Source organism: Aquarana catesbeiana, linkage group LG03, assembly GCF_042186555.1.
Source record: "Aquarana catesbeiana isolate 2022-GZ linkage group LG03, ASM4218655v1, whole genome shotgun sequence".
Classification (NCBI taxonomy): Eukaryota; Metazoa; Chordata; class Amphibia; order Anura; family Ranidae; genus Aquarana; species Aquarana catesbeiana.
Window position 1 is genome coordinate 237123486 of NC_133326.1, and position 144179 is coordinate 237267664.

The 144179-nt window shown below is 42.7% G+C and overlaps 1 protein-coding gene across 2 annotated transcripts; it reads left to right on the forward strand.

Annotated features, from left to right (window-relative positions):
• Positions 1-24272: 24272 nt before the first annotated feature.
• On the forward strand, positions 24273-106936 carry SAMTOR (S-adenosylmethionine sensor upstream of mTORC1). Of its 2 annotated transcripts, XM_073619885.1 has the most exons (6): positions 24273-24550; positions 46730-46873; positions 90665-90806; positions 93842-93994; positions 97935-98046; positions 105440-106936. In XM_073619885.1, the coding sequence occupies exons 1-6, from the start codon at positions 24313-24315 to the stop codon at positions 106064-106066; spliced, it is 1416 nt and encodes a 471-aa protein (XP_073475986.1). In that variant the 5' UTR covers positions 24273-24312; the 3' UTR covers positions 106067-106936. The 2 variants fall into 2 exon arrangements, with proteins under 2 accessions (XP_073475986.1, XP_073475987.1); XM_073619886.1 differs by lacking the exon at positions 46730-46873 and having other exon boundaries at positions 24282-24550.
• The last annotated feature ends 37243 nt before the right edge of the window (positions 106937-144179 follow it).

The following is a 144179-nucleotide window of genomic DNA, read 5'->3' on the forward strand; positions in this document are numbered from 1 at the left end:
AGTAAGCAAAAGAGTGGCTATGTTCCTACATACAGTGGAACCATGGAGAACGAATGTAACCACCTCAGGAAATTGGAGCACAGCATCAAATAAAAAGAAATTTGGAGGAGGCTGGGGACAATAGAAGGTACTTTTGAGTTAAGAATACATACTTCTATAGAATTTCCTTTTTTAAAGCAGCATTTAGTGTCACTTTAAAGGCAAAATCCATCCACATTTTCTACTTCAGTTACAAATTGAGTCTGGTTGACTTATACACTGTATTTTATGTTTTCCAAGGATTTCTTCTGTGAATTATGCCTCTACAACAAAGCTCCCAGCTCTGATACTAACCCCCCCCAACCTCCACCTGAAAATTAAATCTCTCTTCTCCAGCAACATAGCCCATAGTGTAAGATAACTCCAACAGGGAAGATAAATCATAGATTATTATTGATGTCCAAGGGTTCACTGCAACATGAAAAAACAACTTCCAACGTAGATATGTATTGGAGAATGCAGGTTCTCATATATGCGTTTTGTACACTGTTGTGTTCAATTAACAGTTCCCTATGGAAACTTATTTTATTCTGCTCTTCTGTGATGAAAAATGAGTAAATCCAACAGAGATGATCGAAAATGTGCATTGTGGGGTAAGGAGATTGACGTAAGAGAGGAGGGTTGATGGGAAAGATCAGAACGGAAGTATTGTTATGGGCTTGTCAAACCTTAAAAATTTTTTAGAGTAGATGACCTAGATCCAATAAGTAGCCACAGAAATTAAATCACTTGTAAATGTACAAGCAGATGTATGGACCCCGGAATCTGTTTAGATCTTACCATCAAAGCTCATGAGAGATAGAAAAATGTATTCAACCTTCCACCATCTACCCAAAACTAAAAATGTTAGAAAGAATGTGAGAAGCATACCAGGAGGTCCTTGTTCAGGACAGGTGATCCAGCCCCAAACTGGCTTCTCCCTCTGGTGTGGACATAATGAAGTTGGTGGAGTATGCCCAGGGAGCGGTGAAATCTTTCAGAAGGTTTGTGCCCAAAATTGTATTGACCTTTTAAATCCCACTGGAATCTGGTGTGTGGTATTCTTTTATAATAATTGCAGTAAATTCAAAACTCAAACCAATCTGTATTACTGCCGTGGTTTACTAATACACAGAAGGGTTCTGTTTTGTTTTTTTTTAAATGCAAATGCAATAAATGTAACCTTTCCAACAGCTTTCAACTTTGTCTTTCTTTGTATGGAACCACCCAGCCTAAGGCCTCTTTCACACGAGGGATCCGTATGTCCGTTTTCCATCCTTCCTTTTTCGGATGAAAAACGGACATACATGTATCCCTATGGAGCGTCGGATGTCAGTGGTGACATGTCCGCTGACATCCGACCCACTCCGATCCGAAAAGTGTAAACGGAGGAAAACCCTACTTTTCCATCCGTTTTCGGATCGGATCGGGTGACGACGGACGCTACGGTCCGTCATCACCCGATCCCCCATAGGGGAGAGCGGCGCTCTGACAGGTCCGTCGCTGCAAAGTGTGCAGCGATGGACCTGTCATCTTCCTGCTCAGCGGGGATCGGCGGAGCGATCCCCGCTGAGCAAGCGGGTGTTCACGGGGCGGATCATCACTGATCCGCCCCGTGTGAAAGAGCCCTAAAGGAGCTAAGCCATATTTCATGTATTGTCTATTCAGAAGCAGCTGCATATGATCTGCTTGAAAACTGTTTTTGTAGCAACTAATTGGATTTCATAGTGTAGTCCAATAAAAGATTGATTCGTGATTTGCTGCTATGGGTTATTACAGTAAGCTTTATACCTCACTTAACATTTTTTTGACACTTTTAGCAAAGAATCAACCTACTGAATCTTGTCATTTTGTAGTTTAACTTATTTATATGTCATATTTTATTATCCTGTTTACATTTTATCTTTGTATATATTGCACTTGTTCAGAATCTTTTCAGTTTGTATCCTTACCTAGAGTATCCACTTGAAGACCGCAATACATACTTTACATCAGTACTTCAAGTGGTTATACTGGGATGATGTCTGCAGCTACAGGCATCATCCCGGTACTGTTTTTTCCAAGAGACGATCAGCATTTTTGTAAAAGCCATCCAAGTGTCTAATTAGGTGCTGGATTGCTTTTATAGGCAGCCCCTCCCACCGGTGACTCCTCGTCCCACCAGAGAACCCAGAACTGAAGCTGGCAGTTCCACCAGCTTACCATAGAGCTTTTCATGCGCCAGAAGGTCCCCAATCAGCTCTATGGAAAACCAGAAGTGACCTGTACTTTGTCAATTCCGGTTTCCCTGGAAGAAAAACAGCGACAGTTTGAAAAATTGAAAGCATCTGATCACACCGATCGTGGGGTGATCAGATGCTTTTAAGGGCAGAAGAGAGATCTGGGGTCTAATAGACCCCAGATCTCTCCAGAAAGATTACATGTCAATAAATATTGGAGCTAGTTTATACTTGCTTCAGAGGCATCAGACAGGCTTTGTTAAAGCTCTCCGAACTAAACCTCCTGTCACTAAATAAAATGGTTAGCTTACAGTCCTGTTCAAACCTTACTTTTGCTTTGCTTTGCTTCAAAAATTATACCCCATATCGCTTTAGTGGGGCTTCAAAGCATCTTCAAAGCCTCCATAGAGCTCTATGGCATAGCTTGCTTGAAGCACCTGCAGCTTTTGAGAGGCTTTAATTCAGCTTTAACTTCCCTTCGTTTTGGAGAAATAGCAGGCATGAGATATCGACACACACACACAGGGCATCTGCCAAGCTTCAAAAAAACATCACAGAAGCATCACTAAAGCTTTACCAAAGCATCACCAAATCTTCATCGAAGCACCACTGAAGCATTACAAACATATCATAAAAGCATGTTGAAGCGGTAGGCTCTTTAATGTGTGTTGAAGCCGAAGCAAGTGTAAATGAGCCCTTATGCCGCGTACACACGAGCGGACTTTACGGCATACTTGGTTCGGCGAACCCGAGTCCGTCGGACAATTCGATCGTGTATGGGCTCCAGCGGACTTTTTTCCCCCAAAAGTTCAACGGACCTAGAAATTAAACATGTTTAAAATCTTTTCGACTGACTCGAGTCCGGTCAAAAAGTCAGCTCGTCTGTATGCTAGTCCGATGGACAAAAACCGACGCTAGGGCAGCTATTGGCTACTGGCTATGAACTTCCTTACTTTAGTCTGGTCGTACGTCATAATGTACGAATCCGTCGGACTTTGGTTGACTGTGTGTCTGCAAGTCCGTTCATTCGGAATGTCCGTCGTAAAAAGTCCGTCGAAAAGTCCGTCGAAAAGTCCGCCGAACCAAGTATGCCATAAAGTCCGGTCGTGTGTACGCGGCATTAGGGCTCGTTTACACTTGCTTCAAAACATTTCTTCGGACACGCTTTGTTAAAGCTCTCTGAATGCCAGTCAAAGCCCCTGTCACTATATAAAATGGTTAGCTTACAGTCCTGTTTACACCTTGCTTTTGCTTGGTGCTTCGATGAGGCTTCGATGAGCCTTTGTTGGGGCTTCAGTGAGGCTTCATGGGGCTTTGATGAGACTTCAGTGAGGCTTCATGGGGCTTCGATGAGGCTTCAGTGAGGCTTCACGGGGCTTTGATGGGTTTTCAGTGGGGCTTCAAGCGAGCTTTGCCATAGACTTCTATGGAGGCTTTGAAGATGCTTTGAATCACTACTAAAGTGACATGGGGTATAATTTTTGAAGCAAAGCAAAAGCAAGGTGTAAGCAGAACTGTAAGCTAAACATTTTATTTAGTGACAGGGGCTCTGACTAGCATTTGGAGAGCTTTAACAAAGCCTGTCCGAAGCCTTGTTTTGAAGCAAGTGTAAACTAGTGGTTAATGTGTGTTGAAGTCGAAGCAAGTGTTAAGCCTTGTACACACGATCGGATTTTCAGCAGGGAATTGTGTAATGACAGACTGCTTGCCTAAAATCCAACTGTTAGTACGCTTCTTCAGACCATTGTTGTCCAACTTTCCGCCAACAAATGTTGGATGACAGGCTAGTAAATTTTTGGCGGACAACGGTCTGTTGTCAGATTTTCGTATTGTGTGTACACAAGTCCGTCACACAAAAGTCCAAAGTACAAACACGCATGCTTGGAATCAATGCTCACCAAACACGACATTAGCAGAAGGTGCCCAAATGGTGGCGCTCAAGAGCTGAAATTCCACATAGTACGTCACTATGTTAGTGTTTGTTGCCTGACAATTGTGTACCGTTTGTATGCAAGACAACTTCCTGGCACACGTCCTTCGGACAAAAGTCTGATGCTCTGTTGGCCAACAATCTGATTGTGTGTACGAGGCTTAAGGGCTAGTTTACACTTGCTTCAAAACATGGCTTCGGACACACTTTGTTAAAGCTCTCTGGATGCTAGTTAAAGCTCCTGTCACTAAATAAAATGGTTTGCCTACAGTCCTTCTTTTGCTTTGTGCTTCTATGAGGCTTCGGTGGGGCTTCGATGAAGCTTTGGTGGAGCTTCGATGAGGTTTCGGTGGGGCTTTGTAAAGGCTTCTGTAGGGCTTCAAGCGAGCTTTGCCATAGACTTCTATGGAGGCCTAAACAGCAAAAGCAGGCGTGACAGGGGCTTTGACTAGTGTTCATAGAGCTTTAACAAAGCCTGTCCAAAGCCATGTTTTGAAGCAAGTGTAAACTAGCCTTTAATGTGTGTTGAAGCCGAAGCAAGTGTAGATGAGCCCTTACTGTCACAAGGGTTGTTTACATCCTGGGGACATTTCTGTCCTTGGTCATCTCTATGGTAACCCAGAGGAACCTGCTTCAGTCCCAGGCTCCCTGGTGGGACAGGAGAGCCCAGAATAGTGGCTAAAGGCAGTGGGAGGGGGAGACCCCCTCCTACCACGTGTATAAGCAGTGACTATTTAGCCGCTAGAATTGCTTTTACATGAAAGAACATTACCGGCTGAAAAAAAAAAAAAGATACCGGGATGATGGCTGTAGCTGCAGGCATCATCCAGATATCACCACTCATATGACGTTCTAAAGGCGGAAAGTGGTTAAATACACTAAACAAATTGAAGCCAAACTTCAGCCAATACTTTATAAGCAGGTGGCTTATAAATGAATAAATAAAAGCTGATCATTGTAAACACTCTTGTCAGTGGTAAATGGTTTGTCACAACCCTCTAACTGCTACATCTACAGGATAGCTTGTTCTGTTGAAAAACAGACTTAATGGCAGGATCACCAAGTGAAAAAAAGGAAATAAAGCCTATATAAAAAAAAAAAAAAAAGAAAAAACTAAAGCCATCACAAGAATTGGTAAACTGAAATAACCTCTACCTCATCAGAAGATTGTGGTGTAGGGTGGGAATCAGAGGACACAGGATTTCAATTAAGGCCCCTTTCACACATTTTGACGCCATTTCTTTGACCCCATTTTGACGCGACTTAAAGCAATACCTATATAATGTTGAGGTCTAGGGACCTCAAGACTCCTCAAAGTTGGACCAAAGTAGTGCAGGGACTACTTTGAAGTCACTGCGACTTGAAGTCACACAGATATGAATAGTACTCATTGAAAATCATGGAGCGTGACTTGTCATGCGACTTTGCAGTCCCAAGTCGCAGGACAAGTCGCACAAGTGTGAAAGGGGCCCAAAGCTCCATCCAGCAGCACAAAAGTTTCAAATAAACCTCTATCCAGCAGCAAAAAGGACACATTGCATTGATTCTCTTTATATGTTGACTAAACTTGGGCTTTAACACCTTCCCGCGTGGCCTATAGCAGAATGATGGCCGGGTGGTGGCTTTGCCATCCTGACTATGACATTTTCTGCATTGTGACGCTCATGCATGCCCCGCGGTGATCAGTGGTGAGCTGTGAGCGGCTTTCCAGTTACAGGGGACATTTACACTGATAATTAGGGCACTGATCATCAGTGCAGCATATCAGTGTCTATCAGTGCAACATATCAGTGGCGCCTCATTATTGCCCAACAGAGCAGTCTTATTAGTGCCCATCAGTGCAGCCACTTCAGTGCCCATCAATGCAGCCTATCAGTTCCTATCAGTGCAGCCTCATCATTGCAGCCTCATCATTGCCCATCAGTGCAGCCTCATCATTGCCCATCAGTGCAGCCTATCAGTGCCACCTCAGCAGTGCCCATCAATGCAGCCTCATCAGTGCAGCCTCATCATTGCCCATCAGTGCAGCCTCATCAGTGCCCATCAATGCACCCTCATCAGTGCCCATCAATGCAGCCTCATCATTGCTCATCAGTGCAGCATCATCAGTGCCCATCAGTGCAGCATCATCAGTGCCCATCAGTGCAGCCTCATCAGTGCCTATCAATGCAGCCTCATCATTGCTCATCAGTGCAGCATCATCAGTGCCCATCAGTGCAGCCTCATCAGTGCCCATCAATGCAGCCTCATCAGTGCAGCCTCATCATTGCCCATCAGTACAACCTCATCAGTGCCCATCAATGCAACCTCATCAGTGCAGCCTCATCATTGCCCATCAGTGCCCATCAGCGCAGCCTATCGGTGCCCATCAGTGCAGCCTATCAGTGCCGCCTCATCAGTGCCCATCAATGCAGCCTCATCAGTGCAGCCTCATCATTGCCCATCAATGCAGCCTCATCAATGCCCATCAATGCAGCCTCAGCAATGCTCATCAATGCAGCCTCATCAGTGCAGCCTCATCATTGCCCATCAGTGCAGCCTATCAGTTCCGCCTCATCAGTGCCCATCAATGCAGCCTCATCAGTGCCCATCAATGCAGCCTCATCAGTGCAGCCTCATCATTGCCCCTTCAATGCAGCCTCATCATTGCTCATCAGTGCAGCCTCATCAATGCCCATCAATGCAGCCTCATCAGTGCCCATCAAAGCAGCCTCATCAGTGCAGCCTCATCATTGCCCATCAGTGCAGCCTCATCAGTGTCCATCAGCGCAGCCTATCAGTGCCCATCAGTGCAGCCTATCAGTGCCGCCTCATCAGTGCCCATCAATGCAGCCTCATCAGTGCCCATCAATGCAGCCTCATTAGTGCAGCCTCATCATTGCCCATCAGTGCAGCCTCATCAGTGCCCATCAGCGCAGCCTATCAGTGCCCATCAGTGCAGCCTATCAGTGCCACCTCATCAGTACCCATCAATGCAGCCTCATCAGTGCCCATCAATGCAGCCTCATCAGTGCAGCCTCATCATTGCCCATCAATGCAGCCTCATCATTGCTCATCAGTGCAGCATCATCAGTGCCCATCAATGCAGCCTCATCAGTGCCCATCAATGCAGCCTCATCAGTGCAGCCTCATCATTGCCCATCAGTACAACCTCATCAGTGCCCATCAATGCAGCCTCATCATTGCCCATCAGTACAACCTCATCAGTGCCCATCAATGCAGCCTCATCAGTGCAGCCTCAGTGCAGCCTCATCAGTGCCTATCAATGCAGCCTCATCAGTGCCCATCAATGCAGCCTCATCAGTGCCCATCAATGCAGCCTCATCAGTGCCCATCAGTGCAGCCTATCAGTGCCGCCTCATCAGTGCCCATCAATGCAGCCTCATCAGTGCCCATCAATGCAGCCTCATTAGTGCAGCCTCATCATTGCCCATCAGTGCAGCCTCATCAGTGCCCATCAGCGCAGCCTATCAGTGCCCATCAGTGCAGCCTATCAGTGCCACCTCATCAGTACCCATCAATGCAGCCTCATCAGTGCCCATCAATGCAGCCTCATCAGTGCAGCCTCATCATTGCCCATCAATGCAGCCTCATCATTGCTCATCAGTGCAGCATCATCAGTGCCCATCAATGCAGCCTCATCAGTGCCCATCAATGCAGCCTCATCAGTGCAGCCTCATCATTGCCCATCAGTACAACCTCATCAGTGCCCATCAATGCAGCCTCATCATTGCCCATCAGTACAACCTCATCAGTGCCCATCAATTCAGCCTCATCAGTGCAGCCTCATCAGTGCCTATCAATGCAGCCTCATCAGTGCCCATCAATGCAGCCTCATCAGTGCCCATCAGTGCAGCCTCTTCAGTGCCCATCAGTGCAGGCTATCAGTGCCGCCTCATCAGTGCCCATCAATGCAGCCTCATCAGTGCAGCCTCATCAGTGCCCATCAGTGCAGCCTCATCAGTGCCCATCAGCGCAGCCTATCAGTGCCCATCAGTGCCCATCAATGCAGCCTCATCAGTGCCCATTAATGCAGCCTCATCAGTGCAGCCTCATCATTGCCCATCAATGCAGCCTCATCATTGCTCATCAGTGCAGCATCATCAGTGCCCATCAGTGCAGCCTCATCAGTGCCCATCAACGCAGCCTTATCAGTGCCCATCAATGCAGCCTCATCAGTGCAGCCTCATCATTGCCCATCAGTACAACCTCATCAGTGCCCATCAATGCAGCCTCATCAGTGCAGCCTCATCATTGCCCATCAGTACAACCTCATCAGTGCCCATCAATGCAGCCTCATCAGTGCAGCCTCATCATTGCCCATCAGTACAACCTCATCAGTGCCCATCAATGCAGCCTCATCAGTGCAGCCTCAGTGCAGCCTCATCAGTGCCTATCAATGCAGCCTCATCAGTGCCCATCAATGCAGCCTCATCAGTGCCCATCAGTGCAGCCTCTTCAGTGCCCATCAGTGCAGCCTATCAGTGCCGCCTCATCAGTGCCCATCAATGCAGCCTCATCAGTGCCCATCAATGCAGCCTCATCATTGCAGCCTCATCATTGCCCATCAGTGCAGCCTCATCAGTGCCCATCAGCGCAGCCTATCAGTGCCCATCAATGCAGCCTCATCAGTGCCAATCAATGCAGCCTCATCAGTGCAGCCTCATCATTGCCCATCAATGCAGCCTCATCAGCACACATCAATGAAGAAGAGAAAATTGGCCTGGACAGAAAGGGGGTGAAAGTGCCGGTATTGAAGTTTTTAATAGGGGTGCATGTGTTGATTTTTTGTTAAAGGTGGGCTATGCCTTTAAGCTTTTAGCTGTGGTTCTATCTGAAGAAGGATGCCAGTGTTCTGACTGCAGATATATTTTTTATTATTTGTATTTATTTGTAGCAATGCAATAAAAGGTTTGGAGAATAGTCTTTGCTGCCTCTCTGTGTATTTCTTCCTGGCTAACACATGACATCACTTGTTTTGCTTTCTGTCACTATTCAATGCAAATACTGAACTATTTGCCCAGTAAAGCTCTGACAAACAACCCCCTCCCCAGCTCATGTTTGCACTGAGCCACAGAAGACTGCAGCATTATATACAGCCTGGAAAACACACTCCAAGATGCTGCATCCACGTGACCTGAGCAGTGCACCAGCCAATGATCTCATCCATACAGATGAGGCACAGCACGTAGAAGGCAGGCCTGCCTAGTAACAGAAACAAAGAAGGCATGTGTGCTCTACAAGGGGGCGTGCTCTTTACTTCTCATTGGACGTTTTATCTTCCCTTCCTTAACACCGCCCACCCAAAGAGGTCACTATCCCAGCTAACCGTCATTGTGTTGTAGAAGACAGACAAGGATGCTGGCAAGGCTGGAATGGTTCATTGGAAAAGCAAGGCTGTGAGAGGAACTTGTTGTGTCCTCTTCTATTGGTGGAGGAAGGATGAGAGAAGGCATCCCCAGCATCCCTTCATATGTGCCTCTTCCTTGTCCTCCCTCCCTTCCAGCCTCAGCATAAGCTTTGCTGTGCTCTCTGGTCAGGAGGGACTGAAATACGATTTTACATGTAGGAATAGGCTTGGGAAGGAAGAGGTTAAAGAAATAAAAATTAACTTCAGTATGACTTTATTTTCAGTAAACACCAGGCACTGTATTCCATTGCTGGTTCTATTTTATAAAACATACCCTTTTTACTATTATAAGCAGGGACTCTAGAGAATAAAATGGTGGATGGTGTTTATTTAATTTTTTTTTTTTTTTGCACTATATTTGCGCATTGGTTTTTCAAATGCAATTTAAAAAAAACACACACAATTTAACCAATTCCTATTCTGGTACTCCTCTCCTACATTTAAAAAGTTTTTTTTTCCTTTTTTGCTATTTTTTTTTGCCTTTTTTTTTTTTAATAGAGACTCTAGGGAATAAAATAGCGATTGTTGCAACTTTTTACGTCACACGGTATTTGCGCAGGAATTTTTCAAACGCATTTTTTTTGGGGGGGGGGGGACACTGTTTTATTGAATAAAAAAAAAAAAATAAAAAAATAAAAACAGTCAAGTTAGCCCAATTTTTTTGTATAATGTGAAAAATGTCACGCCGAGTAAATAGATACCTAGCATGTCACGCTTTAAAATTGCGCACAGTCCTGGAATGGCGCCAAACTTTGGTACTTAAAAATCTAAAAATGTTATAAGTAAAACAGACCCAGGCAGTAAAAAGATAAACATAAAAAGTGTAGGCGCTAGAAACTCAAAAGGAATTATATTAAAATGAGTGACATATCAAAACCAAGTACGGTGTGTGTATATGTATTAATATCCCATGTGATTGAATGTGATATAGAAACCCGATAGTATCTCTATAATATGTAAAAGTGTGAACCAATGTACACAAAACTTCTGCAAAATTAGTGTAAATTACGAATAATACACTCTATGTAATATATAGCATTAAAGTATCAAAGCATGTGAAAGGTGATACAAAATAAATCATAACAATCCAAAAAAAAGTTCAAAATAGAATTAGCCCCACAAGGAGCAAACACATTAAAGTCCACCAATAATATAAAGGAAGTGAAGAAGCCACCACCCAGGGTCTTAGGGGGCTTACCAGAAGTAAATGACCCGGGACGACTTATGTCGGCCAAGTCGCAATAGGCTCTGAGACCAGCGGGTCACACAAGTGTAGTACTTTAAATGCCCAAATTGGATTGAGGTTGGAGTAAAAGGTGTGTGAAGAAGCTGTGTGAAAACAACCAGAATCCCCGGAAAAGTCACTGATGTTTAGGTACTTAGAAATCTCCATAGGCGACGATTTAACATTTTTTACAGGTTACCTGTTTACAGTTACAGAGAAGGTCTTGGGAATTGTTGCTCTTGCTTTAACGCACGCGGCGATACCTCACATGTGATTTGAACGCCATTTACATATGTGGGCGGGACTTACGTATGCGTTCACTTCTGTGTGTGAGACCCCAGATCTCTCCTCCAGGCTGGAAAGACCAAAAAAAAAGAAAGATCTCTCTTTTTCCAGCCGAGTTCTCGGCTTTGCTTACTCTCGCCGGCCGGACGTAACATCGCACCCGGGCCTCCGAAGATCATAGAGATGACTGGGGACCATCTGGTCACTGGAAATCTCTATGATCAATGTCCAGCAGCGGCGGATTCCTTCGGTTCGCCGATCGTACAGGCGAGGTGGGAGAAGCAAAGGAGGGCAGCGGGGGGGGTGTCCCTTCCCGCCGCCTGTAAGAACGATCAAGGGGCTCAATTGCCGCTACGATTGTTCTTACAGTGCAGGGAATCGTCTGCTGTAAAAGATGATATCTGAATGATGCCTGTAGATGCAGGCATCATTCAGAGACCCCCACTGATATTCAAAGACATCATATGACATCCTTGGGCTGGAAGTGGTTAATCAGTTTTAATGCACAAAAACATAATATAATACGCAATTGTTTGGTAAAATATAAAAGAAGATGTTACACCGAGTAAATAGATACCTAACATGCATATGCCGGTGGAATGGCGCCAAACTACAGTACCTAAAAATCTCCATAGGCTACGCTTTAAAAGCCTTTACAGGTTAGCAGTTTAGAGTTACAGAGGAGTAGCACTAGAATTATTGCTCTCACTTTACCCTTTGCAGCAATACCTCACATGTATGGTGCAAACACTGTTAAGATATGCATGCGTGACCTACGTATGTGTTTGCCTTTGTGCACGCACACAAGGGGGACAGTGGGTGCTTCAAATTCTTTTTTATTTTTTACACTGTTTCTTACATTTTTTTTTATTGCTTTTATTGCTGCCACAAAGAATGTAAACACCCCTTGTGACAGCAATAGGCAGTGGCAGGTATTCTTTATGGAGAGATCTGGGGCCCCTTACAAGCATCTGATTAAAGCGGAGTTCCGCCTAAAAAAAAAAATAAAAGTCAGCAGCTACAAATACTGCAGCTGCTGACTTTTAAAATAAGGACACTTACACTGTAAGGACACTGTATTAGACAGGTATCTGCCCCCCCCCCCCCCCCCCCCCCCGAAAGGTGCCAAATGTGACACCAGAGGGAGGAGGAAACCAGACAGTCGAACTTTAATCTTTGGGTGGAACGCCGCTTTGAACCAAGATCTGTGTGTTTAGATGCTTTAGCTATTTAAAAATGGCGCTGTTCACATCCAGGAAACCGGAAGTGATGAAAATGCTTGTTGCTTCTGGTTTCCTATACCATAGAGATCATCCGGGACCTTCTGGTCCTCAACAATCTCTATGGTAAGCCTATGATCCCAGGTTCCCCAGTTGGACAGGAGAGCCCGGGAAGGCAGCAGAAGGTGGCGGGGTGGACACCCCCTCCCGCTGCCTGTAAAAGCAATTCAGCGGCTAATTAGTGTCTTGAAAAATGAATTATGGCTGTTTGAGGTGGTACCACATCCCTTCTGATAACATGTAAAAAATAAATAAAAACATTGGACTTTACTGGTACCCAAAAGGAACGACTAGATGGACATATAAAATTTCAAATGTTATTACAAAACATTAAAATATAAATAAGATAACAATCTCAAAATTCATGTGCATTGGTCCTATTGCACACACGTTTTGAGATTGTTATTTTACTTATATTTTAATGTTTTGTAATAAAATTAGAAATTTTATATGTCCATCTAGTCTTTCCTTTTGGGTATCAGTAAATTCCAATTTTTTGTTCATTTTTTACTTTTATTGCTGTCACAAAGAATGTAAACACCCCTTGTGACAGCAATAGGCAGTGGCAGGTACTCTTTATGGAGCGATCTGGGATCCTTACGGATCAACAAAGATCGGTGATGTGTTCAGATGCTTTGCCTATTTAAAAATGGTGCCCTTTACATCCAGGAATCCGGAAGTGACGAAAATGCTTGTTGCTTCCAGTTTCCTATACCAGAGAACATCTGGGACCTTCTGGTCCTCAACAATCTCTATGGTAAGCCTGCAATCCCAGATTCCCCAGTGGGACGGGAGAGCCCGGGGAGGCAGCAGAAGGTGGCGGGGGGATGGACACCCCCTTCCGCCGCCTGTAAAAGAGATTCAGTGGCTAATTAGCCGCTAGGACCGCTTTTACAAAAAATGAGAATCAGCAGCTGATAACAAAGATACTCGGATGATGCCTGTAGCTGCAGGCATCATCCCAGTATATTCACTGTAGTTCAAGGACAAACATGGACGTCCTTGGGCACTAAGTGGTTAACATAAAAAGATTTTATACTTACCTGCTTTGTGCAGGTCCCTGTTCCTTCAAATGCCTCTTAGTGGGTTGATAAAAAAATGGGAAATTGTAACAAATCCTTTCCTGATGCCAATACATGGCAGCATACATATGATATAGCTTCACCCTCATATCCACCCACAGGACCTGTTTAGCTCTATAAAAATCTGACAGAGTTACCTCCCCCATTCTCTGTATAAAGCACAAAGATCAGAGGGAGGGTTTGTATGCTGCCATGTATTGGCATCAGGAAAGGAAAATTACAGTAAGTATTTGATACAGTTTTCCATTTTCCTGACACCAAACATGGCAGCATACATATGATACATAATGAGCTTTTGAGAGGGAGGATTTAATGCTACAAACTTAGTCTTTATTTGACTATAGACATAAATGGTCTGGATGGTTTTCCTCCCAAACTCTACTGTAGTAAGAGCTGCTGGATCCACCCTGTAGTGTTTTAAAAACTTATGATGTGATGACCAGCTAGCCTCTTTGCAGACTGTCTCCAGAGACAATCCTGCCTGTGCCGCCCAAGAAGACGACATCGCCCTGGTTGAGTGAGCTCTAACCACCTATGGAGGATCCTTCCCAGCCGCTCTATATGCCCGGTGAATATTTTTTGCTATCCAGGCCGAGATGGTTCTGACTGAGGCCTCTTTCCCTTTAAATTTTCATGATGAAAAAGTCTGTCAGAACGTCTGAATGTAGAAGTAGCCTGGAAATAGGCTTTGAGGACTTTTGGAATGTCCAGCTCGTGAAGATCAGCATCTGATTCCGCTGGGAAGGCTGGAAGCACCCATTCACTGGAGAGATGAAATATTGATGCCAGTCTCAGATTTACCAAAACCACACAATATGAGGTCAAACCTTAAGAGCCTCGATTTGTATGCAATCAGGCAGGCCCGTGCACTACATGGTCCTGGCAAATCCAAAGAAAATCAAACAAAAGCTGCACAGTGTATATGGGGTCTTTAGAGACATGAGAGCGAGAAAAAAAAAGTTTTATAGAAATTGACAGACCTGGAAAGAGTTCCATAGGAGAGAAGACATCATGCAGCCCCAGCTGCTGGATCCGGACTCCAAAGCAGGCATGCCACAAGAGGATTGTCGTCTCTGATTAGAAAACACCTTGAGCCCAAAAGACCACCAGAAGGGGTTCCCCACCTTGTTGGTGCATTTAGCAGCCTAAGATGTGGGACTGCGTACTGGGAGAGGCTGGACCCAGACGGATTCCGACATAGTCGGCAGGTAAGAGCTTTATCCTGAGTGTAACGGTCTGTAGGTGTTGATCTTTTGAGGACAAAAATGAGAATGGGGCAGGTAGCTCTCAGTCAGACTTTTATAGAGCTAAACAGGTGGTTCTGTGGGTGGATATAGAGGTGGAGCTATATCATATGTATGCTGCCATGTTTGGCGTCAGGAAAAAAAAACGATTCCTCCATGCACACAAATGAGGAACCTTACCAGCAAAGAGATTGCATTTTTACAGTCACACCCATCATTGTCAGATTGCACTGATCATTGGCTGCAGCCTCTGATCGATGGAAAATTTTCTAAAGTTCCTTTTCACAGAAATCAGTTAAACAGCCAACTTTTGTTGAGCATGGGAAGACACATGCTGATCGAAACTCAGTGCATACTGGATGGGAAAGCAAGAAATAATGTAAATATTACAGCCCTTTCTTACCCCTAGACTTAGGGCCGTTTCAGGTGTATCTGTGGTTTTTGTGCAGTTAACCTGCAGTTTCCCATAGACTTTCTATTAGATGGCGTGTTTTTGGTGAATTTTCTGAAAGCGCACTGGAGATGTAGCATTCAGGACTTTTGGTGTACTTTCAGAAAATGCACCAAAAACACGCAATCTAATAGAAGGTCTATGAGAAACTGCTCGTTACCTGCACAAAAACACTGGCACGCTGCGCTGTGGTCAACCCATGAATACACTGAGCTGTGGTCAAACCACTAATACACTGCGCTGTGGTAAAACCACGAATACACTGCACTGTGGTCAAACCATGAATACACTGCGCTGTGGTCAAACCACGAATACACTGCGCTGTGGTCAAACCATGAATACACTGCGCTGTGGTAAAACCACAAATACACTGAGCTGTGGTCAAACCATGAATACGCTGCGCTGTGATCAAACCACGAATACGCTGCGCTGTGATCAAACCACGAATACACTGCGCTGTGGTCAAACCACGAATACACTGCGCTGTGGTCAAACCACGAATACACTGCGCTGTGGTCAAAACACAAATACACTGCACTGTGGTTGTTCTGTCTCTGGGACAGCTAGCTAAACCTTCTTATACCAATAACTGTAGATACCATATTTCTTTGATCTCAGTTTTATTAGAACAAGCCAGGTGAAACTACAAATAACAGAAATAGACTTCAATAAGTACAATATCACATACAATACAGCATACATTGTATAAACAACGATATACAGTACAAGATGAGATACAAACTTACTTTTTAAGTTCTCTAATGAGTGAAGGCGATAGATTGAGAAAGACATGTCTTACTTCCTGCAATGTGTTGAAAAGAATGGTGGATGGTTCACTTCCTGTTAAGATTCTACCCAGAATTCCCTGCTTGCTGACAACTTCCTTAATTACACATACATTAAAACAAAAAAACAGAACTGCAGCAATACCAAAAAGGAACGCTAGATGGAGCCTGTACACCACATATTATTGTCTTAAGTAAATGACACATTTTGCATGTAAATTTAACAACACAGGTACAAATAAGGTACAAATAATCAGCAAGACATCTGGTGGACAGAACAAAGGTCAAACCTTGAATGCACTGCACTGTTGTCAAACCACAAATACACTGCGCTGTGGTCAAACCACAAATACAATGCACTGTGGTCAAACCACGAATACACTGCACTGTGGTCAAACCACGAATACACTGTGCTGTGGTCAAACCACAAATACACTGCACCGTGGTCAAACCACGAATACACTGTGCTGTGGTCAAACCACGAATACACTGCACTGTGGTCAAACCACGAATACACTGTGCTGTGGTCAAACCACAAATACACTGCACCGTGGTCAAACCATGAATACAGTACACTGCGCTGTGGTCAAACCACGAATATACTGCGCTGTGGTCAAACCACGAATATACTGCGCTGTGGTCAAACCACGAATACACTGCGCTGTGGTCAAACCACGAATACACTGCGTTGTGGTCAAACTGCAGCAGTGTGCAAAGGCTCTTAACAAGCATTTAACTCTTGCAGTGCGGGGGGGGGGCCTAACTGCAAAGACATAGTGTATATGTCTAGTCCTAGAGTTTGGCTTTAGGTTGCAAAATTCTATAATGAAGAGAAGAAGCCAGAGGGCCCATGTGACTCGTAAAACACAAATTTGACACACCTGTTTTAGATGGCGGTTTTATGCGTGTGTTTCCAGCACTGGGCTCAGGCGAGAGATAAAATGGCCCCACAGCCTTGACAGGGAGAAAACAAGCAAATAAAAGGAACCCAAGTAATCTCTCTGTAGACATCTGACTATGGGTCCTCACTTACCAGTAAGTCAATGGCAGAAGTTACATGACCCAGTTCTAGGAAGGCAGATACATGGAGGATCACAGGGGATTCCCCCTTACTTATGCAATAAAAGACACCAGGGACATGCCTTTAGACATGTATACTGACTTACATCAGCCATAATATGTTCAAATAAGAAACTCTCTGTACTGTAGATGTGTAAAGCAGTAATAAACCCAAAACAGAAAATATATTATATTGCAGCTTACCAATCATTAGATGTGGTGGCTGCATTCGTTTTCTTTTCTTTGGCTTTTCCCATCTGTTTTTCACCTTGTGATCTTGTCAGTAACACACCTCCTGTATTAATGAGAAATTAGCATAGGAAGGACAGCAGACAGCAGCATTGTCAGTCTGGGGAGGGGGGTGGTAGTGGTAAATGTATTAGCAGATTTAGATACACTAAGGGTCATTTCACACGGGCGGTCCGCCCGTTGGACTCCGCTTTGCTCAGCGGGGGGATCGCTCCATTGATCCCCATTGAGCAGGCGGATGATAGGTCTGTCTCCGCACACTGTGCAGAGACGGACCTATCAGAGCCCCGCTGTCCTCTATGGGTCTGCCAGTAGGATGGAAAATAGGGTCACCATCAGTCTGCATTTCATGGACAGGATCGGATCGCATAATGGCAGATGTCATCGGAGTATCTGGAGGGTCCAATGAGGCCCACCTAAAAATCTGATCTGATCGGAAAGCCCATGTAAAGGGCCCTAACAAATTCAACCCAAACTACAGCTCACACGTTATAATCAGTTACAGCAAACAGTTTTTTTTTTCCTTTTGGAATAAAGGTTTGTCGTGAACAAATAAAAGCTGATCATATTAAACACCCCAGCCACTGTTAAGTGGTTTGCCTCATCCATGTAAACCGATACATTCTGCTGGAGAGTTTAACTTTCAACTCATCTAGACACAGTTATCACCTATTGTATCACTTGCCTCTGACTCCTAGATTGTAAACTCCTAAGAGCAGGGACGTCCTAACCCATTTGTATTGTATCGTATAGGTAGTAACTGCACTGTCTTCATTATTATTATAAAGTGCTGTGCAAACTGTTGGCTCTATATAAACTTTGTATAACTGATATTAATAAATAAAGGCTGCATTCACACTTGACTTATGCATCTTTTTACTGCCTTTTTTAAAAATATTATTATGGGTGTCCTAGGTTTGAGCTTTTTTTTTTTTAATTCATTTTAGTCAATAGAAAGCTGGTGACTAAGAAAGAAAATTCACTATACACGTGTTCTCATGCGTTTTTCAGGATATCCTTTTAAGTCTTCAGTCTGCATACACACCAAAAAGTCTAGGTTCACATCTATGTGATTGTGGTTGATGCGGTTTTCAGGCGTGTTTTGCGTTTTTAAACTCGCATTTTTGCATGCAGTTTTTATGCATTTTGTTTTTTTTTTTACTCTCTTTAAACACACTGTATATGACTGATTGCTAAAGTTCCCCTCTGACAGCTGAATGTAAAAAAAAGGAACTGCCGGCACAAAAAAATCAGGGAAAAAACAGTATGGGCCCCTTTAATCCATACTAGACTCATATCAACCCGCATGCACTCACATGCAACCCGGCAGGTTAGGAAAGGGAGGGGACAAGCAACCCTTCCCCTCTCTCAGGCCATATGCCATCAACATGGGGGGGGGGTCAAGGGCCTCTTTCCCACAACCCTGGGTGGTGGTTGTGGGGGTCTGCGAGCAGGGGGCTTATCGGAATCTGGAAGCCCCCAGATCCCACCTCCCCCTCATGTGAATGAGTATGGGTTACATTGTACCGCCAATTCATGCAAAAATGCGGCCACTTGGCGCAAAGGCCCACCCGCCGAGAGGCTGCATGCAAATATGCCAATGGGTTAAAGTAGAACTTTGAGGACAACTTGTAACTGTCTCTGGCGTCTAAAACAAAATCCCAGAATGTACTCCCGTATAAATGACTGTACGTCTGACTGGAACAAAAAGGGTCAACTCCAACACTGTCTGCAGGTACGTTATTCTTCCCCACAAAATGCCAAATCATCTGGCTCTGAACTTAGGATTCGCCAAGCAGGGATGAAGGTTGGCTGTAGACTCTCCCTTCCGGAGACTAGCTGGATGTTGCACCTGGCTGCTTTTTTCCTATAGGCATTGGGGGGGGGGGGATAAATTGAGGTTACCCTCTCAGTACCCTGTATGTCCTGCAGTACACACAGTGACTTCTACACAGACCTCCTGCTGGACAGGTCCCCATGGCTCCCAGGGTGGCTCAGCTGAAGGGTATGAGGATTCCTCCCTGCCTTCTCTCTCTCCTGGCACACTTCCTCTCTGGTACCTTCCTGCCTCAAGGGGGTCCCCTCCAGGCCTGTGGATCCTAGACTCTCCACATGGCCAGTCTCCACAATACTTATGGGCTATCTCTCCACCTTCTGGACTGTCCTCCCCAGGAATTGGTAGAGATCCCATTAATATTCAGGCCTTGTTCTCTGTAAGTTCTGGAACCTTCAGGAATATTCCAGAAGCCAAGGGGAGGCGACAGAGACTCAGCCCTCAGATCCTGCCAGAGACCATAAACAGCCCAATTAACCCTGGCTACACTGGCTACCACTGGCTAGCCTGGCCCCACTGGCAACCTACACTATGTACACAGGGGGTGCTACACAGGGAAACACAACTCTAGTTCTTGTATGCAAAGGTGACTCCATAGGATGCTGTCAGAGAAAGAAGCCACATTGAAACAGGAAACCTGGGGCAGCAGTCATGGCACCAGCATATACTGGAACACAGGCAAGGATTAAGGGCTGATTCACACCACATGGGAATTAGAAACGTACTGCCGGCTGCAAACGCGCACGGGTGCTACAATCCCAATTCCAAAAAATTTGAGAATCTGTGTAAAATCTTCATAAAAACAAAATGCAATAATTTAAATCTACATAAAAACAGAATGCAATGATTTGCAAATCTCATAAATCCATTTTTTTTGCACAATAGAAAAATAGAAAACATAAAATATTCAAATTGAGAAAATGTACTGTTTTAAGAAAAAAAATAAGGACATTTTGAAATGGATGTCAGCAACATGTCTCAAAAGTGTTGGGACAGGGAAGTTGTAGCTTCCTCTCTTCTTTTACCAACACTCTGTAAACATCTGGGAACTGAGGAGACCAGAGAGGAATGTTGTCCTATTCTTGCCCGATATAGGATTCTAACTGCTCAACAGTCCTGGATCTTCTTTGTGCATTTTTCATTTCAAGATTTCAAATATTTTCAAATGGTGAAAGGTCTGGACTGCAGGCAGGTCAGTTAATCACCCGAACTCTTCTACTATGAAGCCATGCTGTTGTCATAGATGCAGTATGCAGTTTAGCATTGTCCTGCTGAAATATACAAGGCCTTAAAAAAGACGTAGTCTGGATGGGAGCACAGAGTATACTGCTCTAAAATATATATATCTGTCAGCATTGATGGTGTATTTCCAGATGTGCAAGCTGCCCATTCCATATACACACTAATACACCCCCATAGCAAGAGATGCAGGCTTTTGAACTGAGCACTGATAACAAGCTGGTAGCCCCCCTCCCATTTAGTCCAGAAGACGTGGAACCCATGGTTAGGTTGCCAAAAAGAATGTCAAATTTTGATTTGTCTGACAACAGAAGTTTTCCACTTTGCAACAGACCATTTTAAATGATATTTGGCCCAGAGAAGACAGCACTATTTCTGGATCATGTTCAGATATGGCTTCTTGTTCACATGATAAAGCTTGGATTTCTGGATAGCATGACAAACTGTGTTCACTGACAGTAGATTTTGGAAGTATTCCTGAGCCCATGCAGTGATGTCCATAACAGAATCATACCTAATTTTATTGCAGTCACAGGCATCCTATTATTGCAATTCGGCCTTGCTCCTTGCGCACAGAGATTTCTCCAGATTCTTGGAATCTTTTGTTGATATTATGTACTGTATGGTGATGATATATTTAAAGTCTTTGCAATTTTACGTTGAGAAACATTATTCTGAAATTGTTCGCAGTATTTAGACAGCTTTTTTCAGATTGGTGAACCTCTGTCCATCTTTACTCCTGAGACACTCTGACTCTCTAAGATGCCTTTATACCCAATCATGTTATTGAACTGTTGTCAATTAACCTCCTTAGTTGCAAAATGTTCTTCCAGCTCCTCCTTGTTAGTACTGCTTACTTGCCAGCTTTTTGTTACCCTGTCCCAACTTTTTTGAGACGTGCTGCTGCCATCAGTTTCAAAACTACCTTATTTTTTCTTAAAATGGTACATTTTCTTGGTTTAAAGATTTGATATGTTTTCTGTTTTTCTATTGTGAAAAAAAATATGGGTTTATGAGATCTGAAAATCATTGCATTCTGTTTTTATGTAATTATTTTTAATGGCACCCCACACACCTTGCAAACGCAGACGCATTCGCAGTCACCAAAACATATGGTATTGTAGTACATAGCGGTTTGGTGCTGAGTGATTTTAAAAGTCGCACCTGCAAAAACTGCCACCCATACGCACCAACGTGGTGTGAAAAGTGGCCCAAAAGATTAAGAAGTTCTATACTCAGGAAGTTATAAAATCAGCTGCTAAAAATGCTTAACCAGCTCCCGCCCTAGCTATAGCTGAAAGACAGCTACAATGCAGGCTCACATTGCCTGCGACGTGCATCGGCACAGATCTGTGACCACTGTGTCCTTTCGAATACAGCTGATCACGGATCAGGGTAAAGAGTCAATCACAGCTTTCTTGTTAAAAAAAAAAAAAAAAAAAGAGTCAATCACAGCGACTCTTGTGACCAGTTGTATCCAATCACAGCTGATCACAGTGTAAAGAAGATTTGCCGGTTATCGGCAGTCCTCTCTTCACGTGGCAAATCCACACAGGGGACATCTACACTGATAATCAGGGCACTGATCATCAGTGTCCTGATGATCAGTGCAGCTCCAACAGTACCCACTAGTGCTGCCATTCTGTGCCCACCAATGCTGCCAGTCAGTGCCCATCAGTAATGCCTGTCAGTGCCGTCTATCAATGCCCACCAGTGCCACATATCAGTGCAGCCTCATCAGTGCCCATCATCAGTGCAGCTTATCAGTGCCCATCATCAGTGCAGCCTATCAGTGCCCATCATCAGTGCAGCTTATCAGTGCCCATCATCAGTGCAGCTTATCAGTGCCCATCATCAGCGCACATCAGTGAAGAAGAAAAATTACTTATTTATAAAATGTTATAACAGAAATTAAGATACTGTTTTTTCTAAATTTTTGGTCTTTTTTTTTGTTTGTTTAGCAAAATATAAAAACCCAGCGGTGATTATATACCACCAAAAGAAAGCTCTATCTTCCAAAAAAATGATAAAAGTTTAGTATGGGTCAGTGGCGGCCTGTGCATTAAGGGCACACGGGCGCCGCCTCCTCTCTCCTGCCACCCCTCTATCGCCAATATATAGATTCATGCATTGCAGGGCGCCTGAATTACAGTGGCAGGGGTGTTTTTGAAGCACCTAATTTGAGCCATATGCTCTAATAGGCATCAAAAAAGGTGACCTGCGAGCGCTATGCTGGGTGCTCGCAGGTCACTCAGCTGTGCTAGAAAAGCAAATGAATATTCGCTTTCCTAGCACTAAACTGCCTCTCCGCCAATCAGGTGCTCGGGTTTGTTACCTGTCACCTAATTGGCTGAAACAACAGGCGCCGCTATTGGACGCCTATCAGGAGGAGAGGACGAGAGATGAGGATGGCAGGAGATGCATGGAGGACCCCGCTCGTCACCGTCACCAGCTTCCCCACCAAGACAGTATAAGTGCTGGGCAGATGGCGAGCGGGCAGGGGTCACACGGGGGCATTCAAGGGCACACTGGCAGCATTTAATGGGCACACTGACAGTATTTGATGGGCACACTGGCAGTACATGATGGGCACACTGGTAGCATTTGATGGGAACTTACTAACTGACATATCAGCATGGATTTCGCACCACTTCCTTAAACTAAATCTCTCTAAAACTGAGCTATTAATATCCCCCCGCCCGTGCCCCCCTCCATGACTTTTCCATCAAAATCACCAATGCAACCATCAGTCCCTCCCCTCACGCCAGGGTACTAGGTGTAATCCTAGACTCTGACTTGTCATTTCAGCCCCAAATCCAATCGTTGTCAAAAGTTTGTAGAATTCACCTCCGTAACATGTCTAAAATTCGCCCCTTTTTAACAAATGAAACCACCAAGCTCCTCATTCACTCCCTTGTTATCTCTCGCCTTGACTATTGCAACTCCCTTCTCATTGGCCTACCTCTCCATAGGCTATACCCTCTTCAGTCTATCATGAATGCTGCTGCCAGACTTATCCACCTTACCAACCGCTCAGTGTCTGCCAACCCTCTCCTCCAATCCCTACACTGGTTCCCAATCACCCAGCGAATTAAACTCAAAATACTAACCACAACATACAAAGCCATTCACAACTCTGCCCCGAGCTACATCACCAATCTTGTCTGCAAATATCACCCAAATCGTCCTCTCCACTCCTCTCAAGACCTCCTACTCTCAAGCTCTCTTGTCTCCTCCTCTCATGCTTATCTCCAGGATTTCTCCAGAGCCTCTCCCATCCTCTGGAACTCACTTCCTCCACCTGTCCGGCTATCCCCTACTCTTGCTACCTTCAGGCGATCCCTGAAAACTCATCTCTTCAGGAAAGCCTATCACCTCTCCAACTAATCTCCTACCACTTCCACCAGCTCATTCCCCACAGTTACAACCTTTTGTACCACCTGCCCCACCCTATTAGATTGTAAGCTCTTCTGAGCAGGGCCCTCTTAATCCTCTTGTATTTTATTGTATTATAACTGTATTGTCTCGTTTTTTATATTGTAAAGCGCTGCGTAAACTGTTGGCACTATATAAATCCTGTATAATAATAATAATAATAACACTGGCAGCACATGATGGGCACACAGGCAGCGTTTGAGGGCACAGTGGTTGCAATCGATGGCACAGTGGCAGCGTTTGATGATTTTTTTTCAAAATTTTTTGCGCACCCCCCCCCCCAAAAAAAAAAAATTGAGCAACAGCTGCCATTGTGTTGACTGAGTAATTGACATCCAATGTGAGACAGCACTGAAAGCTGGCCTGGGCAGGAAGGGGGTTAAAGTGCCCGGTAGGCAAGTGGTTAAAAATGAAGGGATTCGAATGATTGGACGACAGAGCGGAGTAAATCTCAGAGGTCTGTACCTTCCGTTATGGGGGCGGGGCTCTGTGTTGATTGGAGCACAGGCGGAGGGATGCCGGGGTTGCCTACACTCGATGTTCCTCCAATGAGGAGCCCGCTTCCTGATGACGCGCCTGTTGTTGGCCTGGTCTGTAGAAGTGAAGGGGGTGTGGATGGCTGTTGTTTGTAGCCGGGGAAGAGCAATGGAGCAGTGTAGGAGTGTGAGCTGTGAGGGGCAGAGAGAAGAGGAGTGCACGGCTCCCATGTCGGTGCCCAATGTCAGGGACATAAAGAGAGAGCAGGAGAAGCTGTCCGGGGTGGTGAAGAGTGTACACCGGAGTCTGCGGAGGAAGTATCTGGAAGGTATGTGTGGGGCCTTCATATCACACTAGTATAGGGACAGCTCCTGTCATGGGGGACTGTGCCAGCCCTTCTCTATCAGTCTTCTTCTGGGGGCTAGTCTCTATATACACTGCTATTGTCTGCCAGGTGTGTGGGAGCTGATGTGAGCCCCCCCCACTCTGTAATGTGAGGCCCCTCCCCCACTCTGTAATGTGAGGCCCCTCCCCCACTCTGTAATGTGAGGCCCCTCCCCCACTCTGTAATGTGAGGCCCCTCCCCCCCGCTGTAATGTGAGGCCCCTCCCCCACTCTGTAATGTGAGCCCCTCCCCCCCGCTCTGTAATGTGAGGCCCCTCCCCCCCGCTCTGTAATGTGAGGCCCTCCCCCCCGCTCTGTAATGTGAGGCCCTCCCCCCCGCTCTGTAATGTGAGGCCCCCTCCCTCCCCCCCCGCTCTGTAATGTGAGGCCCCCTCCCTCCCCCCCCGCTCTGTAATATGAAGCCCCCTCCCCCCCCACTCTGTAATGTGAAGCCCCCTCCCCCCCAACTCTGTAATGTGAAGCCCCCTCCCCCCCAACTCTGTAATGTGAAGCCCCCTCCCCCCCCCACTCTGTAATGTGAAGCCCCCTCCCTCCCCCCCCACTCTGTAATGTGAAGCCCCCTCCCCCCCCACTCTGTAATGTGAAGCCCCCTCCCACCCCCCCTCTCTGTAATGTGAAGCCCCCTCCCTCCCCCCCCACTCTGTAATGTGAAGCCCCCTCCCCCCCCACTCTGTAATGTGAAGCCCCCTCCCACCCCCCCTCTCTGTAATGTGAAGCCCCCTCCCACCCCCCCTCTCTGTAATGTGAAGCCCCCTCCCACCCCCCCTCTCTGTAATGTGAAGCCCCCTCCCCCCCCACTCTGTAATGTGAAGCCCCCTCCCCCCCCACTCTGTAATGTGAAGGCCCCTCCCCCCCACTCTGTAATGTGAAGCCCTCCCCCCCACTCTGTAATGTGAAGGCCCCCTCCCCCCCACTCTGTAATGTGAAGGCCCCCTCCCCCCCACTCTGTAATGTGAAGACCCCTCCTCCCCCCCACTCTGTAATGTGAAGCCCCCTCCCCCCCACTCTGTAATGTGAGCCCCTCCCCCACTCTGTAATGTGAGGCCCCTCCCCCCCGCTCTGTAATGTGAGGCCCTCCCCCCCGCTCTGTAATGTGAGGCCCTCCCCCCCGCTCTGTAATGTGAGGCCCCCTCCCTCCCCCCCCGCTCTGTAATGTGAGGCCCCCTCCCTCCCCCCCCGCTCTGTAATATGAAGCCCCCTCCCCCCCCACTCTGTAATGTGAAGCCCCCTCCCCCCCAACTCTGTAATGTGAAGCCCCCTCCCCCCCAACTCTGTAATGTGAAGCCCCCTCCCCCCCCCACTCTGTAATGTGAAGCCCCCTCCCTCCCCCCCCACTCTGTAATGTGAAGCCCCCTCCCCCCCCACTCTGTAATGTGAAGCCCCCTCCCACCCCCCCTCTCTGTAATGTGAAGCCCCCTCCCACCCCCCCTCTCTGTAATGTGAAGCCCCCTCCCACCCCCCCTCTCTGTAATGTGAAGCCCCCTCCCCCCCCACTCTGTAATGTGAAGCCCCCTCCCCCCCCACTCTGTAATGTGAAGGCCCCTCCCCCCCACTCTGTAATGTGAAGCCCTCCCCCCCACTCTGTAATGTGAAGGCCCCCTCCCCCCCACTCTGTAATGTGAAGGCCCCCTCCCCCCCACTCTGTAATGTGAAGACCCCTCCTCCCCCCCACTCTGTAATGTGAAGCCCCCTCCCCCCCACTCTGTAATGTGAGGCCCCTCCCCCCACTTGCGCGGTCATGCAATGCTGTACCCCCCCAAAAAAATTGACATCCTTTTTCCCACAAATAGAGCTTTCTTTTGGTGGTATTTGATCACCTCTACGGTTTTTATTTTTTGTGCTATAAACAAAAAATGAGCGACAATTTTGAAAAAAAAACAAAACACTATTTTCTACTTTTTGCTATAATAAATATCCCCAAAAATTTAAAAAAAAGACATTTCTTCATCAGTTTAGGCCAATATGTATTCTTCTGTTCGCAATAAGTGTATATTGATTGGTTTGCGCAAAAGTTATAGTGTCTACAAAATAGGGGATAGATTTATGGCATTTTTATTATTATTATTTTTTTTTTTTTTTTACTAGTAATGGCGGTGATCTACGATTTTTAGTGGGACTGTGACATTGTGGCGGACAGATCGGACACTTTTGACACTTTTTGTTGAGACCATTCACAGTTTTACAGGGATCGGAGCTAAAAATAGCCACTGATTACAGTATAAATGTCACCGGCATGGAAGGGGTTAACACTAGGGGATGATCATGGGTTTAGTGTTCCCTAGGAGGTGTTTCTAACTGTGGGGGGGAGTGGACTGACTGGGAGTAGAGATTGCTGTTCCTGATCACTAGGAACAGCAGATTTCTCTCTACTCCCCTGTCAGAACGGGGATCTGTCTGTTTTATATTGAGAGATCCCCATTCTGGCTCTCTGAGGCGCGATCAGGGGTGGCTGGCGGACATCCTGGCCGCCGGCCATGCGCATCGGCTCTGGCGGCACGCGGGTACCCCTATAGCCTTTAAAGCCGCCGCCGCCGTACAGCTTCAGTGATTCATGCAGGGGAGCCAACCTGCCGCCGTATAACTACGGCAGCTGGTCAGCAAGTAGGAGGAGCTCCAGGCTGCTTCAGAAAAAAAATAAACGTCTGTAGCTGCTGACTTTTAATATTGGGGCACTTACCTGTCCAGGCAACCAGCAGTGTCCTTACCCAAACCTATTATTTAAACAGCTCTTGGGTCCTGGTGCCGCCATCCTGACTAAGGGCCGCTTTCCTGCTGCGCATGTGTGAAGCACACTGCACTTTGTGAATGGACCGTGGTCTTCTGGGATCTATGAAGTGTCACAGAAGGGGGGGGGGGGCAATTTCCAGCTCAGTTTGCTGCGGTGATCTGAGCCGGAAGGGGGAGAGGGTACCCACCCCCCCAAAAGTGTCAAATGTGGCAGTGGAGGGGGGAGGCAGTCAAGCTCTGCTTTAACAAAAGCTGCTTTTAGATGCAGAAATGGCTCCTGTGTGGTGTACTGGTCCCAGCGTCTTTGTGAATGAGCCCTAAAGAATCTTGTGAGGAGAAAGGTGAGAAGCCTCAATTGCAGGGTTTGTATTTCACATCTGCAATAAAATCCTTTCTATACACAAGTTTTTCAATTCCAGGCTAAGTCCCACTTTAAATGATTTGCAGGTATTCACCACACCATTGTGTTTTTATGTGAAGTCACACCTCGGTATAGCAGAAGTAGAATTGACGCAAACCAAAAATATAACGCACAAACCTGGCATTTAAATATGTGTTCCCATTAAAGTACAAGAAAACCTTCTATGAAAACTTCCACTGTAGCCTATTGATTTTATTTGTGATCATCTACCGAAGAGAACCTGTATTATACAGTTACAAATTGTACTTTTGTAAACCTCTTTTACTGGGCTTCAGAGCCATGTCCTGTGTACAGCCCTGTGGGTCCCAGCGGCCATTTCCAGAATAGGCACCTCCTGACAACGACATAGCAAGTTCAGTCAGGACTACAGGTCCCATGATGCCTTGCAGCCTAAAGCACAGGCATGCATTGCACTATCAGAGATGGGAGGGGGCCCTGGCAGAATGTGCAGACGTGTTGTGTGTCTTCATGTGGGCTATAAGTTTGCTGATCCATAGAAGCGTACATCGAGAGGGGACAACGTTGTTCTTACTCAGACACATACTGAGTTTTGTCACCCTGGGACAGAAAGTCCCTTACTAGCAACATGGTCAGGAATGAAAAGTTTGTACCGAGAAAAGGATATCTTCGACACAATCTAGGGAGGGTAAACTTACATTTTTAACTATTTTTTAACTTTATATAAATGGCGCCAACCTTGTATACGCTTATGAGAAAAACCTATCCTTAGTGACAGCTGCTCCTTTAAGTGTAAAAGACACCAAACAAGTAAAGTAGGCGCTACTCCTCCAAACGTGCATTCGTGATCTATGTCAACAAATGTTTGGATTCAATATTTCCAAATTTCATAAATAACATCTTGAAAAGTGAACACCTGTGTCAGAAAAAAAATTAATGCTGAATAAATAACAGTGAAAACAATTACTCTATCTATCTATCTATCTATCTATGAGATGGGAGGGGCCTGGCAGAATGTGTGGGCGTGTTTTGTGTGTCTTCATGTGGGCTTTAAGTTTGCTGATCCATAGGAGCGTACATCCGAAAGGGGACAACGTTGTTCTTACTCAAACAAATTTAAGAAAACACAAAAAAACAAGTCCTTTGTGTTTAGCAATACAGTTCAATAATTGTGCCCTTAATATCCTTCATCCCATCCACTGTGCTATTGTATAGGGGATTCTAAAAAATGCATAATCCAGTGCTCCACCGCTAGTGTTACTAAAGCTGGCCATACACCTATAGATTATCTGCAGATTTTCTATGGTTAGATGGAAAAAGTGGGAGATTCCTCCATCCACACAGTTTAGCGAACATGGAGAAATCTGTTGCACTTTTTCCATCTAACCATAGAAAATCTGCAGATAATCTATAGGTGTATGGCCAGCTTAAGAATGCGCTCACCAGAGCCCTAAGGCCACCAGGACCAATCAAGCCTTTAGGGGACTTTCACACTGAGGCGGTGGGGGCGGTAGTGGTAAAGCGCCTATAGTTTTAGCGGCGCTTTACTGCTGTTTAAGCTGCGCTTTAAACCCCCCTGAAGGGGTTCAAAGCGTCGCTGGCTAAGCGCTGCCCATTGATTCCAATGGACAGGGCATTTTAGGAGCGCCCCAAAGATGCTGCTTGCAGGACTTTTTTTAATGTCCCACAAGCGCAGCACTCCAGTGTGAAAGCACTCGGGGTCTCTCACTGGAGTCACAGTAGAGGAGCTTTGCATGTGCTAATTTTAGCGCTAAAATGCCTGTAAAGCGCCTTAGTGTGAAAGTGGTCTGAGCGTTATTTTTGGCCCACAAAGTTCGAAACCAACATTACTTCTTCCTTAAACACTCTACATAGCCTCCTCCAAAAACGAGTTCTCCCGTCAATAGATGAGCATCAATCCTCTATAAATAAAAAATTACAAAATGATTGTGCAACACTGTTTATTAAAGTGCCTTTTTAAAATTCCATCCCACAATTTATGCTCTTGCATATATATAAAAATGCCCAGACCGGCACAAGCTCGGAGCATTGGGTTTCTGTGTATCCAGATATGCTAATCAAGCTGGTGCCGGTCTGGGCATTTTTAGATGCAAGAGCATATAAAATAACACTAAAGACTTGATTGGTCCTGGTGGCCTTAGGGCACTGGTGAGCGCATTCTTAGTAACACTAGCGGTGGAGCACTGGATTATGAATTTTAGAATCCCCTATACAATAGCACAGTGGATGGGATGAAGGATATTAAGAGCACAATTATTGAACTGTATTGCTAAACACAAAGGACTTGTTTTTTTGTGGGGTTTTTTCTTTTCATCTTTGTTTATATACACAATTGTGTGTGTTTTTTTTTTTCTTTCACTTTTATTGATTCAGCATTATTTTGTGACGTTTTGGCAATATTGAATGCACCCCATCCACCAGGGTTTAGTCATAAAGAGCAGAGTGAAATGCATCAGAGGGCGTGGCTTAGGTGGAGCGCCAGGCTGAGGCCAATCACATTCCTCTCCAACTGTTGATCTAGTTGTGTCTCTCGTCCCTTCATTACCATCTGCACTGTCACTCAGAAATAGAAACTGGTGTGGGTGGTGCAGATGGACCCTAAAGCGCTCCATCTTATTTATGACACAGGAAACCCTGTTCACATGAGAAGTGCTACCGGGTCTGCCTGTCATTTTTAGGCAGACCTGATTGGATTCCCCATGTAAATATATATGTCCCTTTTCATCCAATTATCTATGTATGGCTAGGTCAAAAAAAAAAAAATCTGCCTCCTTTTTTTTTTTTTTTTTTTTTTTTTTTTGTTTTGTTTTTACTGAGTTTAAATGTTACTGATCGGAGGTAGTCTGATGTAAACGGGCACAAGTCTGTTTACATCTGTCAGCCTTAGATGAAATATGGGTCCAGAAAGTTCCTACAGTACAAAACTGAATGGACGTGGCTGTCAGAGAAGTGACTTCTGTTTTGTTTTCAGCAGGGGGTCTTTTCACATATGTGGGACTGGACACTGCCCATGTTAAAAGGGCCTAAGGGTATGTTTTTATATTCTAACAAATGAAGCGTAGACTCGGCTTATTATAAGTGCTGGTTGGAAACTAGTTCTCTTTTAGGTGTTTGAGTTTACCAAAATTACTTTTTTTTTTTTCTTTAATTGTTTACATACAAACAGACATACGTATATAGCATTAAAGGAGCAAATAGTGCTCACGCAGCAATGAGGTACAGTTACATGGTATCCAGTCAGTGAGTACAGATCAATAGAGGAGTTTCATTCTTACCTTCTGAATTCCAGTATGACGACTAGAAGTCAACCAACATTTTCAGGGAACTCAAGGAGCAGGTGGTATAGTGCAATCTGAACTAACCAAATCTACACTTAAAGGAGTTGTAATGTCTCTAGGTTTTTCACCTTAATGCATTCTATTCATTTAATGTTAAAAACCTTCCGTGGTGCAGCCCCCCCCCCCCCCCCCCGAGCCACCCTTTTACTTACCTGAACCCGACCATTCCAGTGACAAGAACAAGCCCAGCAGCTTCAGCCACTGTCTTGGGTCCTCATTGGATAGCTGCTGTCAATCTAATCCAGTGACACGGGAGTCGAGGCGGGCCGAGTCCTGCTGTTTGTGTCAATGGACGCAGCAGCAGGACTTGGGAGCGCACCCGCACGACAGCCCCCATTGAATGCGGCTCTCCGTGGGGGCACACGGTGGAAAGGAGGTGCCAAGAGCCCAGAGAATGAGGATCGGGCCGCTCTGTGCAAAACCCTTGCCTTTACAATCACTTTAAAATAAATATATGGTATCTGCCAAAGAAATTGTGATTCTATTCAGTCAGTCTTGTGATGCAGGTCCCCTTCCAGATAGTACAAAGCCTTTTAACATTGCCATTTCCTGTCTCAGGTGTTGTGGAACCTTCCCAGTATGTGTAATTCTAGGTTTCACGACTGGCTGTGAATGTTTAGCTACATTGGAGTACAAACATACTAATTCAGCTTGATTATAAAAAGCTGTCATTTGAGGTGATGAATCTCCCTGGCACTTTTTCTTCTGCATAGTAAAGGATTGTGTTGCTGGGTTTCAGAAGTGCCTTAAATGCAATCAGGTGCTTCTGAGATGTTTGATTTGCAGTTGAGCTGCTTTGTTTCTGTACCCCCAGTTGCTCTAAGAGTTGCACTAAGTTGCTTTTTGCATTCACATTGACTTGTATGGGGTAGAAAATAGCTAAGACACAAACGTAAGCCTATATACATGAGCCTTCAGAGACCATTCACACTATGCGTCAAGTTAAGGCAGCTATAGCAGCCACTAGCAATAATCATAGGAGATTCCAGCAGGCTGGTTGTACCCAAGTTGATTGATCAACATTGTACGTTGTCTGCCCATTAACCTTTTGAATCTCTGCCTGGTTCCTGCTGAGAATCGAACCGTGTATGGCCGGCCTTAGCGCGTGTGCCCTCAAGGCACAAGTATAAACGTCTCCTAATGGTGTAGAGCAATAGGGGTTATCTACTAAAAGCGGAGAGTGCAAAATCTGGTGCAGCTCTGCATAGTAACCAATCGGCTTCTAGGTTTTATTTCCAAAGCTTAATTGAACAAGCTGAAGTTAGAAGATGATTGACTACCATGCACAGCTGCATAGGATTCTGAGTCACCCCCAGTGTGTTATACATAAACACCTTACTCATCTGAGGTTTAACTAATCAGAGAGAGGTCATAGATTAGAGACTGTACTTAGAGTGTTGTAATTATCACCACACTTGAGAAAACAGGCAAGCTCAGCAAGAAATTTAGGAAATGTAAACAGCTGATTCTGTTCACTGAAGACTTGAGTATTCTTTAGCCTTCCCGTGTGTGAGGCAACAGCTCAGTATCCACTTGCAGCTAACTGACTTTCGGTGGTTTCATAAAGAGCTTTGTAAGTTATTTTGCCTGCATATTGCTCTTTGCCTTATTAAATTAGAGGCAATGAGTTTACACATACATAGAATTGGTATTGGTTCAGGTATTTCACTGTTATATGAAAATAAAGCAGCAAGTCTCAATGGTACTGTAAAATAAAATGTATATAAAGCCAAAACTTTTTTTTGTTATTTCTTATAGAGTAGGAAATGGTTAAAGCTTTAGCAGCGATTGTTTTTTTTTTTTTTTTTTTAATCTTAACGTGGCTGTAAACCCTTACGTAGACCATGCACTGGGTGTATCTCCAGGTGATCCATGGAGATGAAACAAATCCTCCTATATAAGTTGTATCTGTCTCTCTGTAGTCTTCTCTACATTACTTTTTAAAGTGCTGAATGTATAAGCTTGACAGAGTAAAGAAAAATGGGGGTGGGGAGCTGAAGTTACACACTGCAGAGCTCAGTGAGGAGAGCTGATTGGAGGGAAGAGAAACACTCCTTTCACACAGGAACAGAACTGGGGCTGTCAATCTGCTGAAGATCCCTCCCCTTTTTTCTCTTGGTGTCAGGAAAACTTGTCAGAAGTGACTCATGCTGATAGCAGAGGAATGAAGCAGCAGACAGAAAGGACACTGAGTGCTTTTTAATTGAGACAAGTACACATAGACGGTTATGCTTTGTTCATATTTCATGTCTGAGGTTTACAACTACTTTAACCCTGATGGTGTTATGCTGAGTATATAGATACCTAACATGTCCCGCTTTAAAATTGCACATTCTCGTGGCATGGCGACAAACTACGGTACTTAAAAATCAACGCTTAAATTTTTTTTTTTTTTTACATGTTACCTGTTTAGAGTTATAGTGGAGGTCTAGCGCTAGAATTATTGCTCTCGCTCTAATTTTCGCAGCAGTACCTCACATGTGTGGTGCGAATACGGTTTACATATGCGTGCGTGACTTGCGTGTGCGTTCGCTTCTTTGTGTGAGCAGGTTTTGTATGGCGTGTTTAAAAAATTTTCTTTATTATATTTTTACAATAATATATATATGTATGTGTGTGTGTGTGTGTGTGTGTGTGTGTATGTATATGTTAAAAAAAAAGTATATATTATATATTTTTTTTTTTGCACACTTTTAGGCCTCTTTCACACGAGCGCCTCCGCTAAGCGAAAAAGCTTTTAAATAAATAGTTTGCTTCCACCCTGGACCAGAAGTGACATGATGACCTCTCCAGTCCTTCAAGGCTCTATAGAGGCAGTCAAAGACAAACTACTCTTTGCCTCTGGGGAGGTGTGTACAGCAGCTCATGAGACGCTCGGACTGCTTTCATGAGAGCCAGCTACCGGCTGAAAAAAAAAAATACTGGAGTTACGGCTGATAGTTTCAGCTATAACCCCAGTAAACCACTTCAAAGCCGCAATGTGTGTACAGTGCCTTAAAAGTATTCATACCCCTTGCAATTTTCCACATTTTGTAATGTTACAACCGTAAATGTATTTTATGTGATAGACCAACACAAAGTGGCACGTAATTGTGAAGTGAAGGGAAAATGATAAAATGGTTTTCAACATTATTTTTTTTTTTTTTTACAAATATCTGAAAAGTGTGGCGTGCATGTGTATTTAGCCCCCCTGAGTCAATACTTTGTTGAACCACCTTTCGCTGTTATTACAGCTGCTAGTCTTCTTGGGGATGTCTCTACCAGCTTTGTACACATATAGAGTGACATTTTTGCTCATTCTCCTTCTTTGCAAAATAGCTCAAGCTCTGTCAGATTGGATGAAGAGCGTCTGTGAACAGCAATTTTCAAGTCTGTACTTTGACTGGGCCATTCTAACACATGAATATGCTTTGATCTAAACCAGTGGTTCTCAACCTGGGGGTCGAATGATGACTTGCCAGGGGTTACCGAATTCTGGGCTGTTCCTGAAGCCTGCTCTCCCAACCTTTTTCGCGGCTGCCAAGCTGGGCTGTTCCTGGAGCCCGCAAACGCCCATTCAGTTCACGCCATGGCTGGGGGGCAGAGACTAGAGGTCAGCTGACTGGTGAGGAATGTGTAGTGGGAGGGGTTGGAGGAGACCCCATCTCCTGATTTCGGCATAGGTGTCAGTGCTGTGAGACACCGCAGAACTGGAGACACAGTGAGTAACACTATCTGTGATTATAGTTGCCATTAAAAGTCCCCACTACAGTTCTCAGATCAGCAGATGACCTTGATCAAGAGCACCTAAGTTGGTTGAATACATGGAAGGGAGAGGAAAAGAGGTGGAGGAACAAAGAAAAAGGGAGAGAAAGAACAAGAAAAACTGCTAGAGTGAGAGATGAGGGGGCGGAGTAAATTAGGATAGAGAGAGATAAAAGGGAAAGAAAGGAGAACACAGAGTGGTACATCCTAAAATGTACCATAAGGAGTTTTAATATTGTACGAGTGGAAGGGACTCGGAGTGCTAAATGCCTGTGGGTTAGGGGCGCAAATTACCTGTCTTGCCTTGGGTGCTGACAAACCACGCTACGAAAACAATTTTACTGTTAGGGGTCCCCACAACTTGGGAAATTTTATCAAGGGGTCAAGGTTGAGAACCACTGATCTAAAACATTCCATTGTAGCTCTGACTGTATGTTTAGGGTCGTTGCCCTGCTGGAAGGTGAACCTCTGCCACAGTCAATTTTTTTTGTTGACTCTATCACCACCACTGTGCAGCGGGCGCTCGCCCGCTACCCCACTTAAAAGGGACCAATGTATAGCTATGACTGTTTGCGGGATCATACCGACCTGCCGCAGTATGACAACGGCGGCTGGTCGGCAAGTGGTTAATATCGGTGGAAGAAAGGTGATGTTTTCACCAACACACAGAATATACCCAGCAGTCCTAGTCATTGACGGGAGGTGATATTTCAATCTTAACATCAGGCGCATTTAAAGATTATTGTTGGTGAGTGGGGACCCAGGAGGGGAGCACGGAGTGTCACCACGATCTAAACCAACTGTATAAGTTGCACAAGTTCAACACACCATATGACTATATGGATGGACTTTATATGATTGCACTGAGCACTTTAAATTGTTAATTAACACTATGATATTGATTATATTTATGTAGGCACGTTATCATCATATACTGTTTATCGTTCCTTGGAGCAGCGCTGAGTATAGCATTCACATTTTAATTTCAAACCTCCTGAGGGCTTCACAGAACAGCTGTATTTTTTTTTGCTATGGTCTAGCACATAAAATCCCGATAGTACATTCACATTTATGGTTATTGCACCGATACCACTTTTTCTTTTTTAAGACCGAGTACAAGTACCGATACTTTTTTTTTATTTTAGCAACCCTGTTGGAGGGGGGGGGGGGGGGGGGACTTTGGTGAGATATCAGGGGTCTAAACACCTCCCCTATGAGACAGGGGAAGGTACTAAGGACACAGATTCCCCAGTCCCTTTCTCCGCAGCCTCAGCTGCACTGAAGATGAATGGACAGAAGACAGAGGCTCCTGTTCATTCATAAACTGAAGCATCATAAACACAGTTTATGATGTTCCGTTATGAATGGACATACTCCGTGAACGTGCTTGTAACTGCCCCCACCGCCGCACTGAGTATCCGAGGCTTCCCGACCGCTGATCTTTCCTCAGCTGTGTCCATTATTCCATAGACAATAATGCTTCTAATTTCTAATGTGTTAAAAAAAAAAAAAGAAAAAGTGGGCCTAAGATTGCTTCATGGCTCTATGGTGTTTTTTGATTTTAAAATCTCCATTTAACCACTTCCCCTGGGTCGCCATCATATGATGTCAGGGACTTGAAGTGGTGATATCTGAATCTTTTGTTTTCAGCAAGCGATTCTCTTCTTAGTAAAAACAATCCTGTCACCACTTGATTGCTTTTCCATGCTCTGTCCCGCTGCCCTCTGGTGTTTCTCCGGTTTCCTGCATTCGGCGATCCGGAGCATGAACCCGAAGTTTACCATAGAGCTTTCCAGAATAGAGGAGAGATCTGGGAATCTCTCCATAAAGAGGCGCTGTCATGCCCTATTCCTATTACAAGGAATGTTTACATTTCTTGTAATAGGAATAAAAGTGATCAAAAAGTAAAAAATTAAAGGGAAAGTGTAAAAATCAAAAAATATAAAATAAACAATTGATAAAAAAAAATTTTTTTTAAAGCACATGCGTACGTAGGTTGTGCCCGCATATGCAAACGACATTCAAACCACACGTGAGGTATCGCCACGAACATTAGAGTGAGAGCAATATTTCTAGCACTAGACCTCCCCTATAACTCTAAAATGCTAATCTGTAAAAAAAAAAAAAAAAAAAAAAAAATTTAAAGCATCGCCTATAGAGATATTTAGGTACCGATTTTTGGCGCCATTCCACGAGTGTGCGCAATTTTTAAAGCGTGGCATGTTGAGTATCTATTTACTCTACGTAACATCTTTCATATTTTACATAAAAATTGGGTTTCTTTTTTTCCCTGAATCATACTTTCCTAGGTGGATGCAGTATCGGTTCAATGCTGCATCTGTCCCCCCGGCGCCTCTGCACTGAGAACTGAGCGATCGAACACCGCTGATCGCTCGGTTCTGATAGCTCCCCGAGGAGAGAGCTGCTGACGGTCAGTCACAGCTCTCTGCTCTGCCCCCTCCTCGCTCATTTGAGCTCTGTGCTGTGGAGGGGGCGGCTGGCTCAGGCTCTCAGCGGCTCACTGAGAGGCTGAGCCAGGTGTGGGTCCAGGCACCTGGCAGATCCAGACACTATTGTCATGATGACGTGGCGCCTGGACCGACTTCTGTGACATCCGCTGAGAGCGGACTTCAGCCCATTCTCTGCTGATATTGGGTCACAGGAGTGCAAAACAAACTGCACTCATGTGATCCATAGGAGAAGTACAGCCAAATGAGCTGTGGCTGTACTTCTCCTTTTTTTTAATGTGTATTTTTTTTTTCTTGTGTTTGAAAAACGGCGTGAACTAAATTGCTCGCTCGCGCTCTCTCGCTCGCGCTGTCTCTCTCACGCGCGCTCTCCTCCCTCGCCGTCTCTATCTCCTGTATCATATCTGCTAGAGGTGCACCAAATGGAAATTTTGCTAATACTATTAGCAGTGTGTTTAAGCAAGAGATGGTTAGAGACTGCATTTTTCTTGACCTTCCTTGCACTAAAGGTGCCAGAAATTCATATTAATTTAAATTGATAATATTAATTAAAAAGTCGAATTAAAAAAAAAAAAAAATATATATATATTTTATAATTTTTTACTACTTAAACCCTGGAAGATTTAACCCAAACAAAATTGACATCCTTTTTTTCCCTACAAATAGAGCTTTCTTTTGGTGGTATTTTATCACCTCTGCGGTTTTTCTTTTTTGCGCTATAAACAAAAGAAGAGTGACAATTTTTAAAAAAAAAACACGATCTCTTACTTTTTGCTATAATATCCCAAATTTTTTTTTTCAAAAAAACAATTTTTTTCCTCAGTTTAGGCCGATGTGTATTCTTCTACATATTTTTGGTAAAAAAAAAAAATCACAATAAGCATATATTGATTGGTTTGCGCCAAAGTTATAGTGTCAACAAAATGGGGATAGATTTATGCCATTATTTATTAATAAAAAAAAAATATATATATATATAATTATAATATTTCGGGACTGCGATATTGTGGCTGACAAATTGGCCACTTTTGACACATTTTTGGGACCATTGACAATTTAGACAGTGATCAGTGCTATAAAAATGCACTGATTACTGTATAAATGTCACTGGCAGGGAATGGGTTAACACTAGGGGTCGATCAAGGGGTTAACTGTGTTCTAACTGTAGGGGGGATGGGACTGACTAGGGGAGGAGAGAGATTGGTGTTCATACTCAGTATGAACACACAATCTGTCTCTACTCCCCTGAATGAACTGGAATTTGTGTGTTTACACACACAGATCCCGGTTCTCGCTCTGTCACGAGCGATCGCGGGTGCCACGGTCATCGCGCCCGCCGAGCATTCGCGTCGGCTCTGGGCGCGCCCGTATTGGACTAGAGGAAAAGCGACATAAGGTAATGTCGATTTGCCGAGCCAACTTGCCTCAGTAAAACTGCGGCGGCTAATCCGCAAGTGGTTAAACTGTAATTTTCGGTTACGATTTTTTTTTTTTTTTTTTTTTTTTTTTTTTTCATCCTGCATTTTTTGTTTCCGCACCAAAATTTCCATTTGGTGCACCCCTAATATTTATTATCTGGGGTTTTTATTAATTTTCTAGCAAAAATACTGATTTAAACTTGTAAACAAAGTGCCAGAAAAGGCTTGGGTCTTCAAGTGGTTAATATAGCTCTTAAGAATCTTGAGATCCCAGGGGGTTTATACCTACTGTATACTATTGAGAGATGGGGGGAAAAAACCTGGGATAGCTGTTCTCTGGGTTGGAAATTTACAGATTATAGCTCAGTTTGCTGTCTGTATTCACAGCTGTAAAAAAAATGTTGCCTTCATCTCTGCTGTTTTGTTTGTGGAGGAAAAATTAGCTACAGTATACTGGAATCTGGATGGGATTTAATTATGCTTATTGCATGCAGAACTCTGCTGTTGCAGTACAAACTGTATAAAATGATTTCTTTGTGTTTAATGGCCGCTTTAAGCAGAGGAAGAGTACACAAGTAAATATCGGCTCTAGTGATATTCTCATTTCAAGCATCCTCTGTATTTATTAAATCATGTATGGGATGCAGAGTGGAAAACGCCACATCTGTGGTGTGGATAATGATGATATCGTAACATGTTGGAATTCTCTGAAACTATTTAGCTGAGCAGTAGACTAGGAACAAAAACTGGAAACCATAGCTCATTCACCCAAGAAAGGTCAATGGGGCAGTTAAAACAATAAATCGTAGCCAACAAGTAATATTGCTGAACGGTGTTATGCAGCAGCATCCACCATTGCCTTATATGCATTCAACTGCTTCAGGTGTAAATTGGCCCAAAGGCAGACGAGTTGAGATTTAATATGTCCATAGAATATTTCGTGATTTCTTGCCAGTAATTGACAACCTTGGGACAAAACTAGTATTTGTGGAAGAATGTTCCTCCATATATCTCCAGCAGGCTGGGGAAATGGCACAGAAAACCTTTCAGTTTACCCAGACAATCTGAGCTTATTTAATTGCCAGCAAAACATTGTCAGTGCTGCTTTTTCAGATACTCGTTACCATCACAAAGTAGCACCCATGGGTCTTATAAGCAGAGCAGGCTATGAATTTGAGGGCCCTGGAACAATATACTTGGAATCCTTTATTTAAAGGCAATATGAACCTTGCGTTTTTCACTTTCATAAGATGTGCATTGATCATGTAGTTTCATGGTGTCTTTGTTGCTGTGTACACAGTCTATAGCAGTGATGGGGAACCTTGGCACCCCAGATGTTTTGGAACTACATTTCCCATGATGCTCAACTACACTGCACAGTGCATGATCATCATGGAAAATGTAGTTCCAAAACATCTGGGGTGCCAAGGTTCGCCATCACTGCTCTATAGTAAAATAAATCTTCACATTCCTGTGTCAGATGTTTGTGTAGAAACATGAGGTATTTGGCATGGCACTGCATAGGTTATTGCACGGCCTTTGTCTGTAGTGTGTAACTGAAATTTTCCTGTGCAGAACCTACACATCCCCCAATCCATGGGTCTCTTAGGCATTCACAGGCACACAGAATGCTCATTGGTGCAACTAGAAGATGAGATGTGTATTATTTTATTTATTTATTTATTTATATGCTAGTACTTCCACAATTGGGATGTGGCACAAAGCCTGTATTGGATGCTGTGTGACCTGGATCAGGAAATTGTCTTGTTCCTTTGGCGAATAGGGACAGGCTAACTGTACAAATACATGGACATGGAGGAATCTATCAGCCATGACATTGCTGACTTTAGCCACAACATGAGAGCCCATCATCACAAGGTATGGCATACAAACAGCACAGGGAATATAACTATACCAAGACCCCTTTCACACTGAGGAGTTTTTCAAGCGTTTTTGCGTTTTAAAAAAAAGCACTTGAAAAGCTCATGAAAACTGCTTCCCATTAAAATTCATGGATGCTTTCACACTGGGGCGTTGCATTGGCCGTGAGGTGAAAACTTCTGCAAGCAGCATCTTTTGGAGCATGTTTGGAGAGCTAAAAAAAGCGCCCCTCTCCATTTTAAATGAGTGGAAAGCGCCTGAAAAGCACTTCAGAAGCTCTTTAAAAGCGCCTCAAAATGGTTCTTGCAGCAGTTTTTTGAGTCTCTTGACCTTCTTCAAAAAAGTGCATCGCTAACTCCTGAAAAGCACCGCAAAATACTACTTGTGTTATGTTTGCTACTTTTGGTTATTTCATTGTGTTTTGATTGCATAAAAAGACACAAAAGCACATATGTTCAAAACGGTTTTAGTTTTATTATTCTGCATAACTCGTGTAGCCTCCCTGGGGGTTTTCCCGATTGTGGTTCAGGGTTAAATTTCAGTACTATTAGTGGTAACCCCGAGCCACACTTGGGATTACATCTCAGGATCCTGGTGCAGGTTACTTACCTTGTCCCCAGGATCCTGCGATGTCCCCCCGCTGTGTCCGCAGGCTCTGTCCTCTGCCCCGATGTCCTGTGTGCCGGGTCCGTTCCCTGCGAGCGCCGCGACGCACGGGGGCGGAGCCTGGTGGCAAATTCAAAAAGGTGAAAATTCATAATACATACAGTGCACTGTAATCTTACAGATTACATTACTGTATGAAATAATTTCACATCCCTTTTGTCCCCAGTGCTTTGTCCAGTGCCCTGCATGCAGTATTATGATACTGTTCTTTCTGCCTGGAAACTGGAGATTGTCCATAGCAACCAAAAAGTGTCCCTTTACGTCAAACGTGGTTTTAGACCAGCTAGAAAACAGCGATAGTAAATTAGAACACTTGCAGAATTGAGCGATAGTGAATCGTGGGGAATTTTATTTTATTATTTTTTTTATAATTATTTATATTTATTATATTAGAATTTTATGTTTTTGTGTTTCAAACTTCATCATACCCGGGATATCTACTAGACTCTTGGTGGACAGATTTAAGTGTGTTATTGCTAAGAATTACAGGCCTACAATATAAAACGCCAAATTTCTATGCAAAATAATTGTACCACTTTGAGACGCAAAAATCTGAAATAATCATACCGCCAGGGAGGTTAAAATAAAGTTTTTTTTTCACTCAACTTTTTTTTTTTTGGTCAGTTTGAACAAAGCATAAAATATGCAAACTTTGAAAACATTTTTTAGTTTAACATAAAAACCAGTTTACAAATCCTGATAAAGAGTTGGGGGATGGGGAATATGAAGTAGAAGTTTAGGATGAAGAACCAGAGCTGGTTTGGCTATTAGCTTGAGAAACATCAGCAGAATTTGAGCTAGTGTTTACACTTGGAGGATATGTTCCCTGTGAGGCATGAGCAGCAGAGGAAGCATAAGAAGGCCTCTGGGTATTGTGCCTTGAGCTGTATGAACGCACAGGGGTCTGTGGAGAGGGCAGTAGATATGGCTGGGCCGGAAGGCATGGGGACTCATAAGAATATTGACGGTATGACCTCTGAGGGGGTTCATACTGGCTAATAGTGGGCAATGGCATTCCTGACTCTGCAGCTTTAATACAACCCCCTCCCACATAATTATATATACCCATATGTATCTCCATCTGCCTCTCTTCTCTGCTGGTGTTTTTTGAAGTGTATGATAAATTGTCCTCAGGAAGGACGCATTTGAGTTATTTGGATCACAGAATGGATCCTTACACTCCTGTCTTTTTTTTTTTTTTTTTTTTTTTTTTTTAAAGGAGGTCTTCATGGCTTTGTCCGTCTCTGGATTTTCAGGCTTTTTGCCACGCCATGAGGATTGTGATGTTGGTCTGTCATGACTAACCTGTAGAGAATAATATGCCGATTGAGAAATGCAATGATGCCTTTGTGTACATCAGAGCTTAGTAATCAATAGTATGCTTACATGTACGGATCTTTGCGAAGATCTTGGACGTGCACTCGGATGTTCTGTCTCATCCATAGACTGGGACTGGCCTTCTCCCACTTGTGTGGCTTGCTCACCTTTCTGCACGGCTTCTCTCTCATTATTTTCAGTGTTCTCCTCACACTCAGACGTTTGATGTACTACAGTAAAAAGGAGGAACGTTTGGTTACAAAAACTTACTATATGGAGACCTACTTTTTTCACTTTCTAGATGGAACATCCAAACATCACTTACGGTCTAACGTCCATGACTTTCCTTAGGAAGGACAACGTTTCAAAGAAGACTGACTTTTTTTTTTTTTTCTTTGCGGTAGCTCCGGAACCGCTTGCACGCACTCTGCCTCATTCATATCTCTTCGAAAACGGTCTCTCAGAGAACGCCACCTTCTGTTTAATTTTGAATCATGTAAAGACACATTGAGAGAGCATTTGAGTAAAGATTTTGAGTAAAGTGGCTAAGAAAAAAACCTATAACCAATTAGACCTCATAGTCTGTGTGGGGGAGTCAGCATGCCCTTGCCTATTCACAATATTAAACATCACGTGCACAGAATGCTATCAACATATTCAGATGGACAGCAATATTTTTATGCTTGGGTCACCACAATTTGAGTGTGCAACAAGGGCAGCAATGGACACACAAATTATTTCTTTCTGGGACAAGGTGCGCACACTTCAGAGAGGCCAGAAAGGATGTGCACTGACCTCAAATTCACATGTATTACTACAAACGGTAAATAACAATACATACAAAGCAGAGTGCCACATGGTTTGGCTCTGCTGCAGCGAGAGACTGAACAGTACATTACTCACATGTTTCCATAATCTTATGATTACATGAAAACACTGACAAGAGAGCATGCTGTAGTTGGGCAACACTTACCATGTTGATCACGCTGTTTGGGAGTCATGGTGGACCAATTTTGTGTCACAAGCTTAGAGATTTTATCCCATAGTTGCTGTGTTCTTACTCTGTCACTGTGGTCCCGACAGGTTGAGTCCCACAAGCCTGGCCTTTCGTGCACCAGGTTTATTAGTTCCTCCTGGGAGACATCTCTGGCCATGTTGTAGAGTAAGACTCTGAGCAGACCTGTCAGTGGTGGCAGTGTGTGTGGCAGACGCTTATTCTAAAATTATAATTGGTATTGCTAAAATTACAAGTCTCCCCCAGCTCGGTCTTTTAAATGGGGGTGGTGGCAGTTAAAGGGCTAATTGTGTAATTAGCCCAGTGACAATCACTCTCAGGCTGCTCGCACCTAGATTGTGGTCCCGCAAGCTGGAAAATCTTTGTGCTGGGCGCAGCTGAGAGTGGCATTGTTACGTAAGTGACAGCGTGGTGTGAGGTTGGCCGGTCCTTCGTTGAAAGTTAGCGAGGAGGGCAGGGATCTGACACCCGCGTTCGTTACATAGATTGTAAGCTCTAACGAGCAGGGCCCTCTGATTCCTCCTGTTTCGAATTGTATTGTACTTGTACTGTCTGCCCTAATTTTGTGAAGCGCTGCGTAAACTGTCGGCGCTATATAAATCCTGTATTATAATAATAAGAATGTTTCTCCTTGGGGATGTACTAGGGATGTACTTCCTATTGTCCAACTACTGCCTGGGTCATAGGTTGAGGTTCACAGATAAACAAGAAAAAGAATTATTTCTTCAAAACGGATCTTAAATGATCGAACGTTGATTTACATCGTCTGTTAACGTCAGTTAATATTCGTTTTCACGGATCTTGACGTAGCCTTGTACGTTAAAAAAAATTGATAAAATTGGAGGTTAACGGATGACCATAGAAATGCATTGTCGTCCGTTGACAGATGGAAGAAAAATGGATAGATGGTCTGTTCGTGTGAAAAGGGCCTAATACTTGGTTAAAACACTTAAAAAACGTACAATGCCTTTAACTGTGCCTTGATAATATTCCTGCATGTCCTAGCTAGATGACTGCATACATATTCTTAGAGCAGATCCTGTGGCGTGGGACCTTCCAAAAAATGTTGCAGTGGAGCGAATCTTTATTGCTTTATTTAAGACTTTTCGCCCTATCATATATACTAATTCTTTAAGCAGTATTTATTCCAAAAGCAAACCTGTATTATATTGCAGATTACCAATTCTTAGATGTGATAGCTACATTTGTTTTCTTTTTTAGGTTTTCCTTGCTTTATTTTCATTTGGTGATCCAGCCAGGAAGTCTGGTGTGTGTGTGTGTGTGTTTTGTGTTTTTGTTTGTTTGTTTTTTTTTGTGTTTGTTTTTTTGAAGTGGAATTTTAACCAGTTCAATACAGGGCATTTTCACCCCCTTCCTTCCCAGACCAATTTTTAGTTTTCAGCGCTGTCGCACTTTGAATGACAATTGCGCGGTCGTGCGACGTTGTACCCAAACAAAATTGACGTCCTTTTTTTCCCACAAATAGAGCTTTCTTTTGGTGGTATTTGATCACCTCTGCGGTTTTTATTTTTTGTGCTATAAACAAAAGAAGAGCGACAATTTTGAAAAAAACACAATATTTTTTACTTTTTGCTATAATAAATATCCCAATTTAAAAAAAAACAAATTTTTTTCCTCAGTTTTGGCCGATACGTATTCTTCTACATATTTTTGGTAAAAAAAAAACGCAATAAGCGTATATTGATTGGTTTGCGCAAAAGTTATAGCGTCTACAAAATACGGGATAGATTTATGACATTTAAAAAAAAAAAAAAAAATTAAATTTTTTTAACTAGTAATAGCAGTGATTGCGATTTTTTTTTTTTTTTTTTTTTTTTTTTTTTTTTTTTTTTTTTCATGACTGCGACATTATGGCGGACACATCGGGCACTTTTGACACATTTTTGGGACCATTCACATTTATACAGCGATCAATGCTATAAAATTGCATTGATTACTGTGTAAATGTGACAGGCAGTGAAGGGCTTAACCACTAGGGGGACACAAGGGGTTAAATGTGTTTCCTAGGGAATGCTTCTAACTGTAGGGGGCGGGGACGTACAAGGGGAGGAGACCGATCAGTGTTCCGCTGTACTGGGAACACAGATCGCTCTCCTCTGAACTGACAGGACGTGGATCTGGGCGGACATCGCGGCCGCCGGGCACACGCACCGGGTCCCAAGCAACGCGGCGGGCGCGCGCGTGCCCCCTAGATGGCCGGGAACCCGAGGCCCTCATATGACGTCCACCCAGGATGGGAGATCCCATCTGTGGACGTCATATGTCTATACGAGGGTATTGAAGTGGTTAACAACTTGAAAGAAAAAAAAATTCTCTTTAGCAAGGAACATACATTCCACATTGATAATTGTGCTGTATATTGCCTCCAGCATAATTGCTGGAGGCTGCCATTTTGCTGAAGCTCAGAGACTGTACTGTAGTAAATCCTAAAGCAGGACTAAACGCATCTTCTTTTTTTTTTTTTTTTTTTTTTTTTTTTACAGTTTCAAAAAAAGTTGCATCCTTGGAATTCCAGGTTTGCTAACTACGTTTGCTTGTTTCCTCAACAAATCTGTCAAATGGCTGGTGTCAACTGATCACATGTGCAGCACCATGGCAGTTGCAGTTCAAACAGAAGCCGCTCCCTTGGCTGTAAAGGATAGGAAGGAGTGTTTAATTCCACTTTTAAGGCTGTCAGCAGATCGGCCTCTACAAAGTCATCGGTGCCTAAAAATTTAGAGCAACTGAGCATGTGCAGAGCAGGGTGATGCAGTGTATTACTGGATTTTAAACCATATAGGCACTTATTTTTAATGTTTTACATAGCTATACCTGCAAAATGGGCCAGCTTGAAGTGATCAAGCAGGACTTAATTTTCTGACTAAAGTTCCACTTTAACAGAACAATCTGTCCGGTAGAAGTAGCGGTTAGAGTATTAAGACAAACTATTTAACACTGACAGGGGTGCTTGGACAATGATCGTCTTTTTTTATTTATTCATGTTAAACCGTTATCCCAAAAGTAAAAAAAAAATAACTGTTTGCTGTAACTGCAGAGTGAGCTGGAGTTTAGCTGCACTTTGTTACAGTTTCTAAACCTGTTAGTATATCTTACTCTTTCCCCCCCAGACTGCCAATACTGTTGCTCAAAGGAGCCCCTGTGCTCCTTCATCCAGAGTGGGGGCACTCTAATACAGGAGGTGTTACTGGCTAGATCGCCAGATGAAAGCAGAGGGAGAAAACAACCTAAAATCCATCCACATCTAAGGATTGGTAAGCTACAATATTACATTTTTAGTTTTTGGGTTTAATACGACTATTGCTGTACTCCTTCCTTGTTCCACTGAACTGATGGCCTTTTCTTATATTGCACAATCTTGTTCTAATTGGTTTTCTTCTGGAGAAGCAAACAATGCTCTATAAGGGCTCATTCAGATGGTTGATTAGGCCCATTCCCTGTGAAGAGTCACTGGCAGATACATGTGCATCCACCTTGGAGCTGGTGCAGGCAGCCCATAGAAATTGGATGCACAGTTAGCGGCTGTATGGACACCAATGGTGCAGAGGTTCTCTGTCCATGCAGCCTCTGCGGGTACATTAACTTATGTGGGCTGCCTGCACGCAGCTCCGAGGTGGATATGGATGTGCCTGCCAGCGGATCTGCACAGGGGATGGGCCTAATCGCCCGTCTGAATGAGCCCTAAATCTTTGTGCTAGTTACTTGGCTCTCATACTAATCTTGTGGCTTTGACACTTATTAAAGTGGTTGTAAACCCTTACAGACCATTTTTACCTACAGGTAAGCCTATAATAAGGCTTGCCTGTAAGTACTGGAAATATCTCCTAAATATCTACCATATACGCTTGCACTGACGTCATCGGCGCATGTACACTATAAAAAAGGGCACAATCGTGCCCTTTCTATAGGGCCCGTGCTGTGACCTTCGGCTCCCGGTTCCCCTCGGCCAGTCACAGAGCCGTAGTCCGCGGCCCCGGAAGGATGAGGGTTGAAGATGAAAACAGGTAAGTGGCACATAATGGGCTAGTATGTGATGCATACTAGCCCATTATGCTTTTATTTGCAGGGGAATAAAGAGGAATTAAAACCCATCAGGGTTTACTTCTTCTTTAAAGTGATTTGTTTGTAAAGCTTTTTATTTTTTATTTTTTTTTTTTTTAAATCCCTCTTCTCGGTCCTCTACTTAAAGGGGCTTCCTATGGTGGCGCACCTGCGGGCTTGCTCCCAAGTCGGGCTGTGTGTGTCCATTGACATAAGCAGCATGGTTCAGCCCTGCCCCGCACTCTCTGCCCGCAGAATTTGATTGAGAACAGCCAATGGCTCCTACTGCTGCCTCCTGAGTAGAGATATATTATCAAAACGTTGGAGGTGAACTATATCTGCTGTTGAATAGCCAACATCTCTCTATTCAATGAGAATACAATTTTCCCCTGAGGGTGGGACTTTAAAATCACAGATTGTGAAACCGTATTTTAAGATTCAAATTTATTTATTATCAAAAATAGTGGTCCTATGCAGGGAAAATATAAAAACATAGAATATTGGACCAACATAAATTATACATCAGATGCGATTAGAAAGTAATAAACACACATGATATAGTCAATAAATACTGTTTGCATTACGGAGTAACTAGACTCCTTCAGGGATAGTCCGATATGCAATTTAGTAACAATTATAGAAAGTACAAAAATATGTTGTACATCTATTAGATACTCAAAGGCAAAATGGCGAACGTAAGGAGAGGAATCCACTTTCTGTCTAGATACTCACGTGCCTGATAGCAATGTGTATGGCCCAATGAACGTAGCAAGGGTGATCAGATGCTGCCAAAAAATAGAGTGCAAGGAGGAAAGCAATCGGAGAAAGCCTGATCAATGAAGATTGAACGCGGAGCCACAGACAGGCAAACCGGGACCAAGATGGTGTCGCTGTGGGTAAAAAGGAAGTATTGAAAGTAAATAGTATATGAATTTCACTCTGTTCACCCTCCGACCCCCTGACCGCTCAGCATTTTTTTTTTTTTTTTCGGTAATCGGGATGTGTGGAGTGGCCCTTCCCTGTGCCACTTCTCTCTCTTTCCATCCAGTCCTACCCTTCGCTGACAGCACATTGGGAACGGCGCACGTGTGCACTATGTCCCACAATGAGGCAGGGGCTTGGTTCCATTCTACCCTCCCTCCTCAGCTGTCATAGCTTTTGGACGCTACCGCGCATGCATGTCAGTGGGAGCGTGACGCATGACCTCGCTCCGCCTGTGCCACCATCTTGGATGTGGTCATGGGGCGACGCCGTGCGATGCACACTCTGGGAACCTCTCCGATTGGCCATTCCAGGAGACTCAGGTTTTCAGAGAGACTGAGTCTCCACCTGCTGTTTGGGGCGGATCCATTTGCTCATTAATGACCATATATTAGAGGAGAGATGTGTCTCTTCATGGTGACTGATTGCAGGGGTTGTGTGTGCTGAACTCTTTGGAATCTTGATACACAGGTAGGCTTGCACCAGAAGAGTCTTCCCCGCACCAGTGTGTATCCAACCAGGTATAGAATGGATGATTCTCTCCAGAGATAAAGAGCCCCAGGTGCTGGCTAATGCTGATTCATGATGTGAATAAACAAGGAAATCCGGACAGCCGCACACCAGGAAAATATTCTCCAAAAAGGTTGCTTTATTGTAAAATCAGGATCATACCATGTACAGAACACCGTAGACAAAATGTACAGGCAATCAGCTAACGCGTTTCGCACTTATGCCAAGTGCTTACTCATAGCTATGAGTTTGTCTTGTTTGTTCGTGTGTTTGGGGTCGTTATCATGTTAGAATACTGCCCTGTGGCCCAGCCTCCAAAGGGAGGGGATCATGCTCTTCTTCAGTATGTCACAATACATCTTGGCATTCATGGTTCCCTCAATGAACTGTAGCTCCCCAGTGCCGGAAGCACTCATGCAGCCCCAGACCATGACACTCCCACCACAATGCTTGCCTGTAGGCAAGACACACTTGTCTTTGTACTCCTCACCTGGTTGACACCATCTGAACCAAATTGGTTTATCTTGGTGTCTCATCAGACCATAGGACATGGTTCCAGTAATCTGTGGAACCTGTTCTGTTAAACCTCTGTATGGTCTTGGCCATCATGCTGCAGCTTAGTTTTAGGGTCTTGGCAAACTTCTTATAGCCTTGCCCATCTTTAAGTAGAGCAACCATTCTTTTTTTCCGATCCTCAGAGAGTTCTTTGCCATGAGGTGTCATGTTGAACATTCAGTGACCAGTATGTGAGTGATAACACCAAATTTAAAACATCTGCTCCCCATTCACACCTGAGACCTTGTAACACTAACGAGTCACATGACACCGCGGAGGGAACATGGCTAATTTGGGCCCAATTTGGACATTTTCATTTAGGGGTGTACTCACTTTTGTTGCCAGTGGTTTAGACATTAAAGCAGGGGTCTCAAAGTAACGGCCCGTGGGCCATTTGCGGACAGGTTACAAATGGCCCGCAGGGTTACAAATGGCCCGCAGGCAGGGCCGATCCTAGGTGGGTGGCAGCGGCTGGGAGCTTTCTCTCTCTGTCTCCTCTCCCCTGCATGCTGCTGCAGCCCAATGCGCTGAAACCCAAGAGAGCAGAGCGGAGAGAGGATCTGCCCATTTACAATCAGCTGTTGTCGACGAGACGGCGCCTGCGCACAATAGCCGACTGAAGACATTTTTTAGTCAGATTGTGCCGAGGCACGTTCATGTAGGTGAGGGGCGGAATTTAACATGAAGGGAGCAGATGTTTTCAAGGATGGCCACTGCTGCAAAGATGGGGGCAGAATTTTAAACGTTTAGCTAGCTTAATAGGCATACCAGGAAGAATAGCAGATAAAGATTTGTTTATCAGATTTGTTTGGGCATCGTTAAAAATTCTGCCCCCATATTTGCAGCACTGGCCATTATTGAAAACATTCGCGCCCTTCATCATAAATTCCGCCCCTCACCTACATGAACACTCCTCAGCAGTGCGAGGCACAATCTGACAGAAAAATGTCTTCAGTTGGCTATTGTGCACAGTTGCTGTCTCGCCGACACAACAGCTGATCGTAAAATCAGTTGTTGTGCTATTACGTACGGGTGCATGCGCAGTTCGTCCCAGGCACTATTCGATAGCTGGCACTTCTCAACAGAACACCGGCCCCGGATCCAGGGTCCTGCTGCCACCTCACGGCGGAAGATTGTGGCGTTCTCAGGGTGCCCTGCCACTAGGCCTGTGATGAAGCCAGGACCTGACAGAAAGAGAGGACTCAGAAGGCAGAAGATCAGGCCACCAGCTGACTGCCAGGAGGAGAGGTAAGCGAGCCATCACACAGAGGCTGAGCAAAGTCCTTAGTTGTGTGACTGGGGTTTAAATTTGTGAAGGGGGGGTGTTTGTGGAGTGTGTGTGTGTGTGTGTGTGTGTGGTGGGGATTTGGTATTTGTGGAGTGTAAGGGGGATATTTGCGAAGGGGGTTTATTTGTGGAGTGTAGGGGGTAATGCTGGGTGTTAATATTGCGTCCGCTGACACCAGTGCTGGGGGTTAATATTGCGTCCGCTGACACCAGTGCTGGGGGTTAATATTGCGTCCGCTGACACCAGTGCTGGGGGTTAATATTGCGTCCGCTGACACCAGTGCTGGGGGTTAATATTGCGTCCGCTGACACCAGTGCTGGGGGTTAATATTGCGTCCGCTGACACCAGTGCTGGGGGTTAATATTGCGTCCGCTGACACCAGTGCTGGGGGTTAATATTGCGTCCGCTGACACCAGTGCTGGGGGTTAATATTGCGTCCGCTGACACCAGTGCTGGGGGTTAATATTGCGTCCGCTGACACCAGTGCTGGGGGTTAATATTGCGTCCGCTGACACCAGTGCTGGGGGTTAATATTGCGTCCGCTGACACCAGTGCTGGGGGTTAATATTGCGTCCGCTGACACCAGTGCTGGGGGTTAATATTGCGTCCGCTGACACCAGTGCTGGGGGTTAATATTGCGTCCGCTGACACCAGTGCTGGGGGTTAATATTGCGTCCGCTGACACCAGTGCTGGGGGTTAATATTGCGTCCGCTGACACCAGTGCTGGGGGTTAATATTGCGTCCGCTGACACCAGTGCTGGGGGTTAATATTGCGTCCGCTGACACCAGTGCTGGGGGTTAATATTGCGTCCGCTGACACCAGTGCTGGGGGTTAATATTGCGTCCGCTGACACCAGTGCTGGGGGTTAATATTGCGTCCGCTGACACCAGTGCTGGGGGTTAATATTGCGTCCGCTGACACCAGTGCTGGGGGTTAATATTGCGTCCGCTGACACCAGTGCTGGGGGTTAATATTGCGTCCGCTGACACCAGTGCTGGGGGTTAATATTGCGTCCGCTGACACCAGTGCTGGGGGTTAATATTGCGTCCGCTGACACCAGTGCTGGGGGTTGATATTTGCATCCGCTGACACCAGTGCTGGGGGTTAACCCCTTCCCGCCGACTGTACGCACATCTGCGTACTCGGCTTTCCAGGGTTATACCGGGATGATGCCTGCAGCTGCAGGCATCATCCCGGTACCGTTGTTTAGAGCCGGCGATCGGCTATCCGAGTATAACAACCGATGCGGCTAAAAGCCGCTCAACTGTTATACGGGAGGAGCGGGAGGGGACATCCCCTCCCGCCGCTCCTACCAGACCTCCCGTGCAATCAGTAAGCCCGGTGTCCATTTGGCCGCCTTCGATGGCTGGGGGCGGGCTGGAACGAAGCTGTGGGCGGCTTCGTTCCAGCCCTCTCAATGTAAACGCGGAAGCGACGTCATGACGTCACTTCCCGTTTACTCGGCTGCCAATGGCGCCGGTTTTAAAAAAATATACAGTGTTCAGAATCGCTGTTTTCGGCGATCTGAATACTGTGAAGTGCAAAGGAGGGATCGGGGGTCTTTTAGACCCCCGATCCCTCCATAAAGAGTACCTGTCACCACCCATTACTGTCACAAGGGATGTTTACATTCCTTGTGACAGCAATAAAATTTAAAAAAAAAAGTTTTTTTTAACCACTTGAGCCCCGGACCATTATGCTGCCTAAGGACCAGAGGTCTTTTTCCAATTTAGCACTGCGTCGCTTTAACTGCTAATTGCGCGGTCATGCAATGCTGTACCCAAACGAAATTTGCGTCCTTTTCTTCCCACAAATAGAGCTTTCTTTTGATGGTATTTGATCACCTCGAGTTTTTATTTTTTGCGCTATAAACGGAAAAAGACCGAAAATTTTGAAAAAAAATGATATTTTCTACTTTTTGTTATAAAAAAAATCCAATAAACTAAATTTTAGTCATACATTTAGGCCAAAATGTATTCGGCCACATGTCTTTGGTAAAAAAAATGTCAATAAGCATATATTTATTGGTTTGCGCAAAAGTTATAGCGTCTACAAACTAGGGTACATTTTCTGTAATTTACACAGCTTTTAGTTTATGACTGCCTATGTCATTTCTTGAGGTGCTAAAATGGCAGGGCAGTACAAACCCCCCCCCAAATGACCCCATTTTGGAAAGTAGACACCCCAAGGAAATTGCTGAGAGGCATGTTGAACCCATTGAATATTTATTTTTTTTGTCCCAAGTGATGGAATAATGACAAAAAAAAAAAAAAATATTTACAAAAAGTTGTCACTAAATGATATATTGCTCACACAGGCCATGGGCCTATGTGGAATTGCACCCCAAAATACATTCAGCTGCTTCTCCTGAGTATGGGGATACCACATGTGTGGGACTTTTTGGGAGCTTAGCCGCGTACGGGGCCCCGAAAACCAAGCACCGCCTTCAGGATTTCTAAGGGTGTAAGTTTTTGATTTCACTCTTCACTGCCTATCACAGTTTCGGAGGCCATGGAATGCCCAGGTGGCACAAAACCCCCCAAATGACCCCATTTTGGAAAGTAGACACCACAAGCTATTTGCTGAGAGGCATGGTGAGTATTTTGCAGCTCTCATTTGTTTTTGAAAATGAAGAAAGACAAGAAAAAACTTTTTTTTTTTTTTTTCAATTTTCAAAACTTTGTGACAAAAAGTGAGGTCTGCAAAATACTCACTATACCTCTCAGCAAATAGCTTTGGGTGTCTACTTTCCAAAATGGGGTCATTTGGGGGGGTTTTTTGCCACCTGGGCATTCCATGGCCTCCGAAACTGTGATAGGCAGTGAAGAGTGAAATCAAAAATTTACGGCCTTAGAAAGCCTGAAGGCGGTGCTTGGTTTTTGGGGTCCCGTACGCGGCTAGGCTCCCAAAAAGTCTCACACATGTGGTATCCCCGTACTCAGGAGAAGCAACAGAATGCATTTTGGGGTGTAATTTCACATATTCCCATGGCATGTTTGAGCAATATATCATTTAGTGACAACTTTGCGCAAAAAAAAATAAAAAAAATAAAAAATTGTCTCTTTCCCGCAACTTGTGTCACAATATAAAATATTCCATGGACTCGACATGCCTCTCAGCAAATAGCTTGTGGTGTCTACTTTCCAAAATGGGGTCATTTGGGGGGGTTTTGAACTGTCCTGGCATTTTATGCACAACATTTAGAAGCTTATGTCACACATCACCCACTCTTCTAACCACTTGAAGACAAAGCCCTTTCTGACACTCATTGTTTACATGAAAAAGTTATTTTTTTTTGCAAAAAAATTACTTTGAACCCCCAAACATTATATATTTTTTTAAAGCAAATGCCCTACAGATTAAAATGGTGGGTGTTTCATTTTTTTTTTCACACAGTATTTGCGCAGCGATTTTTCAAACGCATTTTTTGGGGAAAAAACACACTTTTTTTAAATTTTAATGCACTAAAACACACTATATTGCCCAAATGTTTGATGAAATAAAAAAGATGATCTTAGGCCGAGTACATGGATACCAAACATGACATGCTTTAAAATTGCGCACAAACGTGCAGTGGCAACAAAATAAATGCATTTTTAAAAGCCTTTACAGGTTACCACTTTAGATTTACAGAGGAAGTCTACTGCAAAAATTACTGCCCTCGATCTGACCTTCGCGGCGATACCTCACATGCATGGTGCAATTGCTGTTTACGTTTGACGACAGACCGCCGTTTGCATTCGCCTTAGCGTGAGAGCAGGGGGCGACGGGTGCTTTTTTTTTTCTTTATTATTTTTTTGCTTTTTTATCTTATTTTTAAACTGTTCCTTTCATTTTTTTTTTTTTTTTTTTTAATCATTTTTATTGTTATCTCGGGGAATGTAAATATCCCCTATGATAGCAATAGGTAGTGACAGGTACTCTTTTTTTGAAAAAATTGGGGTCTATTAGACCCTAGATCTCTCCTCTGCCCTCAAAGCATCTGATGACACCAAGATCGGTGTGATAAAATGCTTCCCCAATTTCCCAATGGCGCTATTTACATCCGGCGAAATCTAAGTCATAAAATGCTCGTAGCTTCCGGTTTCTTAGGCCATAGAGATGTTTGGAGCCACTCTGGTCTCTGATCAGCTCTATGGTCAGCTGGCTGAATCACCGGCTGCATTCTCAGGTTCCCTGTTGAGACAGGAGAGCCAGAGAAAAACACGGAAGACAGTGGGGGGGGGGGGCATTCCCTCCCACGGCTTGTAAAAGCAGTCTAGAGGCTAATTAGCCACTAGGATTGCTTTTACATGAAAGCCGACCGCTGGCTGAAAAGAATGATACCAAGATGATACCTAAACCTGCAGGCATCATTCTGGTATAACCACTCAAAGTCGTGAATGGTGTACCTGAAGACAAAAAAATGGTTAACAATAAAGCACAGTAAACGGTAAAGTATAAAAAATTGCATACCTGAAAAGCAAACATGATAAAACATAATAACAATAAAACATTGCAGAATAGAATACAGTAAAAAAGAGCAGAACAAGAGAGAGAGAATAGAGAGAGAGAGAGAACAATAAAATGACAACTATTTTTTTTTATTTTATATATATTTTTTTTTTCTTACACTTTTTTTGTAACTAACTTTTATAACTGTAAATGGTTCCAGGTTCGGGTCTCTCAAAATGCGATGGCATCTTGGGAGACCCTGTGAATGTGTGCCTAGTCTGTGCAATGCTGTACCCTACGCTAATACTCAACTAGTGTATGGTAGCGTTCAAAACATTCACCAATGCAAAGACCAGGATTGTCAGGACAGGAGGGACAATAATAGCGGGTGTCACGCCTATATTCGCGCTTGCTGCAGACACGACATCTTTTTTGGGGGTTCGTTGGGTAGGGGTACTCGGGAGGACATAAAGAAAATGCCTCTCATGCAGCCGACTGCATTTGGTTGGGGATGTGAATGGGGGAAGTACGGGCGCTGCAGAAGCGGTGGGTTCCCAATTAGGATTGGCGAATGCAGCAGGAAGGGCACTATGGGCACGACGGGCCTGTGTTTGTCTTCTTGGTGGCAGCGGGACACTACTTGTGCTTGCCACCTCACCAGCTTGAACTGCACTTATGGGACTCGCCACGTCACCAAGTGTTACTGCAGTGCTGGTTTGACTACGACCGGGGTGTACTAGGCCGCTGGCGCTTGCCAGTTAATAAAAAGCTACCAAAAAAACTGTTAGCGATCGCAGGGATCAGGCCTGACTCTGCGAACGCTGCAGTTATGCGTTAAGTGTTTTGTAAGTGACAGTGATCGATCGATACTGCACTTGGGTGGGCTGGGCCGGGCGGAGGGGCAAAATGCAGGTGCTAGCAGGTATCTGGGCTGATCCCGCTAACACTGCGTTTTTGGGAATCCTAAACTGCTGGGGACGCTAGTATAGATCTGATCGGATCAGATATTGATCCGATCAGATACTATACCACTAAGGGAGCTGTACGGTGCGTGCGTGGGTGTTAGCGCTACTGGCGCTAACCTGACGCTGCCTGGGGCTGGTGCTTGCCAGTTCACCAAAATACTACCAAAAAAACTGTTAGCGATCGCAGGGATCAGGCCTGACTCTGCGAACGCTGCAGTTATGCGTTTAGTGTTTTGTAAGTGACAGTGATCGATCGATACTGCACTTGGGCTGGGCCGGGCGGAGGGGCAAAACGCAGGTGCTAGCAGGTATCTGGGCTGATCCCGCTAACACTGTTTTTGGGAACCCTAAACTGCTGGGGACGCTAGTATAGATCTGATCGGAACAGATATTGATCCGATCAGATACTATACCACTAAGGGAGGCGTATGCTGCGTGCGTGGGTGTTAGCGGTACTGGCGCTAATCTGACGCTGCCTGGGGCGACGCATATCACCGCCGGGCGATCAGGGGGCTAAACCTTTATTCGGTAATAAACGGCGGGTGCCCTGACACTATAAAAAATAAACAAACTAACCAGCGTCACCCGTAACAGTTATACGGTGATCAGTGGTGAAAGGGTTAACTAGGGGGCAATCAAGGGGTTAAAACATTTATTAGATAGTATATGGGGGTCCCTGACGCTATAAAACGCTGACGGCGAACCTAAATATTTACTTCACTAACTAGCGTCACCAGCGACACTAATACAGCGATCAGAAAAATGATCGCTTAGCGACACTGGTGACAGGGGGTGATCAAGGGGTTAAAACTTTATTAGGGGGGGTTAGGGGGGTATCCTAGACCTAAAGGGGGGTAATACTAACTGTCCCAACACTGTAACTGTCACAAACTGACACCATGCAGTAATCGGAAAAAAAAAAAAAAAAACTGCTGGTGTCAGTTTGTGACAGGGGGGGGGGGTGATTGGGGGGGGGGATCGGGGTGTTTAGTGTGCCTGGCATGTTCTACTGTGTGTGTGTGTGTGTTGTGCACTCACATTACAGTCTTCTCTCCTCGGGCCGGAACGGAAATTACCGAGCCGAGGAGAGATGACATAATTTCCTTTGCTGCTGTTTAGCATACAGCAGCAAAGGAATGTTCTCATTGGCCGGCGGCGATCGCGAGGGGGGGGCCACGAACGGATGGCCTCCCCCTCATCTCCGATCGCCGGGGGACAAAAGACGACCGCCTCGGGCACCGGGGGGGGTCCGATCGGACCCCCCACCCGCGGAAGGCAAATCACGTATATGTACGTGATTTTGCCTGTCCGTGCCACCTTGCCGACGTAAATCGGCGTGAGGCGGTCGTCAAGTGGTTAAACACAATTTACAAATTTAAAAAAAAAAAAAAAAAAAAAATGTTTAAAGAGCCCCCGTCCCCGCAAGCTCGCGCAGCGAAGACAACGCATACGGAAGTCGCGCCCGCATATGTAAACGGTGTTCAAATCACACGTGAGATATCGCCGCGATCGCCAGAGCGAGAGCAATAATTCTAGTCCTAGACCTCCTCTGTAACTCAAACCTGGTAACCGTAAAAAAAATTTTAAGCGTCGCCTATGGAAATTCATAGGTACCGTAGTTTGTCGCCATTCCACGAGTGCATGCAATTATAAAGGGTGACATGTTTGGTATCTATTTACTCGGTGTAACATCATCTTTCACATTATACAAAAAAATTGGGGTAACTTTACTGTTTGGATTTTTTAAAATTCATGAAAGTGTCCCTTTTCCAAAAATTTGCGTTTTAAAACACCGCTACACAAATACCGTGTGATATAAAATATTGCAACAATCTCCATTTTATTCTCTAGATTCTCTGCTAAAAAAATATATATAATGTTTGGGAACTCTAAGTAATTTTCTAGCAAAAAATACGGATTTTAACTTGTAAACACCACATTTCAAAAATAGCCTTAGTCATGAAAGGGTTAATATTGCATCCGCTGACACCAATGCTGGGGGGGAAAGGACAGTTTGCATGCGGCCCCCATTGTAAAATTGAAAATTTTTCCTGTGGCCCTCAGGTAATTTGTACCCCTACCCATTCACCAAAAAAAAAAAACACACTACACACCCTTCTCCCTCTTCTGCTGGCCCTCCTCCCCTCTATCTTCTTCTTGCACTTTTGCAGGGTCATCTCCCTCTCTTGCAAGGTCTGGGTACGATGTACCCCATACTCATTCACCTTCGGTGGTGGCTGGGATCTTGGGGGGGCCCCCTTGTTAAAGTCCCCACCTGCAGATCCCGACAACCACCGTGCAAGGGTTGTCGGGATGAGGACAAGGTGCTTTGGGGTGCGCAGGGCTCGCCCCCCCCCCCCCCCCTTTCCTGACCTTCCGGGCTGTGTGCTCGGAATAAGGGTCTGGTATGGACCTCATGCTAAATTTTAGTGGGGTTCCCTTTCAAGATTCTCAGCACACAAGTTGTACTGCAAGTCGGATCATATTGATCTGACTTCTGGTGCGACTTCTATTCAAATCAGTGGGTTCCCATAGGGAACCACTGATTTTGAATAGAAGCAGAGAAATGCAGCTGAAAGCTAGCGCGGCTAAACATGCATTAATGCCAATGCAAAACACGGCTAAAGTTGCATTTTTTTTTTTTTTTAATGCCGCTTTTTTTCCTGGCGTCGGTACTAACTTTACTGATAGTTTTTTTTTTTTTTTTGTTTTTTTTTAAAACACCCGTGGGCATGAGGCCTCAAAATTGAGCTCAGGTGCATCCTGTTTCCACTGATCATCCTTGCGATGTTTCTACAACTTGATCAGACCTCAGTGAAGCCCTGTGAATACTTTCCGGATGCACTGTAATGTGGACGGGGGGCGATAGACATACAGGGACATTTTTTACCTTCATGCAGGGAATGCATTTAGGTAAAAATATTCAGCCTTTAGAACCACTTTAAGGCACTGACCAGCAAAAATAAGTCAGCAGTGCAGTCAAACTTTTGCATGCTACTAAGGAAGAGAAACACAGCGTCTCTAAGTGCAGTATTGGAAAACCATTTAATAAGTCAAAAGTAAAACTACTCACAAAGGGAGCATAAACACAAGCATGATAGTAATCCTGCAGCAAAATCCAGAGGTGGTTTTTCTCCTAAACGTCCGTGTCTCTGAAGTGCAGCTGACAGCTCGTGCAGGTGGATTCCAGCATTCACAGCCTATGAGAACAGCAGGGAACACAGGGACAAGGAAGGAGCAAGCATGCTCCGAACGCGAAGCCACCTCCTCTCACCCTGCACCCGTAAGTAATGTCATCTCCGATCGTCCCTGTGTTCCCTGCTGTTCTTATAGGCTGCAAATGCTGGAATTCACCTGCACGAGCTGTCATCTGCACTTCAGAGACACGGATGTTTAGGAGAAAAACCACCTCCGGATTTTGCTGCAGGATTACTATCATGCTTGTGTTTATGCTCCCTTTGTGAGTAGTTCTACTTTTGACTTATTAAATGGTTTTCCAATACTGCACTTAGAGACGCTGTGTCTCCTTTCCTTTGTTGCATTGCAGAGACTGCTTCTAGCTCTTCACACTGGCTGCCCTTAGTGCTGGTACATGGATTCCTCTCCCTCTCCCTCTTCATCTTAGAGACTGTTGCTATGGACTTCGTGCCTCCTATTGAGACAATTAATTAATCACATTTATTTGATCTGTGTACACCTCCAGGGTCTCTCCTCAAACGAGCGCTGAGTTTATTTTTTGTCTGTTTTAAACTTTTGCATTCTTGCTGCAGGTTATGGAAGCACAGGAATTGGTGTGACAGCCAGGCAGCTAGCATTTTCTATTGTAGAGGGCAGCATTAGGAAGCATGTATATTGATGCTCTCAGAACGGTTTTTAGCTTTCGGTGCTTCACAATGTACCCGTTTCTGACCTTTATAAAATTGAAATGTGCTGTCAACGTGATGAAAAAAGCGTTTGTTACAGTGCTTGAACATAGAAATATACTTTGACCATAAAAAGAACAAATTGTTCTGGTAAGGCTGCCCATTTCAGTGTTTGTGTCTTTACAAATGGGTAGGAGGAGGTGGAGGAGTTACATTTCAGTTTTTCTTCATCTGCTATTTCATGGCTTTCTGTTTCACAATGATTTATTATCACTACTTCTGTTTTAGACCTGCTATTTTCTGGAAGCTCTGTGGTATTTAAAGGTGTGTTTTTTTTTTTTTTGTTTTTTGTTTTTTTTTTAATGGTATTTTTATTTGCTTATTAGCTGTTTCTTTAGTTCAGTAAGTCCAAGATTCCGAGTGTTTGGTATCTTTTGGTACATCTGCAGGGACAACTGTGCAGAGTTTAGGCAGGTAGAAAAAAAAATGCTGTCAATTTATGAATACTTTCAGAAATAGAAGTGTTAATAGTTCATTTTACTTTCCATTTTGGTAATTGATAAACAGCAGAGAAATCCAAATCGATATTTGGTGTGACCTCCCTGTGCCTTCAAAGCAACATCAATTCTTCTAGGTACACTTGCACACAGTTTTTGAAGGCACTCGGCAGGTAGGTTGTTCCAAACATCTTTGAGAACTAACCCCAGATCTTCTTCTGGAGATGTAGGCTTCCTCAAACCCTTTTCTCTTTAAATAATCTAAAACAGACTCAGTGATGTTGAGATCAGGTCAAAACCGTCACTTCCAGGACTCCTTGTTCTTTACACTGAAGATAGTTCTTAATGATATTGGCTGTATGTTTGGGGTTGTTGTCCTACAGAATAAATTTGGGGCCAATTACATGCCTCCTTATTGGGCTAACATGATGGATAAGCATCTGCCTGTGTTTCTCAGCATTAAGGACATGCAGCCCAAAACTTGCAAGGAACCTCCACCATGCTTTACTGTTGCTTGCAGACACTCATTAACCCCTTCCCGCCGAGCGTACGCAGATGTGCGTACTCTGCTTTTGGGAGTTATACCGGGATGAAGCCCGCAGCTGCAGGCATCATCCCGGTACTGTTTTTTTTAGAGCCAGCGATCGGCTTTCGAGGTATAACAACTGATGCTGCCTCCGGCTGCTAGTGACAGTCTGGAACGAAGCCGTAAGCGGCTTCGTTCCAGCCTCCTAATAATAAACACAGAAGCGACGTCATGACGTCACTTCCCGTTTACTCGGCTGCCAATGGCGCCGGTTTTAAAAAAAATATACAGTATTCAGAATCGCCGGCGATCTGAATACTTTAAAGTGCAATGGAGGGATTTGGGGTCTTTTAGACCCCCGATCCCTCCATAAAGAGTACCTGTCGCCACCTATTACCTATGTTTACATTCATTGTGACGGCAATAAAAGTGATCACATTTTTTTTTTTTTTTTTTTTAAAACACAATTTATAAAATTAAATAAGATTAAAAAATGTTTAAAGTGCCCCTGTCCCCGTGAGCTCGCGCTGCAAAGAAAACGCATACGGAAGTCGCGCCCGCATATGTAAACGGTGTTCAAATCACACATGTGAGGTATCGCCACGATCGTCCGAGCGAGAGCAATAATTCTCGGACTAGACCTTCTCTGTAATTCTAACCTGGTAACCGTAAAAAATTTTTAAAGTGTCGCCTATGGAGATTTTTCGGTACCGTAGTTTGTCGCCATTCCACGAGTGCGTGCAATTATAAAGCGTGACATGTTTGGTATCTATTTACACAGCGTAACATCATCTTTCACATTATCCAAAAAAATTGGGCTAACTTTACTGTTTGTTTGTTTTTTTTTTTTTTAAATTCATGAAAGTGTCCCTTTTCCCAAAAAGTTGCGTTTAAAACACAGCTGCACAAATACCGTGTGATGTAAAAAATTTGCAACAATCGCCATTTTATTCTCTGCTAATATATATATGTATGTGTGTGTATATGTATGTATGTGTGTATGTGGGGTTCTATGTAATTTTCTAGAAAAAAATACGGATTTTAACTTGTAAACACCAAATGTCAAAAATAGGCTTAGTCATGAAAGAGTTAAAGGAGTTGTAAAGGCAGAAGGTTTTTTTTTTTTTAAATCTTTATGCATTTGGATAAAAAGCCTTCTGTGTGCAGCAGCCTTGCTCAGCCACCTAACACTTACCTAAGTCCCATCTCTGTCCACCGATGTCCTCGAAGAACGTCCTGGCCGCCAGTGACTTTCCCTTCTGATTGGCTGAGACACAACAGCGAAGCTATTGGCTTCTGCGGCAGTCAGTCAATCAGGAGAGAGAGAGGAGGCAGGTCCGAAATGGCAGCTCCATGTCTAAATTGACACACAGAGCTGCAGCTCGGCACAGGTGCCCCATAGCAAGCTGCTTGCTGTAGGGGCACTTGACAGGCAGGAGGGGCCAGGAGCAGCAAAGAGGGACCTGAGAAGAAGATCCAGGCTGCTCTGTGCAAAACTACTGTACAGAGCAGGCAAGTATAACATGTTTGTTATTTAAAAAAAAAAAAAAAAGGGGGACTTTACAATCACTTTAAGCTGGATAAACGCTACAGTGTGGTGTTTTTTTTTTTTTTTTTTTTCGTGCAATCAGCCAGGTTTCGTGAAAAAAAAAAAAAAACACAAAAAACTGACAGCTCTGATTTACTAACCATGTGAGGTTAGTTCAGCGATGTCCCCCACTGAGCTGTTGTGTTCTGACAGGGGAACAGCATCCCCAGCCCCCCCCCCCCTGAACACTAAGATCAGTGCTCTCTGCTATTTGGCTAAGAGCGCTGATCAGCAGTCTGTCAGATGCTGGTTTTCCAGCATGTACGTCTGACAAAAGCCGGCCGAACAAACCAACACACACACGGGCAGAACTTTGGCCGTTTTTAGTTATTTTTTTATTGTACTGCTCTCCAGCCCTTCTGGAACAAACTGCCTTCTGCTACAGCCAAATATTTCACATTTGGACTCATCAGTCCAGAGCACCTGATGCCACTTTTCTGCACCCGGTTCTTACATTTTTGTGCATAGTTGAGTCGCTTAGCCTTGTTTCCACGTAGGAGGTATTGCTTTTTTGGACACAATTTTTCTATGGAGACCACTTCTGGCCAGACTTCTCCGGGCAGTAAATGGGTGTACATGAGTCCCACTGGCTTTCATCAAAGCTCTCGGACAAAAGGTTTTTGTGATTAGTCATTTACTGAACTTCGTGAAGATAATCTGCTCCTGTCAGTATGCTCTGGTGAAAGTACCTGGCCTCATTTCTGCAGAGGTCCTCCCACTTTTAGGCTTCAATTTTGAAGTGAAGCGATGCTAATGATTCATGTTTTTATAATGTGAACAGCACCATGTGCTGTCTATTGTATCTTCTGCATAGGCTTTTTTAACGCCTGTCAAACGCCTGCTCTTAAAGCGGGGTTCCACTCAAATTTTTAACTTAATCTTACCCCCTTCAGTTAATTGCATAGATGTTCAAATGCCGCACGAAAAAATTTTTTATCACTGTAATTACCTTTATATTGTACTTTATTGTGGCACTTCCTGTCTCTCCTCCCATGGGAGTAGGCATGTTTATTGCCTTTCCCCGGCGCCGCACTGTCTCCTGGGAGCTTAGTGTCAGGCTTCCCAAGATTCAGTGCGGGAACAATGATCATGCGTGTGAACGAGCTCTGAATGAACAGCATTCACCGCATCCAGGAAATCAATACTTGTGGGCTTCACATGCCCACAAGCAAGATGGAAACAGCCAGCATCACATTTTTAAAGTTATTCTACGGTATGAAAACAGACCGAGGCGGAAATATTACACCCAAACTGAGTATTATTTTGGGATTAGCAAAGTGTCTCAATGACTTAAAAAAAAAAAAAAAAGAGTGGTCGCCGGACTCCCACTTTAATGCCAGTGTGAACTTGGCCCAAAGAATTTTAAGACACTTCATTCTGTTCTCTGGACACCACAAACATTTGTTGTATTTTGCAGGAGATAAAGATTTTATTGGATGGGATGTGGGAGTAATTTATGGAGGGCTTTCACTTTTGGGTAGGTAAGATGCAGTTGCATAGACATATCCTTAACCACTTGAGCCCCGGACCATTATGCTGCCTAAGGACCAGAGGTCTTTTTCCAATTTGGCACTGCGTCGCTTTAACTGCTAATTGCGCGGTTATGCAATGCTGTACCCAAACGAAATTTGCGTCCTTTTCTTCCCACAAATAGAGCTTTCTTTTGATGGTATTTGATCACTTCTGCAGTTTTTATTTTTTGCGCTATAAACGGAAAAAGACCGAAAATTTTGAAAAAAAATGATATTTTCTACTTTTTGTTATAAAAAAAATCCAATAAACTCAATTTTAGCCATACATTTAGGCCAAAATGTATTCGGCCACATGTCTTTGGTAAAAAAAATGTCAATAAGCGTATATTTATTGGTTTGCGCAAAAGTTATAGCGTCTACAAACTAGGGTACATTTTCTGGAATTTACACAGCTTTTAGTTTATGACTGCCTATGTCATTTCTTGAGGTGCTAAAATGGCAGGGCAGTACAAAACCCCCCCAAATGACCCCATTTTGGAAAGTAGACACCCCAAGGAAATTGCTGATAGGCATGTTGAACCCATTGAATATTTATTTTTTTTGTCCCAAGTGATTGAATAATGACAAAAAAAAAAAAAAAAAAAATATTTACAAAAAGTTGTCACTAAATGATATATTGCTCACACAGGCCATGGGCCTATGTGGAATTGCACCCCAAAATATATTCAGCTACTTCTCCTGAGTACGGGGATACCACATGTGTGGGACTTTTTGGGAGCCTAGCCGCGTATGGGACCCCGAAAACCAATCACCGCCTTCAGGATTTCTAAGGGTGTAACTTTTTGATTTCACTCTTCACTGCCTATCACAGTTTCGGAGGCCATGGAATGCCCAGGTGGCACAACCCCCCCCCCAAATGACCCCATTTTGGAAAGTAGACACCCCAAGCTATTTGCTGAGAGGCATATTGAGTCCATGGAATATTTTATATTTTGACACAAGTTGCGGGAAAGTGACACTTTTTTTTTTTTTTTTTTTTTTTTTTGCACAAAGTTGTCACTAAATGATATATTGCTCACACAGGCCATGGGCCTATGTGGAATTGCACCCCAAAATACATTTAGCTGCTTCTCCTGAGTATGGGGATACCACATGTGTGGGACTTTTTGGGAGCCTAGCCGCGTACGGGGCCCCGAAAACCAATCACCGCCTTCAGCGTTTTTAAGGGCGTGAATTTTTGATTTTACTCTTCACTGCCTAACACCGTTTCGGAGGCCATGGAATGCCCAGGTGGCACAAACCCCCCCCAAATGACCCCATTTTGGAAAGTAGACACCCCAAGCTATTTGCTGAGAGGCATGGTGAGTATTTTGCAGCTCTCATTTGTTTTTGAAAATGAAGAAAGACAAGAAAAAACTTTTTTTTTTTTTTCTTTTTTCAAATTTCAAAACTTTGTGACAAAAAGTGAGGTCTGCAAAATACTCACTATACCTCTCAGCAAATAGCTTGGGGTGTCTACTTTCCAAAATGGGGTCATTTGGGGGAGTTTTGTGCCACCTGGGCATTCCATGGCCTCCGAAACTGTGATAGGCAGTGAAGAGTGAAATCAAAAATTCACGCCCCTTAGAAAGCCTGAAGGCGGTGCTTGGTTTTCGGGGTCCCGTACACGGCTAGGCTCCCAAAAAGTCTCACACATGTGGTATCCCCGTACTCAGGAGAAGCAGCAGAATGTATTTTGGGGTGTAATTTCACATATTCCCATGGCATGTTTGAGCAATATATCATTTAGTGACAACTTTGTGCAAAAAAAAAAAAAAAAAAATTTGTCTCTTTCCCGCAACTTGTGTCGCAATATAAAATATTCCATGGACTCGACATGCCTCTCAGCAAATAGCTTGGGGTGTCTACTTTCCAAAATGGGGTCATTTGGGGGGGTTTTGAACTGTCCTGGCATTTTATGCACAACATTTAGAAGCTTATGTCACACATCACCCACTCTTCTAACCACTTGAAGACAAAGCCCTTTCTGACACTTATTTTTTACATGAAAAAGTTTTTTTTTTTTTTTGCAAGAAAATTACTTTGAACCCCCAAACATTATATATTTTTTTAAAGCAAATGCCCTACAGATTAAAATGGTGGGTGTTTCATTTTTTTTTTTCACACAGTATTTGCGCAGCGATTTTTCAAACGCATTTTTTGGGGAAAAAACACACTTTTTTAAATTTTAATGCACTAAAACACACTATATTGCCCAAATGTTTGATGAAATAAAAAAGATGATCTTAGACCGAGTACATGGATACCAAACATGACATGCTTTACAATTGCGCACAAACGTGCAGTGGCAACAAAATAAATACATTTTTAAAAGCCTTTAAAAGCCTTTACAGGTTACCACTTTAGATCTACAGAGGAGGTCTACTGCAAAAATTACTGCCCTCGATCTGACCTTCGCGGCGATACCTCACATGCATGGTGCAATTGCTGTTTACGTTTGACGACAGACCGCCGCTTGCGTTCGCCTTAGCGCAAGAGCAGGGGGCGACAGGGGTGCTTTTTTTTTTTTTTTTTTTTTTTTTTCTTTATTATTTTTTTGCTTTTTTATCTTATTTTTAAACTGTTCCTTTCATTTTTTTTTTTTTTAAATCATTTTTATTGTTATCTCGGGGAATGTAAATATCCCCTATGATAGCAATAGGTAGTGACAGGTACTCTTTTTTGAAAAAATTGGGGTCTATTAGACCCTAGATCTCTCCTCTGCCCTCAAAGCATCTGACCACACCAAGATCGGTGTGATAAAATGCTTCCCCAATTTCCCAATGGCGCTATTTACATCCGGCGAAATCTAAGTCATAAAATGCTCGTAGCTTCCGGTTTCTTAGGCCATAGAGATGTTTGGAGCCACTCTTGTCTCTGATCAGCTCTATGGTCAGCTGGCTGAATCACCGGCTGCATTCTCAGGTTCCCTGTTGAGACAGGAGAGCCAGAGAAAAACACGGAAGACGGTGGGGGGGGGGGGGCATTCCCTCCCACGGCTTGTAAAGGCAGTCTAGAGGCTAATTAGCCGCTAGGATTGCTTTTACATGAAAGCCGACCGCTGGCTGAAAAGAATGATACCAAGATGATACCTAAACCTGCAGGCATCATTCTGGTATAACCACTCAAAGTTGTGAATGGCGTACCTGAAGACAAAAAAATGGTTAACAATAAAGCACAGTAAACAATAAAGTATAAATAATTACATACCTGAAAAACAAACATGATAAAACATAATAACAATAACAATAACAATAAAACACTGCAGAATAGAATACAGTAAAAAAAGAGCAGAACAATAGAGAGAGAGAATAGAGAGAGAGAACAATAAAACGACAACTATTTTTTTTTATTTTATGTATATTTTTTTTTTTTTTACACTTTTTTTGTAACTAACTTTTATAACTGTAACCGGTTCCAGGTTCGGGTCTCTCAAAATGCGATGGCATCTTGGGAGACCCTGTGAAAGTGTGCCTAGTCTGTGCAATGCTGTACCCTACGCTAATACTCAACTAGTGTATGGTAGCGTTCAAAACATTCACCAATGCAAAGACCAGGATTGTCAGGACAGAAGGGACAATAATAGCGGGTGTCACGCCTATATCCGCGTTTGCTGCAGACACAACATCTTTTTGGGGGGGGTTCGTTGGGTAGGGGTACTCGGGAGCACATAAAAATGCCTCTCATGCAGCCGACTGCATTTCGTTGGGGGATGTGAATGGGGGAAGTACGGGCGCTGCAGAAGTGGTGGGTTCCCAATTAGGATTGGCGAATGCAGCAGGAAGGGCACTATGGGCACGACGGGCCTGTGTTTGTCTTTTTGGTGGCAGCGGGACACTACTTGTGCTTGTCACCTCACCAGCTTGAACTGCACTTATGGGACTCGCCACGTCACCAAGTGTTACTGCAGTGCTGGTTTGACTACGACCGGGGTGTACTAGGCCGCTGGTGCTTGCCAGTTCAATAAAAAGCTTCCAAAAAAACTGTTAGCGATCGCAGGGATCAGGCCTGACTCTGCGAACGCTGCAGTTATGCGTTTAGTGTTTTGTAAGTGACAGTGATCGATCGATACTGCACTTGGGTGGGCTGGACTGGGCCGGGCGGAGGGGCAAAACGCAGGTGCTAGCAGGTATCTGGGTTGATCCCGCTAACACTGCGTTTTTGGGAACCCTAAACTGCTGGGGACGCTAGTATAGATCTGATCTGATCGGATCAGATATTGATCCGTTCAGATACTATACCACTAAAGGAGGCGTATGCTGCGTGCGTGGGTGTTAGCGGTACTGGCGCTAACCTGACGCTGCCTGGGGCCGGTGCTTGCTAGTTCACCAAAATGCTACCAAAAAAACTGTTAGCGATCGCAGGGATCAGGCCTGACTCTGCGAACGCTGCAGTTATGCGTTTAGTGCCTTGTAAGTGTCAGTGATCGATCGATACTGCACTTGGGTGGGCTGGGCTGGGCTGGGCGGAGGGGCAAAACGCAGGTGCTAGCGGGTATCTGGGCTGATCCCGCTAACACTGTGTTTTTGGGAACCCTCAACTGCTGGGGACGCTAGTATAGATCTGATCAGATCAGATATTGATCCGATCAGATACTATACCACTAAGGGAGGCGCATGCTGCGTGCGTGGGTGTTAGCGGTACTGGCGCTAATCTGACGCTGCCTGGGGCGACGCATATCACCGCCGGGCGATCAGGGGGCTAAACCTTTATTAGGTAATAAACGGCGGGTGCCCTGACACTATAAAAAATAAACGAACTAACCTGCGTCACCCGTAACGGTTATACGGTGATCAGTGGTGAAAGGGTTAACTAGGGGGCAATCAAGGGGTTAAAACATTTATTAGGTAGTATATGGGGGTCCCTGTCACTATAAAACGCTGACGGCGAACCTAAATATTTACCTCACTAACTAGCGTCACCAGCGACACTAATACAGCGATCAGAAAAATGATCGCTTAGCAACACTGGTGACAGGGGGTGATCAAGGGGTTAAAACTTTATTAGGGGGGGTTAGGGGGTACCCTAGACCTAAAGGGGGGTAATACTCACTGTCCCAACACTGTAACTGTCACAAACTGACACTATGCAGTAATCAGAAAAAAAAAAAAAAAAAAAAAAACCTGCTGGTGTCAGTTTGTGACAGGGGGGGGGGGGTGATTGGGGGGGGATCGGGGGGCGATCGGGGGGGGGATCGGGGTGTTTTGTATGCCTGGCATGTTCTACTGTGTGTGTAGTGTGTTGTGCACTCACATTGATGTCTTCTCCCCTCGGCGCTGGAACGGAAAATACCGAGCCGAGGGGAGATGACATCATTTCCTTTGCTGCTGTTTAGCATACAGCAGCAAAGGAGTGTTCCCATTGGCCGGCGGCGATCGCGAGGGGGGGGCCACGAACGGATGGCCTCCCCCTCATCTCGGATCGCCGGGGAACAGAACGGGACCGCTTCGGGCACCGGGGGGGGGTCCGATCGGACCCCCCACCCGCGAGAGGCAAATCACGTACATGTACGTGATTTTGCCTGCCCGTGCCGCCTTGCCGACGTAAATCGGCGTTAGGCGGTCCTTAAGTGGTTAAAGTGGTTGTAAACTCTCCCTGACAACTTTGTCCCATGTAAATCAGCATAAAAAAAACCCTAATGAACACTACTTGTAGATATCTCCTTACTTGCTTAGTATTGTTTTAATCCTCTTTGTCCTTTAGAATGACTTCACTGAGCATGCCCAGATCTCCCCTGATTCAGGGCACACTCTGTGTACTTGTCTGTCTATTATCAGATCTTCCTATGGCACAGCTCTGAAATCCCAGGAGACTGCATAATCACTGAGCTTCCTACTACACCCCATGTGACCATGTGACATCACATGGAGTGTAAACTTGGGCATTGGACAGGATTACTGCAGCCTTATCAGCTGAAGCTGATAAGACTGACAAAGGCAAACACTAGTTAATTGGCACAATACTATGAGATAAAACAATTCAGCTATGAGCAGGGAAACAGGGTTGCCATAGAAACGTTGGATTGAGAAGGAGGCTTGGTTAACAGTACAGGAAGTGCTCAATGTAAGGGCGGAAATACTCTACTGTGGACTCAGAAAACAATACTTAAGATGGCGCTACATAACCCCTAGAAACAGGTTTTTTAAAGTTTCTTTAACCACTTCAGCCCCGGAAGGTTTTACCCCCTTCCTGACCAGAGCACTTTTTACAATTCGGCACTGCGTCGCTTTAACTGCTAATTGCGCGGTCATGCAATGCTGTACCCAAACGAAATTTGCGTCCTTTTCTTCCCACAAATAGAGCTTTCTTTTGATAGTATTTGATCACCTCTGCCGTTTTTATTTTTTGCGCTATACACGGAAAAAGACCGAAAATTTTGAAAAAAAAATGATATTTTCTACTTTTTGTTCTAAAAAAAATCCAATAAACTCAATTTTAGTCATACATTTAGGCCAAAATGTATTCGGCCACATGTCTTTGGTAAAAAAAATGTCAATAAGTGTATATTTATTGGTTTGCGCAAAAGTTATAGCGTCTACAAACTAGGGTACATTTTCTGGAATTTACACAGCCTTTAATTTATGACTGCCTATGTCGTTTCTTGAGGTGCTAAAATGGCAGGGCAGTACAAAACCCCCACAAATGACCCCATTTTGGAAAGTAGACACCCCAAGGAATTTGCTGAGAGGCATGTTGAGCCCATTGAATATTCATTTTTTTTGTCCCAAGTGATTGAACAATGACAAAAAAAAAAAAAAAATTACAAAAAGTTGTCACTAAATGATATATTGCTCACACAGGCCATGGGCATATGTGGAATTGCACCCCAAAATACATTTAGCTGCTTCTCCTGAGTATGGGGATACCACATGTGTGAGACTTTTTGGGAGCCTAGCCGCGTACGGGGCCCCGAAAACCAATCACCGCCTTCAGGATTTCTAAGGGCGTACATTTTTGATTTTACTCCTCACTACCTATCACAGTTTTGAAGGCCATAAAATGCCCAGATGACATAAAACCCCCCCAAATGACCCCATTTTGGAAAGTAGACACCCCAAGCTATTTGCTTTGAGGCATGTTGAGTCCATGGAATGTTTTATATTTTGACACAAGTTGCGGGAAAGTGACAAATTTTTTTTTTTTTTTTTGCACAAAGTTGTCACTAAATGATATATTGCTCACACAGGCCATGGGCATATGTGGAATTGCACCCCAAAATACATTTAGCTGCTTCTCCTGAGTATGGGGATACCACATGTGTGGGACTTTTTGGGAGCCTAGCCGCGTACGGGACCCCGAAAACCAATCACTGCCTTCAGGATTTCTAAGGGCGTACATTTTTGATTTTACTCCTCACTGCCTATCACAGTTTCGGAGGCCATGGAATGCCCAGGTGGCACAAACCCCCCCCAAATGACCCCATTTTGGAAAGTAGACACCCCAAGCTATTTGCTGAGAGGCATGGTGAGTATTTTGCAGCTCTCATTTGTTTTTGAAAATAAAGAAAGACGAGAAAAAAAAATTTTTTTTTTCTTTTTTCAATTTTCAAAACTTTGTGACAAAAAGTGAGGTCTGCAAAATACTCACTATACCTCTCATCAAATAGCTTGGGGTGTCTACTTTCCAAAATGGGGTCATTTGGGGGGTTTTTTTGCCACCTGGGCATTCCATGGCCTCCGAAACTGTGATAGGCAGTGAAGAGTGAAATCAAAAATTTACGGCCTTAGAAAGCCTGAAGGCGGTGCTTGGTTTTCGGGGTCCCGTACGCGGCTAGGCTCCCAAAAAGTCTCACACATGTGGTATCCCCGTACTCAGGAGAAGCAGCAGAATGTATTTTGGGGTGTAATTTCACATATTCCCATGGCATGTTTGAGCAATATATCATTTAGTGACAACTTTGCGCAAAAAAAAATAAAAAAAATAAAAAATTGTCTCTTTCCCGCAACTTGTGTCACAATATAAATTATTCCATGGACTCAACATGACTCTCAGCAAATAGCTTGGGGTGTCTACTTTCCAAAATGGGGTCATTTGGGGGGGTTTTGAACTGTCCTGGCATTTTATGCACAACATCTAGAAGCTTATGTCACACATTACCCACTCTTCTAACCACTTGAAGACAAAGCCCTTTCTGACACTTATTGTTTACATAAAAAAATAATTTTTTTTTGCAAGAAAATTACTTTGAACCCCCAAACATTATATATTTTTTTTAAAGCAAATGCCCTACAGATTAAAATGGTGGGTGTTTCATTTTTTTTTTTCACACAGTATTTGCGCAGCGATTTTTCAAACGCATTTTTTGGGGAAAAAACACACTTTTTTACATTTTAATGCACTAAAACACACTATATTGCCCAAATGTTTGATGAAATAAAAAAGATGATCTTAGGCCGAGTACATGGATACCAAACATGACATGCTTTAAAATTGCGCACAAACGTGCAGTGGCGACAAACTAAATACATTTTTAAAAGCCTTTAAAAGCCTTTACAGGTTACCACTTTAGATTTACAGAGGAGGTCTACTGCTAAACTTACTGCCCTCGATCTGACCTTCGCGGCGATACCTCACATGCATGGTGCAATTGCTGTTTACATTTGACGCCAGACCGACGCTTGCGTTCGCCTTAGCGCGAGAGCAGGGGGGACAGGGGTGCTTTTTTTTTTTTCTTTATTATTATTATTTTTTTATCTTATTTTTAAACTGTTCCTTTCATTTTTTTTTTTTTTTTTTTTAATCATTTTTATTGTTATCTCAGGGAATGTAAATATCCCCTATCATAGCAATAGGTAGTGACAGGTACTCTTTTTTGCAAAAATTGGGGTCTATTAGACCCTAGATTTCTCCTCTGCCCTCAAAGCATCTGACCACACCAAGATCGGTGTGATAAAATGCTTTCCCAATTTCCCAATGGCGCTGTTTACATCCGGCGAAATCTAAGTCATAAAATGCTCGTAGCTTCCGGTTTCTTAGGCCATAGAGATGTTTGGAGCCACTCTGGTCTCTGATCAGCTCTATGGTCAGCTGGCTGAATCACCGGCTGCATTTTCAGGTTCCCTGTTGAGACAGGAGAGCCAGAGAAAAACACGGAAGACGTTGGGGGGGAGGGGCATTCCCTCCCACTGCTTGTAAAAGCAGTCTAGAGGCTAATTAGCCGCTAGGATTGCTTTTACATGAAAGCCGACCGCTGGCTGAAAAGAATGATACCAAGATGATACCTAAACCTGCAGGCATCATTCTGGTATAACCACTCAAAGTCGTGAATGGCGTACCTGAAGACAAAAAAATGGTTAACAATAAAGCACAGTAAACGGTAAGGTATAAAAAATTGCATACCTGAAAAGCAAACATGATAAAACATAATAACAATAAAACATTGCAGAATAGAATACAGTAAAAAAGAACAGAACAATAGAGAGAGAGAATAGAGAGAGAAAGAACAATAAAACGACAACTATTTTTTTTTTATTTTATATTTTTGTATGTGGTTTTTTTTTTTTTTTTTTACACTTTTTTTTGTAACTAACTTTCATAACTGTAACCGGTTCCAGGTTCGGGTCTCTCAAAATGCGATGGCATCTTGGGAGACCCTGTGAAAGTGTGCCTAGTCTGTGGAATGCTGTACCCTACGCTAATACTCAACTAGTGAATGGTAGTGTTCAAAACATTCACCAATGCAAAGACCAGGATTGTCAGGACAGGAGGGACAATAATAGTGGGTGTCACGTCTATATCCGCGCTTGCTGCAGACACGACATCTTTTTTGGGGGGGTTCGTTGGGTAGGGGTACTCGGGAGGACATAAAGAAAATGCCTCTCATGCAGCCGACTGCATTTGGTTGGGGATGTGAATGGGGGAAGTACGGGCGCCGCAGAAGCGGTGGGTTCCCAATTAGGATTGGCGAATGCAGCAGGAAGGGCACTATGGGCACGACGGGCCTGTGTTCGTCTTCTTGGTGGCAGCGGGACACTACTTGTGCTTGCCACCTCACCAGCTTGAACTGCACTTATGGGACTCGCCACGTCACCAAGTGTTACTGCAGTGCTGGTTTGACTACGACCGGGGTGTACTAGGCCGCTGGTGCTTGCCAGTTCACCAAAACGCTACCAAAAAAACTGTTAGCGATCGCAAGGATCAGGCCTGACTCTGCGAACGCTGCAGTTATGCGTTTAGTGTTTTGTAAGTGACAGTGATCGATCGATACTGCACTTGGGTGGGCTGGGCTGGGCCGGGCGGAGGGGCAAAACGCAGGTGCTAGCAGGTATCTGGGCTGATCCCGCTAACACTGCGTTTGTGGGAACCCTAAACTGCTGGGGACGCTAGTATAGATCTGATCGGATCAGATATTGATCCGATCAGATACTATACCACTAAGGGAGGCGTATGCTGCGTGCGTGGGTGTTAGCGGTACTGGCGCTAACCTGACGCTGCCTGGGGCTGGTGCTTGCCAGTTCACCAAAACGCTACCAGAAAAACTGTTAGCGATCGCAGGGATCAGGCCTGACTCTGCGAACGCTGCAGTTATGTGTTTAGTGTTTTGTAAGTGTCAGTGATCGATCGATACTGCACTTGGGTGGGCCGGGCAGAGGGGCAAAACGCAGGTGCTAGCGGGTATCTGGGCTGATCCCGCTAACACTGCGTTTTCGGGAACCCTAAACTGCTGGGGACGCTAGTATAGATCTGATCGGATCAGATATTGATCCGTACAGATACTATACCACTAAGGGAGGCGTATGCTGCGTGCGTGGGTGTTAGCGGTACTGGCGCTAATCTGACGCTGCCTGGGGCGACGCATATCACCGCCAGGCGATCAGGGGGCTAAACCTTTATTCGGTAATAAACGGCGGGTGCCCTGACACTATAAAAAATAAACAAACTAACCAGCGTCACTCGTAACAGTTATACGGTGATCAGTGGTGAAAGGGTTAACTAGGGGGCAATCAAGGGGTTAAAACCTTTATTAGATAGTATATGGGGGTCCCTGTCGCTATAAAACGCTGACGGCGAACCTAAATATTTACGTCTCTAACTAGCGTCACCAGCGACACTAATACAGCGATCAGAAAAATGATCGCTTAGTGACACTGGTGACAGGGGGTGATCAAGGGGTTAAAACTTTATTAGGGGGGGTTAGGGGGGTATCCTAGACCTAAAGGGGGGTAATACTCACTGACCTAACACTGTAACTGTCACAAACTGACACTATGCAGTAATCAGAAAAAAAAAAAAAAATACTGCTAATGTCAGTTTGTGACGGGGGGGGGGGGGGGCGATCGGGGGGGGATCGGGGGTGTAAAGTATGCCTGGCATGTTCTACTGTGTGTGTTTGTGTTGTGTGGACTTACATGTCTTCTCTCCTCGGCGCTGGACGGAAACTGCCAGACCGAGGAGAGATGACATCACATCCTCTGCCTGTGTGAAACTATACACAGGCAGAGGAGGATTCCCATTGGCTGGGAGCGATCGCGAGGGGGGGGCCACGATCGGATGGTCTCCCCCTCGCCTCCCGACGCTCCCAGTCAGATGCCGACCGCCGATGGCACCGGGGGGGGGTCCGATCGGACCCCCCGCCCGCGGGAGGCAGATCACGTACAGGTACGTGATTCTGCCTGCCCGTGCCATTCTGCCGACGTATATATACGTTAGGCGGTCGGCAAGTGGTTAAACAGTAAGTAATCTGCGATTTGGGCTGGATTACAGTGGCTATAGATTGATAATTTACTTATTAAAATGGACTAAATGAAAAGCAGCATCATAGTGGGAGAGTTTACTTCCTCTTTAACTGTCAGTTTGTAATTTGACTATTGACAGTCAGAAGTCTATTGAAGGCTGTTGTTTGCTTCTAATAGTCTAAATATGCAGTAATAATATAAAAACATTATCTCATACAAAAGTGTGCAAACTGTTTGATAAAGATATCTCTTGTTGCTACCTTCACAATGATTTATTGAAGATTTTGAATGTGTGTGTGTTACTTTTAGAGGTTAATTGGTTTTCAATGCATTCAGCCTATAGTGTACTTGGCTTTGAAAAGGCTTTAAAAATACATGCTTCAAGGGAATTTCCACTTTCAGTGAAAAATCCTTTTTACTGGGAAGTTCGGTGCCAAGGCCAAAAGCAAAAAATTTTTCACATGATTTCTACATACATATCATCATGGAACAATGTATACAGGGTTTCCCTACATACAAATTCTTCTTCTTCCTTTTTTTTTTTTTTTTTAACTTTATTTTATTCTGGTCTCCACACAGCAGCTCAGTGCATTGCTGTGCCTGCCTGTGCTCTGTGGAAAAATGTTACATGTCTACATTTTACCTCCACTTAATCCATCGCACATCTGGCCTATGTTGCAATGCTGACGGGGCACAAAGAAAGCAGATGTTTCGTTTCTGCAATAGTGGTGACTGATGTTTATCCTGTGCGCTGCATTATGTGATAAGCCCATAACCACTTCAGCCCCGTTAGGATTTACCTCCTTCTTGACCAGGCCATTTTTTGCGATACAGCACTGCATCGCTTTAACTGACAACTGCACAGTCCTGCAACGCTGTACCCAAATAAAATTGATGTCCCTTTTTTTTTTCCCCACAAATAGAGCTTTCTTTTGGTGGTATATTAACACCTCGGCTGTTTATTTATTTATTTTTTTTGCTATAAACAAAGAATTTTGGGAAAAAAACAATATTTTTTACTTTCTGCTAGAATACAGATCCAAAAAAAAAGTAAAACAAATTTCTTCATCAATTTAGGCCAATATGTATTCTGCTACATATTTTTGGTAAAACAAATCCCAATAAGTGTATATTGATTGGTTTGTGCAAAAGTTATAGCGTCTACAAACTACAATTTTTAGAGGGACATTGCGGCGGACAAATCTGAAATTAGTGACACCAATACAGTGATCAGCGCTATAAAATGTACTGATTACTGTATAAATGACACTGGCGGGGAAGGGGATAAGTGTGTTCCCAGTGAGGTGTTTCTAACTGTGGGGTGGGGGTGGTGGATTCACTGTAGGAAAAGAGATTGTGATTCAGCTTAGCTGAAACACGATCTCTCACTTTTTTCCTCCCTGACAGATCAGCGATGTGCTTTGTTTACATTAGCACACCGCTGACCTGTCACTTCTGTGAATGATCGGCGGGTCGCTGCAGCCATTGTGGCCGCCAGACCCACTGATTGGCTCCTGCTGTGTCCAATCACAACAGGAGTGGCGTATGTGCCCCTTAAACTGCGTTCACAAAATGGTATGTGATTTTTGCGCACCCGGGCCACCCTGCCGCAGTAAATGTACGTGGGGCGGTCCGAAAGCGGTTAATCTAAGTCTACCCTCTTTGATTGAAACATAAAATTACTTCATATCCCTGATATAGAAGATGGGAATTCTAGCTACAGACTGTCATTGGACTATAGGTAGAGTGTTTGTTCCATGTTTATAGGATTTCTACGGTTTGCTATACACACAGGGTAACTCCTTTTTAGAGGCGTTTTGCCTTTTTGTTTCTTTCTCTAAATGCCCCTCAATGCTGACCTATGTATCCATGCGCACATAGACATATACAGACATTTAGGGGCAGAAAAAACCCTGGGCCAGTGCATTCGGGAGAGGAGTGTTTCAGCGTCAAAAACCTGCTTTATGCACCTTAGCGCTAAGCGTGTCAAGTACTTCGGTGTTCATTCCAATGGCCAGAATAAATGAATATTCCGAACAGTGAAATTACTGAATGGCCAAGCCCTTGACGTGCCTAAACTCACTTGCGAAATGCAGCTTTAGGCATGTTTTTTATGCCACTTTTTCCTCTCCTGAAACATAGGTGTCCAGGGGAGGTAAAAGGAAAAAAAAAAGTCCTGTTTGCATGAGGCCTAAAGTGTATACAAAATGTTCATAGTTGCCATAGATTTTACCACCCCCTCCTATTTCATGGCTTGGTAAACTGCATGACTAAAGTGATTTTATAGACATGTTTGCAGTTAGCAAGCGATGCCCTTGTGAATGGTTTAATTGGCGTCTTTTAAAAGGAAAATGCTTGGAGATCAGTAGTGTATATAATCAAATGAATTTATACTCCTAATCACAGAGGCATTATGTTCTCCCACACACAATGGTGCAGATTCTTGAAAGTCATAGGAAAAGAGGCTCGGATAACCATAATTCTGCATCAGAAAGATTGTTTCTGAGTGTGCACTGTGCTGGAAAGAACTTGTTTTTTGCCTACTTCACTTTTTCTTCAGCGATTTAACACAAAAAAAAACCCTTGCTTTCATCAAAATGCATGTTCTATAGGGATAAATGGTAATGCTTGTAAAACGTACTAAATCAAAAACACCCCTGCACCTTTCATGTACCATTACATTCAGGGCAGCCATCAGAAATTTTGGGGCCCCTTGATTAGCTTTAGGACTGGGCCCCCTGGGCCTGACCACCAGCATTCGCCAGGGTCCACCTAGTGGCCGTCTCTCAGAATCCGCTGTAAATAGAGAGGAATACAATTTACAGCTTACCAATACTTAGATGTGGTGGTGCTGCATTCATATCTAATTTTTTTTTTTTTTTTTTTTTAGGCTTTTTAGTTTGTTTTCCCCTGGTGATCTGGACAGTAACACACCACCTGTATTAGTGCCCCACTCTGGATGAAGGAGTAACGGAGACCTTTGGACAGCAGTCTGAGGGGCAGGGAGGTGATGAGTGTTAGATGTACAAGCAGATTTAGGCAAACAGAGAGAGAGAGAACACTTATCTCTCTCCAAAGCCATAAGACCCGTATCTTTTCCTTCTGCTGCTCGGTTATCAGCATGATAACGTCTGACAAGCTCTCGACACGAGATAAAAGCAGCTGGAAATTTGTGTCAGGAGGTAACTTGGATACAGATAAGCAGAGAGCTTGTCTATTCACAGCACAGCTCTGCAAGTTTCTTTGTCCCTCCTGCCTATGTGGAGGGGAGGTGTGTGCCTTTCCTCCAATCAGCTCACACAGTGTATGCCCAGACTCCCCTCCCACTGCTGAAACAGGAAGAAAAATTTCTAACCATTAAAGAATGTAAAAACCTGAAGACAGCAGATATACATGTAAAACGTATGTAGGGAGATTTGTTTAATCTCTGTATCATCTGAGGCTGTTCACTTCATTGGGTATAGGAGAGGGTTTACATCCACTTTAAGTCCATCTGAATCTGTTAGTGCATCTAACACTACCTTCACTCCAGAGTGACAATACTGCTTTCTAGAAGTGCCTCTGTTGCTCCTCCACCCAGAGTGGAGACGCCCTTCAAGACTTGAAGTGTGTTACTGACTGGATTACCAAGTAAAAGTAGAGGTGGGAAAAGAGCCTAAAAAAATAAAACTAAAACGACCACCTCATAAAGATTGTTAAGCCACAATGGAAGAATTTTTAGGTTTTGGGTTTCATACCACTTTAATTGCTAATGAGAGCATGATTGAAATTTGGCCAGCAGTAGGACAGTTTTGAATAAGCACAAACCGAGACAGCCTCTGCAAACTACTGGCCAATTTCTATCCTCTGAACAAAGCAGGTCTCTTATCGGTTGGTGAAAGAGTGTTCTAACTGGGAAAAAAAATATTTCTATAGTGAAATGAATCAGATTTTGTGCTGATGCTGTTTGTAAGCTAAGCTAAAAAATTAAAGACCAAAACCATTCCACAGCCAAATATGGGCTACCGGTATAAATCTGTCACTGAGACTACCTATAAAAATTGTACTGTTCCGTAACGCCAGGTGTAACTAAAAGTTTGTGTTTTTTTTATTTTACTGATGCCCTCCAAGCTGCATGAAATGATCCTGTCCCTGCTGTATGGCTTCCTTTAAAAAAAAAAAAGGAAAAAAAAGTGCCCGGTTTCCCTTTTCACTCATCTCGCTTTATCGCCTCAATGGTTTTCTGGCAAAATGAACAGACATTTTTTTCATTATCAAGCAGATACAACAAAACCCTTTCATAAGTATATTTGACAGACCAAAAAGGAGCAAATAAGAGAAGTTAATTTTTAACATGACATGTACTTTAATGTGATAGGTAGCCTTACTGATAAATAAGCTGGCTTGGAATGTGACTGACAGGATTGAAGCTGGCTACAGATGGGTAGAGTTCTTAGGAAAAGATGGTTCTAAGGTTCATTTTTCTAATCATTAGTGGGTCAAATCAAATTTTCTTATTGCTGTGACCAAAAACAAAAGTCAGAGGAGCAGGATGAACATTTTTCTCGCGCAAAAGTCCATTCATTCCGAAAAACAAATGTTAAAAGCGAAAAGAATGTTTTGAGCGACATTCAAATGTTCTGAGAATTTTCCTAATGCCCTGTACACATCATAGGATTTTCCGACAACAAAATCCATGTTTTTTTTTTGTTTTTTTTTTTCCGACTGATGTTGGCGCAGACTTGTCTTTGCATACACACGGTCACACAAGGTTGGTTGGAAATTCCGAACTTCAAGAACGCGGTGACGTACAACACGTATGGCGAGCTAAGGAAAATGTTCAATAGCCAACGCTGCTCTTCTGCTTGATTCCGAGCATGCATGGAACTTTGTGTATCAGAATTGTGTACACACTATTGGAATTTCCGACAACGGATTTTGTTGTCGGAAAATTTCAAAACCAGCTCTCGAATTTTGTGTGACGGAAATTGCGATGGAACGGAATATCCGACAACAAGCTCCTATCATGTGTACGGGGCATAAGACTTTTACTAAGAATTTGTTAAACCTTCTATCCATCCATGGGCAGCTTTAGTTGAACTGCCATAGGTAAATTTGACATTAGCAGGTTTTTTTAACTGCCTTTATATTTGGATCTGCTGATTATTATGATGTGCGGGTTTCATTGACATTTAATTTCTGCCTGTGCATGTTTTGTCCAGGATTGTGAGAGATTCACTTTTATATGTCAAATGATCAAGAGTTCATCCAGAAATGTTGGGTAATGGATGTTGTGCTGTCTTATGTTTTACCTGTATTGTTGCATCGAACAGTACTCTGAACATTAGCTTGTAAGATAAAGGTTATTATCTTTTTGTTTTGCATATTCATTTGAAAGCATCTGTGTTAGTAATTTGGCAGCCATTTTAGTATTATCCATGCATCACTGACTTCATTAATTAGTCATTTGCAAAGCAGTCTGTACCCTGATAAGACAGCAGACTCTTCTTTGTTGGACTGCATTTTCTACCACAATATCATGTGACGCAAAGGACTGAAATCTGAACTTCATATCATTTTTTTTGGCCGTAATTGTTCTAAGTTCTTTTTATTAATTTTTCTTAGAAAAACATTACATGACCTAACATTCAAAATCACATGTATATGTAGTACTCCTTGAGTATGCATACCACAAAATGTTTTAAATACCCCTTAATATACATAAAATTCCAAAATTCTCAAACTCCCAAAAAAAGGGGGGGGGGTTGTTAACCACTTCAGCCCTGGACCATTTGGCTGCCTAAAGACCAGAGGACTTTTTACAATTTGGCACTGCGTCGCTTTAACTGGTAATTGCGCGGTCATGCAATGTTGTACCCAAACAAAATTTGCGTCCTTTTTTTTTTCCCCATAAATAGAGCTTTCTTTTGATGGTATTTGATTGCCCCTGCGATTTTTTTTTTTTTTTTTTTTTTTTTTTTTTTTTTTTGTGATAAACGGAAAAAGACCGAAAATTTTGAAAAAAAAAAATTATATTCTACTTTTTGTTATAAGAAAAATCCAATAAACTTAATTTTAGTCATACATTTAGGCCAAAATGTATTCAGCCACATGTCTTTGGTAAAAAAAAAAAAAAAATGTCAACAAGCGTACATTTATTGGTTTGCGCAAAAGTTATAGCGTCTACAAACTAGGGTACATTTTCTGGAATTTACACAGCTTTTAGTTTGACTGCCTCTCTCATTTCCTGAGGTGCTAAAATGGCAGGGCAGTACAACCCCCCCCCCCAATGACCCAATTTTGCCATTTTGGAAAGTAGACACCCCAAGGAAATTGCCGAGAGGCATGTTGAGCCCATTGAATATTTTTTTTTTTTTTTGTCCCAAGTGATTGAATAATGACAAAAAAAAAAAAAATACAAAAAATTGTCACTAAATGATATATTGCTCACACATGCCATGGTTATATAGGAATTGCACCCCAAAATACATTTGTCTGCTTCTCCTGAGTACGGGGATACCACATGTGTGGGACTTTTTGGGAGCCTAGCCAAATGACCCCAGTTTGGAAAGTAGACACCCCAAGCTATTTGCCGAGAGGCATGGTGAGTATTTTGCAGCTCATTTGTTTTTGAAAATGAAGAAAGAAAAGAAAAAATGTTGTTTTTTTTTTTTTTTTTTTTTTCAATTTTCAAAATTTGTGAGAAGAAGCAAAATCTGCAAAACACTCACCATACCTCTCAGCAAATAGCTTGGGGTGTCTACTTTCCCAAAAAATAGGGTCATTTGTGGGGGTTTTGTGCCATCTGGGCATTCCGTGGCCTCCAAAACTGATAGGCAGTGAGGAGTGAAATCAAAAATTTACAGCCTTAGAGAGCCTGAATGTGGTGATTGGTTTTCGGGGTCCCGTACGCGACTAGGCTCCCAAAAAGTCTCACATGTGGTATCCCCATACTCGGGAGAAGCAACAGAATGTATGTGTAATTCCACATATGCCCATGGCATGTTTGAGCAATATATCATTTAGTGACAACTTTGTGCAAAAAAAAAAAAAAAATTTCCCGCAACTTGTATCAAAATATGAAATATTCCATGGACTCGACATGCCTCTCAGCAAATAGCTTGGGGTGTCTACTTTCCAAAATGGGGTCATTTGGGGGGGTTTTGAACTGTTCTGGCATTTTATGCACAACATTTTGAAGTTTGTCACACATCACCCACTCTTCTAGCCACTTGAAGACAAAGCCCTTCCTGACACTTTTTTTGTTTTACATGAAAAAATATTTTTTTTTTGCAAGAAAATTACTTTGAACCCCCAAACATTATATATATTTTTTAAGCAAAGGCCATACAGATTAAAATGGTGGGTTTTTTTTTTTTTGTTTTGTTTTGTGGTGTTTTTTTTTTTTTTTTTTTTACACAGTATTTGTGCAGCGAATTTTCAAACGCATTTTTCTTGGAAAAAACACTTTTTTTTTTTTTTTTTTTTTTTAAATTATTATTTATTTATTTTTTATCGTTCTCTCAGGGAATGTAAATATCCGCTATGATAGCAATAGATGGTGACAGGTACTCCTTCCTTTTTTTTTTTTTTTTTTAATTGGGATCTATTAGACCCTAGATCTCTCCTCCTGCCCTCAAAGCATCTGACCACACCAAGATCGGTGTGATAAAATGCTTTCCCAATTTCCAAATGGCGCTGTTTACATCCGGCGAAATCTAAGTCATGAAATGCTCAGAGCTTCTGGTTTCTTAGGCCATAGAGATGTTTGGAGCCATTCTGGTCTCTGATCAGCTCTATGGTCAGCTGGCGGAACCACCAGCTGCATTCTCAGGTTTCCTGTTGGGACAGGAGAGCCAGAGAAAACCATGGAAGACTGTGGGGGGGGGGGGGGGGACATTCCCTCCCACTGCTTGTAAAAGCAGTCTAGAGGCTAATTAGCCACTAGGATTGCTTTTACATGAAAGCCGACCGCTGGCTGAAAAGAATGATACCTAAACCCGCAGGCATCATTCTGGTATAACCACTCAATGTCAAGCAACATACCAGTACGTTGCTGGTCCTTGTTGGGCATATATTGTAATCCTTTATTTTATTTATTTATTTTTTTTTTTCATGCAGCCTGTGGGCTAAATGAAAAAGACATTGATCGGTCGGTATGCCCACCATTAGAATACCTCCCTTCATCCACCCACTTCTAATGGCATACATGCACCATTTTGTTTTTAACTGTGGTGGTGAAATCACCTCCTACAGCTCTGGAGTCACGGCTTTATGTATCGTGGGAGCAAAGCTGTTGCTGTCAAGATAAATAAATCCGCGCTACAGCTGAATGATGTACCTGAAAACAAAAAAAGGGTTAACAATAAAACACAGTAAGGGCCCTTTCACACTGGGGTGGTTTGCAGGCGCTATTGCTCTAATAATAGCGCCTGCAAACCGACCCGAAAGTGCTGCTGCTTTGTCTCCAGTGTGAAAGCCCCAAGGGCTTTCAAACTGGAGCGGTGCGCTGGCAGGAAAAAAAGTCCTGCTAGCAGCATCTTCGGAGCGGTGAAGGAGCGGAGTATACACCGCTCCTGCCCATTGAAATCAATGGCAGAGGCGCTTTGCGGTGGTTTCTAACCCTTTCTCGGCTGCTATTAGGGGGTAAAACCGCCCCGCTGGCGACCGAATACTGACGGTAAAGCGCCGATTACAATGGCGGCGCTTTACCGCCGCTCCAGTGTGAAAGGGACCTAAACAGTAAAGTATAAAAAAATTACGTACCTGAAAAGCAAACATGATAAAACATAATAATAAAACATAATAGAATACAGTAAAAAAGAGCAGAAGAGAGGGAGAACAATAAAACGACAACTATTTTATTTTTTTATTTTTTATTTTTATGTTAACTTTTTTATTTGTAACTAACTGTAACGGTTCGGTTCTCTCAAAATGCGATGGCATCTTGGGAGACCCTGTGAAAGTGTGTCCTAGTCTGTGCAGTGCGGTACCCTACGCTAATACTCAACTAGTGGTATGGTAGCATTCAAAACATTCACCAATGCAAAGACCAGGATTGTCAGGACAGGAGGGACAATAATAGCGGGTGTCACGCGCTTTCTACAGACACAACATCTTCGTTGGGTAGGGGTACTCGGGAGGACATCCGGAAAATGCCTCTCATGCAGCCGGCTTACTGCATTTGGATTGGGAAGGTGAGGTGGAGCACCGTCTGGAAACAGGGCTCTGACGATGTCTTCCTGGAATTTAAGGAAGGATCCAGTCCGTCCTGAAGCTCTGTATAGCACATGAGCGTTCAGCAAAGCCAATTGAAATAAGTATACAAACACTTTTTTTTATACCAGCGTCTGGCCTTATGGGCAACTAGGTACGGCGCCAACAACTGGTTGTTGAGGTCCACCCCTCCCATATTTTGGTTATATTCGTGGACACAGAGGGGTTTCTCCACAACACCAGTCGCCGTAGGATTTTGGACTGTTGTGTCTGCATTATATATTATCCCTCCACTTTAGAGCAAGCAAGTTATTACACTTCAAGCAGGCTCTCTCCCCCCAGCCTAAGACGGGATTCTACAAGCCTCTGGAGTAAGCCCCGGCGATTAGATTGCACGGTGCCAAATGCGCCAATCTGATGATCAAACAAGTGACTAAAAAGTGGCACGCTCGTGTAATAATTGTCCACATACAAATGGTACCCCTTTCCGAATAAGGGTGACACCAAGTCCTACACAATCTTGCCAGCGCTCCCTATGTAATCTGGGTAGTTCGGCAGCTCTACTTGACTATCTCTTCCCTCGTAAACCATAAAATTATATGTATAGCCTGTGGCCCTGTCACAGAGCTTATACATCTTGACCCTGTATCTGGCACGCTTGCTGGGAAGATACTGTTTGAAAGACAAGTGGACAGAAAACTTAATCGGGGACTCATCAGTGCAGACAACTTAATGGGGAGTAAACAAGGCTGCAAAACGTTGGTTGAAGTGGTTTGGGCTGGGTGGAGGGGCAAAACGCAGGTGCTAGCAGGTATCTGGGTTGATTCCGCAAACACTGCGTTTTTGGGGACGCTAGTATAGATCTGATCAGATATTTATCCGTTCAGACACTATACCACTAAGGGAGGTGTATGGTGCGTGCGTGGGTGTTAGCGGTACTGGCACTAATCTGACGCTGAAAAAGGACAAAACTGTGCTCTGGTGAAAAATAAGTGATAATAAATAATTGTGTAAACTAAAAAGCAGCAACTCTCCTGCGCAACATAAACACAGTGTAATACAAATGGTAAAAAATAGCCGCGTTAAAAACCTGTGTGCATATATGTGATTAATGACACATCAACAAATATCTGGGTAAATATCACATACGATGTGAACACATTGTAAAAGTGTCATAACACCAAAATTGTTGAGTAATTGATGTTAAAACACTTAAAAATAAAAATATAAATAATAATGAAAGTGAGTCCAAAAACATACGACTGTATCACCCAGACTAGCCCTAGGTCAAGTCTGTGAGGTTACCGGCCGACGCTCCAGACATACAGGCGTTTTATTTTACTGGGATCATGTAAGTGTATCAATGTATTTTAATATCGAATAAAGTTTTAAAGGTTATACACTATTGGAGCCTTTTATCTTTCATGGTGTGACCATCCATCTGTGAGCTGGAAGGAACACGGTACAGTCTGAAGTATTTCTATTCCAGTGGCTGTGTTTTGGATATGATACCACACCACTAACGAGCTTGGGTTTGGCTTACTGGATACGTTCCGGAGGATAATTTCCTATTCAGGCTCTCCCTGATCCTCTGTAGTGGGGGGTCATGGGTCTCTGGTAAGCGGGCATTCTATATTCCTTGGTGGTGGATCGAGCACTATTTCTTCATACGATCAATGATTGCACAGTTTTTTGGTGGACTCTATATTTATTTATTTATTCATTTTTTTTTATCACTTGGGTGATAGTCATTGTATGTTTTTGGAATCACTTTCATTTATTATTTTTATTTTTAAGTGTTTCAACATCAATTACTCAACAATTTTGGTGTTATGACACTTTTACAATGTGTTTACATCGTATGTGATATTTACCCAGATATTTGTTGATGTGTCATTAATCACATATATGCACACAGGTTTTTAACGCAACTCTATTTTTTTACCACTAATCTGACGCTGCCTGGGGCGATGCAGACCCTGGCTGAAACTAAAAACTGATATCACCCGCCGGGCGATCAAGGGGTTAAACCTTTATTGGTTAATAAACAGCGGGTATAAGAAACAAACTAACCAGCGTCACCCGTAACACTTATACTGTGATCACTGGTGAAAGGGTTGACTAGGGGGCAATCGGGGTTAAAACCTTTATTAGGTAGTATATGGGGGTACCTGACGCTATAAAAAGCTGACGGTGAACCTAACTGGCTACCTAGCGTCATCTGTGACACTTATATGGTGATCACTGGTGACAGGGGGTGAAAGGGTTAACTAGGAGGCAATCAGGGGGTTAAAACCTTTTATTAGGTAGTATATGGGGGTACCTGACGCTATAAAAAGCTGACGGTGAACCTAAATAATAGGCTAACTAGCATCACCCATGACACATTCGGCGATCGGAAAAATGATCCATTAGCGACAGTGGGTGAAAGGGTTAACTGGGGGGTGATCAAGGAGTTAAACCTTTATTAGGGGGGGTAGGTGGTACCCTAGACCTAAAAGGGCCTACTAGTAATTGCCCTAACACTTATAACAGTCATAAAATGACACCAATGCAGTGATCAGTATATTAGAAAACTAGGAGTAATTAACACCAGCTGCAAGCTGGCCTACAGAGGTACACCAGTATTCAACTAGTGCTGGGAAGCTGTCCTGTATGGGCCCTTTCGCACTGATGCACTTTTGATACACTTTTTTTGTGCAGTTTAAATCCCCTTTTACACTGATGCGCTCCCTGCTGAACTGGCCAAAATTAGGTCCATCTATGACTGGCTTAAAAAAGGTAAGCTGCAATTTTATATGCTATGTGAATAGGACATGTAACACATTTAAAGTAGGTGTTATTCCAGTTCAGCTGCAATAGTGGAAATACACTTTTAAGTGATTGAAAAGGCAGAAGGTTATTTTTTTATCTTAATGCATCTAATGCATTAAGATAATAAACCATCTGTGTGCAGCAGCACCCCCAATACTTACCTGAGCCCATCTCTGTCCAGCGATGTTGCACTCCCTCAGTGGCGGCTAGTGCTCAATTTTTGAGGCGGCCCAAACAAACTGAAAAATTCTGAAAAAAAACCCCCCCATCAAACGCAGCCTCACTGTGCCGCATCAAACACTGCCAGTGTGCCCCCCGCCGTCTGTACTTGCCCTGTCTCGGTGGCGGTGGGACAGCTCCTCGATGTCTTCTCCCATCCTCTTTTCCTGTCCTCTGCTATGATTGGATGCCTGATAGGCGTCCAATCACGGCGCCTGTTTCAGCCAGTCAGGTGACGAGTAACAGATCCGAGCACCTGATTGACAGAGAGGTGGTTTAGTGTTAGGAAACGGCGCTATATAAGTACCTGAAATAATAATAAATAATAATAGGAAAGCAAATATTCATTTGCTTTTCTAACGGCGCTCGCAGGTCACCTTTTTTGACGCCTATTGGAGCCTATGGCTCTAATCGGGTGCTTCAAAAAAAAAAAAAACCCTGCCACTGTAATTCAGGCGCCAAGCGCCCAAAAAGGGGCTGGGCGCCTGAATAGGGGGTGGCAACGGCAGCCATAGATTCATGCAATGCATGACTCTATCTATTGGTGCTAGAGGGGTGGCTGGAGAGAGGGGGCGGCGCCCATGCGTCCTTATGGACGCACCGCCACTGCTCTCCCTCCTGATTGGCTGAGACACAGCAGCGGCACCATTGGCTCCCGCTGCTGTCAAATTCAGCCAATCGGAGAGAGGGGGCGGGGATGACCCGCGGCTCAGTGTCTGAATGGACACAAGGAGCTGCAGCTCGGCTTGGGTGCCCCCCATATAGCAACCTGCTTGCTGTGGGGATAACTCAACAGGAGGGAGGGATTTGAGAAGAGGAGGATCTGGGCAGCTCTGTGCAAAACTAACTGCACAAAGCAGGTAAGTAGAATATATTTGTTATTTTTATACAAAAAAAAAAAAAAACACTTTACAATCATTTTAAGATGTCTTTCTCAAGCTGCAAAATGATTCACTTATCCATCTGGGCTATCGGCTTCTTTTTTTCCTGGTTAGAAACCATAGTTGATAGCAGTGTTAACTAAAATACAACTAAAATAATTCAGAAGAATTAAACTTCAAAATTAATACTGGTGGATCAATTTACCTGCTGTGTTTTTTTTTTTTCCTCTTTTACGAAAATATCAGCTAACACACTTGTAAAGGTTTACTTATTTAAAGGTTTACATACTGCTTTTATTCATTGTACTGTATCTATGGAGGGGGCAGTATTGTCCCCCTAGGACAGGAAGCGTTGGGACTACAAAATGGCTCTCCCTCTCCATATTATAGGAGACATGTTCTGTAATCCAAAAAATATAATTGGGCAGGGCTAATATCCAATGTTTGTGATTAGAACTGCAGAGAGCATAGGACCTGGAAAAGCACTTAGGGTTTGGCAGGTTCAATTTGTATGTTTTTGCATTTGCCTTCAATGGAGCTGCCTCCCAAAGCTAAACGCCAGGAACCCCTGCTGGGAGTCTTACTTGTAATTAGTTTTGGGTGCATTCACAGGTGTGCACCTTGATCATCGTGTATAACTGCGCACATCTTTGTTTGCCTATTTGCACATTATATGCATTGTGTTTGCACATGGTTGATTGTAGTTGCACTGTATTATTGATATTTAGTATGATTAATTGCCATCTGTACATTCGTTATATTTATAGTGCCAAGCACTGGGTGATATGTTTACATTGTCATTTTGCTTTTTGGATAATTTTTATAGTAGTCACTACTTTAGCACTGATAGCACTTTTTGAATGTGGATTTTTGATATTTGCACATTGAGTATATTGATAGGGCAAATTACTGTGTCAAACAGATTGATTATAGTGTATCAAAAAGAGTCTTTGATACTCACACAGCAGCTGTCAAGTGTATTTCAAGACATTTAGCATTCTATTTTAGCATGGACATCTCATGTATATTTGGATGTAGCTAATTGTGCTTATGATATATTCGTTTAATTTGGTGGCAGTACATAGTCATTTTGAAGTTTGCTTTACTTTAGGTTTCTGGGTAGGTAAAAGGCTTACATTCCATTCCATTTTAAAATGTGCCATAGCTTTCCTGGGAGAATACCCCAGCATTTGGCTGTATCTGTTGGCTTTTTAGGGCTGTGCAGGTTTATTCAGACGACTTAAGGTGTTTTTGCTTTTTTTTTTTTTCCTTCATACACCTCCCCGTTATTCTTTCACTGTTCACAGCTTCTACTGTTCAGAGTTAGTATAGCCGTTCAGATTGTGTAGTGTGACAGCTTTCCTATGCTCTGGCTAATTATCAAAATAGGCCCTTGGGTTAATATAGTTGCTCCTTTTTTACTATATCTATCTGTTAAGAGTCCTCATTTAATCAATGTATTATTCATTGTCGTGTCAATTTTTTTTTTGTCTTTTGCAGCTGGTGATTTTGACAAAATATGGAAAGAACATTGCCAAGATGAAGAGAAACTTTTTGAATATGCTGCTGCAATGAAAAACTTGGCGGGTAGTCACTGGGCTAAGAAGTGTGAAGGAGAAGGCCGCATCGAATGGTGCCTTGGGTAATTATTAATCTGCACATTCTTTAGCATTATTGCAATGAGAAAATCTGAGAATCTCTCTTGTAAAAATGTAAGTTTTCCATTCTTATGATGTTCCCAGACATTGGATTTTTCCCCAAGCTAGCCATGCATGGATCGAAACTTGACTGGTTCAGCGGGGACCAGACAAGAGTTGATCCATGTATGGGAAGGCTGATTTGATTGACTTGGGTACAAACAGCCTGTTGGATTTTTTATTTTTTACATATGATTACTGCTGGCATCTATAGCTGCTAACATTACAATAATGTTCTGACGGCTGGGAAGGCTCACACCACCATGGTGGAAGGATAAAAAATCGAATAGTCTATGGACTGCCTTAGTTTGCTTTGGTTCACTTATATTCTTTTGGACTCGTTTACACAGGTGCACTACAGTATACCCCCATACAATGGGTGTATTTAGCTGCATGGAGATGTACAGGTTGTTCTGTGCATCCCTGTTCAGGCATGCCGTTCATGTTGGTGCCATGCACCTGCAGGAATGTCTGATTGGGAGCAGCATCTGTACATGCAGCTGTGGTGTCCCAAATGTCATGATCGGGACTGCCTGTACAAGGATACGTAGAACACCTGTGGATCTCCCCGTGGGTAAACACTCCCCTCGCACAGCCCTTGTGAATGAGGCCTATTCCTGTCACAGCACAAGAAGGATGTTATTGATTGCTGTGGGCAACACAGACACCTTTCTCTCCATTAGCTTTGTATCATGGTCACACATGGTTATGTTAATGTAAATTGTACTTTTCACACTTTTTTAGTTCAGACCATATACAAGCCATGAGAATCTTTTAAATGCACCTTTCACTGATCTGACCACAGAACGCCATATCTAATTGCTATGGCTTGCTGAATTATACGAAGCATAATTGTTCTTTGCACTGATGAGGGTCTGTATAGCTAATGCCCTGTGTTCACGCGTGTACTGTAATTCCCATGTGTTTTAAAGATAGCTTGTTATTTTTTGGTTGGTAAGATCACCCATTATAAGTGGGAGGGAAAAGGGAGTTGTGGCCAGCGATATGTAATCACTGCTAAAAAAAAAAAAAAAAGTTAAACATGAAACATCAAAAGTTCATTTGAGGGTGGCGAGAAGACTTTCAAAGTACAATCACTTCTGCTTATCAGTCCTAGAATTAACATATCTGTGCTAAAAAACATACTGAAAACCATACGTCACATTATGCAAAATAAAAAGGTTGGAGTTTCACTTTTTGTGCTATTTTAGTTTCCTATGCACTTTTAAACTTGTTTTTGCTTTAGGCCACTTTCTTTTCTTTTACAAAAAGCCTTTGTGAACATAACATTGATGTGGAACCATACAAAAGAAATAAGTAGATCAGAACTGCACAATGTCGTAATGCGCAAAACTACACTCCATCTAAATGGAGTGACCCTATTAAGGTTAGTTGAGATATCAAGCCAAAGGAATTACAAATCCACGACGGGCACATAGAATAAAAAACAAGAGCTGTAAGCTCAATTATATCATAACCGGGCCACAATTTAGAGGCCTAATAATAGGTCTACACAAAAAAAGCTGGTGAGCCAGAAACGAGAGGAAAATTCCAGGAACGGTTAAGAAGATTTAGGCCCCTTTCACACTGGCCTCATCCATTCAGTCCCTCCTCTTTTTCTTTCTTCTTTTATATATTTTTTGTCTTCTTTTATTTATTTATTTTTAAAGAAGACACGGATTCAGTTTTACATCAGTTCTCCCTTTTTTTTTTTTTCCCATCAGTGTTTAGTTTGCATAGGTTTTTACATTAATTTGCCAGCATCCTTAATAGCCATGACTCATCCTTGCTATCAGTGGGATTCCCCACTTACAGCAGAATATAAACAAAACAGCTGACATTGAAAAAACAAAAAAAAACAAAATGGCATGCATGTCGGGTCTGGTATGGATTGTGCGGGGACCTCACAAAAAAAAAAAAAAAAAATGTAAATGGTGGTAACCGCCCCCCCCCCCCCCCCCCCCCAAATCTGTACCAGACCCTTATCCAAGCATGTAGCCTGGTAGGCCAAGTATTCTTCCCCCACTCAACGACATGGGGTGGGAGGGAATTGCCAGGGAAGGGGGAGATCCCCCTGGCAAAGCATCTTGTCTTCATGTTGATGAGGAGGGCCTCTTTCCCACAACTCTGACCTGGTGGTTATGGGGGTGCTGACCATAGTACCCCAACTCATTAACCAAGAAAAAGCAAGTAAACACACTATAGTTTTCGACAAGTCGGGTTCGGCGGGCAGTGAGTTTTTTTCCGTGCTGGTCGGCGGCCTTCAATCATTGTGATTGACATGTCTCTACATAGCAGGTAGACAGGATTGACGATGGTTGAGGGAACTTTTTTTCTCTTTCTGTTTCACATGGGAAGGTTCCAGATTCGGATAAGGGATTCCGGGCTATGGTAGTGGGGAAGAGGCCCTTGTCCTCATCAAGTGCCCCCCCCCCCCCTTATGTTGAGGGCATGTGACCTGGTATGGTTCAGGAGGGGGGAAACCCACGCTCGTTCAAACAAGCCCCCTTTGCTTTTTTTGTTTACATTCTGCTGTCAGCATTTTACAATTTTAGTCTTGGGACTAAAATGGCATTTTAGTTTTAGTCCCATTTTAGTCTTCTGCAATTGTTTTAGTTGTATTTAGTCGACTAAATCTCCAGTACATTTTAGTCGACTAAAATTTCCAGTACATTTCAGTAATTGCAATTTAGTTTTAGTCATAGTCTTTTGACTAAAATGGCATTTTAGTTTTAGTCTCATTTTAGTCATCTCAATTATTTTAATAAACTAAAATAGTATTCATTTAGTCAACTAAAATGTTTTAGTTGTTGTAGTCGACTAAATTAACACTGCCTGTCAGCGGGGGGGATAACGGATTAGAAATGGATAGATGTAACGCCCATGTGAAAGGGCCTAAAAGTACAGCCATATTTGTATAAAAAATGTTTTTGTTAAATTAAAATGACAAGCCTGAACAAATGTAATATTGTCTTCATAGGGTTTGTCAAGAATATTTCTTCAATGGGGGAAAGAGAAAAGCACTTGAAAAAGATGCAAGGAGAGCGGTCTTAAACAATCATCAGTCTGCTGCTTGTGAACAAATGCTTGCTTCTGGCCTTAGCATTTCAAATGGCAACATGCCAAATCAAGAGTAAGTATGTTTACATGTTCGCCTTCATTCATTTCTTATTTATGACTTTATCAAACCACTCTAGAAAAAATGGATAAGTATCAAAGATATATCATAGTGCACAGTATGTTTGAGGCTTTGCGCTGTTTACCATAGTAATGTTTTGGCGTTCACATTTTAACTTGCTGCTTTTTTATATTTTTGTCATTGTGTTAAATATACTGAGATTTGTAGATCATGCTACAACTGTCAGTGGCTCAGTGCAGCCAGTGACTGTCTAAAATTAAACTAGCTGCATAGTGATCACATTGTACAGCTGTGGCCAAAAGTTTTGAGAAGGACAAAAATATTAATTTTCACAGTCTGCTGCCTCAGTTTTTATGATGGCAATTTGCATATACTTCAGAATGTTATGAAGAGTGTTCAGATGAATTGCAGTTTATTGCAAAGTCCCTTTTTGCAATGAAAATTCACTTTTAAATCCAAAAAAACTTTTCCACTGCATTTGTGAAGGCTTCAGGGCGCCCAAGAAAGTCCAGCAAGTGCCAGGACCGTCTCCTACAGTTGATTCAGCTGCTGGGTCGGGGTACCACTACTGCATTGCTCAGGAATGGCAGCAGGCAGGTGGGAGTGCATTTGCATGCACAGTGAGTCAAAGGCTTTTGGAGGATGGCCTGGTGTCAAGAAGGGCAGCAAAGAGGCCACTTGTCCCCAGGAAGAACATCGGGGCATTTTCTCTGAATCCCCCTTCCGATTGTGTCCTATGCCACCCTTAACAGTAAAGCATCCTAAGACCATTCATGTGGGGTTTCTTCTCAGGGGAGTGGGCTCACTCACAATTTTGCCTAAGAACACAGCCATGAATAAAGAATGATACAAAAACATCCTCCGAGGACAGTTTCTCTCAACCATCCAAGAACAGTTTGGTGAGGAACAATGCCTTTTCCAGCATGATGGAACACCTTGCCATAAGACAAGTGAGAACTAAGTGGCTTGGGGAACAAAACATCAACATGTTTGGTTTATGCCAGGAAACTTCAAAAACCTTAATCCCATTGAGAACTTGTGGTCAATCCGCAAGAGGTGGGTGAACCAAAAAACACTCAAATGCTGACAAACTCCAAGCATTGATTGTGCAAGAATGGGCTGCCATTAGTCAGGATGTGGCCCAGAAGTTGATTGACAGAATGCCAGGGTAAAATTGAGGTTTTGAAAAAGGGTCAACACTGCAAATATTGACTTTTTGCATAAACTTGATGTGATTGTCAATAAAAGCCTTTGACACTTATGAAATGCTTGTAGTTATACTTCAGTATACCGTAGTAAAATCTGACCAAAAGATCTAAAAACACAGAAGCTGCAGACTTTGTGAAAATTAATATTTGTGTCATTCTCAGAACTTTTGGCCATGGCTGTAGACCTGTATTGTTTGAAGGAGAAGCAAAGCATAACCGATGTGTAGCACTCAAAGTAGGAAAAACCTGCTTATGTAATGAGCAGATATGTCTGTTCCATGTGCCACAGTCCCTCTAAATTTTGTAATACAACCTTGAATTGTACAGTAGTGTTCATGACACAGAACTGGTATTCATGGGATATGTGTTATTTGCTGCTACCTTTAGGTGATTGGACAAATACTTTTGCGAGGCCCACCTATAGAGTGTACTTGTATAACAATGCCTGCTTTGTGAGACTCCAGTTTTTGCTACTGTTTAAGTGATGGTTCACAGTCCCAAAACCAAATAAGGACATCAGTTCACTTTAAAATCCCTAAGCCATTTTCTTCTGTTCTAAAATTCTTAATGGAATCTACAAGATCTGTCATTGCATCCCTCAGACAAGGGGGGACTTGCATCAGTAAACTTACAATATGCCTGTCTCCATGTTCCTGTTTTTCAGTCATACTAATGCTTCCTTTGTTTGCTGTGGGAGACGTGCACTTCAGTTTGTGGCACTGCCATTTGGGCTCTTCTCTGCACCCTTAGTGTTCACAAAAGTCTTTACTATCATATGGATCTTCTAGGAACCCGGTACAACTTGTGACATGAGGTCACAGGTTACCTGGACAATCTCCTGCTTGATTCCAAAGCCAGGACTTTGTCTGCCAACATCCAAAGGACCATTTAATTTCAAACCTTAGGCTGTGTAATAGTCTTTCCAAAGTCTGCTTCTCACCATATGGAGGACATGGGTCTTATCTTGGACACAGCCTAAAACCTAGTAAACACTATTAGGTGTTTTTTTATTTTATTTATTTTTCATTCAACCCAGGCTGAACAGAAAAAACTGAAGCGCTCGGGAGGAGCCAATGTACTAACTATGCGATGTTAGTAAAGCCCTGTCAAAATCTGTCAAAGGTGGTGAAAACCAGATGTAGACATTTTGACCTCTAGGTTTATATTAAAAAAAAAAAAAAAGTTTGTAGTCTAGACCCAGGGATTCTCTAGTCGCCTTCACAGTAGATGCTCTGTTTCCTTACAAGGTACAATCATTCAATTTTCGTATAATGTGTACACTACTATCGTCATTCCGATTTTTCTCGTACGTGAACAGAACAACCGATTTTCGTTTAATGTGTACCGTTTTAGTACAAGAAAAATCAGAAACAATAAACGACAAAAAAAAAAAGCCTTCATCTTATGAGAATTTTTTGTACATTATTTCCATCCTCAGTCCTGACTTGCTGTGAAACTAAGAGGAAAATCAAATCGGCGTTTGCTAGCCCAAGGTCCACTGTTGCATCCTGCTTATCAGTCACTGGCTTTAACAGCATGGCTGTTGAAAAACAAATCCAAAGGAATGAGGGTATCTCTGACTGGGTCAATCCCACTTTGCTCAGAGCAAGGAAATCCAACTTCCACAAGCTTTACTATCACGCATGAAAGGCTTCCTTTACATGATTCAAGGACAAAAGGGTTAACCCCAGGGAATACTCTCTCACTCGTGTTTTGGCCTTTTATGATGGTCTTGACCATACACATTCATTTTGTCTAAAAAAAGTCTACATCAGAGGGCTCACTATACAGAAAGTCTGTAGCTGAATAATTACCCCTCCAGAGCAGATTTTTATATAATAGCAGATTGTAAAGTTTGCAGTCCAAGAGAAAAAAATAAATATTACATGCAAATGTACACGTAGATCTGGTACGGTATGTAATTCATTGCACCACACACGTGATGTCTCTGCTAATTTTGCCATGAGAACAATAATTCTAGGGCCACAATTTGCGATTCAAAGTTGTTCTAAAGTCAGTTTTTTACCTTAATGCATGCCCTGCATTAAGGTACAAACCGTTTTACATTTTGCTGTCCTCCCCTACCTCCCTAATATTTACCTGAGTCCTCAATAGATCCAGCATGGTGTATGGCTGGATCTCTTCTCTCCTCTCTTCCCCTTCACACAGGGGCTTGGGCCAATGGCTCCTGCTGCTGTCAATCAAATGCTGTGAGGAGGAAGTGGAAGTGTTGTGTGGCCAAAAAAAAATTGCAACAGCTACCATATTCTCTAGGGCCTCTGCTTTCAGAAAATGTTTAGAGTTTCTAAAACCTGCCATAGATTGATCGAAGTTTGGCAGGGACCGGCTGAGATTTGATCCATGTATGGACAGGCTGGTTGTACTGAATTCAATCCATCCATCAATGACTTCAATACAGCCAGACTGTCAGGTTTCTGGGATTCGATTACAGCCTTTAGCAGTGATCATTGTGTTCTCCAAGCTTGGAATTTTGACGTATTTCACATACCATGTATGTGAAATATATGTCAAAATTGCCCCGGACAGCTAGATAGTTGGTTAACAAAAGTAGCAAAAGGGTCCATTGTAGTAATATCTGTGAAATATATTCTTGATAATTGATTTATTATTGTGAATAAAAAAAGTTTGAGATGTTAAATGATCATGGTATGGTCATAAATGTATTTTGCTATCAAGCTGATAACTTTGAAATATTTTTCCAACAGATTTCACCTTCCTGGGAAGATCAGATTACTTGATGTAGGAAGCTGCTATAATCCATTTGTAAAATATGAAGATTTTCTGGCTGTTGGTATCGATATTGTGCCTGCTGTTGAGGTAAAAACTAATTTTAGAGTTTAGGTGACCACCTGTGTGTACAGAAAAAAAATTCAGTTTATTACAGATGCATAAAATTAATGTGAAGTAAATTATATATGTAATGGTGTATATCATAGACTTAATTTTATTTTACAAAATTATTGGGGGTTATTCACTAAAACTACATGGTGCAAAATTTGGTGCAGCTCTGCATAGAAGCCAATCGGCTTCCAGGATTTATTGTCAAAGCTTAACTGAACAAGCTGAAATTAAAGCTGATTGGCCACCATGCACAGCTGCACCAGATTCTGAGTGCACCAGTTTTAGTAAAGCTACCCCATTGCGTCTAATACGTTTGACAATGCATACCAAAACATGGGCATATGCAGCCTTTTAGTGTTATAATTTGAAACTTATTGTGGTATTTGTAGTTTACTCAAAACCAGGGAAAAATAACATTTTGGCCTTACGCACACTTTTTAACAGCACAGAAAATAGTTAAGTCTCCTGTCTGGATTTGTTTTTTTGTCTGTCTCAACAGGGAGAAATCTCTTGTAAGTGAGGAGATATCCCTTCCAAGACAGTTGTCACCAGAACAGGATTCCCCTCACCTCCAATTCCTTGTGACTCAGGTGGTTTGGAATTTCCATCACTTTCTGTACCAGAGAAATGGTCACCAGGATCAATCTTCATGTTGTACCTCAGTGGGAACACAGTAATCATATCGTAGCTGAGGTTTTACTCCTTCCACAACGTATATCTATATCTTCACTTTTTCACATTGTGTGTTTATTTTTTTTGCGCAGGCCTATAATTAGAAAATAACCATTGTTGATTGCAATAAAGGTTTATTAACTATATTGCCAAATAGTGTTTCACTATCTGCCAAGCAAAACAATATATAATCACCAGTGTGAAAAAAATAAAATATAATATATATACCGTGTCACACTATGCATTGCCAAATTGCATTAACCACTTAAGGACCAAGCCCATTTTTGACACTTACAAATGTATTCTCCAGAGTCTGTGCTAAAAAAAATATAGTGTGTGTGTGTGTGTGTGTGTATTTGTATTGTATGCAAAAGTTTAGGAACCCCTGACAATTTCCATGATTGTCATTTTATAATTTGGGTGTTTGGATCAGCAATTTCATTTTGATCTATATAATAACTGAAGTACACAGTAATATTTCAGTAGTGAAATGAGGTTTATTGGATTAACAGAAAATATGCAATATGCATCAAAACTAAATTAGACAGGTGCATACATTTGGCCACCCCAACAGAAAAATCACATCAATATTTAGTAGAGCCTCCTTTAGCAGAAATAACAGCCTCTAGACTCTACCTACAGCCTGTAATGAGTGTCTGGATTCTGGATGGATATATGTTGGACAATTCCTCCTTACAAAACCTCTCCAGTTCAGTTAGGTTTGATGGTTGCCGAGCATGGACAGCCCACTTCAAATCACCCCACAGATGTTCAATGATATTCAGGTCTGGGGACTAGGATGGCCATTCCAGAACATTGTACTTGTTCCTCTGCATAAATGCCGAGTAGATTTTGAGCAATGTTTTGGGTCGTTGTCTTGTTGAAATATCCAGCCCCGGCGTAACTTCAAATTTGTGACTGATTCCTCAACATTATTCTCAAGAATCTGCTGATATTGAGTGGAATCCATGCGACCCTCAACTTTAACCAGATTCCCAGTACCGGCACTGGCCACACAGCCCCACAGCATGATGGAACCTCCACCAAATTTTACTGTGGGTAGCAAGTGTTTTTCTGGGAATGCTGTTCTTTTGCCGCCATGCATAACGCCCCTTGTTATGACCAAATAACTCAATCTTTGTTTCATCAGTCTACAGCACCTTATTCCAAAATTAAGCTGGCTTGTCCAAATGTGCGTTTGCATACCTTAAGCGACTCAGTTTGTGGCGTGTGTGCAGAAAAGGCTTCTTTCGCATCACTCTCCCATACAGCTTCTCCCTGTGCAAAGTGCGCTGAATTGTTAAAGGATGTGCAGCAAGTTGATGTTGTAGGACTTTGGAAGTGGTCCGTGGGCTGTTTTTGACCATTCTTACCATCCTTCGCCTTTGCCTCTCCAATATTTTATGTGGCCTGCCACTTCTGGCCTTAACAAGAACTGTGCTTGTGGTCTTCCATTTCCTCACTATGTTCCTCACAGTGGACACTGACAGCTAATATCTCTGCGATAACTTTTTGTAGCCTTCCCCTAAACCATAATGTAGAACAATCTTTGTTTTCAGGTCATTTGAGAGTTTTTTTGAGGCCCCCATGTTGCCACTCTTCAGAGGAGAGTCAAAGAGAACAACAACTTGCAATTGGCCACCTTAAAGCGGGGTTCCACTCAAATTTTTAACTTTAATCTTACCACCTTCAGTTAATTGCATAGATGTTCAAATGCCGCAGGAAATTTTTTTCTATCGCTGTAATTACCTTAATATTGTACTTTATTGTGGCACTTCATGTCTCTCCTCCCATGGGAGTAGGTGTGTTTATTGCCTTTCCCCGGCGCCGCACTGTCTCCTGGGAGCTTAGTGTCAGGCTTTCCAAGATGCAGTGCGGAAACAATGATCATGCACGTGAACAAGCTGTGACTGAACAGCATTCACCGCATCCAGGAAATCAATGCTTGTGGGCTTCACATGCCCACAAGCAAGATGGAAACAGCCAGCATCACATTTTTAAAGTTATTTTTCAGTACGAAAACAGACAGAGGCGGAAATATTACACCCAAACTGAGCATTATTTTGGGGTTAGCAAAGTGTCTCCAATGACCTAAAAAAAAAAAAAAAAAAAAAAAAAAGATTGGTCGCCGGACTCCCACTTTAAATACCTTTTCTCATGATTGGACGCACCTGTCTATGAAGTTCAAGACTTAATGAGCTCCCCAAACCAATTGTGTGTTCCAATTAAGCAGTGCTAAGTAGTTACAGGTATTCAAATCAACAAAATGACAAGGGTGCCCAAATTTATGCACCTGTCTAATTTCATTTTGATGCATATTGCGCATTTTCTGTTAATCCAATAAACCTCATTTCACTACTGAAATATTGCTGTGTACTTCAGTTATTTGATAGATCAAAATGAAATTGCCGACCCAAATATTTATAAATGACAATCATGGAAATTGTCAGGGGTTCCTAAACTTTTGTAGATAGATATATGGGATGGAAAGTATTCAGACCCCCTTATATTTTTCACTCTTTGTTATATTGCTCCCATTTGCTAAAATCATTTAAGTTCTTTTTTTTTTCCTCATTAATGTACACACAGCACCCCATATTGACAGAAAAACACAGAATTGTTGACATTTTTGCAGATTTATTAAAAAAGAAAAACTGAAATATCACATGGTCCTAAGTATTCAGACCCTTTGCTGTGACACTCCATATATTTAACTCAGGTGCCGTCCATTTCTTCTGATCATCTTTGAGATGGTTCTACACCTTCATTTGAGTCCAGCTGTGTTTGATTACACTGATTGGACTTGATTAGGAAAGCCACACGCCTGTCTATATAAGCCCTTACAGCTCAAAGTGCATGTCAGAGCAAATGAGAATCATGAGGTCAAAGGAACTGCCTGAAGAGCTCAGACAGAATTGTGGCAAGGCACAGATCTGGCTAAGGTTACAGAAAAATTTCTGGTGCACTTAAGGTTCCTAAGAGCACAATGGCCTCCATAACCCTTAAATGGAAGACATTTGGGACAACCAGAACCCTTCCTAGAGCTGGCCGTCTGGCCAAACTGAGCTATCAGGGGAGAAGAGCGTTGGTGAGAGAGGTAAAGAAGAACCCAAAGATCACTGTGGTTGAGCTCCAGAGATGGAGATGGGAGAAAGTTGTAGAAAGTCAGTCGGGGCTTTATGGCAGAGTGGCCTGACGGAAGCCTCTCCTTAGTGCAAGACACATGAAAGCCTGCATGGAGTTTGCTAAAAAAAAAACACCTGAAGGACTCCAAGATGGTGAGAAATAAGATTATCTGGTCTGATGAGACCAAGATAGAACTTTTTGGCCTTAATTCTAAGCGGTGTGTGGAGAAAACCAGGCACTGCTCATCACCTGTCCAATACAGTCCCAACAGTGAAGCATGGTGGTGGCAGCATCATGCTGTGGGGTTGTTTTTCAGCTGCAGGGACAGGATGACTGGTTGCAATCGAGGGAAAGATGAATGCGGCCAAGTACAGGGATATCCTGGATGAAAACCTTCTCCAGAGTGCTCAGGACCTCAGACTGGGCCGAAGGTTTAAAATGCTAAAATAACGATGGAGTGGCTTCACAACAACTCAATGACTGTTCTTGAATGGCCCAGCCAAAGCCCTGACTTAAACCCAATTGAGCATCTCTGGAGAGACCTAAAAATGGCTGCCCACCAATGTTTGCCATCCAACCTGACAGAACTGGAGAAGATCTGCAAGGAAGAATGGCAGAGAAACCCCAAATCCGGGAGTGAAAAACTTGTTGCATCTTTCCCAAAAAGACTCATGGCTGTATTAGATCAAAAGTGTGCTTCTACTAAATACTGAGCAAAGGGTCTGAATACTTAGGACCATGTGATATTTTAGTTTTTCTTTTTTCATAAATCTGCAAAAATGTCAACAATTCTGTGTGTTTCTGTCAATATGGGGTGCTGTGTGTACATTAATGGGGAAAAAAAATGAACTTAAATGATTTTAGCAAATGGGAGCAATATAACAAAGGGTGAAAAATTTAAGGGGGTCTGAATACTTTCCGTCCCGTGTGTATGTGTGTGTGTATATGTATAAGTATATATATATATATATATATATATATATATATATATATATATATATATATATATATATATATACATACATACATACATACATACATACATACATACATACATACATACATACATACATACATACATACATTTAGCAAAGACTCTGGAGAATAAAATGGCGGTCGTTGCAATATTTTATGTCACACGGTATTTGCGTGGCAGTCTTTCAAACACAATTTTTTTGGAAAAAAATACACTTTTTTTAATTAAATAAGAAAACGGTAAAATTAGCCCTTCCTTTTTTTTTTTACTCACACTCTGACAATCGTGTCGATACCTCACATGTGTGATTTAAACACCGTTTACATTTGCGGGCGCAACTTGTGTATGCGTTTTCTTTGCTGCGAGAGCACGTGGGGACAAGCAATTTTGTAACACTGTCCCTTTTAAAAAAAAAAAAAAAAAAAAAAACAATCTGATCACTTTTATTGCTGTCACAAGGAATGTAAACATCCCTTGTGACAGTAATAGGACGGTGACAGGTAATCTATATGGAGGGATCGGGGATCTAAAAGACCCCAAATCCCTCCTTTGCACGTCAACGTATTCAGATCGCCAAAGTCGGCGATTCTGAACACTGTCACTTTTTTAAAATAGGCGCCATTGGCAGCAGTGTAAACCGGAAGTGACGTCATGATAGCTGACTGCCTGCTCTGAAAAATGGTACCGGGGTATAGTCCGCTTCCTCCTCTTCCTCAAGCCGACGTACCAGTACGGCGATTTGCATAAAGTGGATAAAGTGGTTGTTAAGCCACTGTGATCTCTTCATACAATTATCTGTTTGCTAATGATAGGTGCCCCAGTGTGTGTGTGCTTTTATAAAAAAAAAAAAAGTTGTTCTGTACCTGATTTCATAGTGTCGCTCACGTGACCGGCCGCCTCTCCCTTCTCTCGATCTGACAGCTATAGCATTGGGGGGGGGGGGGGGGAGAATCCCCCGTTGACGTCAGCCGAGAGAAGAAGAAGAGACGGGCGGCCAGTCAAGTGAGCGCCGAGTGGTGCTCTAAAATTGGGTATAGAAAAATTGTGTTTTTTTTTTTTTTTATTTTATTTCACTGTCCCTTATGATCACTTTTATTGCTGTTCCGCCAAAATCTGCATTTTTGAATGATAGGGATTTTTTTAAATCGGCGCCGCTGGCAGCCAAGTAAACCGGAAGTAACGTTGCTTCTAGGTTACTGCATCGTAGACTGGATCAAAGCAGATTCTGGCTTGGTTCAGGACTCCAACCAGCCGGCGGATGTCTTCTGATCTCCCGGGGGGATGGGAAACCCGGGCGGAGCGGTGGGAAGCGGGAACGTCCCCTTGCGCTCCTTGTGCTAATGGCCGAGTGGCTGCTTGACTGCATCAGTTTGTTATCACCTGAAAGCCGACCGTCCGCCCTAAAAAAAAAAAAAAAAATGTACCGGAGTGAATCCTGCAGCTGCAGGCTTCACCCCGGTACAACCACTTCCTCAAAATGATGTATAGGTACGTCCATTTTGTGGGAAGTGGTTAAAGTGTATTTTTCCCCCAAAAAATTGCATTTCAAAAGCCCCTGCACAAATACTGTCTGACATATAAAATTACAATGATCACCATTTTATTCTCTAGGGTCTCTGATATATATATATATATATATATATTTATTATTATTATTATTATTATTATTATTATACAGGATTTATATAGCGCCGACAGTTTACGCAGCGCTTTACAACAACATTAGGGCAGACAGTACAAGTACAATACAATTCAATACAGGAGGAATCAGAGGGCCCTGCTCGTTAGAGCTTACAATATATATATATATATTTATATTTATATTTATATTTTTTTTGGGGGGGGGGGGTTCTAAGTAATTTTTTAGCAAAAAAAAAAAAAAAAGATTTTTACATATGACTAACGTGTCAGAATTGGCCCAGTTGGCAAGTGGTTAAAGCAAAAAGCCCTTTCACAAGCTTTGAGAATTCATACTTCACTTATTAGAATAAAATGCATATCAGTGGAACTTTTAGTAAACGTGCATGACAAAGTAAAAGGGCAAAGCTGCTGCAGGCAGCTAGAGTTTTATGCAAGTCTCGACTCCTTCCTGGAAAGGAATGTTTGGTCCTACCCTTTTTTATGTCCCAAGCCTTATTGATCATTTAGTCTGTCCATCACTGAAAGGGACCGATGGGGAGAATTTAGAGGTGGCAGACGCATTTTTATATTGTATTCTTTGAATTGCTCAGCTTGTGACAGGTTTACATTAGAGTTCATCCTTGCTGTAGTGCAAATAAAAATGCATATTGCCATTTATTTACACACGTGTTGTACTGTGTTTTGGAAGGATTGCCCATGGATGGCAAAATAGAGAACAATACATACAAAGGCATCTTGCACTGCAGGCCTTGTTCTTTACCAGTGTTCTGAAGTCATAATCACACACACAGGTTGGACTTGTGTCTTTTTTCCACCTCACCTACTATGTAACTATGTAAGTCCTTGCAGTGGTCCTCCCATGCTTGTTTGGGGAAATGCATGACATTACAGGCGGTAAAGACAAATAAATGCCTTGGTATAATTTTAATAGTTTCTTTTTTCTACACTTAATAGACGGTCTACAAATGCGACTTCCTGAACTTGCAAATCCAGAGACCACTTCAGCTTGCACCTGATGCCATTGAGGCCTTCCTGAGGCAGCTGAAAAATCCCATAGATTATCTACCTGCTGAACTGTTCCATGTAGTTGTCTTTTCCCTTCTACTGTCTTATTTCCCATCACGTTACCAGCGATGGATTTGCTGTAAGAAAGCTCATGAACTACTTTCACTCAATGGCTTGCTGCTCATTATCACCCCAGATTCTTCTCATCAGAATCGTCATGCAATGATGATGAAGAGCTGGAAAATTGCCATTGAATCTCTTGGTTTCAAGCGTATGACGTACTCCAAATTTTCCCACATGCATCTCATGGCATTTAGAAAAACCTCACTAAAAACTACAAGTGATCTGATTACAAGGAACTATCCGGATATGCTTTACATCCCTCAAGACTTCAATTATGTTGGAGAAGAGGAATACTCCAGCCCTTCAAGTGCCAGATCTGAACTGGAAGATGAACAATTAGCATGCACATTCTCCGAGCTGCCAGAGGCTCCTTACGATTCTGATTCTGGAGAGAGTCAAACCAGCTCAATGTCTTTTTACGAGTTTGAAGATCCTATTCTCCTCCTAAGCTAAACTGGTCCTAAATATTTCTAACGCCAATATGGCTTTATTGCCAATAGCAAGATACAGACTTGAACCAGAAAAAAAAAAAAGTTTACAAAGTTTTGCTATTTTCTTACTCCCTGTATTTTAGAAATTTCTACTGCTGCGGAAAACTGGATGATACTTTGTAGTAATGGTTAAACAGTTTTTTTTTTGTTTGTTTGTTCTTTTCCCATCCTCAAGGTACCAACTGTATATCGAATTAATCTTTGAGTAGTGTTTGAAGACTAGAATTTTTTTTTTTTTTTTGTGAAAACCTTTTGCATCCTTTTTTTTTTTTTTTTTTTTTTTTTTTTTTTTTTAACATTTTTGTACATTGTATGTGCACTATTCAGTTTTGGAGTAAAAGCAATATTTTGACTATCCTTTTGGGTAATGCCTTTTGATGGAAGAAAATTCCACAGTATCAAAAACAATGTTTCTTTTTCTTTCTACACAATAACTTGTGTAAGTTTCTATCAATAATAATAATATTGCACAACTAGTAACTGTAACAGTTTTTGGGAGAAATATATTGCACATAAGGTTTTATCTGTTTGTTTTTTTTTTTCCTAATACCTCGTTATGAGATTTTGCACTGAATATAGGTTGGTCTGTTCTTCTAAGCTAAATAACTTATTCATTTTATTGTTGGTATGATAATTTAGTTTTTTTTTTCCTCGGTTGAAGTACATGTGGCGAACAATTATTGTAATTGCTTGATATTTTCCTGGTATGAAAACATCAAGTATTGACACCACAATCCAGATATATTTCAAATCACTTTATTTTGTTTATGCCAGTATTATGCTTTGCAGAAATGGTTGTCTTCCTAATAAAACTGTAGGCCATGTAAAACAATTGTGTTTTTTTGATTTTTCTTTCATTAACAAAAAATCATTTTGGAGTGGTTAGGAAATGAATAACAAGTGCCTGCCTTTTTACTTGTTGTCTAATTGCTGGAAGTAATATGTTAATTGTCAGGCGCATATAATAATCTAATAAAAATGTTACTCCGTGAGTTTTATATTGGCATGCATTTTAAATTGTGATCTGTAATATGGCAAGGAATAATGCTAATATTATACAATACTTTCATGAAAATAGAAATATTTATTTTCATTACTTTAAAATTGTACTGAACCATCATTGTTAAATATTCAGAGCGATGTTTTAAAAAATAGAATGTGTTCCTTCAAAAAAGGCAGAAAAATATAGTATCATATCCAAAACACTTACCTTTTAATTTTCTTCATTTGAGTACAGAATGAGTTTTGTTGTCTCGTGGTGTTCACATTACACTTTACAAAGTCAAAATCCTAACTTAAAGCGGAACTCCAGGCTACAACTGACTAAACTTAAAACTGTTCCTACCAGATAACCCTTGCCCAATCTTTCTGACATTTTCATTGCCAATTATCCTCCAATTTTTGCGTCAAATATCTAATCTTCTGACACCATGGTCCTCTCTACCATTATCTTGGATAGGTAAAATGAAACTAATAAAGATGGCTATACTGCCCAAAACTCCTTTTATCTTTTTTGAGTTGTAAAAAAAAGGAGGCCACAAGGCCAAACGCTGCGCTAGAAATAAGTATTTTCAACTTGAAATAAACCAAGTAAGGAGAGCTGCCAGCACCAAGAGTCTACAATACAAATCCCAAAAAGAGGTGCAGCGCTAATATCACAAAATAAATATTCCCAAAGAAAAATCACCAAACAAGAATATTGACAACTTGAAAAGGTGAAAGCATTCTAATAAATGAAAACTAATGTGAAGTACCGATTCTGGAACTATTTTTATATTCCAGTATACAGGTGGGTAAGAAATGGTGTATATGATGTCATTAATAATGTGCTAGAAAAATTGAATAAACACTCAAAACAACATAAATAATAAAACATATATTAAAAAGTGTACATGTAGAAAATATCATATAGAATGGACGTTAGGCGATAAATAGTCTCAACCATAAGTGAAAACAATCCAGATATAAGTAACTCTAGATCCAAAATTATAATAAAATGAATCTGAAGATCATAAGTGAACGCAGTATAAATAGGAAAACTAAGGCAAAGTCCATTGTGAACACTAATTGAGTACTGATCGTCTTGAAAAGAATTTAGCCAGTGAATAGTGCAACAGGGCAAATGGTGACATAAGGATCCCTCATCCAGAGAAGCGGAGCACCCAAGGTGAGTATATAATCTCCTTACCGACTGAAAAGACCAATATGTTGGTCTCACCAAGCCCAGGGAATTTGGTCTCTCAAAACCTATAGGTCATCTGAGAGTGCTGGATCTATATCACTCGGTGTCACTCAAAGACCTTATACAAGTAGCTGCTTCTGCAAAGCAAACTTCAGTCACAACCACCTAAAAAAAAAAAAAGGTCACTCTCTTTACCCTCCTCATAAAAAGAAATAGTTTGTTTGACAACTTCTGTGTTTCGTGAATCCATGCTTAACACAGATATCTCCCACTCGTATTCAATACCACAGACTCAGAGCTTTCGATCTCAAAGTTGTCAGGGTCATTGTCTTATTGCTGCATTGACATTAGGCGACCATTCACTCAAACTGTAGAAATTCATGGAGTTTAAGACGGCTGTAATCGAGGCATCACACCAAATGGCTCATTGTGCCAAACAATGTTGACATCCTACAGAACTTCTGACTGTCACAAACTTCTCTATGATCATCAATGTGTGTCAACTGGAGACTGGCAAAAGTCCGGTTGACTTGATTTCTAAATCCTAAATGCTGGATTATTTTTCCACCTTCATCACTTGCTACCAAAGCCCGCAGCAGCAGCAGACCCCCGGCAGTTGAGTGTGGAGGGTGTGTTGGGTGAAGTTGTTATTGCTTTATCCTTTTAAATGCACATGAGATCCTGGGCATCATGTGTCAACACACCCTCCACACTCAACTGCCGGGGATCTGCTGCTGCTGCGGGCATTGGTAGCAAGTGATGAAGGTGGAAAAATAATCCAGCATTTGGGTTTAGAAATCATGTCAACCGGACTTTTGCCAGCCTCCCAGGCTCCAGTTGACACACATTGATGATCATAGAGAAGTTTGTGACAGTCAGAAGTTCTGTAGGATTTCAACATTGTTTGGCACAATGAGCCATTTGGTGTGATGCCTCGATTACAGCCGTCTTAAACTCCATGAATTTCTACAATTTGTGAGTGAATGGTCGCCTAATCTCAATGTCTACTTCATTCAAAACTTTCCCTGACTTGTGTGAAAGTCACAAACTTCCTAATTCAGAGCTCTTTCGATATCTTTAGATTAGATTAAACCACATCCTATTCAAATCATGTGATGTCTGTGTGATTTGAGCCATTCATGTATGGCTCAAATCACACCGCATCCACACAAAAAAAGGTGCAGGACCCTTTTTTTTTTTTTTTTTTTTTTTTTCTTCCCCCTCCCTGCACTGGAATCAACTTGCATGGGTGTTCACACCTATGCGATCTATTCTGTCAATCGCACTGAGTTTTGCGAACTGTTATAGGGCGTCCTTGATTTAACGTTTACACCTGCTGCAGTTTGCATGAATGCCGTGTGATTTCAATGCGGTTCATAAAATGCACAGGATTAACTGTTTCCTCACCGCATATAACAAAAAAGAAAAACCTGCAAGACAAAGGCGTAATGAGCTAGTCTGCATCACAAACTAGCTCATTATGAAATGCTTACCTTAGAGCGATATCCTCCAGTGCCGCTCACACGGTGGACATTTTCCCAGAGTTACTTCTGGGTTTGCAGGCTCTGGTGCTGTGAGCAGCGATGATGGCTCTCCCGCCCATGCCGCCGGTCACGGCACGGGTCCTGAAGTAACGGCATGAGCGGGCCGTTCCCTCAGTGCGCATGCGCTGATTGGCGTCGGTGGTAGCGTATTTAGTAAAGAACTCCTAAACGGTGCAAGTTTAGGAGATATTTACAGTACTTACAGGTAAGCCTTATTATAGGCTTACCTGTAGGTACAATTAAAGAGGAAGACTTTGCTTCCTCTTTAACCACTTTAGCCCCGGAAGATTTTACCCCCTTCCTGACTAGAGCTCTTTACAATTTGGCACAGCGTTGCTTTAACTGACAATTGCGCGGTCGTTGGACGCTGTACCCAAACTGTGCGTCCCTTCGCCCCCCCCACAAATAGAGCTTTCTTTTGGTGGTATTTGATCACCCCTGCGGTTTTTATTTTTTGCGCTATAAACAAAAAAAAAGAGGGACAATTTTTGAAAGAAAAACAATATTTACTTTTTGCTTTTGATAATAACTATCCCCCAATTTAAAAAAAAAAACTAATTTACTCAGTTTAAGCCAATATATATTCTTATACATATTTTTGGTAAAAATCGCAATAAGAGTATATTGATTGGTTTGTGCAAAAGTTATCGCGTCTACAAACTATGGGAAAGATTTATGGTATTTTTCATTTTTTTTTTTTTTTAATATTTAAACTAGTAATGGCAGTGATCTGCGATTGTTGTTTTGTCTGTCGCAATACCGAAAAAAAAAAAAAAATCAGACACTTGACGCATTTTTGGGACCATTGAAATTTATACAGCGATCAGTGCTATAAAAATGCACTAATTACTGTGTAAATGACACTGGTAGGGAAGGGGTTAATTGTTTCCTCAGCGTGTTCTAACTGTATAGGGATAGGACTGAGTTAGAGAGGAGACATTTCACTGTTCCTACATAGTAGGAACAAACAACATGTCTCCTCTCCTGACAGTACAGGGATTTGTGTGTTTATGCACACAAATCCCTGTGCTGGTGCTCGTGCAAGTGATCGCCAGCAACCAGCATTGGGTCTCCCGCTATGAATTGGGCCCGTGCCCTCTGGTGGCTCTTAAAGGAACCCTGTACCTGTATTGGGTTTCATGCAGGGGAGCCATTCTGCCCCCATATATGTACATGAGCTGGTTGGGAACTGGTTAAGCTTAGTTGGTTTTAGCATTGAATTCTACTTTAAGACATATCTATACATTATATAATTTGGTGTAAAATGTGTTGGACCTTTTAGAAGTAATGACACAAACCCAAATTACTGGAAAGTAAAGATGGCAGAACAGTCTGTGTAGATAAACTATCTAAAGGCAGAGATGGAGCCTTGAAGAAGCAACAGGCTACAGGAGGTATTTGAGAGTAATGGTGACGTGGATACTCATAAAAAAAATAATTTTATTGACGGCTTTTGTGACCTGGCAACTTAGTGCTGCCTTGCATTTTACCCGCACCCCGGCGGTATGATTATGTCAGATTTTTGCGTCTCACAGCGGTACAATTGTTTTGCATAGAAATTTGGCGTTTTATATTGTAGGTCTGTAATTCTTAGCAATTACACACTTAAAGCTGTCCAAACAAGAGTCTAGTAGATATCCCGGGTATGATGAAGTTTGAAACACAAAATCATAAATTATAATATAAAAAATAATATAAAAAAATGAATTTCCCCACGATTCACTATCGCTCAATTCTGCAAGTGTTCTTATTTACTATCGCTGTTTTCTAAAGGGACACTTTTTGGTTGCTATGGACAATCTCAAGTTTCCAGGCAGAAAGAACAGTCTATATAATATAAAACTGCATGCAGGGCACTGGACAAAGCACTGGGGACCAAAGGGATGTGAAATTATTTCATACAGTAATGTAATCTGTAAGATTACAGTGTACTGTATGTGTTATGAATTTTCTATTTTTTTTAATTTGCCGCCGGGCTCCGCCCCCGTGCGTTGTGATGCTCGCAGGGCACACAGAGGCATCGGGCGGAGGACCCAGCGGTGGGGACATCGCAGGATCCTGGTGACAAGGCTCGGGGTGTGGCTCGGGGTTACCGCTAATGGTACTGAAATTAAACCCCTAGCCACAGTCGGGAAAACCGACAGGAAGGCATCCTCCAAGATTAAGAAATGCTAACCTATGTGAAAACCAAAGTGATTGGATACATTGTAGTGCAGTGACCCAAGTTGTGTGTTGGTGCAAGCTGGATAAGCTTGTTTTGGGGGGAAAAAAAAAAAAGCATTTGTCCAGAAACCAGCACATGGTAAAAGCCAGATGGGTTAAACCAGGTGTGATATTCCTGCAGAGTGTAATCAAACTTTATAATGAGAGAGTTCTTTTTGCTTCCAAAGCAGGGATGGCTTTATATATTTGAAATGAATCAATGGGGCATTGAAGAATATATACTTAAATGGCACCTGCAATTGACATACCAGTGTGGATACCACATCCCAACCCATGATTTGCGCCACATTTGAGCACCAGTATTCGTAAGCTGACATCACTTCTCCTCTGCAGGAATTCATTGTGGGTACTAACAATTTGATATGAAGTTGATTAACTAAAGACAAATGTTCTGTTCAATTTGTAAGAGAATATTTCCTTAGCTTAGTGCATATGATGAAAATTCACTTTGCAAAGAATATTCAATCACGTGCAAGGAAATTAAACAAAAGAAAAAACTGTTGTACAGGACACAGAAAACAATTCATAGACCATGGGTTATATGCCACTACCCTCAGGTGGTTGGATGATGGCCAAAGCTTTGCTGTGTCTGCCCGCTAGTTTCTCTGTATAACCCCACCCACCCCATGAGGCTACGGTTTTATGATGATGTTTTTAGGTTATGGTTGCCTTCTACTATCTTCACCAGATGTAATCAACTGACATGTCTAGTCTGCCCTATGAATTGATTTCTGTGTCCTCTTCTGTGCTCCAAGATGCAACCTTTAAGGCCTGGTTCACCCCTGTGCATTTTAGGTTTGCAGAAATGCACTAAGTCCATTTAACATGGTTTCCTATGGGTCGCATTCACATCTATGCTTTTTCCACCGGTGCATTTTTGGAAAGGGTCTGGGACTTTTTTCCCTGCAGCAGATTGCATTTTTGGTTCCATAGTCTTCAAAAGAAATGCAGTGCTTTAATTTTCTATGCGTTTCTGCTGGTTTCTCTTGAAAGACAAGAAACCTCCCAAAAAATCAAACCGCATGTGAAAAAACGTCCCCGGAAAATGCATCTACCGCAACCTGCATAGGTGTGAACCAGACCTAAAGGTACGTCAAAATTACACTTTTTTGTGTCACCACATTCACTAAGCTAAGAGCAAATGACTCCCCAATCTTCTTTTAATAAATCAACCCCATTAGGTCTGGATGCAGTGGTAGATTTTCTGCAGGAATGCAAAAGAAAAAAAAAACCCACACAATCCTTATTGAGTATATAGACTTGGTCTATTGGTTTTAGTGTTGGAGGTCCCCTAAAATTTGCTAGTCTGCTAACTTCACATTTTATCACTCTCCTCCTGATTGGGCAGAATGGTGTCGAATAGAAGTCCATCTGATAGAGAATGTAATGAACTTTAGTTTTATAGAATACCTGCATGAGGATTCAGCCTTCTTTAAAAAAAAAAAAAAATATATATATATACACACATACACACACAGGGGGTCCCCCTGTTACAAACAAGTTAGGGACTGTAGGTTTGTTTTTAAGTGTAGCTCCAGCCAAAAAAACTATTTTTAAGCTTTTTGGATAGCATAGGGAGAGGTTAACACCCCTGTAACTTTTGTTTTGCTGTCTGTGCCCCTGTTCAGAAGATTTCACCTCACTTTCTGTCCCAATGACAATTGGATTTTGAAAATTTTGGGTTGTTGTGGAAACAAGCCTTGGTGATAAAGCATCAGTGGAGACACCTTTTCCCCTTACAGGAGTGAATTTCCCTTCCTAGGGGTAGATTTCCTCTCACCTCCTGTTGTCTCCCTCCGTTTGTAAGTAGGAGTCGTTTGTAAGTTGGATGTTTGTAACTAGGGGACCCCCTGTATATGTGTGTGTGTGTGTATATATATATATATATATATATATATATAAAAAGGTGTGTTGGCTTAAGTTTATTACACACAGAAGAAGGTCCAGTGATATTGCAGTCACTCGGCACTGAAGCCCACAACATTTTTCTTCCCTCTTGAATCATGCAAGTGTTCTACACAGTACTCAATTCCCTCTTCTAAGATAAGGAGGATCCCATTCTTATTTTGAATTTTCAGTTGCACAGGCATTGAAGATCAAAGCTGCCCTCTTCAGGATAAAATTATAATACTTTGCATTCAAACAGCAAGTCATCCAGGTGTCAGCAGACACCTTAACTGAGTTGAGTACTACTATTTACATACATTTTCAAGGCCTCTTTAGTTTTTATAGCTACAAAATGTAGCGCAGATACTGTAAAACTAGAAGATATCATACATCTTAAGGTTTTGGGGTTTTTTTCTTTTTAATGAGAATTTTTTTTCTGTTAATCTAGCCTTAAATGCTTCTATTTTAATGTGGTTCACACATGTGGTGACTTGGGGTCTCACAACTCGGATCCCAAGTCAAGAGAAGAGAAATCCAAATCAAATCAATGTTTGGTGTGACCACCCTTTGCCTTCTAAACAGCATCAATTCTAAGTACACTTGCACACAGTTTTTGAAGGAACTCAGCAGGTAGGTTTTTCCAAACATCTTCAAGAACCACCGTGTTTTCCTGAAAACAAGCCCTAGCGTGATTATCGGGGAGGGCTGCAATATAAGCCCTAGTAAAGTTAATTTAAAAAAAAAAGTAATCCGCTTTGTAAAACAACCAATCTGGCAAAAGGTGCAGTGTGCCCTCCCCTGCAACTATCATGCAAAATACCCCATCCACAGCTGCCACTGACCCACTGGAAGTCTTCTCTCCTCCCGGCTGAGGTCTGCGGCCCCTCCCTCTTCAGTGCTCAGAGTGGGCTGAGCGCCCAGGGGAGCTGTAAAAAAGGTACTTCTCATAAAACCACAAAGGGAGACACACTTTTAACCACTTCAGCCCCGGAAGGTTTTACCCCCTTCCTGACCAGAGCACTTTTTACAATTCGGCACTGCGTCGCTTTAACTGCTAATTGCGCGGTCATGCAATGCTGTACCCAAACGAAATTTGCGTCCTTTTCTTCCCACAAATAGAGCTTTCTTTTGATGGTATTTGATCACCTCTGCCGTTTTTATTTTTTGCGCTATACACGGAAAAAGACCGAAAATTTTGAAAAAAATGATATTTTCTACTTTTTGTTCTAAAAAAAATCCAATAAACTCAATTTTAGTCATACATTTAGGCCAAAATGTATTCGGCCACATGTCTTTGGTAAAAAAAATGTCAATAAGTGTATATTTATTGGTTTGCGCAAAAGTTATAGCGCCTACAAACTAGGGTACATTTTCTGGAATTTACACAGCCTTTAATTTATGACTGCCTATGTCGTTTCTTGAGGTGCTAAAATGGCAGGGCAGTACAAAACCCCCACAAATGACCCCATTTTGGAAAGTAGACACCCCAAGGAAATTGCTGAGAGGCATGTTGAGCCCATTGAATATTCATTTTTTTTGTCCCAAGTGATTGAATAATGACAAAAAAAAAAAAAAAAAATTACAAAAAGTTGTCACTAAATGATATATTGCTCACACAGGCCATGGGCATATGTGGAATTGCACCCCAAAATACATTTAGCTGCTTCTCCTGAGTATGGGGATACCAACGTGTGGGACTTTTTGGGAGCCTAGCCGCGTACGGGGCCCCGAAAACCAATCACTGCCTTCAGGATTTCTAAGGGCGTACATTTTTGATTTTACTCCTCACTACCTATCACAGTTTTGAAGGCCATAAAATGCCCAGATGGCATAAACCCCCCCCCAAATGACCCCATTTTGGAAAGTAGACACCCCAAGCTATTTGCTTTGAGGCATGTTGAGTCCATGGAATATTTTATATTTTGGCACAAGTTGCGGGAAAGTGACACATTTTTTTTTTTTTTTTTTTGCACAAAGTTGTCACTAAATGATATATTGCTCACACAGGCCATGGGCATATGTGGAATTGCACCCCAAAATACATTTAGCTACTTCTCCTGAGTACGGGGATACCACATGTGTGGGACTTTTTGGGAGCCTAGCCGCGTACAGGGCCCCGAAAACCAATCACCGCCTTCAGGATTTCTAAGGGTGTAAATTTTTGATTTCACTCTTCACTGCCTATCACAGTTTCGGAGGCCATGGAATGCCCAGGTAGCACAAACCCCCCCCAAATGACCCCATTTTGGAAAGTAGACACCCCAAGCTATTTGCTGAGAGGCATGGTGAGTATTTTGCAGCTCTCATTTGTTTTTGAAAATAAAGAAAGACGAGAAAAAACATTTTTTTTTTTCTTTTTTCAATTTTCAAAACTTTGTGACAAAAAGTGAGGTCTGCAAAATACTCACTATACCTCTCAGCAAATAGCTTTGGGTGTCTACTTTCCAAAATGGGGTCATTTGGGGGGGTTTTTTGCCACCTGGGCATTCCATGGCCTCCGAAACTGTGATAGGCAGTGAAGAGTGAAATCAAAAATTTACGGCCTTAGAAAGCCTGAAGGCGGTGCTTGGTTTTTGGGGTCCCGTACGCGGCTAGGCTCCCAAAAAGTCTCACGCATGTGGTATCCCCGTACTCAGGAGAAGCAACAGAATGCATTTTGGGGTGTAATTTCACATATTCCCATGGCATGTTTGAGCAATATATCATTTAGTGACAACTTTGCGCAAAAAAAAATAAAAAAAATAAAAAATTGTCTCTTTCCCGCAACTTGTGTCACAATATAAAATATTCCATGGACTCGACATGCCTCTCAGCAAATAGCTTGGGGTGTCTACTTTCCAAAATGGGGTCATTTGGGGGGGTTTTGAACTGTCCTGGCATTTTATGCACAACATTTAGAAGCTTATGTCACACATCACCCACTCTTCTAACCACTTGAAGACAAAGCCCTTTCTGACACTTTTTGATTACATAAAAAAATAATATTTTTTTGCAAGAAAATTACTTTGAACCCCCAAACATTATATATTTTTTTAAAGCAAATGCCCTACAGATTAAAATGGTGGGTGTTTCATTTTTTTTTTTCACACAGTATTTGCGCAGCGATTTTTCAAACGCATTTTTTGGGGAAAAAACACACTTTTTTAAATTTTAATGCACTAAAACACACTATATTGCCCAAATGTTTGATGAAATAAAAAAGATGATCTTAGGCCGAGTACATGGATACCAAACATGACATGCTTTAAAATTGCGCACAAACGTGCAGTGGCGACAAACTAAATACATTTTTAAAAGCCTTTAAAAGCCTTTACAGGTTACCACTTTAGATTTACACTGCTAAAATTACTGCCCTCGATCTGACGTTCGCGGTGATACCTCACATGCATGGTGCAATTGCTGTTTACATTTGACGCCAGACCGACGCTTGCGTTCGCCTTAGCGCGAGAGCAGGGGGGACAGGGGTGCTTTTTTTTTTTTTTTTTTTTTTCTTTATTATTATTATTTTTTTTATCTTATTTTAAAACTGTTCCTTTCATTTTTTTTAAAATCATTTTTATTGTTATCTCAGGGAATGTAAATATCCCCTATCATAGCAATAGGTAGTGACAGGTACTCTTTTTTGAAAAAATTGGGGTCTATTAGACCCTAGATTTCTCCTCTGCCCTCAAAGCATCTGACCACACCAAGATCGGTGTGATAAAATGCTTTCCCAATTTCCCAATGGCGCTATTTACATCCGGCGAAATCTAAGTCATAAAATGCTCGTAGCTTCCGGTTTCTTAGGCCATAGAGATGATTGGAGCCACTCTGGTCTCTGATCACCTCTATGGTCAGCTGGCTGAATCACCGGCTGCATTCTCAGGTTCCCTGTTGAGACAGGAGAGCCAGAGAAAAACACGGAAGACGTTGGGGGGGGGGGCATTCCCTCCCACTGCTTGTAAAAGCAGTCTAGAGGCTAATTAGCCGCTAGGATTGCTTTTACATGAAAGCCGACCGCTGGCTGAAAAGAATGATACCAAGATGATACCTAAACCTGCAGGCATCATTCTGGTATAACCACTCAAAGTCGTGAATGGCGTACCTGAAGACAAAAAAAATGGTTAACAATAAAGCACAGTAAACGGTAAAGTATAAAAAATTGCATACCTGAAAAGCAAACATGATAAAACATAATAACAATAAAACATTGCAGAATAGAATACAGTAAAAAAGAGCAGAACAATAGAGAGAGAATAGAGAGAGAAAGAACAATAAAACGACAACTATTATTTTTTATTTTATATTTTTGTTTGTGTTTTTTTTTTTTTTTTACACTTTTTTTGTAACTAACTTTTATAACTGTAACCGGTTCCAGGTTCGGGTCTCTCAAAATGCGATGGCATCTTGGGAGACCCTGTGAAAGTGTGCCTAGTCTGTGCAATGCTGTACCCTACGCTAATACTCAACTAGTGAATGGTAGCGTTCAAAACATTCACCAATGCAAAGACCAGGATTGTCAGGACAGGAGAGACAATAATAGCGGGTGTCAAGCCTATATCCGTGCTTGCTGCAGACACAACATCTTTTTTGGGGGGGTTCGTTGGGTAGGGGTACTCGGGAGGACATAAAAATGCCTCTCATGCAGCCGACTGCATTTGGTTGGGGATGTGAATGGGGGAAGTACGGGCGCTGCAGAAGTGGTAGGTTCCCAATTAGGATTGGCGAATGCAGCAGGAAGGGCATTATGGGCACGACGGGCCTGTGTTTGTCTTTTTGGTGGCAGCGGGACACTACTTGTGCTTGCCACCTCACCAGCTTGAACTGCACTTATGGGACTCGCCACGTCACCAAGTTTTACTGCAGTGCGGGTTTGACTACGACCGGGGTGTACTAGGCCGCTGGTGCTTGCCAGTTCACCAAAACGCTACAAAAAAAACTGTTAGCGATCGCAGGGATCAGGCCTGACTCTGCGAACGCTGCAGTTATGCGTTTAGTGTTTTGTAAGTGTCAGTGATCGATCGATACTGCACTTGGGTGGGCTGGGCTGGGCCGGGTGGAGGGGCAAAACGCAGGTGCTAGGAGGTATCTGGGCTGATCCCGCTAACACTGCGTTTGTGGGAACCCTAAACTGCTGGGGACGCTAGTATAGATCTGATCGGATCAGATATTGATCCGTTCAGATACTATACCACTAAGGGAGGTGTACGGTGCGTGGGTGTTAGCGGTACTGGCGCTAACCTGACGCTGCCTGGGGCTGGTGCTTGCCAGTTCACCAAAACGCTACCAAGAAAACTGTTAGCGATCGCAGGGATCAGGCCTGACTCTGCGAACGCTGCAGTTATTTGTTTAGTGTTTTGTAAGTGACAGTGATCGATCGATACTGCAATTGGGTGGGCTGGGCTGGGCCGGGCGGAGGGGAAAAACGCAGGTGCTAGCAGGTATCTGGGCTGATCCCGCTAACACTGCGTTTGTGGGAACCCTAAACTGCTGGGGACGCTAGTATAGATCTGATCAGATCAGATATTGATCCGATCAGATACTATACCACCAAGGGAGGTGTACGGTGCGTGCGTGGGTGTTAGCGGTACTGGCGCTAACCTGACGCTGCCTGGGGCTGGTGCTTGTCAGTTCACCAAAACGCTACCAAGAAAACTGTTAGCGATCGCAGGGATCAGGCCTGACTCTGCGAACGCTGCAGTTATTTGTTTAGTGTTTTGTAAGTGACAGTGATCGATCGATACTGCACTTGGGTGGGCTGGGCTGGGCCGGGCGGAGGGGAAAAACGCAGGTGCTAGCGGGTATCTGGGCTGATCCCGCTAACACTGCGTTTTTGGGAACCCTAAACTGCTGGGGACGCTAGTATAGATCTGATCGGATCAGATATTGATCCGTACAGATACTATACCACTAAGGGAGGCGTATGCTGCGTGCGTGGGTGTTAGCGGTACTGGCGCTAATCTGACGCTGCCTGGGGCGACGCATATCACCGCCGGGCGATCAGGGGGCTAAACCTTTATTCGGTAATAAACGGCGGGTGCCCTGACACTATAAAAAATAAACGAACTAACCAGCGTCACCCGTAACACTTATACGGTGATCAGTGGTGAAAGGATTAACTAGGGGGCAATCAAGGGGTTAAAACCTTTATTAGGTAGTATATGGGGGTCCCTGACGCTATAAAACGCTGACGGCGAACCTAAATATTTACCTCCCTAACTAGCATCACCAGCGACACTAATACAGCGATCAGAAAAATGATCGCTTAGTGACACTGGTGACAGGGGGTGATCAAGGGGTTAAAACTTTATTAGGGGGGGTTAGGGGGGTACCCTAGACCTAAAGGGGGCTACCACTCACTGCCCTAACACTGTAACTGTCACAAACTGACACCATGCAGTAATCAGAAAAAAAAAAAAAAAATACTGCTTGGTGTCAGTTTGTGACAGGGGGGGGTGATTGGGGGGGGATCGGGGGTGTAAAGTATGACTGGCATGTTCTACTGTGTTGTGTGTAGTGTTGTGCACTTACATGTCTTCTCTCCTCGGCGCTGGAACGGAAACTGCCGAGCCGAGGAGAGATGACATCACATCCTCTGCCTGTGTGAAACTACACACAGGCAGGGGAGGATTCCGATTGGCTGGGAGCGATCGCGAGGGGGGGGGCCACGATCGGATGGTCTCCCCCTCGCCTCCCAACGCTCCCAGTCAAATGCCGACCGCCGCTGGCACCGGGGGGGGGGGGGCGATCGGACCCCCCGCCCGCGGGAGGCAGATCACGTACAGGTACGTGATTCTGCCTGCCCGTGCCATTCTGCCGACGTATATATGCGTTAGGCGGTCGGCAAGTGGTTAACATGTAGGAAAGCAAGCAGGCTGTAAACATCTAACATGTGTGCTTGGCTTCCCACATGTTCCTCCAAAACATGGGGTGCAAGTGTAAGAATTGATGGTTTGAAGCCAAAGGATAGTCACACTAAAATTTTATTATTTTTTTTCTTCTGTTTGCTCACTTTGTATTTTGTAAATTGATAAAAATAAACAATTAAAATATATATTTTGAAAGCATTCTTATTTTACAGCATTCTCACACCTGCCTAAAACGTTTGCACAGTACTGTGTATCAATTGGAAGAGAATCATAAATATCAGTCGTGGTTGAAAGCAGCTTACAGAGACATTATATAGTGTACCTGAATGCAGACTTTTTTGTAAATTGTAATAAATCTTTTTGATTAAAATGTATTACAGACATAGTTGGCATAGTTACCATAAAATTAATACAGTCACATAAGAGTTATAATTAAAAAAAAAAATTCTACAAAAATAAAGGATAAATTTAGTGTGTTGTAAGAGATTTGTTTCCCCATTTGTATTGGGTGACGATAACACAAAACAGCTTATAGTGTTATGTAGCAGTTGTTCTGCCTGAAATGTCTCTCCTACGGAGTATATAATGAGGGCAATCATTTTTATGCACAGTCTAATGATATCAGACTTTTCTAATTAAGGATGAGCTATCAACCTTTTGTTTTCTGCCTGATTGCCATGGTAACAAAGCACAGATATTTTTAATTTTTAATGGATTTAGATACATAACTCTCCTATATTTAGAGAGAGCAACTGATAGTTCCACACTTGTTTCTAAATTATTTGACCCTTTTTGCTGACAAGGGAATACTACAAAATCTAAAGCTACTTCCCAAAACAGAAGGTTTTGAGATCTGAAACCAAGGCAAACCACATCAGCACCTCTTGATCAGACACCAGATGGGCTCTTTTTGTGTCATGTCTGACTTAATTAGATGTGCAGAGTTTAAACTGTAACAAATGTACTTACGATTATTACAACATAACATGACTTTCTGGAAATGTGTATAGGTTTATACACAACATTAGAGTATCCTAAAAACAAATTAGATAATACTATATAGATATATTACAGTTAGATTCTGAAACACATGATTGATCTCATGATGAGAGGCCAAACAAGGTGCATGCACACAGAAGTCCCATGTTTTGGAATATATGTGTAGATATTCAATTCCTTCTTCAAGGAGACAGGTACTGTAGGTAAACATCCTTGATGACTGCAGTAACTATACAGTCTCCCTAGTGAAGGGAGGAAGGCAATCACAGATTTGTTAGATTCCATGCAGTATTTTTTAACTTGAATGAAGACATTTAGAACTTTGAGATTTTGAGTGGGGAGAATATGGGCTTGGGAACAGTGAACATGTGAACAGTGACGCCACCAATAATAAGATTCATTGCTTACCAGCTCCAAATGATCCCCCATTACAGGGGATCAAACATCGCCTTTGGCTTGTACCCAGCCTGGGCCTTTCTCCTAATGGAATTGTTCTCCTAGTCCTGGGGCATCACTCTCTCATATGGATGGATGGATACATATCAAAAACAACAGAAGCTCCACATGGCATAAAATCTTTTATAAAATGTATTTAAAGTAATGTACTTACAGAGTAAAAGTTTGATAGAAGTCTTAAGTTTGGTGTGCTGGCCGGCGCACAATTAAAACAACCCCGTCCTTCCGGGACACAAGGGGATAAGTGTCATCAGCGCGTCGCTCCACCCTTTGTGTTTCGTCAGAGATCCAGGGGTACTGGAAAACGTAATCTCTGACGAAACGTGTAGGGCGGAGCAACGCGCTGATGTCACCTATCATAAGAATCACAAAAAAAAAAATAACTGCAGTCCTATTGGTCCACACACCCAATTCACCATACACTATTATATTCCTTTATTATGTCAACAATTTCCTTTTCCCTCCCCTAAGTGACTCACACAAAGGTATACCACTTATCAATTTTATTTTCCAAACATTTTCTGGAATTTATACTCCACACAAAAAAAAATCTGCATTGACGAGTTCCTCGTACATTTTTTTTAACCATTACATTTTTTATCACATTTTTCCAAATGATAGAAACAACAAAGGAAAAGGAATCAGGATACGTAGGAGTAACTAGTTAGATACATAACAGTACCCATATGTTTTACAGAAATCAAGATAATTGTAACCATAACTGATAATTCCCATCATGAAAAGCAACTTATGTTTTACCAATGAATAATTTTATATTACCTGTTTACCCCATTGGGGGCACACTGTAAACAGGTAAAGTACAAAGGCATATGCTAATCTTTCCAATAAGACTAATGAATGGGAAGGGAATTAGAAGAAACTAAATGAAACAACCAAAAGTCATAGGTCCTCATAGTATAGTCTGAAAATATACTTATTATATTGATTTAAAAGAATATTTAAGTTAATTAGAAGTTCTAGGGTGTGAGATCCAGGCTTGCCATAGTTTCCTAAATCTTAACACAGATAATTTTTTAAAAGCTACCAACATCTCATACTGAGCTTGTGTATTTAGTCTAGTGATGACCCTAGAAAGATTGGGGGCATTATTCGATTTCCATAGGGAGGTGATAGTGAGTCTTGCAGCAATCAAGATGTTCGCCACTACTATCTGAAGCTGCATAGGGTATATATTTAAGTTAATTCCTAGTAGAGCCATTGCTGGCGTGAAAGGAATTAGGTTTCCTGGAGGTGTAGATACAAAGGAAGAGATTGATTTCCAGAAGCTATTTACATTCTTACAGGTCCATAATATGTGGTAAAGGGTCCCAACTTGTTTTCCACACCTCCAGCAAGTAGGTGATAAGGAGGGGTATATTTTGGAAAGTTTATATGGTGTCAGGTACCAGCACTTCCCTGATCACGGTAAACAGCCAATGAATTTGGCTGTTTACCACGTGATCGGCTGTGTCAAAGTCACAGCCAATCACATGGCAGAACAAACTCAGTTGCGCGCTACGTGCGCGCCACCGGAGGCGCGCAGGGCAGAGATCGAGGAAGGTGTGTGTCCCTTGGACACATCGCTTCCCCGATCACGGTAAACAGCCAATGAAATTGACTGTTTACCACGTGAACGGCTGTGTCCAATCACAGCCAGTCACAAATGTAAACACTGAGGAGCAGTTACTATATGATCCCTGCTCTCTCCTCACACACCGATCGTGTGAGGAGAGAGCAGGGATCAGTAAGTGAGCTATCAGTGTATATTGTCTAATACTGTATACTGTGCACAACACGACCCCCCCTCCCAATAAAGAGGACCTGTCACCCAGCCCATCTGTCAATCAGCCCATCAGCCAATCAATCAGCCCATCTGTCAATCAATCAATCATCCCATCTGTCACAGGCCCACCATCATCGGGCCCACTATCTATACCACCGCACAGGCCCGCTACCAGTATCGCCATCGGTACCGCCATCAGGCCCGCCATCGGTACCGCCACCACCACCCATACCGCCATTGGTACCGTCACCATCACCACCTGTACCGCCATCGGTACCGCCACCACCACCTGTACCGCCACACAGGCCCGCCAATAATACCACATCGGTACCACCAGCAGTACCATTACATAGGCCCGCCAATAGGCACTACCATAATGTTGCAAAGGGTTTACACACCTGAGGAGGGATCTGCCATTCTTACCATGTCGCATGATGAGAGCAGCGGGGAGCTCCCATTATCCGATTCCGGTTCGGAATACAAGCCAGTGGAGGATAGTGGATCAGAGTCCGAGTGCGCGGAGGAAACTGTCCCTCCCAAAAGAATGAGATCAGGACCAAGATCAGGAGATCTGCCCACCACCAGCAGTACCAGACCCCAGGAAGAGGAGGCCAGCACAAGTACTGGAATCACACGCTCAACCCGTAGAACCCAGCCCCAGTCCTACCTTCCTGATGCCCTGGCAAACACCTTATGGTTGCCTGCCAACTCAGGATCCGCAATCATTCGCCCTTTCACTGCACAGCCAGGTGTGCAGCCTGACACTAGGAATTTTTCTAAATTCGATTATTTTTGTTTATTTTTCCCACAAGATTTGCTGCAGAATATGGTGGATCAAACTAATCTGTATGCATCTCAGTTTATTGCTACCAACCTCAATTCTTCCTATGCCTGCATGCTCCAGTGGTGACGTCTAACAAAAAAGAACAAAGTCCATGCATATTGGTCCACCAACCCCATCCAACACATGCCCATATATTCCACTGTCATGTCCAGGACAAGGTACGACATGATTATGCGTTTTCTCCACTTCAATGACAATTCACAGTGCCCTCCCCGAGATTATCCCAACCACGACAAATTGTATAAGATGCGTCCCCTAATCAATTCCTTTTCCCAGCGATTTAGAGACGTTTTTATCCCAGACCAAAAAATTTGTGTGGACGAGTCCCTCATACATTTCACTGGCTGACTGCACTTCAAGCAGTATATACCAAGCAAGAGAGCCAGGCATGCTTTACAATTAAATAAATTATGTGATCAAGCCACTGGATACGTCTTCACATTCCGGATCTACGAAGGAAAAGACTCCCAGCTCCAGCCCTGTGATTGCCCCACATATATTGGAACCAGTGGGAAAATTGTCTGGGAGCTGGCATACCCCCTATTCGAAAAAGGATACTATTTATATGTCGAAAACTATTATACCAGCCTGCCCCTTTTTCGTCACCTTTACAGTAAAAAAAAGCCGGCCTGCGGTACCTTAAAAAAAAAAAAAAACGGAAGGGATTCCCACAAAATCTATTGACAAAAAAATTGGAAAAAAAAAAACAAAAATGGAGAATTGGCATTCATGAGGAACAAGGAGGTGTTGGCCATGAAGTGGAGGGACAAGAAAGATGTCCACATCCTCTCTACCATCCACAATGACACCGCGGTGGAGATCTAAAGAAGGCGCGGCCCCATTGTAAAGCCCGAATGTGTCCACGACTACAATATGTACATGGGGGGTGGATTTAAACGATCAGATGCTACAGCCCTATTTATCAACCAGAAAGTCCAGTTATTGGTACAAGAAAGTTGCGTTTCACCTGTTTCACATGGCCCTTTTTTATTTGTTTGTCTGCTACCAAAAAAGCAACTCAAAACCAACAAATCACCTACCTCAAGTATATTGACGATATTATCACTGCCCTCATTTACCAACAAGGTCCTGCCCCAGGAAGCATTCACTCTGATAGTGTGAGTCGACTTCACGAGCAACACTTTTCCTATAACAATCCCCCCACACAATCTGGAAGAAGACACCAAAAGAAATGCTGTGTATGCAGCAGAGGAGGAGTAAGAAGAGATACCAGCTATTATTGTCCCCAATGTCCCTCCCAGCCTGGCCTGTGCATCGGAGATTGCTTCAAAAATTATCATGCATCCATCCAATATTAGTTCCCCTTATTATTAACAGACTGCCATTTACCCATTTGCCTGCTACCATGTTACTACCTTCCATGTTAATTAACTGACCCTGGCCTGTTTACCGACGATGTCTTTGCTTGCCGATTTAAACCACGTTTCTGACTTCCACGTGCACCAACCTCAGCCTGTTTACCGACGATGCCTCTGCCTGCCAATTTAAACCACATTTCTGACTTCCATGTGCTTGCCACTTGGACTGATCTTTTGGCCATCTACTTTAGTACACAGGGGTCTCACATATGTGAGGGGCTTCAGAATAGCGTTCTGAGTAGAAAAAAACAGTTTTTCTTTTTCTGTGCTCCCAGAATAGGGTGTGGTTGGCAAAAGGCTTCAAAGCGATTTGGGTGGGAGAAGCCTCTACCCCTGTCCCCCTGGCCCTAAGCTTGATGTTCCTTCCTGCTGCCTGGACCAATACTTTGGCTGTGCTGACCATATTGCTGCCTGTAATGACCCATGACATTATTGACCATGTTTCTTCCTGCTGCTTGGACCAATACTTTGGCTGTGTTGACCATATATCTGCCTGCTGCCTCTACTGACTTTGGACAGTATTTCTGCTGGTACACCTCTGCATGCTACCTGGACCTGTGCTTTGGCTGTGCTCTGGCTGTGCTGACAGTATCTCTGCCTGTACGAACCATGGACAGTATTCCTGCCTGCTGCCTCGATGATTGCTTTTGCTGTCGCTGACCTCCTCCCTACCTGCTGCCTGGACCGATGCTCTCCTCTGTGGACCACTGCACTTCTAAAACCACAGGTAATCTTTTGTTATTCGGTATGTACCTGCTATGTGTTAGAAATATGAAGAGCCTTCAAAAATGTGATCGGTAGTCAGAAAATGATATGTGTAATTAATGCTGCTAGAATGCCTGGAGGTGCTACTTGGATGTTGGGCCTCTGTATGTGGCCAGGCTGTGTAAAAGTCTCAAACATGTGGTATCGCCATACTCAGGAGGAGTAGCAGAATGTATTTTGGGGTGTCATTTTTGCTATGTACATGCTATGTGTTAGAAATATCTTATAAAGGGACAACTTTGTGTAGAACAATGCATTTTCATTTTTTTTCCACATTTTCCAAAAATTTCTGGAAAAAATGAACTGTTCAAAAGACTCATTTTGCCTCATAGATAATACATTGAGGTGTTTGCTTTCCAAAATGGGGTCATTTTGTGGACAATTCCATTGTCCTGGTGCTCCAGGGCCTTCAAAATTGTATTAGGTGGTTGAGAAAGGATATGTGCAATTTATGCTTGTAGAACGCCTGAAGGTGCTACTTCAATGTTGGGCCTCTGTATGTGGCCAGGCTGTGTAAAAGTCTCACACATGTGGCATTGCCATACTCAGGAGAAGTAGCGGAATGCATTTTGGGGTGTCATTTTTGCTATGTACCTGCTATGTGTTCGAAATATGTTATAAATGGACAACTTTGTGTAAAAAAAATGAATTTTCATTTTTTTTCCACATTTTCCAAAACCTCCTAGAAAAAAATGAACCGTTCAAAAGACTCATTATGCCTCATAGATTATACGTTGGGGTGTGTGCTTTCCAAAATGGGGTCATTTTGTGGACAATTCCATTGTCCTGGTGCTCCAGGGCCTTCAAAAGTGTAATAGTTGGTTGAGAAAGCATATGTGCAATTTATGCTTGTAGAACGCCCGAAGGTGCTACTTCAATGTTGGGCCTCTGTATGTGGCCAGGCTGTGTAAAAGTCTCACACGTGGTATCGCCATACTCAGGAGGAGTAGCAGAATGTATTTTGGGGTGTAGTTGCAATTATGCATATGCTGTGTGAGAGAAATAACCTGTTAATATGACCAGTTTGTGTAAAAAAAAAGAAAAAAAAAATCTTAATTTTCCCAAGAATTGTGGGAAAAAATTACAACTTCAAAAAACTCACCATGCCTCTTAGTAAATACCTTGGGCTGTCTACTTTCCACAAAGGGGTCATTTGGGGGGTAATTGTACTTTCCTGGCTTGTTAGTGTCTAAAGAAATGAGATAGGCCTTCAGTACATCAGGTGTGATCAGATGTGATCAATTTTCAGTGATTGTCACCACAGTTTGTAGACTCTATAACTTTCACAAAGACCAAATAATATACACTAATTTGGGTTATTTTTTACCAAAGATATGTAACAGTATAAATTGTGGCACAAATTTATGAAGAAAAATTACTTATTTGCAAAATTTTACAATAGAAACTAAAAAAAAGTGTGTTTTTTTCAAAATTTTCACTGTTTTTTTGCTTATATCGCAAAAAATAAAAAACCCAGTGGTGATTAAATACCACCAAAAGAAAGCTCTATTTGTGAGAAGAAAATTTTAAAAATTTTGTTTGGATACAGTGTAGCATGACTGAGTAATTGCCCTTTGTCTGTGATGTACATATTGTGTTATCCCCTTTTTTTTTTCAATATTACTATTATTACTTTTCTGTTTTGCATTTTTAGAATATGCTATGGCAATTTTACCTCATCTTGTATTCCCCTGATGAAGGGACCCCACAAGTGTCCTGAAACGCGTCGACCTGAATGTGTACAATTGCCACGCATTAATGATTCAGCTCTTGTAAACTTGTTGTTTTTAATGTACTCCATTTCTGGTGATGTTTCCAAAAATTTCTGGAAAAAAATGAACCGTTCAAAAGACTTATTTTGCCTCATAGATTATACGTTGAGGTGTTTGCTTTCCAAAATGGGGTCATTTTGTGGACAATTCCATTGTCCTGGTGCTCCAGGGCCTTCAAAATTGTATTAGGTGGTTGAGAAAGGATATGTGCAATTTATGCTTGTAGAACGCCTGAAGGTGCTACTTCAATGTTGGGGGCCTCTGTATGTGGCCAGGCTGTGTAAAAGTCTCACACATGTGGCATCGCCATACTCAGGAGAAGTAGCGGAATGCATTTTGGGGTGTCATTTTTTCATTTTTGCTATGTACATGCTATGTGTTCGAAATATGTTATAAATGGACAACTTTGTGTAAAAAAAATGAATTTTCATTTTTTTTCCACATTTTCCAAAAGCTCCTAGAAAAAAATGAACCGTTCAAAAGACTCATTATGCCTCATAGATTATACGTTGGGGTGTGTGCTTTCCAAAATGGGGTCATTTTGTGGACAATTCCATTGTCCTGGTGCTCCAGGGCCTTCAAAAGTGTAATAGTTGGTTGAGAAAGCATATGTGCAATTTATGCTTGTAGAACGCCCGAAGGTGCTACTTCAATGTTGGGCCTCTGTATGTGGCCAGGCTGTGTAAAAGTCTCACACTTGGTATCGCCATACTCAGGAGGAGTAGCAGAATGTATTTTGGGGTGTAGTTGCAATTATGCATATGCTGTGTGAGAGAAATAACCTTTTAATATGACCAGTTTGTGTAAAAAAAAAAGAAAAAAAAATCTTAATTTTCCCAAGAATTGTGGGAAAAAATTACAACTTCAAAAAACTCATCATGCCTCTTAGTAAATACCTTGGGCTGTCTACTTTCCACAAAGGGGTCATTTGGGGGGTATTTGTACTTTCCTGGCTTGTTAGTGTCTAAAGAAATGAGATAGGCCTTCAGTACATCAGGTGTGATCAGATGTGATCAATTTTCAGTGATTGTCACCACAGTTTGTAGACTCTATAACTTTCACAAAGACCAAATAATATACACTAATTTGGGTTATTTTTTACCAAAGATATGTAACAGTATAAATTGTGGCACAAATTTATGAAGAAAAATTACTTATTTGCAAAATTTTACAATAGAAACTAAAAAAAGTGTGTTTTTTTCAAAATTTTCGCTGTTTTTTTTTGCTTATATCGCAAAAAATAAAAAACCCAGTGGTGATTAAATACCACCAAAAGAAAGCTCTATTTGTGAGAAGAAAATTTTAAAAATTTTGTTTGGATACAGTGTAGCATGACTGAGTAATTGCCGTTTGTCCGTGATGTACATATTGTGTTATCCCCTTTTTTTTTTCAATATTACTATTATTACTTTTCTGTTTTGCATTTTTAGAATATGCTATGGCAATTTTACCTCATCTTGTATTCCCCTGATGAAGGGACCCCACAAGTGTCCTGAAATGCGTCAGGCTGAATGTCTTCAATTGCCACGCATTAATGATTCAGCTCTTGTAAACTTGTTGTTTTTAATGTACTCCATTTTTGGTGATGTTTGCACCTGAATAATTTTATATATTTTTTTCTAATTACAAATAAATAAATTATTACTATTAACCTTTGTTTAGACCCCCCTTTTTCCTGGTTGCCTTCAAAGTCCTCATCATTTACCTGGGGGATATTTGCTTCTCTATAGAAAGCTGAAAATTGGTCTGGGCGGGAAAGTGCATAAGTGCCTGGTATTGAAGTGGTTAATACCGTGTTCTTATAAATTATCGGTAAATAGTCATAATAATTAATTCCTTGTGCAATCCATTGATGTACCAAAATAAGAGCTTTACAGTACTCTAGTACTCTCAAGGGAATAGGGAGATTAACTAGCTCTCCTATATCCTTAGACTTAGATAGGATATGTTTCCATGCTATTAACCACTTGACGACCGCCTCACGCCGATGTACGTCGGCAAGGTGGCACGGACAGGCAAAATCACGTACATACACGTGATTTGCCTTCCGCGGGTGGGGGGGTCGATCGGACCCCCCCCCCGATGCCCGAGGCGGTCGCCATTTCTTCCCGGGCGATGAGAGGTCAGGGGAAGGCCATCCATTGTTGGCCACCCCCTCCCGATCGCTCCCGGCGAATGAAAACGCTTCCTTTCCACGCACGCAGCATACACCTCCCTTAGTGCTATAGTATCTGAGCGGATCGATATCTGATCCGATCAGATCTATACTCCCCAGCAGTTTAGGGTTCCCATAAACACAGTGTTAGCGGGATCAGCCCAGATACCTGCTAGCACCTGCGTTTTGCCCCTCGGCCCAGCCCTGCCCAGCCCACCCAAGTGCAGTATCGATCGATAACTGACACTTACAAAACACTAAGCACACATAACTGCAGCGTTCGCAGAGTCAGGCCTGATCCCTGCGATCGCTAACAGTTTTTTGGTAGCGTTTTGATACAGTCACTGACAGTCAGGAGCTTTTTTGCCTGTGAGTCTCACTAGTGTACCCCTAAATTTAGAGCCCAAAATGGCAAATCGAAGGTACACTAGTGAAGAGGCCTACACGTTTCTGAGAATGACAGATAGTGAAGAGGAAGTCACTCATCTGTCAAGTTCAGGCTCAGAATACGATCCTGTAGAGGACAGCGGCTCCATGACAGATAGCTCTGACGACGGAGTTGTGGTCCCTGCTAGGGTCAGGCGTACCAGACCCCGAACTTCTTCTGTCCTTGAAGTGCAAGAACCGCAGGTCCCTCGTATGGAGCAGAGAAGTACTAACGCCGCTATTCCTTCTGGTGAACTGGCAAGCACCAGCGGCCTAGTACACCCTGGTCGTACATCCAGCACTGCAGTCTTACGTGGTGACGTGGCGAGTCCCATAAGTGCAGTTCAAGCTGGTGAGGTGGCAAGCACTAGTAGTGTCCCGCTGCCACCAAGAAGACAAAGACAGGCCCGTCGTGCCCTTCCTGCTGCATTCGCCAATCCGAATTGGGAACCCACCACTTCTGCAGCACCGGTACTTCCCCCTTTCACTGGCCAACCCGGAATTCAGGTGGAAACAGTTGACTTTACGCCACTGGATTTTTATTCACTGTTTTTCACCGAAGATCTCTATAGATCTATTGTGGACCAAAGCAATCTGTACGCTGGTCAACACATCGCCACTATTCCCCAGTCCTCCCTTGCCAGAGATTGGAGACCAATTACGGTCTCCGAATTTAAGATCTTTCTGGGCCTTTCCCTCCTCATGGGCTTGAATAAAAATAGTAAGTTGCGGTCATATTGGTCCACTGACCCAATTTACCATTCGCCCTTGTTCTCTGCTTCCATGGCCAGGGCACGATAAGAGCAGATTTTGCGGTTCATGCACTTCAACGACAATGAACTCTGTCGTCCTCGTGGAGACCCTGCATACGATCGGCTCTACAAAATTCGGCCCCTCGTAAACCACTTCAACCAACGTTTTGCAGACTTGTTTACCCCCCATCAAGTTGTCTGCGTTGATGAGTCCCTGATTAAATTTTCTGGCCGCTTGTCATTCAAACAGTACCTTCCCAGCAAGCATGCCAGATACGGGGTCAAGATGTATAAGCTCTGTGACAGGGCCACAGGCTATACATGTAGTTTTATGGTTTACGAGGGCAAAGATAGTCACGTAGAGCCGACAAACTGCCCTGACTACATAGGAAGCGCTGGCAAGATAGTGTGGGACTTGGTGTCACCCTTATTCGGAAAGGGGTACCACTTGTACGTGGACAATTATTATACGAGCGTGCCACTTTTTAGTCACTTGTTTGATCATCAAATTGGAGCATGTGGCACCGTGCGACCTAATCGCCGGGGCTTTCCCCAGCGGCTTGTAGATTCCCGTCTTAGGCTGGGGGAGACAGCCTGCTTGAAGTATAATAATTTGCTCGCTATGAAGTGGAGGGATAAGAAAAATGTTTTCGTTCTCACCTCCCTTCATGCAGACACGACGACCCAAATTACTACGGCGACTGGTGTTGTGGAGAAACCCCTCTGTGTCCACGAATTTAACCTTAATATGGGAGGGGTGGACCTCAACGACCAGTTGTTGGCGCCGTATAAGGCCAGACGCTTGTACAAAAAAGTGTCTGTTTATTTATTTCAATTGGCTTTGCTGAACGCTCATGTGCTATACAGAGCTTCAGGACGGACTGGATCCTTCCTTAAATTCCAGGAAGAGATTGTCAGAGCCCTTCTGTTTCCAGACGGTGCTCTATCTCACCTTCCCCAACCAAATGCAGTAGGCCGGCTGCATGAGAGGCATTTTCCTTATGCCCTCCCAAGTACCCCTACCCAACGAGCCCCCCAAAAAAGATGTCGTGTCTGCAGCAAGCGCGGATTTAGGCGTGACACCCGGTGTTATTGTCCCTCCTGTCCTGGCAATCCTGGTCTTTGCATGGGTGAATGTTTTGAACGCTACCATACACTAGTTGAGTATTAGCGTAGGGTTCAGCACTGCACAGACTAGGACACACTTTCACAGGGTCTCCCAAGATGCCATTGCATTTTGAGAGACCCAAACCTGGAACCAGTTACAAAAGTTAAAAGTTACTAAAAAAAGTGTAAAAAAAAAATAAAAAAATAAAAAAAAATAAAAACACAAAAAAAATATAAAATAAAAAAACCAAAAATAGTTGTTGTTTTATTGTTCTCTCTCTCTCTATTCTCTCTCTATTGTTCTGCTCTTTTTTACTCTATTCTATTCTGCAATGTTTTATTGTTATTATGTTTTACCATGTTTGCTTTTCAGATATGCAATTTTTTTATACTTTACTGTTTACTGTGTTTTGTTGGTAACCATTTTATTAATATATAAAGCCGTGACTCCAGCGATGTCGGAGGTGATTTCACCACCACAGTTACATACTTCAGCATATATGCCGAAGCGTGGGGGCAGCAGTGGGTGGAGGAGCGATTTGCTTCTGCCTTTTGCAGGAGGATGCCCCCATGCTTCGGCATATATATATTTTAGGCACAGGTTGCGTTAAATGTTTTATTTTTTACTATGTTTTTTTTTGTATTTGCTTTGCAGGTATGGTAAGTCTTACTGTTATACTGTAATGTTACTTTGTTTTATTGTTAACCATCATTTGCTTAGCAGGTACGCCATTCAGTTGCAGCGCGGATTTATTTATCTTGACAGCAACAGCGTTTGCTCCCACGATATATAAAGCCGTGACTCCAGCGCTGTCGGAGGTGATTTCACCACCACAGTTACATACTTCAGCATATATGCCGAAGCGTGGGGGCAGCAGTGGATGGAGGAGCGATTTGCTCCTGCCTTTTGCGGGAGGATGCCCCCATGCTTCGGCATATATATATTTTAGGCACAGGTTGCATTAAATGTTTTATTTTTTACTATGTTTTTTTTGTATTTGCTTTGCAGGTATGGTAAGTCTTACTGTTATACTGTAATGTTACTTTGTTTTATTGTTAACCATCATTTGCTTACCAGGTACGCCATTCAGTTGCAGCGCGGATTTATTTATCTTGACAGCAACAGCATTTGCTCCCACGATATATAAAGCCGTGACTCCAGCGCTGTCGGAGGTGATTTCACCACCACAGTTACATACTTCAGCATATATGCCGAAGCGTGGGGGCAGCAGTGGGTGGAGGAGCGATTTGCTCCTGCCTTTTGCGGGAGGATGCCCCCATGCTTCGGCATATATAAATGGTGCATGTATGCCCATCATTAGAAGTGGGTAGATGAAGGGAGGTATTCTAATGGTGGGCATACCCACCGATCAATATCTTTTTTTCCTTCAGCCCACAGGCTGCATGAAAAAAAAGTTTACAATATATGCCCAACAAGGACCAGCAACGTACTGGTATGTTGCTGAACTTTGAGTGGTTATACCAGAATGATGCCTGCAGGTTTAAGTATCATCTTGGTATCATTCTTTTCAGCCAGCGGTCGGCTTTCATGTAAAAGCAATCCTAGCGGCTAATTAGCCTCTAGACTGCTTTTGCAAGCAGTGGGAGGGAATGCCCCCCCCCCCACCGTCTTCCATGTTTTTCTCTGGCTCTCCTGTCTCAACAGGGAACCTGAAAATGCAGCCAGTGATTCAGCCAGCTGACCATAGAGCTGATCAGAGACCAGAATGACTACAAACATCTCTATGGTCTAAGAAACCGGAAGCTACGAGCATTTCATGACTTCGATTTCGCCGGATGTAAACAGCGCCATTGGGAAATTGGGAAAGCATTTTATCACACCGATCTTGGTGTGGTCAGATGCTTTGAGGGCAGAGGAGAGATCTAGGGTCTAATAGACCCCAATTTTTTAAAAAAGAGTACCTGTCACTACCTATTGCTATCATAGGGGATATTTACATTCCCTGAGATAACAATAAAATTAATTAAAAAAAAATAAAAATGAAAGGAACAGTTTAAAAATAAGATAAAAAAGCAAAAAAATAATAAAGAAAAAAAAAAAAAAAAAAAAAAGCACCCCCTGTCCCCCTCTGCTCTCGCGCAAAGGCGAACGCAAGCGTCGGTCTGGCGTCAAATGTAAACAGCAATTGCACCATGCATGTGAGGTATCACCGCGAAGGTCAGATCGAGGGTAGTAATTTTAGCAGTAGACCTCCTCTGTAAATCTAAAGTGGTAACCTGTAAAGGCTTTTAAAGGCTTTTAAAAATGTATTTTTTTTGTCGCCACTGCACGTTTGTGCGCAATTTTAAAGCATGTCATGTTTGGTATCCATGTACTCGGTCTAAGATCATCTTTTTTATTTCATCAAACATTTGGGCAATATAGTGTGTTTTAGTGCATTAAAATTTAAAAAAGTGTGTTTTTTCCCCAAAAAATGCGTTTGAAAAATCGCTGCGCAAATACTGTGTGAAAAAAAAAAATGAAACACCCACCATTTTAATCTGTAGGGCATTTGCTTTAAAAAAAATATATAATGTTTGGGGGTTCAAAGTAATTTTCTTGCAAAAAAAAATAATTTTTTCATGTAATCAAAAAGTGTCAGAAAGGGCTTTGTCTTCAAGTGGTCAGAAGAGTGGGTGTGTGACATAAGCTTCTAAATGTTGTGCATAAAATGCCAGGACAGTTCAAACCCCCCCAAATGACCCCATTTTGGAAAGTAGACACCCCAAGCTATTTGCTGAGAGGCATGTCGAGTCCATGGAATATTTTATATTGTGACACAAGTTGCGGGAAAGAGACAAATTTTTTTTTTTTTTTTTTGCACAAAGTTGTCACTAAATGATATATTGCTCAAACATGCCATGGGAATATGTGAAATTACACCCCAAAATACATTCTGTTGCTTCTCCTGAGTATGGGGATACCACATGTGTGGGACTTTTTGGGAGCCTAGCCACGCACGGGACCCCGAAAACCAAGCACCACCTTCAGGCTTTCTAAGGGCGTACATTTTTGATTTCACTCTTCACTGCCTATCACAGTTTCGGAGGCCATGGAATGCCCAGATGGCACAACCCCCCCCCCCAAATGACCCCATTTTGGAAAATAGACACCCCAAGCTATTTGCTGAGAGGTATAGTGAGTATTTTGCAGACCTCACTTTTTGTCACAAACTTTTGAAAATTGAAAAAAGAAAAAAAAAAATACATTTTTCTTGTCTTTCTTCATTTTCAAAAACAAATGAGAGCTGCAAAATACTCAGTATGCCTCTCAGCAAATAGCTTGGGGTGTCTACTTTCCAAAATGGGGTCATTTTGGGGGGTTTTGTGCTGTCTTGGCATTTTATGGCCTTCGAAACTGTGATAGGTAGTGAGGAGTAAAATCAAAAATTTACGCCCTTAGAAATCCTGAAGGTGGTGATTGGATTTCGGGGCCCCGTATGAAGCTAGGCTCCCAAAAAGTCCCACACATGTGGTATCCCCGTACTCAGGAGAAGCAGCAGAATATATTTTGGGGTGTAATTCCACATATGCCCATGGCATGTTTGAGCAATATATCATTTAGTGACAACTTTGTGCAAAAAAAAAAAAATTGTCAATTTCCCACAACTTGTGTCAAAATATAAAATATTCCATGGACTCAACATGCATCTCAGCAAATAGCTTGGGGTGTCTACTTTCCAAAATAGGGTCATTTGGGGGGGGTTTTGTGCCATCTGGGCTTTTTATGGCCTTCAAAACTGTGATAGGTAGTGAGGAGTGAAATCACAACTTTACGCCCTTAGAAATCCTGAAGGCGGTGCTTGGTTTTCGGGGCCCCGTATGCGGCTAGGCTCCCAAAAAGTCCCACACATGTGGTATCCCCATACTCAGGAGAAGCAGCTAAATGTATTTTGGGGTGCAATTCCACATATGCCCATGGCCTGTGTGAGAAATATATAATTTAGTGACAACTTTGTGCAAAAAAAAAAAAAAAATTGTCACTTTCCCGCAACTTGTGTCAAAAAATAAAATATTCCATGGACTCAACATGCCTCTCAGCAAATAGCTTGGGGTGTCTACTTTCCAAAATGGGGTCATTTGGGGGGGTTTGTGCCATCTTGGCATTTTATGGCCTTCAAAACTGTGATAGGTAGTGAGGAGTGAAATCAAAAATGTATGCCCTTAGAAATCCTGAAGGCGGTGCTTGGTTTTCGGGGCCCCGTACGTGGCTAGGCTCCCAAAAAGTCCTAAACATGTGGTATCCCCGTACTCAGGAGAAGCAGCAGAATGTATTTTGGGGTGTAATTCCACATATGCCCATGGCATGTTTGAGCAATATATCATTTAGTGACAACTTTGTGCAAAAAAAAAAAGTGTTACTTTCCCGCAACTTGTGTCAAAATATAAAATATTCCATGGACTCAACATGCCTCTCAGCAAATAGCTTGGGGTGTCTACTTTCCAAAATGGGGTCATTTGGGGGGGGGGTTTTGTGCCATCTTGGCATTTTATGGCCTTCAAAACTGTGATAGGTAGTGAGGAGTGAAATCAAAAATTTACGCCCTTAGAAATCATGAAGGAGGTGCTTGGTTTTCGGGGCCCCGTACGCGGCTAGGCTCCCAAAAAGTCCCACACATGTGGTATCCCCATACTCAGGAGAAGAAGCTAAATGTATTTTGGGGTGCAATTCCACATGGGCCCATGGCCTGTGTGAACAATATATCATTTAGTGACAACTTTTTGTAAATATTTTTTTTTTTTTGTCATTATTCAATCACTTGGGACAAAAAAAATTAATATTCAATGGGTCCAACATGCCTCTCAGCAATTTCCTTGGGGTGTCTACTTTCCAAAATGGGGTCATTTGGGGGGGTTTTGTACTGCCCTGCCATTTTAGCACCTCAAGAAATGACAGGCAGTCATAAACTAAAAGCTGTGTAAATTCCAGAAAATGTACCCTAGTTTGTAGACGCTATAACTTTTAAGCAAACCAATAAATATACGCTTATTGACATTTTTTTTACCAAAGACATGTGGCCGAATACATTTTGGCCTAAATGTATGACTAAAATTGAGTTTATTGGATTTTTTTTATAACAAAAAGTAGAAAATATAATTTTTTTTCAAAATTTTCGGTCTTTTTCCGTTTATAGCGCAAAAAATAAAAACCGCAGAGGTGATCAAATACCATCAAAAGAAAGCTCTATTTGTGGGAAGAAAAGGAAGCAAATTTAGTTTGGGTACAGCATTGCATGACCGCGCAATTAGCAGTTAAAGCGACGCAGTGCCAAATTGGAAAAAGACCTCTGGTCCTTAGGCAGCATAATGGTCCGGGGCTCAAGTGGTTAATGTAGCTTTAATAGTGATAATTTGGGGCACAATAACCTTAGCTAATAGGATATAGGCTGTAGATAAAGCATACATATCGTTACCATTGGTTACTTCTTTCTCAATGTTGGTCCATAATTTATCAGTTGTAGAGGAGAACCAATATTTAATTTGGTCTAAAATTGCCACATAATAGTAATATCGGATGTCTGGAAGACCCATTCCTCCTCCATTATTGTTAGAGGTAAGTATTGTAAAAGCAACTCTAGGTTTCTTGCCATTCCATATAAAATTCTTCAATTTTAAATTTACATGGTTGAAAAATTTAGGTATTATTGTAATAGCTAGGGAGCGAAAATAGTAAAGAATTTTTGGAAAAAATTGCATTTTAAATACAACTATTTTCCCCACCCGGGATAAGTGTGTTTTCTGAATGCTTTGTAGATCCTTGGTTTACTTGCTCTAATAAGTTTGGAAAGTTGACTCCATATAATTTAAATGTTGGGAAGGTAAGCTGTATACCTAGGTAGGAAATAGAAGGTTCATCCTAATTATGAGTTCCTCATACATTTAACAGGCAGACTTAACATCAAACAGCATCTCTCTAGTAAATTTGCCAGATATTGAGATAAGTTAAATAAACCTTAGTACAAACTTAGAAAAGGTCTGACCTGGTCCAAACACCTCTTTGTGTTAATGAATATAATCAATATATGGGAGTTATATATTTCAACAACCAGATAATGAAGCCCTACTTGGCAACCTGAAGACCTGTTTATTGGTACAAAAAGTGTCCATCTTACTATTTTAATTGGTCATGTACAATTCATATGTCAGCTATAAGTCCGCAGGAAGACCTGTGTCATTCCTAAAATATCTAGAAAATATTGTAACAGCCCTAATTTACCAGGAAGGTCCTGCACCTTGAAGCCTTTGATCTGAATCAGTCAGTAGGCTGCATAAACGACACTTCCCTGATATCATCTCTTCTACTCAAACAGACTAAAAACCTATCTTCAGAACAGACCTACAATGAAATAAAGTGTATAAAAATTTGCAAATGAAATGGTTCTGCGCTACTAATAATGCTGTGCAATAATTATGTGATCTGTATGTATATAAATAATTCAAATAAATCCAGTGATCTACATTTCTGCCTGCTGCCTGCACTAATCCATTGCCTGTTTGCTGAGTCTTTGCCTACTGCCTGTACTGACCCCATCTGCCCATCCCACTAACTATGTTCCTGCAAGACACCATTCCCAGTCATCCTATGTGGACAACTGCATTACTGGAATCACAGGTACTCTTTTGTTCACCATTTTTTTTACCCTCTTTAATTTTTGTTTAGTGAAGATAGCATTGTGTACAATTCCTGGGGGCAGCCACATACCAATAGTGTAGGCTTGCTTTTCTTATAGGAACAGGGACGGCTAAAATTAAGCTACACTAAGCTAAATTCCTTGACCACTCATTCAAAAGTGAGCATTATATATTATATATTATATAGTTTTTGATACAATGTTAGATAATTTTTGTGACACACAAGATACTATATCAGGTACATAATCAGTGCAAACACTGAAAAAATCCCACACATGTGGATATCCCCATACTCAAGAGGAGTAGCGGAATGTGTTTTGGGGTGTAATTCTAAGTATACCCATGCTGCGTTTGGGAAATATCTTATTAAATTGACAACTTTGTGTAAAAAATACATTTTAATTTCCCTTCCGCATTTTCCAAAAACTTGTGGCAAAAAAAGAAATCTTTAAAATACTATGTCCCTTAGAAAATACCTTGGGGTATTTCCTTTACAAAATGTAGTAATTTTGTGAGTGTTTCTACTGCTCTGGTGTCCCAGGGCCTCCACAATTCTGATAAGTAGTCAGAAATTTAAATGCTTAATTTATTCTTCTTGAAAGCCTGAATGTGCTGCCTGGATTTTTAATCCCACTATGCGTCTAGGATGTAAAAAAGTCTCACACGTGGTATGCCCATATCCGGAAGTAGTAGAATGTGTTTTGGGGTGTAATTCTAAGTATGCCTATGCTATGCGTTAGAAATATCTTATTAATTGACAATTTTGTGTAAAAAAATACATTTGCATTTTTTCAGAAAACTCACTATGTCTCTTAGAAAACATCTTAGGGTGTTTGCTTTTCAAAGTATGGCGATTTTGTGGGTGTTTCTACTGTCCTAGCACTCCAAGGCCTCCAAAAAAGCAGTCAAGAAATTGGATGTGTAGTTTAGGCCCCAAGACAGCCTGAAGGTGCTCCTCAGATTTTGGTCCCCTTATGGCTAGGCTGCTAAAAAGTCCCACTCATGCAGTATCCCCATTCTCAGGAGGAGTAGGAGAATATGTTTTGGGGTGTAAATGCTCTTATTGTGTTTTAGAAATGTCTTATCAATTGACAACTTTGTGTAAAAAATAAGATTTATTTTCCTTTTTTATTTTCCGAAAACGTTGCAAAAAAATGGAATCTTCAAAAGACCTGCTATGTCTCGTAGAAAATATATTGGGGGTTTTGCTTTCTAAAATTTGGTAATCTTTTTGTGCGCTTCTACTGTCAAAAATGTGATTGTGATTCCGAAAATTAGATGCTTAATTTATGCCCTTTGATAGCCTGAAGGTGCTCCTTGGATTTAGGGTTGCAAAAAGTCTCATGCATACAAAACACTGCTCTCCAAGACAGACTGGGAGGGAACATTGTCATTGAAGAACACAGAACAGAAATGGGAATGCTTCAAAACAAATGTAAACACACAGCAATATATATTTCCATGGGCAATAAGATTAAAAGGCTAAAAATAAAACCTATGCGGCTCATAGCCAAGGTTAAAAAGCGATAAATAATAGGAAAAGAGCTTTAAAAATATAAAAATGAAGGAACACTATCACCATTTAAAAGTTACAAAGAATATAACACAATATGTAAAAAGTTAATCAATGCCGCAAAAAATGTAAGTGAACGACAGGTTGCAAAAGAGAGTAGGATAAACCTCCCAAATTCTATTCTATATTTCCGGTCAAAAGGTCAGATCTGAGCATGTAAACCCTTTACAAAATAATTTAGAGTTGGTGACTGAGGACAACTATAAAGCAAATTTATTGAATACCTTCTTTAGCTCTGTGTATACAAAGGAGCATGGGGGAGCTCAAATCCATAATGGGGATAGTATTGACATTGCCCCAAAATGAACAACTCTGGCTAAAAATTGATATGGTCCAGAAATATGTAGACAGAATAAAGTTGAATAAAAAATCTGGACCAGCTGGCATACACCCACGTGTCCTAAAAGAGTTTAGCTCTGTTATTTTAACCTCTTGCCAACAGTATATTTACCGCTGGCAGGCAGCAGCCACAGGTTCCACTAGGTACCCAGTGTGCTTTCTGGTTTAGAGGCTCACATGCGTGCACCCCCTTGCTTACCTGTGCTGTGATTGGACACAGCACAACTTTATTAGCAGGGTACATCCAATCATTTTGGCTGTATACCTGCTGATCAGTTGTGGCCAATCACAGCACAGAGATCTGGGTGTTAGGAAACACAACTTTGTTAGGACAGACAGTGTTCCAATCTAGTTTACAACTAATAGTGAGATCTGCCAGTACGGTACAGACAGGGTTAAATATAGTAACAATTAACTCCTTAACCACTTCAATAACCCCCTTCCTGCCCAGGACAATTTTCAGCTTTCAGCACTGTCGCCCTTTGAATGACAAATGCGCGGTCATACAACACTTTTATAATTTTCTTCCCAGAAATAGAGCTTTCTTTTAGTGGTATTTGATCACCACTGGGATTTTTATTTTTTGCTAAACAAACTAAAAAAGACCAAAATTTTTCTTTGTTTCTGTTATAAAATTTTGTTTTCTCCTTCACTGGTGGGCACTGATGAGGCTGCACTAATGGGCATTGATGAGGAGGCACTAATATGCAGAATTGATGGGCACTGATATGCAGCACTGATGGGCACCGATAGGCTACACTGATATGCAGCACTGATAGGCGTACTGATGGGAACTGATAGGTGGCACTGATAGGCGGCACTGAGGGCACTGATAGGTGGCACTGATAGGTTGCACTGATAGGCAGCACTGATCACACCACACCATAGCTCCGATCGGCGCGCTGTGCGTCCCACGGGTGCACGACCACGGCTTATCCTGCTGGACATCAAATGATGCCCAATCAGGATAACTGAACCACTTCCCAGCCGCCATTCTGCTATAGGTCGGGCGGGAAGTGGTTAAAGTGGTTCTAAAAGCAGAAGTTTTTTTTTACCTTAATGCATCCTCTGCATTATGATAAACAACTTTCTGTGGGCAGCGCCCCCCGCCAGCCCCCCCTTACTTACCTGAGCCTGATCTCAATCCAGCACTGTGCCCGAGAGCGGTGGCTTTCTCCACTCTCTCTCTCCTAATAAGACAGATTGATAGCAGCGGGAGTGATTGGCTCCCGGTGCTGTCAATCAAATCCTGTGACGAGGGGGTGGGGCCAAGCTGTGTTGCCTGTGTTTTTGGACACAGGCAGGGTGTCTCAGGATTGAGCCTGCAAGTATGTCACCATAGGAGGCAGCTTTCTATGGTAGCACACTGAGAAGAGGAGGAGCCAGAAGGGCTGGCAGAGGACCCCAGAATAGAAGGATCGGGCTGCTTTGTGCAAAACCATTGCACAGAGCAGGTAAGTATAACATGTTTCTTTTTAAAAAAATTACCCTTTACAATCATTTTAACATTAAATATCAGAGGGAATTTCAATTTTGGAGTTTTCAGAAAAAAGCAAGTATAAAGGTAAGCAGCAATTTTAAAATATTTTTGTTGGGTTATGCTATGTAAACTGGAATATGTAACAAATATAAACAAATATGACATAGATGTTATGCCAATTTGACTGCAAACATAGAAAGACACTTGACTCTCTCATGAGAAAATGATTTGGGCTGCTGACTGCCCTTTTGAAGATCCTAGTTCCCTGGCTGTCATGATGATACATTGGCCTCAGGGCTTTCTGTGTCTCTAGCTAAAACAAATCTAGAGATAAGGAGGCGCATGCGCAGACTCCACGGTAATGGCCGCTTGATTCCGAGGCTCTGTCCCGCTCCGGCCGTCTGATCCTTCTGCGGACGCACAGACAGAGCCACACCACACCATTACGGGCTCCTCCGAACCCTGAAGGGACCAGGAATATTTTGATGTTGAAGGGGGGTGCTCGAAGGGATTTATCCCGGCAAATGGATGCAGTTTCTCGGACCCAGGAGAAATCCAAGATGGCGTCCGGCGTGCTGCACGAGACAGCAGCAGAGATGGAAGACATGGATGCTGGTGCTGAGTCATCCCTGCAGCCTAACACCCTGCAGGGATCTGCCGCAGTGAGTACACACAGTGGCCCAGTCCCCTCCCCAGCTTCCACAGAATCTCTGGATGCTGGATGACCTGCTCCTATCCCCTTTAGGAGACATAGACAGAAGTCCTGGGCTGAATGAGGGCATGTCCCTGCCCCCCACAGTACATCCCACTGACCTCAATACAATGATGGCCACGTTCTCCAAGATCCTTTCCAGAGGTCTGGCACAGACAGCAACACAGATTACCACTATTATTCAAGCTAATCTACAAAACTTAGGTGCTAGAATAG

Bases quoted from the DNA above. Each gene is read 5' to 3' on its own strand.
- SAMTOR (XM_073619885.1), top strand. From the start codon at position 24,313: ATGACGCGCCTGTTGTTGGCCTGGTCTGTAGAAGTGAAGGGGGTGTGG. The intron at 24,551-46,729 runs GTATGTGTGGGG...TTTCCCCCCCAG, and splicing joins GCGGAGGAAGTATCTGGAAG to ACTGCCAATACTGTTGCTCA. The intron at 90,807-93,841 runs GTAATTATTAAT...TTGTCTTCATAG, and splicing joins CGCATCGAATGGTGCCTTGG to GGTTTGTCAAGAATATTTCT.